Below are 132801 nucleotides of genomic sequence, written 5' to 3' on the forward strand. Positions count from 1 at the left end.
ACCCTGAAAATTCAGCTAAGTGACATTCACATTTCTGGCCCACAGAAACTGTGAAATAACACTACAATTTTAAGCCACTACAGTTTGGGGCGATTTGTTATACAGATTTAAATAACTAATACATCTCCCAATCGCAAATTTTCCCTCCCCAACACACATACACCCTTCTTCTCCTAATCTTGGCTTTTAGTAGATGACCTGGCCACCTATTTATAGAGACAATAGAGGTTTTCCACTAGATGGAAATTTTCTCAGCCTCTTGAAAGCAAATCTATACTCCTAAAAGCACCCAATCTATTAATTCTTTCAGTGCTAATAAAAGAGAGATCCTTCTTATCTAAGGCTGATATCCTCTCAACTTCATCTTCTCTAGTCTCTTCCTTTCTTGCAGAATTAGCCCCCTCTCCTTCTGTACTTTTATCTTCTTCCTCTTCTAGATCTTTCCCTATCAGCATTTAAGTCTCTCCTTTTTCAAAACACAAAACTAAAATTGGCTTGACCCATCACCCTCTACAGTTACTCCTTTCTCTCCTCCCTCATTTTTTAAAGGAGAGTTCTAGCATTGTCAACTCAATTTTCCTACTTACTTATTCCTTAACCTACTTGGATATAGACTCTTTCTCGTCACCCAGTAATGGGCCATTCCTAATCCTTATTTAGCTTGAGCACTTGGCAGCATTTGGTACTACTGATCATATCCTCTCTTTTGAAACGTTAACCTCCCTGATGTTACACTTCTCTGGTTTTCCTCCCTCCAGCTGCCATACTCTCCTTTCAGGTTCTTCCTTTCCTACTCAACCCATAAACAGTAATACTTCTCAGGGATAAAGTCTTACACCCTCTTCCATTCTGCTCCTATAGACGAAGAGTCCAAATTCAAATGCTTTTGGAAAAAGACAAGTAAAAAGGAATAATACGTGCTGGGTCTAAGCCATTAGAAAGTAGTGGGGGCTATGTTGAACTAGATAGTTTAAATCCCGTAGAAAGATTTTAGTCTCTGTCTGGTTTAATCCAATTGTTGTTTTACAGGAAAGTAGCCCTATATACTGGAATTTCTAAAATACCTATCTCTAGGTGCAGTTTCTTCATCTTAAAAATCACTCTGTGAATAGTAATGATGACAGTATTAAAACACTGCAAGTCCAGTTTAACCTATAAGCTGCTAGTCTATCATTCTTGCAGATTCTCCTAAAACAACCTCATCTATTTTCATGGTTTCAATATCCACTTTATGCTAAAATTTTCAAAATCTCTAAGGTTAGCTCTCTCCTCCAAGCTCTATCAGATCCATATATAAACTGCCTTGTTGACATCATCTCCATTTAATTTTTTAAAGTTATCTCTCCCCTTCCTCTTCTTTCCCCAGCCAGTTCCTCCAGTTGTACTCCCTATTTTGATAAATAGTACCAAAAATCTACCAGCTCAAATCAGAAATCTAGAAGTCACCTTTGACAGTTCTCACTTGACATAAACATAGCCAACGTATTTATTTAGTACCTATGACATGCTTTCCAGCCAATGTTGATTCTCTCTAGATTTCATCTAGTTTTCTAATCCCATTTGCCACCATGGTTTTATCTAGATTACTAATAGCCTCCCAACTGGTCTCTGCTTATATGTTGTCCCATTTAATCTATTCTCCATATTGGGGCTAGAATTCTCTCTTCAAAAAGTAAAATTTACCATGTCACTATCCTGCTCAACTTTCAAATCTACTATCTTTAACATTGTTTACAAGGCCCCTGTAGGTCTGTCCCAGTAACATTCAGTTCTCACTATGCTATAATCTTGGTGCCTTTGCATGTTATTTTCTTGGCTAAGAACAGTCAGACTTCATATTGCTCCTTATAGACCGCTAGTTTTCCTTGACCCAGATAATCTTGTTCTTCACATCTCATAACACTCAGCAGTCAGCACTCAGGCAATTAACTATTCAAAATGTCTATTTACTCCATCATACTAATATTGGGAAGGCAGAAAGCACATATGTCTTGTTACAGTAGCTAGCACAACGTTGGCTCTCAATAAATATGTTGAAATAATTATTACATTTACTCTTGCATACAGCTATTTAAATTCTTCCCTAATCCTAATCTTTCTTCTGGGAGATAAGAATAAGTAAGTCTTGACAAGAATAAATCTTGACTATTTCATCCTCAAAAAGCCATTTTTTTCAGAATGAATGAAGGAACGACCCAGTCACGTGAGGCTGATTATGGGTCACTGGCCTCTTAAAAAGGAGGAGTTGGGGAATGGAGAGCTCCAGTAACAGCATCACGTGTAAATAACCCGAGCAGATCCAGGTCCTGTGCCTAGCAAACACGTGCTGCCCGCCGAGCACGGAGAGGGCGGGCACCCGGGAGGAAGATCCCAGGCGGCCGGAACGTGCTCGCGCCCGTGGCCGCCGCAGCCCGCGCCGCGGCCGCCGGGGTCTCGGAGTGAGCGCACGTGCGCCAGCCGGCCAAGCGGAGGGAGCTCCCGGTCACTCGCGGGGAGATGGCGCGCGAGCTGGTGTTTAGGGATAGGAAAGAGTGTGGGGCGACTTACGCCCAGAGAGGGGACAGCAGAGAAGGAAAGCCTTCGGAGACCGAAAGGAGAGAGGGAGGATCGTGAGCTAGGTAAGGCGGCGGGACCTAGGCCTCGAGAGGAAGGGGGCGGGGCGGGGCGGGGCGGGGCTGGCGTGCGGGAGCAGAGTATAAAAGCGCACCGGGAACCGGTTACGAGTTTATTCTTAGGTCCGGTCGGAAGTGCTCACACCTGGAGTCTGGCGCAGGCGGGTGGTAGGTGGAGCCCCACCCACGACGAAGCCAGGCCTAAACCGGGCCGACCCCGCCGCAGCCGGACTTCCTCCTCCCTGCGCGAGCCGCGTCGCCCTCGCTAGCGCCAAATCCCTTAGATAAGCTCCGCCCCGCCACTAGAGAAGGGCAGGCGGGGGCGCGACGCACCCACTCCCTGGCCTGCGCTTAGTAGGCGTCCGCGTCAGTCGGAGCCTGACGCGTGACGCAGCACGTCGACGTAAGTGACGCGCAGGCCCAGGCCGCTCCTCCTTCCCTGAGTGAGTGCCGGTCCGGTCGGGGCGGGGGAGAAGAGGGAGGGCGGGGGAGGGAGAGGCGACCCGGGAGTCGTTGTGGGCCGCGGGCCGGACCGGGTCCCGGGGCGGCGGCAGCCAGGGCCGAGCCGAAGGGCTCGGTGGGCCGTTAGAGGGCCGCCGTGGCTGTCGGGTCTCCTCCCCTGCCGGACTTGCGCGCCCGGCGCCCGGAGCCTCCGGCGCTGTGCCCACCCGCTCCAGCTCGCGTCTCCCGACTCCAATTAGGTCAGGCTCGGAGTCCCGCGGCCGCGGCTCCGGCCCCCAACGCGCGGCGGCCGCCCGGCTCGCCTTTCTTTCTTCCTTCGCCTTCCTCTCCTCTTGTCTCACCTTCCCCCTTTCTTTTCACGTTGCTGGGGTTTTTTTTTTTTGGTTTTTTTTTTTTGTTGTTAATTTATGCTTTAGGGGTTTTGTTCCTTAGCCCGAGCTCATGGGTGTACATTATCATGCTCCTCTTTTGTAGAGCAACCCGACGGCCATGGAGGCCGAAGAGACGATGGAATGCCTTCAGGAGTTCCCTGAACATCATAAAATGATCCTGGACCGATTGAATGAACAGCGAGAGCAGGACCGGTTTACTGACATCACCCTAATTGTCGACGGTAGGTAGAGTGGTGGGCTGAGGAGCGAATTTGTGGCTTCAGTTCTTATCTCCCCTTCCCCCACTCGCCTTTTTTTACCCACCTTCTGTGGACTCCCTATCAAAAGTCTGCATAGGCTGTGCGCTGAGACCCGAGGACACTTAACCAGTGTCCGCTCACGTAGACCATGCTGCAGAAGGCTAGTCACGCTTTCAACAGAAGCATCACATTTTAACTTCTTGCAGCCTTTTGAAGTGTTCTCATTACACACGAGTGCAGGATGATGGCATGGGGATAGGGAGAATGTCTCTAAATGTTTGGCTAATAGCCTTCTGTTATAAGCTGCTTTGTGATGTCTCTCACTGGAGTCATTTGGGAATTGTTAATTCTTTATAGTTTCCCAAATGGTCTTGGAGGGAAAACGTGAGAGATTCCTTTGCAGCACTAGTACCCTCTTTGGTAAGCCCCCGAAATAAAATGGGGCCTTTACCAGTCTTAGGAGTTGTCATTACAATGGAGGCAAACCCAGCTTGGATAGCTTTTCTATGTAGTGAAAACAGACTTTTCAAGGCAAAAAATCCTTTATTCTAGGTCTGCTGTAGATTGAGGTTCCAAATATCAGGCATAGTAAATGTTTTCCATAGCGAACACATCCAGCTTGGTGATTATCCTGTTGCTTGTTCTTTTTTCAAATGATGTATAACCTTTTGGGTTGTGTTTATATTTAGCAGTTTCAACTGAATAGGATATGCCTTTGGCTTATGTGGTAGGAGGCTCCTTACCTCCTGAAAAGGTTGTTAAGATGGCCTTTAAAAAAACTGGCTTAATAAGGTTTTTGAGGCAAAGATCTGCTTTCGTGTCTAATTGAGATTAAAATTTGTCGAGATACCTGCCCAGAATATAGTTTTATAATTATATTAAAAATCTGTTTTACTTTAATTTTCTAATTTGTTTTATAGTTTTTTATTTGGTTTTGTGAATATGAATGACTTAATTTTCTTTTTTTATCTAGGACACCATTTTAAGGCCCACAAGGCTGTTTTGGCTGCTTGCAGCAAGTTCTTCTACAAATTCTTTCAGGAGTTTACTCAGGAACCTTTGGTGGAGATAGAAGGTAAATGCTTGTTTTAAATACAATATTTAGCAAATATTATAATTTGATGAAGTTTTGGACAGTTAACTTAGCAAGGTACCATGGGAAATAGGCATCAATGGTTCCTATTAGGTGACTGGATAAAGTGACACCTGAGAATTCTTAGTAAAGTTCTTGGTAAAATGATCTACCAGGAAAAACTCTTAGGTTAGATGGTAGTTGTTGGTCTCTTAAAGAGTCTTTTTCATTGCTAAAACCAGCAATCACTGTCTTTTGAAAATGTATATTAAAAGTGAATTTCCATCATATTTAGTGGGCTTATGTTTCAGACTGGTGGAGATGCTGCAGGCTTCTGTACTAGCAGAGGTGCAGATGACATGCACAGTGTGAAGTGGGCTGCCATAACATGAAAAAGGCTAGGAAGATGAACTGAAGTAGCATTCAGAAGTTCTAGAGGTTACAGAAGGTCTTAAAATAGGAAGTGATTTTTGTACTTGCTTGAATTTTGTAATAATAGCCCACCAAGTGCCAGGTATTGTTATGTAGTTTGCATTTTCTGAAGTTCACAGCTGTCCTTTGAAATAAGTGGTTTTATTTCCAATTTGCACATCAGGGAGCAGGCACCAAAAGGCACCTGCCTGAGGGTGGTCATCTAGCAAGGGATTCAGTTTGTGCTATTAATTCCCATGCCTTTGTTTTCTGCTACTACAGTACCTAACTCCTCCTCCCTCCCGGTCCAAAGCTACAGGAAATAAATCAGCTTGCCTACGTAAATATAGAACATTAGCTTCTTCATCAGGATTCTTGAGTTTTGGTTTTGTATCTCTTTCACTGTGTATATATTCTCTGTTATGAATGGGTTGCCTAGAAACATTATTCCCTTGGAGAAATTTGGGGCCCAGGGGAACAAAGAAAACGTAGAATTAATATCCTCTTATTTTGATCATTCCAGCTTATCTAGCATTCTGGCTGATACATCCATAAATAGATTATCTTTTGATTATCTGTGATGGACACAGCACAGGCATAATGGAAATCCTCAAAGCTTACCGAAGTGAGAATCCAGCAGCCTAGATGGTATTTGTTTCTATTACAAGGCAAAATTTCATCCATTTATTCACCTGAGGTACTGAGACCCCAGGCAGGTTACTTTACCTCAGCTGCATATTTGCCTCTTCATCTGAAAAGTGGGTCAGTAGGCTTGTACTAATGACTAATTGAAGTAATATATTCAGAGTGCTTGGCATAGTGTTCGGTGCATTGTCAAAACTTAGTACATTGGGACTACTTATCAAATCTAATACCTGTTATACTGTCCCAGACCCAGGAAATGAGGATTCGATGAATAAGACAGCCCTTAGAGAATCTGCAAACTTAATCATGGATAAGCAACTGGTAAAGGAGTGCAGAAAGTGTTGCAGAGACTTATTACAGAATGATTTCACTGAGGAGGGAGCATGAGTGGTTTAATCTGCTTTAGAGAGAGAGGAAAGATTTCAGAGGAGTTGACTTCTGAGCAGAATCCTAAAAAGTCAAAAAATAAGTCACTCAGTCTTGAATATGCATTGCTGGTGGAGCGAGGAGTACTGACCTACCTAGAGAAGTAGGGTCTTCTGAAGACGAATCACCTTGGGATTGCCTCTTACACTTCTGACCTGCTGTGTCCATTTATAGAACAGGACACACAAGCCTTCAGTATTTAAACTATAGAAAATAAGAAAGAAAAATGTAAAAGCATTCTTGTTCTTTTGGGTTTTTGCCAGATTCAAGTTTAAAGAATCAGTTTGGCTCAGTGTCTCTTAAGCCCTTAACTTTGGGATTGCTGTACTACCTGGCTAGGCCACCTAGCTGTAGAGAAAGCCCTGGGCATGTACTTGGAAAATCCGAGTTGTAGTCCCAGCTTTACTGTTTGTCAGTTGTGTAACATTGGATATTTTAGCTTCCTTTTTTTTTTGAATGTACAAAATATGTCAAGTAATTTTGGGTGCTGTTAAAATCCTCTATAATGCTTTTGTCATTTTGGTTTATTTTGTTTTAGTAGGCACTCAGCCTGGTTAAGTTCAGGCTGCCTTGTATGGATTGTGGATCCAATTCTAATTTAGTTTTCAGAACCTTTGTTGTGCTGTTCAGGTCCCAGGTGTGTGGATCTGGGTAGTAGTCCACACCACAGTGCAGTTCTCAAAGCCTTTGCTGTGCAGCCTCAGGTCAGTTGCACATGTGTGCAGCTCAGTGGTGAGCTCAAGACTGCATACACAGATATAAGGACCTTAATCCAGCTACCCCTCCTGATTTCCTCTGTACTTTAGCTCCCAGGAGCTCCCTTTCCTGGTCCTCTGTCTGGAAAATTGGGGGTTTAGCCTCCCTGTGATGTTGTACAATTCCGGCAGTGGGGTCCATTTCCTGGACAAAGTGGTGAGAGAAGAAAATGACAGGAATTCTCTCCATGTGCTTCAGATTATTGTCTCTTTCCTAGTTCTGTGCCAGAGAGAACTTTCTCTTAGAGTTTAGGCGCCTGCTTGGTGGCAGCCAGCCACAGATGTGCATGCAGCATCAGAACTGGGGCTTGTCTTGAGGCAGGGCTGAGAGAGAGGAATAAAAATTGGTTATTTTTTCCCACCTACACACATACTGTCCATCCCCTTTCCTGGTTCTAGAGCCAGAAAGAGTTTCTTTTGGAGCTTTTCTATTTGCACCTGCTGCCCAGTAACAGGAGTTGGGCTGTACTCAGCATGGGATATGTGGGAGAAAAAAAATGTAAAACCAGAAAACTTACTGCTGTTCTTTGTGTTCTGATTTCTCTCCCCAATCCTTTTGCTTCTAATTATTCTTCAGAGTCCTTGTATATTTTGCTTTATGTATTATGTCCAAGATATTTAGTTGGAATCAACGGATAAGTTAGGGTAGAGTATGCTTTCTCCATCCTAGCTAAAACTGGAACTCCTGTCTGTAGAATGGTGATGATTCTCATCCTTAGCTGCACATTAGAGACACCAGGGGAGCTTTTGCAAGTACCAATACCCAAGCCTTTTCTCCAGATCAATTAAATTAATCTTTGAGGGCTGAGATCTAAGCATCTGTATTTAACAGTTCTCTAGGTCCTTGTTATTTGAGGTGTGGTCTGAGGACCATGATGCCTTGGCATCACCTGGGAGCTTTTTAGAACTGTAGACTCTCAGACTCCATCCTAGACCTCTGAATCAGCACAAGATCCTCAGATGATTCCTGTGTACAGCAGAGTTAGAATAGCACTGCCCTAGGACAAGTCCAGCATGCAGCCAGTGTTGAGAACCATTGCCTTATAGGGGTTTGTAAAAGCAAATGACATGTATGTAAAGGAAATTTCAATTGTAATATGCTTTATGAGTATATACTGTCATTAGATGCAAGCTGAACCAGCTCTCTCCCTGTTTCCTAAGTTGCTGGTGAAGTAAGTTACCTTTGATAAGAATGACAAGTTAACCTTCGACTTAAGTGAAAATTGTTGTCCTCAAAGCCAATTGCATCCCAATTCAGCTTTGTGACTTGGACTCACGCCACATAAAATCTTAAACAGACATTTATGCCCTAGTTGAGAACACAAAAGCTTTCTCTTAACCCGAGCCTCCAATTTTCTAACTCCATTCTTTACTCCTGAAGCCACAGATCCATAAGCACCTAGTTTCTCTCAAATAGCAACTCTGCCATCGTGTCCAAAATTTTAGCCCCTAATATCAAAGACAAAACATCTAAGCACGTGTTCAGACATCTTATTTGAGTAGGAGTTTTCCACCAACTGAGGAATTCCCTAAGACTAGAGAAATTCCAGAATGGTGCTCCCCTTTGCCCCTTCCTAAGTGGAAAAATGACTCAGATTAAGGTGTTCATATTAACGTTTTGCTTAGATATTTGCGTGTAAAAAAATGTATTCTCCTACACACTTACATTATGAAAGGAGTAAGGGGTTGATGAGGAAATGGGCTGAAATTTGAAAGTTACCAGACTAGTCCTGATAGAGTATAAAATATTTTTGCAGCTGTACAGCATCGCCCAACCATTCACTTAGCTGGACGTGTTATCAGTTTGGTTCATGTTAGCTAATTGGGTCATTGGTTTATTCCTAGGACCAATGTTGGACTGGTCACATAAGAAGCACCTAGAGTGCTTACGAAAAACAATTCTCTATCCCAGTTTTGATTCTGGAGATCAGGGACCCCTGCTTAAGTCTACAGGTGATTCTGATTAACCAAGCTTTGGAACTAAGTCTGCAAATCCTTGGAGGCCAGATGCTTCTTGAGATTACAAATTTTTAGAATTTTCTAAGGTAGTGCAGTATGTGCATTACATGATATACCCGGTAGGGTCTGGAGCAATATCCTATAACCAAGTAGTAATCCAGCATCATAGCTTATTAACATTTATGCTAAGTGGGATAAAGACTATAAATAGCCTCATGTCAGTTTGGGAAAAAATGATGCAGTCAAATTTATAGGAAATTTTCTGGTTTTAAGAGATTTGGGGGACTTTGGAAATATGAATAAGAGATTGCAGTCCTGTAGTGAATGGGACCATGGATATTCAAACTCCCAAACAGGAATGTTTCCTGCCATCATCCTATTTAAAAATCTCCATGCCCAATTTCCTCATCTGTAAGATGGGGATTGTAATAGTACTTCATAGGGTTGTTATGAGGATTAAATGAGTTTAATACTTGTAAAGTGTTCAAAGTCGTGCCTGATACGTATAAATATATCAGGCATATATATGTGTTTGATTAAAAATGAAAATATTCTGCTTCAGGAAAAATTTGCACATTGTTTTTAGGAAAGATTTTTGTTGCACTTTTAAATGTTTGGTCAAAATTTCTTTTAAAGAAAAAAAGCAAAATCTAGTTGTCTGTCCTTCAGGCTACTCTCATATAATAAAATATAACATGGTCAAAAGACAACCAGGAGAAAAACGATTAGGGGACCCAAATAAAATTAGCTTTCAGTGAATCCAGTTATTTTTAGTTTGCTTATTTGGTATCATGTAACTTGGTCATATTATATTATACTTTATGGTGCTTCTTAACATTCTGATTGTATTCAGGCATTTTGAAGATGAGTCTTCTGAGGCTCAGAGGTCTGCGTTGGCCCCAGATCAGAGGTCATAGGGAGCCTGGACTAAAACTTGGAAGTTCTAACTTCCTGAATGATATCTTTGCTTTATATAAATGAGGGGTGGTGGATATTCCACCAATATTCTTACTGTTGTCCTCAAGGCCACCTTCAGGTGTATAAAGTTCATGGGAAAAACGTAAAAGTAATTTTGTATTTGTAGTTGTGTATATTGTGTGCAGTTTGGTCTTGGGCATTTCTTAGCATAAAACAATCTGCAAAAATTAGTTTTCTCTTTGTTCCTGACAGTAGCTTTTCATAGCCTTCCATTAGCAGACTGAAACAATATATAGCATTGAAAAGCATAAAGAAGTAGAGTATCGTTTTGGGCCAAAATTTAAACACAAAACTCATAAAGATTGGAATTGTGGAAGCTTAATTTTGAGAATGACTTTAGCCTTTATTCATTTATATGTACTTTGTGTGTTTGCATTTTGGGAAGCATCATGTTAGATAATGTGTGGTGAGTTTAGAGACAAAATCATTTCTCTCAAGTAGCTTATAGTCAAGAGATGTCTATGAATTTTAATTATTAGGCCACGTACAGAGTCCAGCCTGAGGGAAGTATTAAGGGTTTTACTAAAGATGTGGCATTGAAATTGGGCCTTTAAGGGTAGTAGGATTTGTCCAGAGATAAAGTGATGAAGCAGTCATGAAGGGAGGGTAAGTGTTAAGGCAAGGAACTTCTTAGAAAGTGAAGGGTTTGAGGAGCAGTATATAATGTGGGTTTGATATGGTTTAAGATTTGAAAGGGAAAATAGTGGTAAATAAAAAAAATAATGTGAAGGACGTTGAAATAAAGGCAGAGTGGTACTGACCTTTATTTGCTAAGCTGTAGAAAGCTGTTGGTGATTTTGGAACTGAGTTGACACAGAGCTCCCTGGCAAGAAACACAGCATGTCTGATGTAATAGTTAGCCCATTCATATATAAGTGAGAATTCTGCCAGGAAATTAACCTTCCAAAATAACAAATACTCATCAAGTACCAAACACTGGGCTTCTTTTTTAAATGATACAAGATCTGAATCACCATGAATGTATGCTAATGCACAACTTTTTTACAGGTGTTAGTAAGATGGCCTTTCGTCATTTGATTGAGTTCACATATACAGCAAAGTTAATGATACAAGGAGAAGAAGAAGCCAATGATGTATGGAAAGCAGCAGAGTTTCTACAAATGCTAGAAGCTATCAAAGCCCTTGAAGTCAGGTAATTATTTCTTTAATGAGCACAGATAGTTATTATATTTAGTCACATTCAGGGTCATGCTATAAAGAACTAACTTCCTTAGTGAGGCGCAGATGGTTATATTCAGTCATGTTCACCCTGTTAAGAATTTATCATGTGTGTCATGCCATAAAGAGCTTACGTTTTGCAATCAGGAGTATGTGTTTAAGAATTTATAAAGTTCTTCTGGATACTGATTGTTCTTTACCTCACACTTGATTTTTTGTAAAAACTGCTAATATTAACTGAAGTAGCATCTTTTGTGTCTAATAAAATAAGGAGGACTAGACATCTTTTAAGGAGTTCTCTGGGCCCCTGTAAACTGTCTTGTTGGACTCAAGCTAATTATTTGTACTAAGCCTTATTCTAAAAAGAGTTTGCCTTACATAGATTAACGTAGTACAGTTTTTTTTAAAAAGTGAGGAAATTGAAGATGTAATAAATAGGCTAGGTGGAGGTGATAATCAATGAAGTTAGAAATATGATAGTCAAAATGCATGCCATTTAAGTCTGTATACTTGCTAAATGAGCTAAATATAGCTCTGAGTTCTGAAGCACCTCTTTGCAAAGAAAAAGGAAAAAAACCCTTCAGTTACATTAGTTATGGTTATAATATGAGAACATACCAGTTTTGTAGGAGCTATGCTTGATATTAAAACAGTTTCTCATAGAAGTTACTAGGAAAACATTAAATGGTATAATGAGTAAAGACTTCAACATTTTACATAATGAATAGTGTCATTGAAACATAGTGACCAAGAACAAGAGCTCTGGGGTCGGGCTGCCTCTGTAGTATCCCAGCTCTGCCACTGTGTGGCCTCAATGCAATTACTCTGCCTCCTGTGAGCTGCTCAGTTTCCTTATCTGTCAAATGGAGATAATAATGGTACTGTCTACATAGGATTATTTGTGAAGTTTAAGTGAATTAATGCGTGTAAAGTGCTTAGCAAGGAATCTGGCCCACTGTACTCTAAATGTGAATTGCTGTTATTATCTCTTGGTTCTATTTCTTTATGAACTTCAATGTAGGTTGTTGACATAACACTGAAGTACAGTTTGGTAAAATCAGTTACACATAGGGCAGAGTGATTTAGTCCCACTCACTGGTGTGATTCAGTCAAAAGATACGTTCAGTTGTTTCTTAGTTATTCTTAAATTGTAATTATCCATAAATATTATTTCTCCTAATGAGCTTTTAATTAGTTTGATGACAGAATTCAAGATTAAACTTTTCTGACAAGAGCTTGGTGTGTATGTATTCTGCTGCCTAGTGCCTGACACATAGTAGGTATGCAATAAACATTTGTGAATAGATGGATGGTGTGTGCTGATTAAAACCAGGCCAGTGTCTGCAGAGAGAGCTAAGACACAGGTAGCAAAATAGAGGTGTATTGAGGATGTAAACCTGATTTAGGTCATACCTTCTCAAAATGGAGGTAGACTAGGGGAATATGTTTGGATGGGGCAGTATCAAATTTGTGGTTAAGTCTCAGATGAGAACCTTCTGAAAACGTTTTCTGTGTGGTCCCTTTGCTGCTCATGTTAGTAAGTAGTATCTCACTATGCAGAAAGTCATTGTCAGCAGAACAGTGGAACATACTCAACAACAGTGGTCCAGGTTAGATTTGGAAGACATTTAATTAAGTTCTTGTGTCTAGTCATTGGGAGATGATGGTAAGAACAACTAGGTACAGCTGTTTTCCCAGGCCTATTTAGAAGCTTTTAGAAGATTTATTGTAAGACTGGGATTCTTACAGTAATTACAACCATCAGTGCTTCTCAATATAAATATAGTAGCATGTTGAATTGTTTCATGAACCAAATAGGCATGCAGTATACTCTGAAGGATTCTTTAAAGACAGGAAGATAGCAGTATTACATATTGACTGTTTGTAATTGGCTGGGTATAATGTTACACAATTTAGGAATAAAAATTGCATGATGTAGTTGTGGTTAAATCAACTGGTGAAGGCAACTCTGTATTGAGAAGATTATTGTATAACTGCTTTGTAGATGCAGAAGGTAAATAAGGTGCTCTTCTCACATTTGCAGTATGCACATATTTTTGGAATACAGTGTAAAATTTTTGAATGACACTGGAAAAAATACTAGGACTTTATTTTGCTGGAATTGCATCATTGCTTATTTAAAACTGGATGAGAAAGTTCCTGTTATTTGTTAGGAAACAGCAGGTGCCTTATAGATTTTTCTTCCTCAGCCTATTAAGGTGTAGTTTACATACAATACATTTCACCCATTTTAATGTAGAGTTTGAATTTTGTTAATTGTACACGGTGGTGTAGCCACCACCACATTCAGGATATAGAAACATTTTGATCACCCTAACTTTTCTTACGACTGCAGTCAACCCTGATCCCCAGCCTCCACTGATCTGATTTTTATCACTGTGGGTTTTTGGGTTTTTTTAAGTATATAGTTGATTTACAATGTTGGGTTAGTTTCTGGTGTACAGCATAGTGATTCAGTTATACATATGTGTATATTATTATTTTTCATTATAGGTTATTACCTCATTGTGGTTTTGATCTTATTTAGAATGTCATATAAATGGATTCCTATAGTGTGTAGTCTTTCATATAAATGGATTCCTATAGTGTATAGTCTTTCAAGCTAGACTTTTTTCACTTAGCATTATGTTTTAGAGGTTTGCCCATGTTGTTGTGGGTTCCTTTTTATTGCTGAGTATTCCATTGATTGGCTATACCACCTGTTGATGGACATTTAGGTTGTTTCCAGTTTTTGCCTATTACAAATAAAGTGACTACGAATATTTGTGTACACGTCTTTGGACATATGCTTTCATTTCTCTCAGTAAATACCTAGAAGTGGAATAGTTGGGTCATATGGTAGATGTGTTTGTTTATTTATTTATTTATTTATTTAAGAAACTGCCAAGCTGTTTTCCAAAGTGTTGTACCATTTTACATTCCAATTTGAACTGTATGAGGGTGCCAGCTGCTCCACAGTCTTCCTGTATGATCAGACTTTTTTCATTTTAGCCAAGTTGGTAGGTATATGGTGGTTTTAGTTTGCATTTCCCTAATGGCTAGTGACTTTGAGCATTTTTTATGTGCCTCTTTTGCCATCTGTTTATCTTCTTTGGCAAGATGTCTGTTCAAATTTTTTGCCCATTTAAAAAATTGAGTTATTGTCAAAAACTGAAGGGTGTGAGGTTTTAATCTGTTTACCAGCTAATAAGTTGGCCTGCCACAGTGTTATGGGTGCTGGCAGCAGACATGAGAATTTTGAGTCTCTCACAGCATACAGAGCAGCATGAGCTTCCTGTTCGTGTCAGTTTTCTTGGGTCCCATTCCCCAGGAGTCATGAGGGATAATGCAGTGGCTTTGGTGTGTGTTGTGCTCACAATGGTTTACATCACAGTTGAGGACTTTGGGCTCTAGGAAACCCAAATCTTTTATGATGAGCTGTAAGCAAATCTACCCAGCCTTTGCCCCAGAGGGTCCCTTATCTTTATTACACTGGACAATAAACAGACTGGCCCTCCACTCTGGAGGAAGATAGGCTCTGTTTTCTAAGGCCATTTGCTATACAGACAGCTGTCTTTGAAAAGATAGTCCAAAACAAAAGACTTTCAGTGTGTTTGTTTATAAGACATGCAGAAACATGAGGGTCCCACGGAGAGGTGTTTCAACAGTGTGCTTATTTCTACACTGTTCCAGCTCCTGGTAAATTTTCCAATGAATACACTACTCCATGACCATTCCGATTAATATGCCAGTAGGGACTGGGACCTACTATTCAATTTTTCCCTGCGCGGGATTTAGTTAAGAAAACATCAGAATTCCAAGTAGCAGGATGTGGCCACCCTGCAGTACTCTTAACCATGCATCCATTCCCCTAAGGTCCTACACTCAACCAACTGAACAAATCCCAGAAAGCCAGAAGGCTTTCTCCTTTAGTTTCTGTATTGACTTTTCCACTTAGCTCTAAGGATTAATCTGAGTGTAGCCAGATGTTTAAGCAGTTGCACAGTCTCAGCATTGGTCAACAGGGAAGAAGTCTAGGGCAAGTCTAGCCTCCATAATTACCCTGGCCAGTGTTCTGAGGCTGACATGAATGTCTTCCAGATCCCAAGTGGTGTCATTGATCACATAGCTAGAGCCAGACACAAATTTGTACCACCTATTTATTTGGATGCCTCTCATGGTAGGGAAGACTGCTTGCTCATAGAACATGCATAAATAAATCAGTTATTCCTCCAGGAAGCTCCCCCAAATAACCAAGGGTAGTCTTATTTTGGAGAGATCTTCACAGTCATCTGAGAGCTAAACTGATCTACCAGTGGTGCTTCCTTAGATACTGGATGCTCTCTTCCCACCTCTAAGTTTCAAGGCATTGTATTTTTGGGAAGGAAGTTAAGACCTAGCTTCCATACAAGAATTATGGTCCCAGGGGGCACATAGGTGCTTTTTGAAGAAAGTGTTGTTTACAAGTTTTTGTGACCACAAAGTGGGATCTTCATCAGTCAGGGGCACAGATTGACATTGTCTCCAATGTGGCCTTCCTCTCCCAGCTCAGTTTGAATGAGTCTTTGTTTTTGGAGGGAATGTCTGAGAGCTGCTAGTTTTAAACTTGCAGCTTTTGGGGAAAGCTGCCTGAGAGCATTTTCCTACCTGAGGAAGGCTCTCGGAGTGGTTCTGAAGGACAAAGATTATTAATGTCCCTTTCTCCCCCTACACATCTCCTGCAGTCAAAGATGTTCTCTCTCTAGTGTCCAGGGTGGTGGTTCTCCCTCCACCTCCACAAAATCAGTATGTCCCGTTCTAGTAGCTATAACTTTACCTCTTTTCCAGCCATCTCCTCTTACCTAGACCTTTCATGTGGAATGGACAGAGATAAGGGCATTTATAAAACTTAAGAGACCCATTATATATTCCACTTTGGCCCACAAGGGCCAATCTAAGTGTACTTGGCAAGCAATGTATTCAACCAAGTGGTCATTATTCCTAGGATCTAAGTTGATGTCTGTTCAATAAGAGAATCCCAATGGCTAAACTAGAACTAAGTTTGAATCTGCTAGGCCTACTTTTGACAGGATATTAATTTGGAAGAGGTACCAGCCAGGCTGCTCCATGGTTGCCATTGGGGGAAAGAAAAAGATAGTGTCTGAGAATGGTCAGAGCAGAATACTAAATTTCCAGTTAGGTTTATATATAGGTCTTGATCGTTACCCAGGAGGCAGCCAAAGAGAGGTGATCCTTTTCTAGGGACAGCTGAGTTTGATGCCTTACTCAGATTTTTGGACAAGGAGGAAGCAAGGGAAGTAGAGTCAGAAGTCTTTTTGAGTTGATATTTTAGGAGGCTGTTACAGCACTCTACAATATCAGTATCTATGGACGGTAGGGAGCTTGAAAGTTCCAGCAATACCTTGACTAACAGCTAATTATTGAGTAGCTTTTAGTGCATCATTATCAGACTGCACGTGGTCCAGAGAGCTGAACATATGACACAGCTCAATCTCAAAAGCCACAGTAGTGTGGCCAGAACCAACTGATTAGACTGGAACAGCAACAGGTTAACCTGAAAAGGGGTCCTTAGTGGTGAGACATCAGTGATAGCCTTGAGACGGGGCCAAAGGTCTAGTGTAGTCTGTCTGCCCAGGAACAGTCGGAGACAATGCCCTCTATGATGTGACATGAGACACACAGGCCAACTTTTAGCAAGTATCACAAGTCTAGCATGCAATGGCAACTTCTCCATCAGAAATATAGGGTCCTTTACTTTCTGCTCAGTCTGTGAGAGTGAGTGTGTCACCATCTTCAGAATTTGTTGAATAGAGGTGGCAGTGATGGAAGTCTAGGCAGTGTCGGCTTGATACTCTTGATTCCAGTTGGTACCACTGGAGAACAAGCCATTACCATGAACATCTGAATCAGTGATCCAGATAGTTTAGTCAGCAGCTGCTATTTGTTTCCACAGTTGTGGCCCCAAAGATGGGTATCTTTAATCTGCCAAGATTTCCAAGTCTTCCAGAGAGCTAGGCCATGGCAATAGCCCAAGAATCAATAAAAATACAGAAAGGATCATTTTGGAGAATGTTGTCCAGATTGATGAAGACCGCCTTGAGTTCTGCACTCTGAGCCAGCGCAGCCATGTCCACTTCTGGGTTTGCAGAATTGGTGCCTAGGCTGAGCATCTGTAGCAGCCCAGTGAACACCTTCAGCTTAGCCAGACTGTCAGTGAACCAAAGACCCCGTTGATCTAATGGCATTCTTTGGGCAACAGAGTAGGGAAGCTACCACTTTTTCATGTAAAGCCAAGAGGCCAACTGCTCTCTTGAGTATAACTATTTCTGTTTGACAAATGAGACTTGTTGGGCACATCTTAACTTGCTGATCATGAAGTTTTAGTTAACACACTCCCAAATGGCAGAGAGCCTCAAAGCTTCCATGAATCTTATCTCAGTTTCAACAAGAGCCCATTAGCAAGCTAATCCTTTCTTGTCAAAGGGAGTGTACCTTGTAGCCATATCAAGTAGTTGGCAAGTCCAAAACCCAAGGAATACCTTTGGGTGGAGGCAGCTTCCCTTTGCCAGAAGCTCAAATCTGCAAAGGCATCAGTCTCAGAGACTTGTAGATGAAGGAGGTCACTAGGGTTTTGGTAGAGAATGTGCCACCAGTGCAACCTGCTGGTTGGAGCCCCACTTAAAAGATACTGTTTTGCAGATTAGCTGATCTAATAAACAAGTTAGTAGAAGTGAGGCACATACTGTCTCTGGTACCTAAATAGTCCAATGAGATGCTGGGTCTCATTTTTGATGGGAAGAGGGAGGAGGTGAAGAAACAGTAGTTTTTTTCTTTTACTGCTAGAGGGGATTGAACATTGTGAATCTGCATGTCTAGTCCTCAAAAACTTTACTTGGTGAGCAGACCTCTGAATTTTGTTGGGATTTATCAGCAACCCCTGCTGGTAGAGATGTCTTAATATTACATTCAGGGCCTTTGCAACTGAGACTTCTGGCTTGCCAGTCATAAGGATATCTTCAGTATAATGTGAATTTTAGATATAAAATAGAGACACTTGTGCTAAATCTTGACCCAGCTACTAGTGGCTAATAACAGGGAAGGTTGTTCTAGTAGCTCTTCTGTATGTGTGGTTCTTCCCAATCGGGATGATCCATCTCTGGTACTTATGGGATGGAGAGGTGTAAATGCACATACCGTATCAACTCCTGCTGTACATTCAGATGTCAAACAGCAGTATGTAGAATCAGCACCACCCACAGGGTCAGGACAGCCTCCCTTTCCTCCTGTGAACCTTGCTCAGACCCCATCAGTGGAATGCAAGTGCCTCTCTCCGTGGAACCAGGTGGGATTGTGAGTTGGACACCTGAATATAACAGAACTGTGAAAGTTTGAGTCCCTCGCATTCTTGAGTTTTCCTCAGCATACTTCAATGAGTATATGGTGTCTTCACTGTATACCCTGGGGAACAGGGAGACTTTGGCTTCACCCCTAATTATCTTACTCCAAGCAGATGAAGTCAAGTTTAGAGAGGAAGGGAAGCTAGAAGGGGAGGTGGTGTGGAGGAAGAAAGTGACTCTGCCAGTGAGCAAGTTACGTTTACTTTGTGTCAGGCAGCGCAGGAGCTGTATGTGGCTCAACTAAATAAACCTCTGATATTTTCAGCCCACCCAGAGCCTTCTGTCAGGCAGCAGGGTTATCATTGCTGACACCGTAAATGTCAGTTTTGGGGACCCTTTGATTCAACAGCCCCATTCACATTGCTTTCTAATTGGGGCCACGTGGTTTATGCCTTTTGGCTGACTCAGACTTGACTTCCACAGTGGTGGCTTTTTTTTTTTTTTTTAAAGAGTGTACCTTAATCCTGGACATTCGCTGCCCCATTGTCAAGATAACATCTATGCTTTTCCTGGTGCAACATAGAAGGCTTTCCAGCAGGTCTGACCACAAGAATTTATATTGCTTTGGATCCTTCTCTCATTCCTTAGTGACTCATCTTCATCTGCATTATAAACCCAGGAAGTTGGACAGGAAGACTCCTAGTAATGCCTCATCATAAGAATTTGTCTCAGAGAAATCTCTCCAAGAGCACCCAAAGCACCTTTATGGCAGCCAGGACCCACTGCAGAAAAACTCCGAAACCTTGGCAGTCATCTCCAAATGGATCTAAGGTGGACATGACAGACCACAGGAGGGGCCGAGCTCTGAGATGGCCCAAGCGTTGCCATTATTCCTTGCTCGACAAGCATTATGTTGCCCCTTCAATTCCCATGTGGACCAGCCAAAGTTCTAATGACTCAGCTGGTTTCTGCTAGTAGCAGTTGCGAGTTTCCCTCCTGTCACACTTGGTTTAGGTGCATTTGACAGTAACTTGTCTATAAAGCAGGTGGAACCTTCTGTCTCCACCTGTCAGACTGCTCTTGAATCTTCATCTTAGTTGTTAACAATGGGGCAGACTTCAGGCTGACCACCAGATGGCAAGGAAATCCTCCTCTTTCCCCCGCCTCTCCACCCCTGGACAGTTTGCAACAACTGAAACACCATTCCAGCAGCTGTCCTTAAACTTATTACCCAGTGCTCATCCTGCAACCTCATTAGTAAATGTTTTAGTTTCCTGGGGCTACCATAACAAAATACCACAAACTGAGTTTCTTAAAACAACAGAAATTTATTGTCTCACAGATCTGGAGGCTAGAAATCCTAAATTAAGGTGTTGGTAGGGCCATGTTCCCTCAAAATCCTCTACGGGAGGATCCTTCCTTGTCTCTTCCACTTCTAGAAGCCCCAGGTATCCTTAGCTTGTGGCATCATAACTCCAATCTCTTATACAGACATAGTTAGAGTAGGGCCCACTCTAATGGCCTCATCTTAACTTGATTATATCTGCAGACATTTCTAAATAATGTCATATTCATGGGGGTCAGGACTTCATATCTTTTGGGGACACACAGTTCAATTCATAACAATAGGCAATTAAATAGAGGACCATTTATTGCCTTACAATTTGGTAAACCTGTTTGCTGCCAGCTCCAATGGGCTTCTTCAAATTCCGTTTGCTTTGTGAGGTCTTACCCTTCCTGTTATAGAAAGCCTGTCTTTTTCAGCATCCTGTTCTTGGTGCCAAAATGTGGGGGGGGGTCTGAGATTCCACCCTACTTTGCAAGCCAGCAGATTATCCTACCACCGTTTCCTGGATGCTGATAGATGATACAGGGTTGGTAGGTCAGAAAGAAAGGACGTTATTACTCTCTGCACAGCAGACAGCATGAGTTTTCTTTGTGCTGCTTTCCCTTCCGCAGGTCCCACAGGCCCATGTGAATGTTGTGCATATGGTTGGTTTTCTTCACAGCTGAAGATCTCCAGCTTAGGAAGACGTCTTTTATAATGGGCTGCGAGCAAACCTGCCTTTCTATCACACAGGGGGACATTATTATATTGGACAATAAGAAGAGCTGTCTGTCCTCTTTGGAGGCAGCAACTCTGTCTTCCCAGGCTGTTGGCTTTTCTGCAGACATCCTTGGAAAGATAGTCCAGAACCAAAGCTTGTCAGTTCCCAAGATGTACAGAAACACAAGGAACTTGTGGAGAATTGTCTCCCAACAGGTGTTTTAAGAGATTGAGTTTAGTGAATTGTAAGAATTCTTTATGTATTCTCTATAGAAGACCTCTGGCAGATACATGTTTGCAAATATTTTCTCCTGATGTCTGGCTTGCCTTTCTGTTAACTGTGTATTTCAAAGGACAAAGTTTTTAATTTTGATGAAATCCATTTTATCAGTTTTTGTTACTAAAGTTTCTGCTTTCTATCTGCTATTTATACTTAAATAAATACTTGACTATAAATGTCTTTCAGTATTTAAACCTAGTCCAGTGTTACAAAGATTTTATCCTGTTTTCTTCTTACATTTTTAGTAGTTTTAGTTCTTACATTTAAGTGTGTGATCCATTTTTAATTTTTTTGTGTATGATATGAGGGTAAGGGTCAAGATTTATTTTTCCCATATGGATACTAGTTGTTCCAACACCACTGTTTCATCTTTTCTGCGTTAAATTACCTTGGAACCTTTTTTCAAAAGTCAGTTGACTATATAAGTGTGGATCAGTTTCTGGACTTTGTCTGTTCCATTAATCTCCATGTTTTATCCTTTCACTGTATCATATTGTCTTAATTTACTGTAGCCTTACAGTAAGTCTTGAAATTAGGTAGTATAAGTCTTCCAGTATTGTGTTCTGCATTTCTGTATAAATTTTATTATCAGCTTATCAAAATCTTCCAAAAAGATTTTGATAGATCTGACTGATTTTTTTTTTAACCCGTGCCTTGTGTATTTCAGGAACAAAGAAAACTCAGCTCCACTAGAGGAAAATACGACAGGAAAAAGTGAAGCAAAAAAAAGAAAAATTGCAGAAACTTCAAATGTTATCACTGAGTCATTGCCATCTGCAGAATCTGAACCCGTTGAAATTGAGGTGGAGATTGCCGAAGGCACAATCGAAGTGGAAGACGAAAGCATCGAAACATTAGAGGAAGTGGCTTCCACAAAGCAGTCCATCAAGTACATTCAGAGCACAGGTTCCTCTGATGATTCTGCTCTGGCACTGTTGGCAGATATTACCAGCAAGTACCGTCAAGGTGATAGAAAAGGGCAGATTAAAGAAGATGATGGCTGTGCATCTGACCCCACAAGCAAACAGGTAGAAGGTATTGAAATTGTGGAACTTCAGCTGTCACATGTGAAGGACTTGTTCCATTGTGAGAAATGTAACCGTTCATTTAAATTGTTTTACCATTTTAAGGAACACATGAAATCACACTCCACTGAGAGTTTCAAGTGTGAAATATGCAATAAAAGGTATCTTCGGGAAAGCGCATGGAAACAGCACCTCAGTTGTTACCACCTTGAAGAAGGTGGAGTCAGTAAGAAGCAAAGAACTGGGAAAAAAATTCACATATGTCAGTACTGTGAGAAACAGTTTGACCACTTTGGACATTTTAAAGAACATCTTCGAAAACATACAGGTAATTAGCAGATACTTTATGTTAAAAGTATGTTTTTTCCATATTCACTTGCAGCTGTGTCTAAATCCTTTTTTTTTCAGTAGTACCACAGAAATCATCCCTTGTGTTTTCTAACATGCAGGGCTGAGTATAGTGTTTTTAAAATATTCGTTTGTTGAAATATTGATGCTTTAAAGGAAAAAATCAGTATTTGAAAGTAATTGTCATTCTCATATCTTGTCAGTTTGTATATTTTTAAAAGAAATACATAAAACATAGTTTGATTATTTATTAGGAGCCATAAATTATGAAATTCTAATTAGAGTAAGACTTCACTGTTACTGCTTTTACTTTTCCTGTCTTATATTAACACATTACATAGATGAGCACATTTACAGACAATCCTGGACATGTTTATACCTTTGCATATATTTGGTCACCTGTTCTGACTCGGCAGATAGGTAAGGGCAGACATGTCAGGAAAGGTGAGCAGCCTAGGGGCTGAGAAGGGTAAGGTCTCTGTACTGTCCTCCTCCTAGGAGCCATCCCAGGCATGAGGCAGGTGTCTCAGGGAGTCCGCCTTAGAGCCTCTGGTCCTTACAGTTCTGCATCTATTCCCTTGCCTGTTTTTTGTTTTTTTTTTTTCCTTGTCAGATTCCCTGTCCTTGTTCCCATTCCCCAAGCTTTCTTTGCTAGGTCCTCTGTGCCAGACACTGGAGCTACTGCCACCAGTGACTTGAATCTTAGGGAGTCCCTAAACCCACTATAACAAAGATGTGGGAAGAGCAGTGTTAACAGAGACTTCTGGATGCTTGTTCCTAAGTTCTTAGTATGTTAGATAGTTAAGGCAGTTTAGACTATCAGTACAGTGAATACAATATAGATATCCCATACTGTTCAGAATCTTTCTCTTTGATGCTGGATTTTGGAGAACTTTGGATGAAATTTTTTCATAGATGCCTCACTGTCCAGAGTTGCTTGCTACACACTACTTGAAACTGAAGAATGATATTCAAATAGTGTGGTATCCCTTACTATTCAGACTCTTGGTATCAATACCCAGGAACTGGATAAATACGTGAATAGCAAGGGAATCTTGTAATTTACTTAAGGCTCAGTACATATTTAGAAGGCTTTAAGATACTAGTTTGAGTAACTAATAGGTGTTTATGGAATCTTTGGGGGAAATGCTTTCTGGTTTTCAAACATCATGTGTATAGACCTGTTGAATTTTGGCAGTTGCCTTAACTGTAGTTTTTGTCCTTAAAAAAAAAAATAATCATCTATATCAATGGTCTATTGATGAACTTTTTTGTGGTAACTGTTGTGATTAGTTTTGCAAAAGCATTGACATACCAGCAGAACATTGAATTAGCAAATAGATGTTACTTGGTAACTAGCAGACTTTGATGGGGGTTTCCAATACACCAGCAAATAATCACTTTTATTTATTTCCTAGAAATGTCAAAGTAGAAGCAATTGTCTTTTATCCAAAACATTACCTAGTGACTTGTTTGAAAATAGGACAACACAGATCCTTTTGGAAGTTTTAAAATATGCTTTCCAAGTCCTGCCCATTGTACACTGGATTGAACAGCCGAGTACAGAGTTAAAGGGCATTAAGTTCTGTGTCTTTCCTTTCAAAACGATGTGAGATAGCTTAAGAACTTAATTAAGTAGCTGTTAAAAGTTACAGAACTAGACATTCTCTGGAGGAACAATTTTGCATGTAAAGCAAACAGAACTTTTACTGTCTTTTTTAACTTCAATCAATTATTGTACTAGTAATTAATGACAAGATAGTTGTATATGTGATGACTTAGTAAATTTAAGAGAAGCATAAGTAAACAGTTGGAAATTGTATTTATGTTAATAAAGGATGGATCATTTTTTGCTTATAACAAACTAAGTGTAAAGATAAACAGTTCTGTTCCTATTTCCTACCTTCAGAATATACCTTATATACCCCCCCTTCAGTTTCATATTTTGCATTCTTTTATTAGTTTAGTGCTTTGGTTTCTTGTATGTTCTTAAAGTGTGCACTGTAATCTATAGCTTGATTTGCAAAATTTTGGCTGTTACTTGCCCTGAATTATTTTGTTTCCATTTGGAAATAGTAATGATAATGTCAATCTCCTAGGCCATGGAGATAATAAACTTTTAAGTCTCTGTGTTTAAGGAGCTCAAAGTTTAAATTGGGAGAGACAAGCAGGCACAATCACAGTGTGACAGGCTTAAGTGCCGATAGAGGTAAGGACAGAGTCTTAGGGAAACGCCTGCTTGTGCTGTTCATGATGGAAGAGACAAGGATGGCTTTCTAGAGGGTTTATCCTGTGATGGCCCTCAAAGGAAAAGGAATTAACCAGGAGATGAGCATTCTAAGCAAAAGAGATGACACGTACACAGACATAGAGGAGAGAGAAGTAACTCATTGGGAGCACTTGCTGGCGGGATTTTATTGCTGGAGGATTGGGTCCAAGTAGAGGAATGCCAGGAGATGCAGGTGAAGAGTTTGGAAGGGCTGACTGTGGCGTGTACTTAGGCATCATGGACCATCTACCAGTGGTTCAAGGATAAGAGAGAGAAAATGATAGAAGAGAAGGCTAAGATCAATTAGTTATTTTCGTAAGTCCTCTAAATTAATTTTTTTTTCCTTGAAAGACTCTGGATCACTTTAAAGAAATTTAAGCCCAAAAGATTTCTGATTACATTTATGTTTTAGAGAGATAACTGGCAGGATAGATTAGAGTCGGGTGAAACCTACTGAATCTAATTGGGAAGCTGTTGGAGTAATCTCAACAAGAATGAGGGGTTGAATAAAGGCAGTAATAGTGGAAAAGGATTGGAGATGTGAGTAACGTTAAGTGGGCAGAATCAACAGGATTTGGTGATTGGTGAGATACACTGGTAAAAGAGAAGGTGACTCGCAGCTTTCTGATTTAAGTGGTTTCACAATTGGAGGTTATTAATCTAGAAAGAAAAATATAAAAGGGTACAATTTGGGGGTGAGGGGAAGTCAGATGTATTGATGATATGCCTGTGGGACACACAGTATGAAAGGGAACCTAAAGGTGACGTATAACTACGTTTTCAAATAATTGTCCCTTACTTTCCCAGAGACCTAGTGTGGAATTATAGAAAAACTGTGGGTCTGGGAACCAGAATTAGCTTCAGGCTCCAGTTCTGACATTTGTCAGCATGGGAACTTGACTGGTCTCTCTGTCTTTGGGCCTCTTTCCTTGTCTCTGTAAATGAGGATGTTGACACCTTCTTTGGTGGGTTGTGACAAATAAGAGAAAATGGTAAAAGCACTTGGAAGACTGTACTTCCCACACATCTAAAATATAATTAATCTGTTGCTAGTCCTAGATTTTATTGGGCTTGTTAAACTAATTTTTTTTAAATAGCAAAAGCTCAAATGACATACAATGAAAAGTGAATCACTTTCCTACTTAAGTAGATCTCTCCAGAAGCAACTGCTGCGATCATTTTCTTAATTATCCCTCCAGGTATATTCTTTGGATTTTCAAGTAACTATAAACAGAGCTTTTGAAAAAAACAAACAAGAGCATGTAGTACAGGGTCACACCATTTAATTTATCTTGAACTCTTTTAGTATATGAAACATTCATGAGTCTACTTAATTTTTTTCCACTGTGGCTGCCATAATTTACTTAACCACTCCTGTTGATACACATTTAGGTTTTTTCTTAGTCTTTCGCTATTACATACTGTACTGCAAATAAACATACCTGGACATAATCTTTGTGTACATATTCAGGTTACTTAATTTTTAACAGCAGAATTGCCAAGTCAGAGAATGTGTGCATTTTAAATCTTGGCAGATATTATCAAATTGCCCTTTAAAGAGGCTATGCCAATTTTTATTTGTAGGTTTGATGTATAGTGAAAAATTATACACTACAAAGACAAAACTTAACCATTCTAGTTAGCAGTATCTCCCAACATTTGGGGAGTTGTCAAGGAGTTTTTATACCAACAGTAATTCTAGGTGATGAGGTCTTCCCTCTCAAATTAGATTTTTCATCTCGTGAAAATTATACAAAAAAATAAGCTATGGTTGTTTTATCAGGGAAAAAACAGCTCAGAGTTACTTGACTATGTTCCATGTAAGTTTGAGGGTCACATCTAGGACCTTATCATCACTGGGCCTCGACCTCTGAAATCTTAGACCTGTTCTCTGCAAGCATCATTCTGTCTCTTAAATTCTGTTACTGCATTTCTTACTCTGATTGTTGGACTCTACCTCATTTAGCCGCCTTGTCAGTTACCCTGGTCCTGACTTTACCTTATCTTGTCCTCATTGCACGTTACTTGAGTCACTTGTTCTTGAACGCCAGGTACATTCCCTTGGTTTTTGAACCCTCTTGCTCTAAAAAACCCTGCATCCTGGAATTATTAAGAGTCATTTATTTCTGCTCCCTGCTGAGCACTGCTGGAAAAAATTCTTTTGGGACTGTGTTAGGCCTTTTGGTCTTATTTATATCTTTCCTTTCCTAATTGACATTCTAGACCTTCAGTTTAGCACTCAAGACCCCTGCCCACACCCTGCCCTGGCAGATAATGTATCTGACTTCCTCCCCCACCTTAGCTATGGGGTAAACTTCCTTCTTTGTCATCTTTTATTGGAGGGAACGATATTTCCCTTTTCCTCAAGGCCAGTCCTGAGTCCCACACCTTGATGTCTCTTCCACGTGTTTCATCCATCATTCCTACTGCTCTGTCCTTCTCCATGGTTCCTTCTTCCTCAGCAGATACTTAAATAATGACTCGCTTCTTCTGGCTTAAAGAACCTCTTACTGGTCTGTCCCCCTCTTAGCCACTTCTCTTTACTTCCAAACTTTCTGGAAAGAATTTGTTTTCATTGATTTGCCTCCTACTCACTCTCCCTTGACCCATGGTAGTCTGGCTTCTGATTCCACCACACCGCTCACACTGTTCTTGCTGAAGTTACTACAATCCCCTGATTTTACCCTACCTGACATTTCTCTTCAGTCTGGCACTGTTTACTACCTCATTTCTCTGAAATTTCTTTAATTTTCTTCAGTGTTTTCTTCTGCTTCTGGCTGTTCTGTTTGTTTTCTTTGCTTGCCCCATCTACCTGCTGTTTTAATTGGATGTTTCACTGGATTATGTCCTTGATTTTGCTATCACATCACATACTGAGAGTTTCATCCACATCACAGGCTTCTGTTACCACCTAAAGTAGCTCCTTATCTATATATCCTCTATTTGGCTTCAGATTTGTCTGTGAAACGTTGACCAGAATTTTCCACTTTACTCTGAGTACCTCAGACTCACCAGACTCAAAACTGAGTGTATACTCTTCCCCAGCACTGCCCCCCATCCGACCTACTTGTGCTTCTCTATTCTGGTTGGTATTCTCAGCGATAGACCTGGGAGTCACTATCCTTACTCCTCACCCACAGTGCTGTCTTACCCTTCTGTGCCTCTGCCTGGTATGGAATGAACTTCCTTGTTCCTGCCCTCTCATTCCATTCCAGGCAGGATTAATCACTCTTCTCGGTGCTGCTGCAGTTGCACCTCCCATCGCCCCTTCTCTGTGACAGGCCTTCCTACAGTGCTGCGCTCGTGACCTCCTATTGCCCCTTCTCTGGGACAGGCCTTCTACAGTGCACTGCGCTCACGACCGCCCATCGCCCCTTCTCTGTGACAGCCTTCTACAGTGCACTGCGCTCACGACCGCCCATCGCCCCTTCTCTGTGACACCCTTCTATAGTGCACTGCGCTCACGACCACCCACCGCCCCTTCTCTGTGACAGCCTTCTACAGTGCACTGTGCTCACGACCGCCCATCGCCCCTTCTCTGTGACACCCTTCTACAGTGCGCTGCACTTGTGTATGTTCATGTATTTCACCTTCCTGAAATACCCTGGCCTGTGACACGAAGTTCTTAAAAACAAGGAGTTTCTTTTCACCACCTAGCATATGGTCTGGTACACAGTAAGTGCTCAAAAAATGCTTGTGGAATAGATAGTTATGCATTTCCCTGAAATGGAGATTGATCTTGATTTTTATCTCAGGGAAAATATACAGTTTCTTAAGAAATGCAAAAACATGGAACAGCACTCAGATCCAAATTTTATTTCTTCACCAGAGCACAGATGAAATTATAAGAATCATTAAAAGCTTACTATTTCCACCTGTAGAATAGTCTTTTGGATGTGGTAGAAACATCTAAGTTATAAATTCTGATTCTTCTCTCAGAAAAGGTGCTATTAGAATTAACCAAAAAGAAAAAAGTTTTTGCTTTTTGTTTTTCTTGTCAGCATAATTCTTTTCTGTTCTACTAGGTGAAAAACCTTTTGAATGTCCAAATTGTCATGAGCGATTTGCTAGAAATAGCACCCTCAAATGTCACCTAACTGCGTGCCAAACTGGAGTGGGGGCAAAAAAGGGAAGAAAGAAGCTTTATGAATGTCAGGTATGTGTGGGTGTTCTGTGTCCTTAGCAAAGGAGTCTGTGTTTGAGATCATTAGAAGTGAACAATAACAAGCCTAGAGCAAAGGCATAGAGCTGACAGTTTAGAAAGAAAAGAGAGTAAAGAACATCATTGTCTTGCTTTTATAAGGGGAATTAGAATATTTTTTTTATTTACCTAACCCTAGATGACACCAGTGTCAATAAAATTATGTCCTAAATAACAGGTGGTCTGAAACTCTGGTTATTCTTAACCATGGAGCAATCATTAGGAGTGGCAAATTCAGGAGTAGGGCCAGAAGGCAGAGCAGCTGTAATTGGCTCTTCCATGATTAGTGTGTATTTATCCCAAATGGTGAAATGGTTCTAAATGTTGATATTATGGAAGAAATAATAATGTTACTTAATATTCCTAGAATTTTTGACATTTAAACAGTGAAGGCAATACTAAAATATTTTCCCCAAAGAATTTGTTAGCTACATCAGCTAAAAGACCAAGTAAAAGGATTCTGAAATCCCTTAAATCAAACTTTATTGAAAATATCATATTCATAACATTTTCCAGAAAAATCAACTTTTTTCTTACACAGAATAAATGCACCCATATTTCCTTCAGTTTGAATATAATTTATTATTAACACCCAATGTTTGGTTATTTCAGGTCTGTAACAGTGTGTTTAACAGCTGGGACCAGTTCAAAGATCACTTGGTAATACACACTGGAGATAAACCCAACCATTGTACTTTATGTGACTTGTGGTTCATGCAAGGAAATGAATTAAGAAGGCATCTCAGTGATACGCACAATATTTCAGAGCGTCTAGTAACTGAAGAAGTTCTTTCAGTAGAAACACGTGTGCAAACAGAACCTGTGACATCAATGACTATTATAGAGCAAGTTGGAAAAGTGCATGTGTTACCACTGCTTCAGGTTCAGGTGGATTCAGCACAAGTGACTGTGGAACAGGTCCATCCAGATCTGCTCCAGGACAGCCAAGTACACGATTCACATATGAGTGAGCTTCCAGAGCAGGTCCAAGTCAGTTATCTGGAAGTGGGTCGAATTCAGACTGAAGAAGGTACTGAAGTTCATGTTGAGGAGCTGCATGTTGAACGGGTAAACCAGATGCCAATGGAAGTACAGACTGAGCTTCTAGAAGCAGACTTGGATCAAGTGACCCCTGACATCATGAGCCAGGAGGAGAGAGAACCTGCCCAAGCAGATGTTGCTGTGGCTGCCAGAGAAGATCACGAAGATGCGGAGGGGTTAGAGACCAAATCAGTGGATCCCCAAGCTGAAAAGGCAGGAAGTGAGAACAGAACACCTATGGCGGTTCTAGAATGAAATAACAAGTGAATATATTTTTAAATTTACGTGTTGGGTTTTTGAACTCATGGGCAGTGTGACTGTCCTTAAGCTAACAGACAAGTGGACCAAAGTTAAAACTTTCCTGTTGTGCTGAACTGTTTCTTTTGAAACAAACTGATTTCCCCCCACTTAATGCCACAGAGGAGGGATCTTTCCCATAAGTGAATGGGAAGCTTTGAGAAGTATATTTCTGGAGACTTAAATGGAGTCTATTCTTATTACATAGTTGGGTACGAAGGTATCTATTTTCATTGTGGTAAGGGTTCTCCCTTCTCTCTTTTCCAGGTCATGTCCTTCCTCGAGTTTTCTTTTTTTTTTTTTTTTTTTCCATATTGTAAAATCAAATGTAAAATCATTAGAATACAAGTTTATGTATTCTAATGCATGTTAGAAAATTTGAATATATAGGAAACACAGGCTGCATGAAGAAAAGTACATTGTTACTGTGCAGTTAAATTTTGGCTTCTGGCTTTCTTTAGTTTGAACAACATTCTTGTCTACCCTGATAGTTACAGATGTCATCTCTGCAACAGAAACAGAGTGGTTGTGGCAATGTCTAGAATGTTTTAAAAAAGAAAAAAAAGAAAAAAAACCACACCCATGTGCCTTTTCAAAACCGACTAAACTATAAAGCATCTCTGGTTCTTTCAAAGTTTGTGTTGCAAGGAGTGATGTAGGTGATGCTAACAGTACTTTATATTTTTGCTTAAAAATGACAACTACGAATTCTTCTTGAGTTAAGTTAGGTTGAGAAATTTCATTTAATGGCAGCTGAATTCAGGGCCATTTTCAATTGGGAAAATTCATTTATATCTGTGGTAAACTTTATTTTGATGAAAAGTTGCACTAGTATTTTACCACCAGATGAAAAAAAGGTAAGCATCATTTAAAAATTAATGTATTTAAAATAAAGTACAGAGAAAAACATGTATATAATATATCAGGCTTTGTTTTGAATGAATCTTTCCCCCAATCCTTAATGTAAAGATCTTGTGCTATAACTTTTAAAGCCATACAAATAAGAGTGCTAAACTGTGGACTTAAGTAGGTGTGTAAATATTTTTAATCAGTATTACTTGGAAAATAAACTATAACGACCACATAAAATAAACCAATATGCTATTTTCTTTACCTGTTAAATATTGGGAGATATTTACATTTTTAAAGTAAACTTTAAAATTATGTGTTCGTGACTCTTTTTTTTTTTAACTTACCTTTGGTTTGTGGTCAGAGATGCCGCCTTCTCATCTGTATTAACATGACTGATACGTGAATTGAGACATAAAATTTGAGAGATGAAGTTCTCAGTCCACATCTCCAATCCCCAGAAATCAGTTCAGAAGAAAGGAGGGAGCAAGAGGTTGTATTTGTAATCCTACATGGTGGGACACAACAGCAACAGTGGAACTGTAGTAGAGCCAATTTGTAAAATACTTTCCCCACTTATTAGTTAAATTTAAAAAATCAGTTCAACTTAATGCCTCTTGATAATACTGATGTTAAGGTGTATCCTATTTATAAAACACACTGAGGAGAATGGCTTCCCACGACTGGAGAAGTCATGGATTTAGAGCTAAATAAGAATTAGGAGGTTGTTTTTATTTCAAGGTCAAAAAAGTATATGAACGTTTCCAAGTCTGTTCTGTTTGGCAGTTGGGTACCCACTGCAAAGCATAAAAATAAATATATATATATATATATATAATTTCCCCCCACACCTTTGAAGTCAGAAAATATTGATTGATAGGATTATATTACATTGAATTTTCAGATTGCCTTAAGATATCCATGTTTTTGAGTTAGTTGCAGTTTAAAAAAAAAGTTTAAATTCCTGACATAGTGGTCTCAAGTATGTAAATTACTAGGTAGTATCTAGTGAATTTTGAGTGCTGAAAATAGCTCATGCTGTTCTTTCAGGCCAAGGTGTGAAACAAGGTTTATTTTTAAACATAATCTTTCAAAAGCTCTGACTACAAAGTAGAAACCAGGGACAAAGTCACGGCAAAGCATTGAAATTATCATTTGAGGTTTCAGATTTGGCAAGTCCTTTCAAGATAGGTGTGAGGGGCAGGTATATAGTTCATTTTTACTTTTCCCAAAGATAATAAAGGATGTGTCATTGTGCTCCAAATGCCAGTAAATCTGATTGCAGAGGAGGAAAGCTACCTACTGGTTTTACACCTTATGATGGCTAGCACTTTGAGTTCGTGAAGCATTTGACATAACAGCTCTTAAAAACCATGATGTATATTAAAGTGCTGAACTGGCTATTTTGTTCTTCCCACTTCTGGAGCTTTTAGCTCGGTCTACAGTATGACAGCTATACAGCAGTGCCAGACCTTGGTCATCACAGGAATTCCAAAGTGCACTGGACAGTGATGAGGGAGCCTCTTGTTTCTCTCCTACACCATGTTCCTACAGCAGTTCTTCACTTTTCCAGTACCAGCTAGGTGTCTTTCAATTCTGACAGTACCCAGAGTTAAGTGATAAGTACCACAAGATTGCCACTTCAGTCACCAGCTGCAAATTGGGAGGTTCCACCCCTCTCAGATTCAGTAATGCACTAGAATGACTCAGAACTCGGGAAAGCACCATACTTCTGAGTGTAGTTTTATTATAAAGGATAAACCAGGAACAGGCATAGGGAAGAAATGCACAGGACAAACTGGAGGGAGGGCCGGGCAGCACTTCCACATCCTGTCCTGGTGGTCTGCCCTCCCAGCACATGGAAATGTGTTTACCTGGAAGCTCCCTTAACCTTGTTTACTGAAGTTTCGTTATCTAAGTGCGATTAAGTCATTGGCCATTGATTATTGAACTCTCCATCCCCTTCCCTGGAGATCTTGGGATGGGGCTGATAGTTCTAGCCCTCTAATCCATGCACGTGATTTTTCTGATGACCAGAGCCTAGAGTAACCTCACTACATAAACTCAGGTCTGGGCTTGAGTTCCTAACAATAACAAAAGACAAAACTCAGGATTTTAGGAGCTCAGTGCCAGGAACCCGGGACAAAGAACAAATACATACTTTTTTTTTTGTTATACCACCCCTACCATCTAAGATTCAAAAGGGAACTAAACTGAACCCTAATGTCAGTATATTGAAAGCCTAGAAATCCTTTGAATATGTACAAAAATAAGAGTCTTACAGTCTTGCCATTTAAAAAGGTTGCTATCCTCATACACTACTGAAAGTGGGAATAATTTCATGGGAATGTAAGTGCTGCTGCTCCCACTACACGCAATTTGGAAGTAAGATTTCAAGATCTTACTTCAAGGGTCTTCTAATTATCCACTTTATACTTTGTATAAGCTAATACTATTGACTGAGGCTTAAATGTAGATAAAAGTCTCCACCAGAAAATCAAGTGGATTTTAAAGCACATCTTCAATAGGGGTTGATTGTTTTGAATAAATGATCAGTAAGCTGTTCACATGGAAACAGTTTTTAACTGCATGCAAAATTACACATAAATACCTGACCTTAAAAGTCAAGTCTGATTTTGTTGGAGAAAACATGATAGCTTTGAATTCATTGTGATAACACTGGTTTTTGTGTTAGTTAACATCAGGAGTAGAAACGTAGGCTGAATATTTTTCACATGTAACGTGCTGAGCTGTGTTATGGCTCTTGAGAATCTGTCATAACGAATTCAAATGAGAAGTAGCAGGAATTAAAACTATCGAACCCTTCCCACCAGTTAATGAGATCATTCTAGTTGGAAGCCTGCAAGTGGACTATCTATTCTAAATGTATTCTGAATTTATAGATCTTAAAACTACTCCACATTCTATAAACTACTTCATTAATCCTATTGAGATGGTATGTAGGAAGGCAGCATGTGAATTCATAAGTTTTTTCTCCTCAACTTCCCCACAACCTAATATGACACTGTAAATATGACACCTAATTATGCAATTAATGACCACCTTGATATTTGTACCAAAATATAGCCCTAGGAAAGAAAAATCTCACTGTAACATAACAGAATCATTTATGAATCAATTACTACTTCCCAAACACTTTACATTTAATCATCTCAATGACTTCATGAGGTAATTATTTTATTAGCTATCATTTTACTAACAGAGGAAAGAATGAGAAGGAGATGAGAAACAGCTGATAGAGAGTGGAGGCAATATTTGAAACCAGAGAGCTTGACTCCAAAGACTACACTCTTGATCTCTAAAATACAGTTACCTCCGTATGAGATCTCTGTGGCTGACAATATTGGATTGCACAGAGCATAGGCAAAACTCCCATTTTCCTTTGGGAATTTACATCAGCTCTTGATGGTGTTGGGGTGGAGGGAACTGGAGATCAGTAAAGATGACAAGATACATGAAGCAAATTTGGTATCTCCTTGCCATCACCTTGCCTTGAGATTGCCCCATCTAGGTAATGGTTCTCTAACTATAGCATACATTAACATCTTGTTAAAACACAGTGTTGGACCCCGCACCCAGAGTTGTTGATCAGTTGGTCTGGGTTAGGACCCAAGAATTTGCATTCCTAACAAGTTCCCAGGAATACACTGCTGGTCCTGGAACCACATGTGGAGAATGGCTAACATGGGGTACTTAAGGAAGCACAGATGACTATCCAGTGGCATGAACCTTTTTGAGAGTTTCTTCTTTTTTATAGTATAGTCAGGTTCTACTCGAAAAGTATTTGTTATATCTTATTTTTTTACCTATTGTTCATCTTTACTATCCATATAATGGACTGGACTAAGAAAGCAGTCTTGGGGTTTTTTAAATATCAGTCAAGAGCATTCTACTTATTCTCAGTAACTAATTGTTTGTATGATGTTTCTGAAATGAAAATGCCACAAAGGCATGAAATCTTAGAGAACAATAAGAAATTAAAAACAGAATAACTGACCACAAATACTTTTGCTTCTGCTGAGTAACTCAAACATACTTTTAGACATAAAATGATAGCTCATATCTTCTGAGGAGCAAATTTCAATGTATGAATTCACATAAGAGAAAAGCTGACCATTAATTGTGGTCTAGGGGCCTGGTAGACCTCTTGTCCTAGAGCAGTAACTGTGTCCTGTGAAATACAAGTTATCTATTAGACACAGCAATGAAATATTATAGAGCATATAATAAGGGTTCCAAGCCCCAATCTCGCTGAAATGGTGCTTTTAAAAACTAAAGACAAAAAAATCAAAGGTAACTGATTCTGACAACTTTTCATGAGATAATTTTGCTAAAGTATGAATGGGCCCAGAGCCTTCATCTGTTCATGGTCCAATTGTAAATAATACCCTAGTGCTGATTATAATACCACACTAATTGCTATTATGTAACATATTCAAGAAAAGCTTAGAGCTGCAGGAGAAATGGCAGTACCAGGGGCTCATGGAATGGGATGTAGACAGAGGACTTTAGAAGTGGTTTCTGATGCTGAGTTCTGAGTTTTCCTTTTCTATGACAGCCTAAAGCCTTCAGTAACCTAGTTCTCTAGGTTCTAGTATCAGCTTTGCCCTATAGGGCTGTATGGGGGCACCATGGGGGGGCCTGTGACAGGATATGTCAGGTTGGGAGTTTGAAGCTCTTGGTTTCTAGGCAGTTTGTTTATGAAATCCTGTCCTGTGTATTGTCATGTTGTAGGATTCAAGGAGTATTTTATATTTTTAAAATATGCAAAGATTTTATTCTATATGTTGTTGTTTTAAAGATAGACAGCATTTACTATTTTAAGATTACTTTAAAAAAAAATCCTCTTGTTTTTTGAGAAGGCCTCCCTTTAAAGACAAACTTCTCTCACAGAAAATCTTTTTCCTACACAAGTAGATGACCACTTTCATAAACCAAGGAAGCAATCATTCCAGGCTCTCCTGCCAATCTCAACAGTCAGTCTGTGGAGCTGTCCAAGGTTTATTTCTCTCCCTTCCTGTTCTGACCCTATTAATCATCATACAAACAGGCAGCAGAGGGTAGTAAGGAAGAGCACAGGACTCTGGAGTCAGACTGCCAGGTTTGAATCCCAGCACAGCACTGGACAGCTGTGTGACCTTGAGCAAGTCAAAGAACCTTTCTGGGTCTCAGTTTCCTAATCTGTCAAAACAGGGATGGTAATAAGACCACCTAACCTAAAAGGTTATTGTGAGGATTTAATCATATACTGTTTGTGAAAGTTTCTATAACAGTGTCTGGCAAGTAGCAAGAAAGGAATTTTCAGGTTCCCTAATTTCTACCATAAAAGGGTTCTAAACTTAGGTGTTTTTTTTTTCCTCAGCGCTTTCGCTTTTGTAAATGTTGGGCCTGACAATCATGAATCCAGGATTTGGCCAATACGAGGAGATGGGAAGAGTGCTCACTGAGCTGTGACTTAGGGCGCCTAGTTTTGGCTCTGCTACTAACCAGCTGTGTGACCCTTGTAAATTAACTGACTTCTCGGGCTTCAGTTTCTTTTTCTGTAAAATGAAAGACTCGAACTTTGATAAATCATCTCTATGCATTAGGATTCAGTGAAACGCATTCTGCGTTCTACACTCAATTCAGTGATTTGTCTTTCTTGTTTGTAAACTGGAAAAGTATTTGGCACCTACCACTAGCCGGAGAGTACCACATAGCTGGGGAGTACACAGGAAATTAGGGGTCCAACTGCCTAAGTGGCACCAAAGGAACCAGGCCTAATATATGCGAGGAATCTGGGCAGAGTGTGGCACTGGCACTTCTTTCTGCAGAACCGAAACCCTGCCAGACTCACCGAAGGAGCCGACACGGTGATTTGCTAGAAAACCCCGTTCTGATAGGAAGCTTACTGGGTCGCCATCTCCCTACAACACGGAAGGCTTTTTAATCTAGAGGCTGGAGCGGCTCATAACGAGGTGTGTTGATGGGAGCTGTGTCAACTCTCTTTTGGCTGTGTCGCCGCTTCCCATCCATGCTCTGGGGGCGGTCCTCTCTGCGGAAGGGCCAAACCCTCCTCCTCGAGTGTCTATGATGGGTGTCCCCGAGCCGCGTGCCCTTCTCCCTCCGCCCCTACCTCCTGGTTGCCATAGAAACCGGCCTACGAGGTCCAGGACAGTGTCCCAGTGCGCGACCGGCGGGTCTCCCTGTTCCCCCCACCCCCAGGCCAGCCCCCCGCTCCCGATTGGTCCTTCGGGAAACGCTGCGGGGCTCCTCAGTCTCCGCGGCGGAGGGGCTGGGGCAGCGCCGGCGGGCGGGGTTTGCCGCGGCCGCTGTTGGTCAGGTCGGCCGCCCCTGACAGCTCCGGGAGCCTCCAGCGCCGCCGCTGCGCCCAGACACCCACGCACCGCCCCCCACCGCGCCAACCACCCTGAGTGCCTGGCTTGGCGCCCTGCAGCCTAGCCCACGAGCGGGGCTCGCCACCAAGGTAAGCGAGGGCCGCGGGGCTCGAAGGCGGCACCCACACCCAACCTCCCCTTCCTGGATGCCGGGGAGGGGCGCCTCTCTTCCCCGCGACCCCGAGGGTAAAGGGAGAAACAGTTCCCGGCGGGGATGGGCGAACTGGGGTCAGGAGAAGGTTAGGCGCTCTTTGGGGGCGTCCCCTCCCGGGCCCATTGCCCGCGGGAGAAGAGGGCCGGTTCCTGGGTGCCGTGTGAGCCCTGGGGCGTGTGCGCCTGTGTCCCCGAGTCCCGGCTTGGTGCGGGCACCCGTGTCTGTGCGCGCGCCCACACGTGAGCGGGGAAACGCAGCCCCGCGCCTCTCCCCGCGCACACCAGCTGCGCGCCACCGCGAGCCCAGAGCTCAGAGTTTGTAACCAGGGCCGGGGATCTGCGTGACCCCAGATGGCCGTGGGCAGTGGAGGGAACTGACATTGACCCGCTGTGCAGAAGGGAATGAAATCCTCCACCACACTCCACACCACGACGCGCCTTAAAGAAAGAGGCTTCTTTTGCAAGACTGTGCAAGTAAGCAAGGACCTGTCTCCTCTTCCCAGAGGTCCTTCTGTAATATTAGGAGCTCGAGGACTGCGCGATACTGCCCGGAGAGTTTCGCAGCAGGGTCTTTAAAATGCCGTATCTGATCAGCTTTTGTGTGCCTGACAATATTTGAGCAGATGGAGAGGTCAAGGCAACAAATAAAGGCGCTCCTAGCCCTGATAAGGGCGGCGAAGGTTCAGCCATCTGCACATTTTTCCTTCCCTTTTCTCCCTCCCTCCTCTTCCGTCCCTCCCAGCCTTTCTCCCGACCCCTCTGCCCACCCCGTTCCCGGTTTTCGTCCTCCCGAGTTTATTAGACAAGAGGGCTCTCTGTTAGACCCACCCTCCCCACCCCATTCCTCGCCCCGTTTCAAACGGAGAGCGAAGGAACCACAATCTAAGCTCTCACCCGTGCAGCTCAGACAAGTTTGGAAATTAAACAACTCGCCTTTGCACTTGAGGCCGCGGGAATCCAAAAGGGAAACAAACAAAACCAGACCGAAAAATCGATTCCAAGTTAAGTCAAGATTGCAAAGGAAATCTAAAGCTAGTTGTTTGTTTATGGCAATATGGTGGTGCTGTTGTTTTTTAATGTTTGAAAAAAATGTATCACTCAAGCTTGCATCATCAGTATTCAATGTGATTCACAGAAGAGCTTCAAAAAGATGGTTTCTGTTAGTGTTGCAAAAGCACTTCTAATTTTGGTTGTCATGGTAACTGAAGAAGTCTCCCTGCACTGTGCCTGGCTGGAACCAGAAACTGTTCTTGAGGAGATCGCCCTAAGTCCCCTCCTGTTACCATGGTAATAATAACTGAGCTTATAAGATACTTGTTCTTTTCCTTAAAGCACTAAAAGCCCAAGACATATTTAATTTTACCTTTTCAGAGCTTGCCATTTGTGAAACAGATCATCCCTTTCAGACAACTAAGAGTAAACACTGCCCTCCAGCCAATCAGTCCTGCTGGCCCAGCTCTCTTCCCACAGCTCACTGCACTGAGGGAGAAGGCTGGAGGAGAGTTTGATGTTAAAGGAATCCTGGCCTAGGACCAGATCTCCCTCCCTATTTAGCATTAAGTTTGGAGTCCTAATTAGCTTTCTAATTAGGAGATGGGGGCATGTGGGTGGGAGGCCCAGAAAGAAGCTAATAGTGAAAAAGCTAAGTCCAGCTCTCCATAGACTGGTGGTGAGTGTGCTGTGAATTTGCCTAGTAAAGCCCTCATGGATTTATTTTTGGCTTGACCACTGTTAAGTGGTAAGCCTGAAAAAACCTTCAGCAAGGCTTCCTTCTGTGTTAGGAAAAATGTGGATTGATATTTAGTTTAAGGTGTGTGCTTTTTCTCTAGTAACTAAACTGCATTTAAAACAAAGGCAGTTCTGTGTGAAATCTAAATTTCCCAGTAGTGACTACAGGCAGGCTTTAGAGCCCTTTCTGCTCTTGGTTTAGCCTTAGATTTTTAGCTAAGGCTTAATTTGAGCGGAGCAATGGCCCCATTCAAATACTTTTAAAGGACCATACATGGTAAATACATATATTGATAGCATGTGATTGGAAAATTTGAAAGCTAGACTTGGAGTTTTAAAAGAAAAAGTATTTGTCTTAGTAGGCTCATGTTTTCAGCCAAATATCTAGTCCATTTTGAGAAACTTAAATATTAAAATAAATGTCAAATCCAACTGTATTCTTTGACTCTTATTACAGTATCTCTCTAGAGACTGAAGAGCCTTAATTCATTGGGCTGATTTTCTTCCAGTTGTTGAAAGGACAAATTGTTTACAAAATTAGTCTCATTCAATGATTGTCATTTCCTATGGTCGTTCTAGAAAAAGTTCTCTAGAATTAAAATGATCAATTTCAAAAAAAGGAAATATTCAAATTTCTTATGAAGACAATAGTCTACAATTTGAATTAAGCAGATCAAAGTTCTTAAATTACTTTCTCTCAAGAACTTAAAAGATAACTCAGTCATTATTATCCAGCATCCTGAGAAATTAACCAGTTTTATAGATGGGCAAATTGTGTTCAGAAGACTCAAAGTCATTTCAACCAACTTCTTGGAAAATTAAAATCACCTGGCATGTTTCTGAATGTGAGTTATCAGCCAGGACTCAGAGGATATCTAGGTGAGAATAGAGATAAGGTGGGATGGCAGGAAGAATTTAAGATTAAAAGAAAAGTTAAAGTGTAGGTAAAAAGGGTATTAAATGAGAAGAAAACTCACAGATTGAAGGAAAGAGAGTAAAAAGAAAAAACTGAGTGTAAAGAGAGTTGCACAGGAAACCTAAAACAAAACAAAAAAAAACCAATTTGGAGAACAGGAACCTAAAAAGAACTTTACTCTTCATCTTCCATGGAGAACTGAGAACCTGATGCTTTTCCAGAAAGCCCTGGGTATCCTATTTAGCCAAATCCTGCAATTTAGAGAATCTCTGGGAGGCCTGAGTGGTGGACCAAAAATCCACTGTGGCTCACTGCCTCCTCCCAGTGGTGTGGACGGAGGCATCCTTCCCACCTGCAAGTCTGCCAAACCAGCTGCTCGCTAGACTGCCTTCTTCCCAATCCCGAAGCCACCAAGAAAACTTTCTACATCTACATTTGTCGGGGTCATGTAGTTGGGATAATTTGTAGACATACTTGATTATGTAATTGCAATTTTTTACTTTAAATTGCAAGTTTTTACTTTAAAAAACTGCTTAAATTGGTATCAAAAATAATGCATTCATCTAATTTTATGAATTAGAGCATGTTAAGAGAGATTTTAACCAAACAACAGCCCCCTCCTTGGATGTAATCACTCTCTGCTCTTAGCTGTTTGTTCACATACCTCCCTATTTTCAAATCATTCGCTTATGTGGTTGGTCCTTGACTTACCAATTTTAGATAAAAATCTATGTCCTTTCTCTTATTGTAGGGAGAATATAGCTCTCTTACTCCACCCCTTCAACTTCCCCTTCCTCCATTTTTGCAGCGTAGTGGGTGGAAGAAAATCAGCCAGAGCTTCCTTGGCATAACCCTTTATTTGCAAATGCCCAGCCTGGGAAAGCTCCTAAGAACGTCTGGTTTGGGGAAGGTGGGCTAAATGTTTCCTAGGACTTCAGCCAGAGCATCCAAAGTTCAGCTAATTTCAGAAAGAGTTGGTCAAGAATAGCTCTTGGAAGAGGGAGGAATTGTTCTTCCAGATTAGTAGTCATTGAGTGAGTAATTTGGATTTTATACAGGAGGATGGGGAGAAGTAGTCGGGGCCAATGCTGGGATGGTGAGGAGGAAGTGTACCGTTACTTTTCCTTGTCACATACTGATTATTATTTATTTTATCAACTCAGGATTTTTAGCTTTGAATAATTTGGTTGTGCCCTTTGGAATTGTGCATGCTGCCAGACCATTTCCCTTCTTACTTTTTTTTAAAAAAAAAAAAAAACTCATCTCCATGCTCCTTTGTGTAGGACCATACCCTTAGCTTTACTATTAGTTTTGATACTCTTTGGGCATATGGTACATTTTGGTTTAAAATGTTCATTTAAGCACAAAGACAGCAAGTTTGCTGTAGACTGATTAGTGATAAGATGGCCAGGGCTAAAACGATGGTGCATCTGTCATGACCTTTCATGTCAACTGTTGGTAACTCTTAGTCATTTCTCCTGAATTCCTTTATTTTATTTATTTATTTTTCCTTATTAAATATATCTTTTTTTTTTTTTTTCAAATTTTGAGGTGGAAGGTAAATAGATTTATTTTTTGGTTTTTTTAGAGGAGGTACTAGGAATTGGACCCAAGACCTTGTGCATGCTAGGTATGTGCTCCAGCACTTGAGCTATATCCTCCCCCACTCCTGACTTCCATTTAAATCCGTCCTCTTTCACCCTATCTCTTCTCTCTCCTTGACTACCTTGTCTTACATTTTTTCTTTTCATTTCTTAATCCTTTTTTCTTTATCATAAAGAAATACTCTATTTCTTTACTATAAGACATATTATAAAGTGTGTATTCTATTGTTTTTAAAATTTTTTTAATTGAAGTATAGTCAGTTACAATGTGTCAGTTTCTGGTGTACAGCAAAATGTCCCAGTCACACATACACATATTCGTTTTCATATTCTTATAAAGTATGTATTCTAAAACAGTAAGTGTTCCAGAGGCAGTGAGAAGTAGTGGTTAAGTCTAATTCTGGAACCAGCTTGCTGGGCTTGAATCCTGGCTCTGCAATGCACCTACTGTGTGCCCTTGCTTGACCTCTTTGTACCTCAACTTTTGGGGGCCTATAATAATGGCACCTACCTTCTAGGATTGTTGTGAGAATTAAATGAGTCGATTCATGTAAAACTCTTAGAATTGTGCCTGGCACGTAGCAAATGTCCATGTGGCTAGTGTTATGCCAGAAGCACAGGCATAAATGTTAAAGTGGAAGAGATAATTATCTACAATTGTCTATAATCCCAGCTAGAGAGATGACCATGGTTAACATTTCAGAGAATTCAAAGCAAAAAAAAAAAAAAGGGAATAAAAAAGGAATATTGTACATCCAGTTTCATTGTTGCTTTTTCCATCTGTCTTTCTCTTTCGAGCTTTTCTGCATACCACTGATGGCTCAGTCTTCTTCTGTATGGTGTACTTATTTTCCGTATTGATCCTAGGACAGAGCCTTACAAATTAGGTTCTCCCTAAGTACTAACTGACTGGGAGGTCATTTCTTCCTTCTGGACCCTTTGGAACAGGTGTAAAGAGAGGTCCTAGCATGAATTTAAGAAGCCCCCGTTACAGTGAAGACAGGTCATATCTTTCTCTAGGCAATGAAAACCCTCTGGAGATGGCATCTGAAAAGTGTGGATTACAACAGAATGAGAGAACATGTGTATGAAAGATGGTGGAGGAGTCAGGGAGGGCTAGATGGGAACTAGAATGGAAGAAGTGGGACTCACTGGGACCATCAAGCCCGGAGGTGTGGGTCTCCCCACCTGCACAGCACAGGCCACGTGGAATGTGGATCTGATGTTTTGATCTTTCATTGGAGCTTCAGCAATTAGATGAGATTGGGAAGCCAGTGAAAAGGATTCTGTGTGCAGACACATCCTGAAAGCTGGGGCTGCTTTGATCTCTTGGGAGATCTGACCTGGTCTGGCCCTGTTCCCAATACATGACAGTCACCAGCCTCCTTCACTCACACAGGAAGTGTGTAGCTAGAAGCAGCCAACTTAGCAACATGTTCAGAGTTTTGGAATTAAGCCTTGAGCAGCCACAGTGAAGATTCATGCCTCTTGAGAACACTCTGTGTAACACTGAAACAAACTTGTATTAGTGTGTTTGTGTTCTGTCATGTTGCACGTACTAGAAAATTGCTATCTTCCCAGGAAGCAGAGAAGCTCTTTGGATGATTGTGGGCTGGGTAGTGGGCTTTGGATGGAGAGGTGAGAAGGTGATGTGGAAGGTGAAGGGGGATGCCTCTGTCTTGCCTAAACTCAGGCTTCCTTAAGAGAGAGTCACTCTTAAACACAGCACATCCATGTGAGAACCAGTCTGTGTGGTTTGGTGTCTACTGTCTGCCAAGAAAAGGTAAAAAGATTTACCAAAACAATAAAAGAAGTGATATGGTTAATATCTATAGAAAATAGGATGCAACATTTTTAAAGGTTAGGATACTACAGGGCTAAGTAACTGGATTCTTGGCTTAAATCTGTTTCTCTCATTGCTAGAATATTCAGTGAGAGTTGCAAATAAGTGACAAACCTTTTTGTTCAATGCTAGATTCTTTAGTGAAAGTTGCCCATCAAAACAGAGACTAAGATTCAAATACAGACTATTACTCCCATTCTTGGCTAACAAAATACACTCTGATCATATTTAATCACGAAGATTTTTTAAAAACATTTTTTGCTGGGCAGATAATTAGATTTTTTTTTTTTTAATGGAGGTACTGGAGATTGAACCCAGGACCTCACGTATGCAAAGCATGCACTCTACCACTGAGCTATTACCCTCTCCCTGTGAAGATTTTTTTTTAAAGCCTCTTAAACCTTTCTGAACTTCTAGTTTGGACAAATACCCCTTGGACATTATCGGCAGCACCAGTTCCTTGAGGAACTGGAACGGACGATGAGGTATAGATTTCCCCACCCTTTATACTGTCTCAAATTCAGTGGTACATTGAAGAAAAACCCACATTTCACCTTCTGTCTCCCTGACCTACATTTCCTTATCTTAGCACTTGCCTGATCACAGGGGCGGATTCTTTCAGGCATCATCTCCTTCAGGAAATTTTCCCTGAACACTGGTGATACTCCGCGGCTCTCTGGGTGCTCGCCTTTCCTGTGCTTGTGTCTAGCCTAGTGCTTTGCACGTTACATGTAAATGATCAGTTTAATGTATCCACCTTGCCCCGCTAGCTGATGACTTAGTTGTATCTGCATGGCTCTTGGGGAGCATCTTGTACCACTGGCATAAAGTAGGCAAGTGCTTAATTAAAAATAAAGTTTGCTGAGCTGGACATTTCGTCTTGTTACTGGCGAAGAATTCCACAGTGGAGTGGGAGACCAGCCACTTCATGCTGCTTAGGGTGGGAGTGAGAGCAAGGAAGTGGAGGAGAATGATCTCTCTCTCATCCTCGTCCTCTGCTGCCGCATCTGCTCAGTGGGGCTTGCCTGTGACACGCCAGCTCCTGCTCACAGGACCCGGGAAGCAGCAGCATCTGTCGTGTGTGAGGCTGCAGCACACACTCCGAGGTCAGAAGGGCCTGGACTGGAAATCAGACCCTGAGATTTATTGCCTGGGCAGCTTTGGACAAGTGACCAAGTCCTTTGGAAGTTTAGTTTCTTCATCTGAAAAATGAGGATAATTGCAGGCACAGGGCTGTTGTAATGATGGAAGTATGTACAGATGGTTCCCGACATGGTTTTTTGACTTTATGGTGGTGTGAAAGCGATATGTGTTCAGTAGAAACCCAACTTCCAGTTTAGAATTTGGCTTCTTCCATGGGCCAGCGATATGTGGGTCTATGCTCTGTGTGATGGTGGGCAGGGGCAGGGGTAGCAGCCACAGCCCCCGGTCAGCCCTGCAGTCATGAGGGTAAACAGCTGACACACTTCCAATCATGCTGTACCCATCCAGCCATCCTGTTCTTCACTTTCAGTACAGCCATCAATACATTACATAAGATGGTCAATACTTTATTATGAAATAGGCTTTGTGTTGGGTGAGTTTTGCCGACTGTAGGCTAATGTAAATGTTCTGAGCACATTTAAGGCAGGCTAGGCTAAGCTTTTAGCTATAAAAGTTTACTTTTCTTGCAGAAGCAGCAGTCTAGATAGGTGCATTTGTCAGTTCAGGCTGCCATAACGAAATACCATAGAGTGGGAAGCTTAAAGAGAAATCAATTTTCTCATAGTTCTGGAAACTGGATGTTGAGATCAGGGTGGCAGTATGGGCGGGCTCTGATGAGAGCGCTGTTCCTGGCTTATAGCCACCTTCTTGCTGTGTCTTCGTGAGGCCAGTGGGGAGGCGAGGAGAGTAAGGGGGGGCAGCGCTCTCTGACCTCTTCTTATTAGGACACTAATCCCAATATGAGGGCCCCACTCTTATGACTTCATCCAAACCTAATTACCTCCCAAAGGTTCTGTCTCCAAATGCCATCACATTGGGGCTGAGGTCTTCAACATATGAAGTGGGGGCAGGGAGGGGCTGGACACATTCACACAGAGCAATAGGCAATCGATAGCTTTGTTTTAGCTTCAGTTTATTCCTGCCTTTCTGCTGTGCCATCCTTCCTTTTGCTCTCATCTTTATCACTTCATGATCTTTAGGTGGCTACTACACCTCCAGACAAGGTCCACACAGGAAGAAAGGGAAAGGAGTTATACTAGTTGCAACTATCTCCTTTTATCAGGAAATACAAGGTGTCAGAAACCTCTCACTAGGTTCTCATTGGCCAGAACTGTGTCTCTGGACAGCCCTAGCTGTGCGAGAGAAAGAGAAATTGGGCTTTCCAGCCTCTATAGCAGAAGAAATCAAGGAAGGGAGAGTTAATAAAGATGTTGAGAGAGCCAGGCTACGATGTCTGCCACACTATCACTAATTGATAGGGTGACCATATGTCACAGTCCGTCAGGGAAAGCCTTGGTTTACACCTGTTGTCCCAGTGTGATTATTAATAGCACCCCCTTCTACTCTCAAAAGTGTCTAGGTTTGAATGACAAATTCTGTGTTTGCCCTACTTATTGAGCACCTGCTATTTATTGTAAGCTCTCATTAAATAGTAGCCCTTAATAAGGAAGATAAACCACAGCCATAAGACAAATAACAAGGCACGACTACATATAGTGGATGCTTCTGTGGTACAGACAGCCGACGTGCTGGGCTTACAGGAGAGAGAAATGAGTGTGAATTGACAAATGAGTGAGTTGGTTCTGATGGACGTGGTGTATAGGAGGGAGATGTAACACCAAGACACACAAAATAAATGGGTTGGGCATAGTTTAGAAGATGGAAAATTAGTTTGTGGGCCAGGGGCTTTTCTTTGAAAAGACTAACAACAGACAAGGTTTAATGCTGCCTCTGTTTGAGCGATGAGCATTTCCTATCATGGGCTGTAATGAATGCTAAACTATGATTTGGTAAAATGGTATTTTTGGCACAAAATAAAAAGCCATTTATATTTATTAAGTCAAATATACTTTTTTTGCCATTACAGAACTTACAGAAATTTCATGTATGAGGAGAAAAAAGATTTTTTTCTAAATTATTCTCTTGTGGAGCATGTAGTAGGGTATGACCTTGAGTTGTCTAATGAAGTCCTCTCTGATCAAGAGAAAATATTTTCATCTTCTGAATTTTCTTTTGAGTAGATCTCAAATGAAAATAGGTAGTTAGCTGTTTACTTTTTTCCCCTTAGCTTGGTTTTTAAGTTCCCAAATTTTGTTTTAGATATTCATTCCTTCTGTCAGGCTGGCTGGTGGACTGACAGTGGAAGGAGACAAATTAAAGAAATTTGGTTCTAGTCTTGTCCCTGCCACTAACTAGAGAGTCTCTCTGGATCTGTTTCTCAGATGCAAAATGAGAGATTCAGTAATCCTGTGAGCACCTTCACTTTGTGCTCCTGGAAGTCTGTATGTGTGCTCGGGGTATTGAGGGGACCCCTGAAACAGCCATTCTGCTTGCAGCCTCAGGGATGTGTGAAGAATGTCACAGAGGAAAGCTGAGAGACCACCAGGTGCCTGAATGTCCAGCCGGGCCACTTGCCACTTGTCCTGGGGGAGCGGGAAGGCATTTCCTGAATAGCGTGGAAGAGCAATGTGAGGAAGGATGCGCCAGGTGTGTTGGAAGAAAGACCGACAAGGAAGGAAAGGGTTTGTTTTATTCCAAGTTCTGAGCTATTTCACAGTGTTCCAGGAACTGAAGACTTATCTGGTCCAACAAGCAGAGTGACAGCGAGGCTCCCCGCACCTGTTGCGGGTTGGCATCCTGAAATGTTCTGACGGCACTTCATGGGTCTAATCATTCTGACACAGTCTGTGGCCGCTGGTTCTTCAGCTCCCTCCCTCCTACTCCCATTTTCACTATGACCTCCTTTCTAAAGGACATCCCTGTGTTTTGCAGCCTTATTTCCCTGTCACTTTTATTTTTGAAATAAAAGATTTTGAATCTAGGTCATTTGCATGTTCAATCATCCCAATTAGTTTTTTTTTAAGATTTTCCCTTGGCAAATAAAGTGATCAAATAGCCGAATATAAAGTATTCCAATGTCATACTGTCCGAGGAGTAACCACACCATCGATTTTGATATCTAAGTTGCTTATTGAAATGGTGATGCTGGACTGATGTCTTCAAGGTACCGAGGGCTCCTGTCCCTGACCTATTCCAGGCTCCCATCCCTGATCACCCTTAATGTGGTTTGGAATTCTTTTGGAATTTTTCTTCCCTCTAAGTCCTCATCTATACCTTCTCTTCTAACTTATCTTCCCTTTTCCTAAAAACTTATTTATTTTTAGGAGATCTTCCTCAGGTAAGATTTTTGTTTCTTCAACTTTTCACTTGTCGGAAGATGGAATCATTTGCTGAGCACTTACTGGTTTAGCTAACTGATAAAAATCTTGAAAAAGATTCCTCGCAGTTTCTTGCCCAGGACAATGCATTGCCTTTTTGGAAAGTTGCTTAACATTCTGTGCTTCTGTCTGTTCTCAATGACACATATGTAACAGTTCTGCTCATGCCTCTTTCAGAAGGTTTGAAGATGTTTGCAGTCCTGAAATTTGGAGATGAGAGCAGCTAGTCTACAGCATAAAATTGAAACAAGTCTGTTTACTTGTTATGTATTGTGAAATACAAGACAAAATATACCATTTGAAGTATATTCATACACAGAAACAAAAAATAACTGAGATTTTGATTAAAATTCACTGTTTATAGATTCATTTGGGGGAGAGTTTACATCTTTACAATATTGAGTATTCCCTTATTAAACATGGAATGCTTCTTCCCACTCATTAGATTTTCTTTTATTTTCTCCAGTAAGCTTTCATAATTTTCATAATTTATGTCTCTCTCCTTTGTTAGATTTATTCTCAGGTATCTCATGAATTTTATTGCTACTCATATGAATGTAATATATTTTATTATTCTAATATTTCCTTGTTATTACCAGATTATTATTGGTGAATACAAATATTACTGATTTTTCACTAATCTTTTCTCCAGCAACACCCTTTAAACTACTTATTAATTTTCATAGTTTATGAATAGACTCTGGAGGATTTTCCATGTTTAAACTCTTTGCAAATAACAGTTTTGTTTCTTTTCAGTATTTAGTTCTTGTCTTCTTTCATTGACTAGAGGCTCCAATAAATATTGAACAGAAACAGTGGTAGGTGGCCCTTGTCTTCTTCCTGACTTTGTGGAGGATGCTTCCAGTATTTCATCATTTAAAAAGATGTTTGCTATAGGATTTTGGTTGATAGCCTTAACTTGGCTGAGCAAGTTCCCCTCGATACTCAGTTTGCTAATATTTTTGTTAATAATGAGTATACAGTTTTATTGGGTGCTTTTTCTGCACCTGCTGAGATGTTCTTTTAATTTTCTCCTTTAAATGATTCATATGTTAAATTTACACATCCTTTATTGTTAATCTGGGCTTACATTCTTGGGAAAAATTTTACTTGGTCATACTTTTATAAATATACAGCCAAATTTGATTTAGTCTTATTTTATTTTACATTTTTGGTATCTGTGTTAGGGAGTGAAATTGGTTTATAATTTCACCTTTCTGAATAGTCTGCTAAATTTTCAACAGGTGTTCTAGTCCATGATGGCTTGAGTTGTGATTCTAGCTCACAGTATAGCTTGTTTCTTCTCTGGGGTGTACATATACAGCAAGTATTGCTATGTATTCTTATTTACCTATAACTTCTATTGAGGCATCTGGACTCATTTAGGAATAATCATCATCATGAACTATTTTGGACTTTCTCTATATAGGTTATTATCCTATAGCATAGGGTTGTCCAGAGTTCCATCAAGTCAGTTCTGATCCTTGCAATGCGAAAGACAAGTCCATTACATAGCTGGCAATAACGGGTAGTCTGTGTATTTACTACCACTGATATTCATCAGGCCTAATGGTTTATTCAAAAACAAAGCATTTTATACTACTCAGCTATAAAAAAGGATGAAATAATGCCATTTGCAGCAACATGGATGGACCTAGAGATTATCATACCAAGTGAAGTAAGCCAAACAGAGAAAGACAAATATCATATATCACTTAAATGTAGAATCTTAAAAAAAATGAAAGAAATGAACTTATCTACAAAACAGAAATAGCCTCACAGACATAGAAAACAAACTATGGTTACCAACGGGGAAAGGAGGAGGGGATAAATACGGAGTTTGGGATTAGCAGATACTAACTACTACATATCAAATAGATAAACAACAAGGTCCTACTGTATAGCACACGGAACTACATTTAATAGTTTGTAATAACCTATAATGGAAAAGAATCTGAAAAAGAACATATATATGTAAGGCTGAATCACTATGCTGTGCACCAAAAACTAACACAACATTGTAAATCAACTATACTTCAACTTTAAAAAAAAAGAATGGAAACACAACAAAGCACTTGAAAGAATCTTCCTTTCTGACCCTCCTGCCTGCCCCTGCAGCTGTCACTGACTCATGCCATGCCCAAGCTTGGGCTTCATGGTGGGGTCTTTCCTTTGAGCACTGTGTCCCACTGTAGTGTACCCCAAATGGGGGCAGCCAGTGGAATCAGGAGGACCTGGATCACATGCTGGCCCTGCCACTCACCTGCTCTTTGAGTCTGAACAAATTCCTCAACCTCTCTAAACTCTAGTTATTTCATCAGTGCAATGGGAATTTTAATATCTGTCTTACAGGGTTTGTCACAATGACTGATCAATAATATAGGAAGCAGTGTATAGTAAATACTCAATAAAAGTAGCTTTTAGTATACCTTCCCTGCCATCCTGAGTAAAAGGCTAGTAAGACTATGCTAACACCAACTAAAAGTATGGCCGCTTCCAAATGTCCTTCAAAAGGTGCTATTAGTTTGTGGTTTATAGGTTTATATTACATCACCTTGCATATGTTTTGTCTTAATTCTTTTCTTTTTAACAAATATTTATTTGGCACCTACCCTATCCTAGGACTAGATGCTGGGGAATATTGAGAATATGAGATAATTAAGCAGCAGAAGTCAGTCCAGAAAGGCCAAACATAAGTAGAATATGAGCTGACAGGATATCAGATATGAGATATCAATACAAGATATGAATATCAAGATAAAATATGAGAATATCAAGAAGTGAGTTTAGTGGGAGCAATGAGGGTAGAGAAACAAACTCTTCCTGGTCTAACACCGAGAAGGTGAGGGTTCAGTAGGATCTTGAAGACAAGGAGCAAGCGTGTTCCATCAGGGCAAGCTGGGTACATCCAGCCACCGGGGCACGAAAGGATAGTTTATGCCAGGGAAGGTAAAACTTGAGGAGTAAATTGCATAATTTATTCAGATCTCAGAATTTCCTTCAGGGCTGGATATTTCGCTGTGAGTCTTTGAGCTTGGGGAAAGGGACGAGGGATGCCTTGGAATCCTAGGCAAACACTGACCCTCTAGTGTCCTGGTGTTGGGATTTGATTCACTGCTAATTAGTGTTGGTTTTGGCTCCCCTGGGGAAGTGTAAACACAAAGAAGGCAAGGAGTAGGGAGAAGGGCAGAGGCAAGTGCATGGGTGTGGATATTTGCAGAACTGTTCTGGGGGAACTGAGGAGTGCAGAGAAGGTCTTGAAAATAGAGCAGGGATTATTTCTCATGCTTTAAAATATAGCAAAGTCTGCTGGAGGCTACCAACCTGTCACGCCCTTAAAATAAAAACAGAGGGAAAAGGAGCCTTCTTTACTTTTACTGTGATCATCTTAACCTCTGTCGCTTTCCAAAGGGAAGCCATAATCAGGCTGTTTTTATTGTCTGTGGGCTGGAGCAAATGCTGGTCTGTAAACATTTGGTGCTTCCAACTCAAATAGCCTTCTTAGGAATGTCTTCCCACATCTGAGGTGTGTTCACTGAGAGCCTCGGAATGCTGTACAAAAGCAGCGGGGCATCGCATCAAACCCACAAGTTTTCAGAAATTTTCCAGCCAGAGGTGCTCGGGTTAGGGCGCACTTGTAACAAACCTGCCCTTGTTTTGGGAGACAGCACTTGAAAGAGTTTGGGGGTTTTGTTTTGTGGGGTTTTTTTTAGATTTTTGTCTTTTCTTCTTCTTTATAGAAGAGTTGTTTATAATGGATTTTTTTTCAACCATAAAAGGATGTTTATGAGAGAAATATCTATTTCTGTATCTTCTGGGATCCACACTACCTTTTAAAATATCTATGATTCAGGTCAATTCAGCCAGCATTTATGGACTTCTCCTGGGTACTGGGTGCCCTGAATCCTGAAATTAATAAGATTGAGGACCTGCCCCATAGAAACCCACGTTCCAGGAGGGAGGACAAATATGTACCCAAGTAACTCAAACACCAGACGGGATATGGAGATGTTGGAAAATATTGAAGTTCATGGGGAAACCCCAGAGGGGGAGCTAAATTCTGCTTGGAGTATCAGAAGAGAAGGGAAGGAAAGAAAAGAGTCTAAATTCGAATACATAGAGTTTCAAGCATTAGGTGATTGAAATGAGAAAAGGAATGGAATTGATCTTTTGTAAAACAAGACTTTAAAATAACTTTTGTGCTTACCAACAAAATCTGTCGATTCAGTTATGCATTAGTCTACTCTATAAACATGCACTGAGTACCATGATGTGCCAGGCACTATGTAGCGATAGCGGCGAATAGAACATCCTTCCCTCCTCAGTTCCCTCGTTGTCGAAACAGGTGGACAGAGGTGTGCACACAAACAGTGACACCACAGAGAGACAAATATACACCGAGGGATGCACAACATACTCTGAGAGCATCATGGATGTAGGGAAGTCATGGAAGACTTCACAGGGAAATAGAGTTTTGGAGGTATGATGGAGATCGGGTTGTGAGAACAGTCCATGTAGAGAGGGTGTGTTGGGTACAAAGGCAGAGGAGCATGAAGGAGTCTGGAACGTTGATGGGACCTCAGGTGTCTTCCTGTGTCTCAATTACAGGATCATAGGGGAGGAAAAGTTTGGCTGGGTCTGAAAATTAAACTGACAGAGATTAACAGGAGAAAAGCATACATATTTCTTGAATATACATTTTATGTGACATGGGAGCCTTCATAAGGAAATGAAGACCCAAAGAAACAGTTAGACCTGAGTATTTTATGCTGGGTTTGATGAAGAGTGGACAGTCATGGAGGAAAACGATGGGTTAAGGAGTACGAGTTAAGTTAGTGTAGTCAACTGGGGGAAGCTTAGCACAGCCTCTTGTTTGGAGTCTTCTCCACGCCCCTGTGCCTTCAGAGATAAGGCTATTCCTTTCCTCCAGGTGTCCGGAGAGTGCCTCTCACCTGAGGGTTGTATAACGTGTTTTAGGGAAGAAGGGAAAGGGCGTAAGGAAGTCAAAGTGACCTTCCTGCTTAAAATATTCAATGTCCTATGGTGCCATATTTTGGGGTAGCATATCCTGAACCCCATCAGGGTATATGGAGCGGGGCAAATGGGAGGGAGCAGGGGAGATGAGAAATGAGGCTAGAAATAAAATCAAGAGCCAGATCTTGAAGAGCTTTCTATACCATGCAGTGGAGATTGAATCTTATCTGATAGTCATTTTAATGAAGGAATTTAAGTGGGAAGGTGATGTGTACATTTTAGAAAGATCCTGCAGGTGCTTTCCTGGAGAATAAAATTAAAGTGTGCAAGACAGGAAACAGGAAAGCCTGTTAGAAAGCTGTCTCAGCCAACTAGGTACAGGGTGGGGTTAAGACCTTTAAAGGCCATCCGCCTGCCTCATCGTCTCCCACACGCAATTTGAAATGTAAGCAAAGATAGCCATAAAATAAGTATAATAAAACCCAAGGTTGTGATTTTTCTTATGATGATTTTTTAAATGTACCGAAAAAATTCTACCAAATATCAAAATATTTCAAGAGTTTTATTGCCTCCTCTCTTTGGTGCCCCGGTCTGCTGGTGCACTAAAGCATGTGCATCTCTGCGTTTTGTGGGATCCAGCCCTGCCCAGCAGAGGCTGGGGGCAGGATGATGGGTAAAAGGATTGGGGTGGTTGGAAGTGGGAGGATCCACAGGACTGGGTGAGGGGACGAGAGAACCAGGGACCGGTGCCGAAATTTCTGAGCCGGCTGGCAGGGGAGCCGTTGTGCGCCGCCTCTGCTTCTCTCACACCTCATCCCTGACTGTTGGTAGAGGCCCCTCCCAGGCAGGCACACCTCCAGCCTCTGTTCCCCCTGCACAGTCCCTCCATCGTTGGCACTTAGGCCAGGCTCCAGCATGTATTTTACAGTGTCCTTGTCTGAGGGCCCCAAAGAAATCCCTCACAGACTTTAAACTCCTCAGGACCAGATTCAGCATCTGGCATAACCATCATTTCAGCACCGCTCTGTCATGAGGCTCCTGACACACCTTGGCTCAGATAGGAGGGCTCAGCAGGGGCCCCCATTCCTTTCTCATCCCCCCTCCTTGTTAGTGGCTCCTTCGTGCAAAGGCAGCCTGGTCCCCTTACTCCTTCTGGGACTGTGGCTCAGTGACCAAAGGAGAAGATGCAGCTCGAGGGAGACACACAAGGTCATGCGACGACTTAACCCACTGACAGCCCCAGATCTGTCTGGGAACAAGGCCCCAGGCAGCAGCTAAATATAGCTCTGGGATTGTTCCTGAATATTCTGAAATACCAAGAACTCAGGTGGGAAGAGAATTTCCCCCATGATCCTGGGCCTAGTGTTCATTACACTGTTTTCCTTGGGATTCCCAAAGCCCTAACTTCAAGAGGAGCAAACAAAAACGAAGTTAGAGTGCACACCAGAGAATATTCTCAACTAGAGCTTTAGAGCCCTCTGCGTGTTCCTCCAGGCCTGTGTCGGGTCCAGGCGCTGTGGTGTCATGTTCTGCTTTTCATCACTGACACTGGAGCATCCACTTCTGCCTGGGGGTTATTCTGTAGTCAGTCGGAAACTGTGTCACCATGTCAATCACTTGCTAGATTTTCATTTCTTTCTAAGTCATCCTACTTCTGAACTCAAAACCTTGGAAAAGCCCAGCCTCGGTGTGCTGGACTAGACCATGCCAGGTGGGCTGGCCACTATTTGTACCAGGGATGAGTCACTTTTATATACACAGTCATCACAGACAGGCCACAGTCCCCAGAAATCGGTAGAGATAAATGCATATTTTCGGTTCTTAAGCAAAGAAAATCTCCATTGTAATGATAAAGAGTCAAAATAACATCAACAAAAATACACACAGAAGTATACAGGGTAAAATGTGAAGGAGCTTCTTGAATTCTCCACATCCACCCAATTTCATTTCCGTCCTCCCTGTCAACACAGTTGGGTTCCTGAGTCTCTAGTTCTCCTGCACTTTGCAGGTGTCTTTCCTTATATATGCATAGATCACCACTAAAATGAAAAGTGACTATTATCATGAAGCTCTCAGAAATGTGCCCATTTCATGGACCCCATGGCTGTTCCGCTACCCACCCCTTAGCTTTACAGTGATAAATAATTCACAAAATTCAAACTAAAGTAGAACAGGGCGGGGAGGAGGGGGAGTGTGGGCTGAGCATCACAGCAGGAAGCTTCCTGATGCACAGTTCCGCATCTTTCCGTGTTCCGTCTGTGATCCCTTTGCTGTGTTATACATTTAAATAATACCTGGTCTCCAGAGCTCACGGTCTGCTCGGGGGCTGCCCCAGGAGATGGGAGAGCCTCATTATCTACTTTCACTCGCCTCCTTGGGGAAATTTTTTCAGCCAGAAATACCGGGTCAATTAGCAGGCACCACGGAACAGTGTGTAATTCTCAGAACTGGCTCCGAAAGCCTCCCGGCTCCCTGGTGGGCCCCACTTAAACTGCCTCGCCAACACTGTGTAATCACTTCTTCTTCGATCAGCTCCAAATCGGATCCGCTCCAGGGAAGAAAACGTCTCTAATTACATTTTGCCTTTCTCTTCCTCAGCCACGAAGGTCCTCTGTGCAGACGCCTGTGCCCAGCAGTTCTTGGAGCAGCAAAGACATCTGGACACACGGGAGGGCCTCCCCCTCCTCTCCTCTTTAGAGAGCGGTGAATTTTGCTTTTCCGAGCCAGGTAGGCCTGCGTGATCTTTGACTTCGTGACTCACGGTCTTTACTGGATTGGTACGATCATTTACTATGTTACTCCCTTCGCACGGAAGGCCAGTTTGGTTTTAATGTATTTTCTCTTCATGTAAAATCCAGAATGACTGCTTGTACTTATGTGATTTATGAAATTCCTGCCTCCCTAGACGATTTTCTGTCTCTCATCAGGACGAATATTTATTTGACTCGAAAGAGCAACTTAATCTTTGATCCTGCTACACCTGTAGGTATAAACCTACAGAGAAACGTAAATACCCTTGGTCACCATTTTATTTTCTGGGAGCATTTAACAATGTGGGGATGCTGTATCTTATATGGACTAAACTGCTCTTTACTGAAGACTTTAGAAATGATATTCTGTGAGGTGAGTTGAGGGAATGGCCTTTCCAGAAACTGGGCAGAGAGTCTGTCCCTGGGTTTGCTCCCAGCTGGTCTGAGGCCAGCCTCCTGTGTATTGCGAATCGCTGTTTGTGACAACAGAAGAAGGAAAAGCGGCAGCAGCCAAGACGTCAGATGTTGCGGCCACAGAGGTAAAGGGGCTAAATGTGAATGACGTCCTGAGATCAGTGCATTTAATACCGTTCAGTAGTGCAATAAGGAAAGGTGTCAGAGATTGAATGGAAAGATAAGGAAATGTTCACTTAATGAAGGCTTTTTGGAGGAGATGAGTTGAAGACAAGTGTTTTGGGACCTGCGGACAAGTCACATAACTTCTCTGAGCCCTTGTCTCCTAAGCCCTAAAGTGAAGAGGTGGGAGGGGGGAGCACTGAGGCGGCTAACATTTCTAACATTCCACAGCCCCATAATTCTTTGTTCTGGCCATTTTGGACGGTTTGGGCAAAGAACAGCAGGCAAGATCTAAATAAAAGCCTGAAAGGAGAGAGAGCTGTTAAGAATGTGAGCTGGAATGGAAGATGTGGGCAGGGATGTGAGTGGCAGAACGGGAACATGAATGATCTGGAATCAGAAGGTTATATTTAATCCCCAAATACAGTCAAGGTAGTAGGGGAAAGATTTGAAAGCAGCTGGCTGGGTAGTTTGCATTAAGTGAATATCTTCTAGTGTAACATTTAATTTCCTTTAATTATTTTAAATGTATTCCAACAGCTTTATTGAGCTGTAATTCAAATACCATACAATTCACTCATTTAAAGTATACAGTTCAATGGCTTTTAGTATATTCAGAGCTGTACGCGTTTACATCACCACAATCAACTTTAGAATACTTTCATTAACCTAAAAAGAAACATTGCTCTGCTTAGCCAACATTCCCAACTGCTCTCCACAAGCCCTAGCCAATCACTGATCTACTTTCTGCATCTACAGATTTGCCTATTTCATGTAAATGGAATCATACGCTATCTGGTCCTTTGTGACTGTCTTTCACCTAGCAAAATGTTTTCAAGGTTTGCCCATGTTGTAGCATACATCAGTACTTCATTTCTTTTTATTGATGAATGATATTTCATTTTATATATATCCCACATTTTATTTATCCATTCATCAGCAGATGGCTATTTGGGTTTCTACTTTTTAGCTGTTATGAATAATGTTGCTATGAACATTCATATATAGGTTTTTTTGTGGACGTTTTCATTTCTCTAAGGTTTATACCTAGGAGTGGAATTGCCAGGTTATGTGATAACTATATTCAATGGTTTTTAAAACTAAGAGATTGTTTTTCAAGGTGCTGCACCATTTCACATTCCCACCAGCAGTGTATGAAGTTTCCAGTTCCTCCACATCCTTTCTAACACTGGTTATTGAAGTGGTATCTCACTGTGGTTTTGCGTTTCCTGATGGCTCATGATGTTGAGCATCTTTTTTTTATGTGCTTGCTGACCATCTGTATACCTTCTTTGGAGAAATGTCTATTCAGATCCTTTGCCCACTTTTAATTGGGATAGTTATCTTTTTATCATGGAGTTATTTTTTTTATAGATTCTAGCTACAAATCCCTTATCAGATACATGATTTACAAAAAGTTTTTTCCTATTTGGTAGATTGTCTTTTCACTCTCTTGGTGTCCTTTGAATCATAAAAGTTTCTAACTGGTGATATCCAGTCTATCTCTTTTTCCCTTTATGTGTACTTTTGGTGTCACATCTAAGAAATCATTGCCTAACCCACTGTTGTAAAGATTCATGCCTATGTTTTCTTCTAAGAGCTTTATAGTTTTAGCTCTTGTATTTGGATCTTTGATGCATTTTGAGTTAACTTTTGTTTGTGAGGTAGGGGGTCTAACTTCATTCTTCTGCATGTAAATAGCCTTTTAATTATTTTTTTAACTATACACTTCTACTTATTTTCTGAGTGGTTGCTCTAGGGCTTTGAATACACATTTTAATTTCTAAGAACTTAGTTTAAATTTATACTATCTTAATTCCAGTGAGATTGAGAAACTTTTCTCCTTTAGCAATCTCCCTCCTCCCCTTTGTTGTTCTATTATTGTTATAAGTATTATATCTATATGTTAAAAATAAAACACCATACTGATCTAATTATTAATTTATATAGTTTAATGTCTTTTAAAGAAGCCTAGAGAAGAAAGGATGGCAAGTGTAGATAGACTTGGGGGTTATAATAAGCCCCTTGAAGGGGAGGGGTATAGCTCAGTGGTAGAGTGCATGTTTAGCATGCACAATTCAATCCTCAGTCCCTCCATTAAAAAGTAAACAAATAAACCTAATTAACTCCCTCCTAAAAAATAAAATGAAAATATAATAAGCCCCTTAAGTGCAGAAATGCTCTCTTTGTTCATCATCATACCCTCTGCATCTAGAATGGTGTTTGTCACATAGCAGATGCTCACTTAACATATAAATGAATGAGCAATAATCCCCATACAGATAATAAATGAACTCCCTGAAGGAGAGATTCTCAATAAGATGTAGAGATGGATAATGAAGATATTAAGAGAATAAGGTTACGTGAGTTGTGGTGATATTCGGGGAGAGGTAATAATCATGGTGAAAAGTAAGAAGAGATTGTCTTTCTCATTTGGTGTCATATGTATCTTCAGGCCTAGCATGGAGCTGGCGTACAGCAGATGCTCAATAAACGTTGAATGAGTCCTATGGCTGGTGCAGATCTTGGAGAATGATGTTTTAGTCTTAGAAGTCCCTGTGTTCCCCAAATGGATATAGTCCCTGCCTTTCCTCAGTGCCTGTGGCTCTAAACTGGTGCTTCTTCTGGGGTTCTCACCTTATGTCCCCCATCCCTACTGGACTGTCTGCTCCCTTTGTGTGACCTAAGCAGGATGGTCCAACTTCTCCAGGATGAGAAGTACAAGCCTGTTAATTAGGACTAAGTAGAGGAAAGACAAGATAAATTGATCATTAACCAAGCTGGTAGGGTGGAGGGTGTGCAGTGAGAAGAGGAAGAAGAAACCATTGATGATAGACAGAGGCAACTGATACAAAACCTGTGATCTTCTACGTTTACTTACTCATTCATTCACCCCCAACATTTGTTGAAGGCTTGCTTTGTACTGGGCTAGAGATGCACAGAACAAAGTGTTCAGCTTTCCTTGTGCCAAATAGTAAATCCTAGACATAAAAAATTACTTTATTGTTATAAAAACATTCTGGAAATAGCTATATAGCCCTCCCAACTATAAACTATTGCTCACCATCTGCCTCTACAAGAATGAAGTCACTTCACTAACCTCTGTAGTCACCAACTTCAACACACCCTGAAAGGAGTTCAGGGCAGAGATCAGGAATGAGGCACACAGTGTTCTGGGAAAAACCAGAACAGGCCTTCAGATAGTTACATATTTTCAGGAGAAAATTTTATGATTTCTTGCTTCTCATCATATCTAGAAAAGCATCTAAAATCATTAACAGAGACATCTGCTCCTTATGACTAGCAGCAACCCTCTGCCAAAATGTGTGCTAGATTGCACGTACCCCCTTTGCTAAAATCACATATGTACTGACCTCCCCTCCTTACCTCTTCAGAGCAGTTCCTCAGAGCTAGCTGAGAGGCTGTCTCCTGGGCTGTAGTCCTCATTTTGACTCAAATAAAACTTAACTCACAACTGTCATGTTGTGCATTTTATTTTCGGTCCACAGCCCACTGTAGTGGTTAAGATGCCTGAGACGGAAGCCTCCCTACCTGGGCTTGAATCCCAGCTGGGTGGAGTTGCCTGACCTCCCTGTGCTGACTAAAGCTTCCTTTTCTGTACCTACCTCCCAGAATTCAGGAGCCATCTATGTATATATGTATTTTTATTGTATAGACTGAGCTGTTAAGAAGCAACAACTCTCTTCTTAAGTATGTTTCATTTTGTTACGCAATTACGGTGGCCAAAAGCTGTTTTTTACCTTCAAAAAACCAGCTCTGCTCTAGAGGTTACCAGAACAGAGAAGAGCCCCCTGGCTGGATAATTCAGAACACAGGAAAGCAGATGCTTTTCTTTCAAATTAGGTTGATAGGAAAGAATTCCAGCCTGAGCTTTCAAAGCTGTGGCAGATCAATGGGCTCAGGGATCAAAGGCACCAAAGGTGATGTTTCTCATGTCAATGGATGAGCCATTCCCAACAAGAATTAATGACTGTTCCCAGTTGGTTTTATCATGTAAAAGGGCAGCATCATGAAAGATTCCTTTTTTAAGGCTCAAAAACAAAAAATCTTTAGATGAGAAAGATATAATAGAAAGGTTGGATGTTTATTTCCACCGCTGCATGCTAAGCACTGCCCACCTCTTCCCTACTCCCCACCAGAGTGTTCCATAACCCACTTGCACTGCTTGGACCTCTGAAGTACAATCACTTGTACAATTAAGATTTGTCTAACTGTAGAAGAGCAGGAGGGTCCCTTCCCGTCAGTTTTCTCAGTTGGAACATAGAACGTACTTCGAACATTGAACATTGGTACCTGATGGTCTTACCTCAGCAGCAGATCGCCTATTTTAAGTCAAGCACAGTGAGTGTCTAGGACATTGAATCCTCAATAAACTCATCATGTGGAGAGGGAGTTGATGGCACATAGTAAGTGTTTAATAAATGTTAAATGAATGATGGTGGTGATGGTGAGCTGAAGATAAAAATTTATCATACATAGGAGTCGTGTCTAGATTTTTCACCCTGAATGATCCCAGACAAGTCATTTAACCAGATCATTCCATGCCTCAGTTTCCCTCTCTTTAAAAGAGAGTGCTAATGAGAATATAATTGGTAGTTTTAGGAGTAAAATAGAACTATGTTAATTCAAAAGAATTACACTGAAGACTCTTACTGCTTAAGTCACCTGGTTATAGCAAGGAGCAGGGAAACAAACAGCTGCTCAACACAGGCATACACTGGTCATCAGGAAAGTGAATACACACTCTTATTTGGCCTGAGGTGCCTTCCACAGCGTGATGCTAACAGGTAAAACAAATAACCCGATGGATATGCAGCTACACCATTACTTACTCTATCTGAAGTAAGAGGAAGAAATAACACATTTAAGTAAAATGACCACATTATATATTATTCAAACAATGACACTTTTGAGAATAAAACAGTAGCTAATATTGGTCACATTGGGAAGTACTTGGACAGTCTTCAGCAAACCAGAATGTATAGTCAGCTTGGGTCTATGGCATGCCCAGAAGCAGCGTCAAATATGCAGGGTTAATTTTACCCTTTTTTAACCTAAGTAAAAATGTTCCCTTCCTGAACCCATCCTTTGTGATAAAGCTCCTCCCAACTCCTCCTAAGATCTAGGCAGACCACTTGCAGCTTCACTGTCAATGCTGGTTGCCGCACCTTCATTTCTCACTGGAAAGTCATTAGCATCACTAAGGCAACTCAGGATGAGGCACACGCCTTCCAGCACCATTTGGTGAGATTCCACCTGTGTGTTTCTTAGTTATTTGTGTGAGTGTTCTACCATTACTCACACCTTATTTTACCTCATTTTCTACCAGTTCTGGTGACCTGTACACATTCTCCTGACTTTACTGAACTCAAGTTTGTATGCATGATGCACCGTGAGGCCAAACAATACCCAAATACTGGAGTTAGGCGCAGAGAAAGGTTTGTTGCTGCCTAAGCAAGGAGAACAAGCGGCTTATGCTGAGCCCCCACCCCAACCCCACCCCTGATCCCGAACTCCCTGAGGGGTTTCAGCTGAGCATTTCGAAAGGCCAGCTGAGGGAGGGGCAGCCCAGGGTATGTGATCAGCTGTGCACAATTCTTTGGTTGATGGTGATCAATCCTTAGGTGCCAGAAGGTCTGGGGGCTAGGAGCCCATCAAGTAGTTAATTTCTTCCATTTGGTGGTGGTTTTTAGCATCTGAAACACTCAGGAAATATGAGATACTAACTATAATCTGGGTACTTTAGAGAGGAGCTATAGCAGAGGATATGGGGGCGGGGGAGGTCTGTCTAGGGAAGCCGCCCATAGGATCCCGCTCAGTTACAATTCCCCCCTTTTCTTTGACACTTCTCAGTCGTTGAGGAGAGCAGGTGTTGGATAAGAAGGGGAATGATGTTTGCATAGAGAGGTTACCCATAAACTCAGCAGAGGAACTCGGTTTCAATCTCCAGTCCTCTTTCATCCTTCTCCAATCTTTCAGGCAATGGGGTGACAACTGCTCTGGCTACTTCCTGATGAAAAGGGGTGTAGTCCTACCTCAATTTGGGGAATGGACACCAAGTTGGAAATATTCCCAAGTTCCAAGTTCTGGATCTGAGTCTTGTATGATTAAGAGTTCATTCTCTGAGGAATTCAGGAGACTAAGCCTGAAAACCAATCTGGAGTTGGTACTTTGGGGGGAACTTGTAGACACATAGCCAGTTGTCTCCTTTGATCTGAGTAGGTTTTAACTTTTGATGTGGTATTAACATATATATGATAAGAGCTATTGGCCACTAGGCATCTCCTTTTTTCTGCTAACATCTGATTTAAAGCAATTTTAGTGTCTAAAAATTTAAGTTACAAGAGGAGACCCTGAGGTCATAAGATTGCAGCTGCCATCTGCCAGCAGACACTGCTTTGAGAATGGCTGATGGCATCCTGAGTGTGACACAGCTCAGAAAATTCAAGTTTGACAATACAGGAACATGTCTGAAATCATGTCCACAATGGCTACCTAGTTTTACCTTGGATTTCTGAATCACAGCTACTCCATTTTGACTTTCAAATGCATTCCTCTCCTCCAGGCCAAAGCAGATGTACAGTGCATGTCCAAAAGGCCATAAAACAGGCCACTTGGTCAGTAAAGTTTAAGTCAAACCACGCATAGGCCAGAATGACTTCTGCATACCTCAATACGTGTAGATGTTTCCATTATTTCCCTTTTTGATTACAAATCTTTCAATAGAAACATTAATGAGCAAAATATCTGTCCCTCAATGCTGGAGTGGTAGCTCCTGCCCCAGGTTTAGTGCCTTGCTGCTAGGCCCCATTTTATTTGCCTAGTTATCCACACTGGGGGAGAACTAATCAGATACTGTGAACAGGCTCAGAGGTATGTTAATGGAGAAACACTTTATAGACCATACATTTTATCGCCTATACCCAGTTGTTACACAAGCATTGTATGTGTGCTTTTAGCAATAGACTTAAGGCAAGCATTGTTATACATTGTAAGTAGTTAGATTCTATCAACTCTGTTAGAGAATTCTCTTTCTATTCTAAACATAAGGGCAATATTGATAGGGAGACAAGCATTTGGTAACCAATTTAATTAAAAAATGTAGATCAAAAGCCAGCAATATCTCAGACAAAACCCAAAAACTACAACCACATTCATTAGCTCACCCAACCCTATGCAGCCAATCCCCCTTGTGAACAGTTCCGTGAAATCAGTCTCAACTAGACCTCTTAAATATCTTACCCAGCTCAGCAGTATGATCTAAAAGAAACCTGCACCTGTCAGAAGGTCTCCTTTACAAATCCTCTCGAAGATGAGGCAGTCCTGCAAAGCATCAGCTTAACTGTCTATAACTGACAAAAGACCCCAAAGGGCAAGACAAAAGATCCAATCACAATGTCCTTGACAAAGCAGCTTAGTCAAGTTGCTGTGACATACAACATTCTAAGAAAACAACCAGAATTATGACTGATAGCATTATGCCAGGACACACCCAAATTTCAGAAACTCTATATAATTTCTAGAACGGCTATGTTAATAACATTTATCCATACCATATAATCTGAGGAGGCTTATCATTCATTTGACAATGCTTCCCATGTAATTTAACATACCAGCCAAACCTAGTTAGTTTAACATTTTCTATGAGATGCCTTAGGGGCCCTCTGAAGCATCTGAAAGTTAGTTGAAGTCCAAAGAACTTGAATTAGAATTTGATAGAAATTTTGTTAAAAATATCAAAGAGTTTTCATACAATCTGTTATCAGAAGCATTCTAAGTAAACTTGTTCTCTAAACAGAGAAAATCCAATTCTAGTCCTGAAAAAGCCTACCTTTAATAACAAAATCCATTCAGCCAATTAAGTTCAATCTAATCTCAGTCCAACCATACCCAGAACTCCTTTTTGAAAGTCTCCCTTTCTGCAAACTTTGCACAACTTCTTGTATCCATAATTAGTTTGCCTCTTGTTTTTCCACAATCAAGAAAAAACAAGCTCTAGAACCAAATCTTTTTTTTTAACAAAATGTGATTCCATTCCTCATTTATTTTAAGGCGTTGAACTTTATTTTTTGGTATCTGCAAATTCCGAACTCACAATTTATCCCTCCACCCCCCTTAACCCATTTCTCATTTTTTCTAACTCAAAACATATATCCTACTTCCCTACTGTTTACTGAAATATTTCCTTTATTATTTTAATAATTTTAATTAACATTTTAAAATTAGAACCCTCACCTCTTAAAAATCTTAATTTCCAGTGACTTTCGGTATCTTATTTTGTTTGGGAATGACCTAACTATTCAATAAACTTCCATCATTTATCTTAATTTAGCACAACTCTAAAATTTCAAGTTACCAAATATCTGAAGAGCTCATTTTCAAGTAGACATTCCTAAAACAATTGTTTCTAAAGCATTCACCCAAAAGCTCTTATCTCACTTGCATTTACTTCACCTGTAAGAATTTCATCATACCAAGTTAAGTCTTTTTCTTTCCGCTGACAAACTCTGCAACATGCATGAACTTAGTGACCTTCAGTAAACCTAGGTACAGTGAAAGACATGTCTGTATTGATTATACCAACAAGCTTAAGCTAGTTTTATATCGGATATCAATTCAATATTGACTATTTCCCAGATCACACAAAGCTGAAATTTATTCTGTCTAGCTTCTTTTATACTTAGAAGTATTTAATTTGTAAGAACCTTCTTTTAAGTCAATTAAATAGAGCTCATTTACAAGTTAATTTTTGATGTAAAAGCAGACAGAACCAGAGATCTCAGTTTTTCCACTTGAGTTTTAAGAAAATCTTTTTTTTTTTTTCCTTAAGAGCCCAGGCACATCTCAAAGGCACAGGAAGAGAAATGCATATCCCTCCTCTTAACTGCTTTTTATCAACCTCAACCGTCTTATCTATTTTCAGGGATTTTTTTTCAATTCCCAAATATCCACTAGACAATTTTATATATATATATATTCACATTCATGTGCCTTACTTTCAGCAAAACCAGGAAGAGAGAACAGGATTTGGACTCATGTACCAAGATACACACACACACACACCCCCCAAGATAAAAGCCAAACTGCAAAAAAAAAAACCATTTGATATAATAGGAGAGCCATTAGTGGCCATTGTTCAAATCTCAGGGAGTGCTGAGCCCACACAGTGTTACAATTTAAAAAAATCTTTTTCTTTCATTTATGGAAGCATAGCTGAAGATCTCCCAGTTTTGCAGAATATACCCTATGGGGGACTATAAGATGGAACAGAACTCTGATCATCTGTACTTAATTATTCACAGCCAATGTTATCAAATATCAAGCAAACAATTCAAAATAGTCTCTCATGATCACAGTTCCCTAGCCCCAGAGAGACATTCCCAACCAATGCCCCGTCAGTCCGAAAGGGGAGAACCCCAGGCATGTCCCATCAGAGATGAAGGTGAATGAAAGACCCAGGCTAGAAGGGGAAAATTTCCACCAACACAATAGGGAGGGACATTCTGGTGTTGTCACACACAAGCCCCGTTACTCACCAAAGACATTTCAACTGGCCTGTGCAAGTACTGATACACACACACACAAACATGGTCCCCCACACAAAAGATCAGATCAGCCTGAAATATAGCCCCGAAATTCCACCTTCACTCCCAGAGACTTCCAGAGTGGTCTAGCTCCTGAAGGAGAACCAGACCCAGAGTGTCTCACTGCCCAGAAAGGAATGAGCCCAGATAGAGTGGAGAGAATTCCCAGCCTGAACAAGCTGGAGCCACTCACCCTTAGGCGACACAATGTGCAGCCCCGTACAGTTCTCGGCTGCAAACAGCCTCGTGCCCTGGGGGGCCAGCAGCTGTCAGGGAGAGCCCCTCCCAGTTCCCCGGAGTGAAGTGAGCTCTGGCAGCTGCCTGAGACCCAGAGAGGGGGCTGCCATGGGCACAGACTTCTAGGCAGGCTTCACTAAAATTGTTATCAAATGCAAGTCCGTGTGCTTGATGCACAGTGGGGCCAGACAATACCAAAACATCGGAGTTTGGAACAGAGAAAGGTTTACTGCAGGGCTGAGCAAGGAAAATGAGTGGCTCTGCCCAAAAAAGCCCCAAACTCTCTGAAGGGTTTTAGCTGAGCATTTTGAAAGGCCAGCTGAGGGAGGGGCGGCCCAGGGTATGTGATCAGCTGTGCACAATTCTCTGATTGGTTGATTTCTGATTGGTGATCAATCCTTAGGTGCCAGAAGGTCTGGGGGTTACGTGCTCACGATCATCAAGTAGTTAATTCCTTCCATTTGGTGGTGGTTTTCAGCATCTGAAACACTCAGGAAATATGCGTGAGATACTATTATCCAGGTACTTCAGAGAGGAGCTACAGCGGAGGAGATGAGAGAGAGGTCTGGGGAAGCCCCCCGTAGTCCTGCTCAGCTACACCTTTCCTTCCTCCAACACAACAGATTTCCCCTCTTAAATAGCACTGCCCGCTCAACAGTCAGAGGGTACTGACATCTCAGCTGGCTGCACCCGTTAGAATAGCTGTGTGTTTTGGTGGAAAAGAGCCAGGTTTTTTATACCTTTGCTCAACAAATATTTAATTAAGCACTTATTGTGTCTGAGATAACTGTTTAGAGTTCTGGATATATAGTCTAGTCTGTGATTTGTCTGTTGGTTTTCTTAATGTTATCTTTAGATACCGAGAAATTTTAAATTCTGATGAAGCTGAACTTAGCATTTTTTTTTTCCCTATCATGGTTTGTACTTTCTGTATCCAACCCAAAAAACTTGCCCTACTTCAGGGTCCTGGAGATATTCTCCTGTGTATACTTCTAGAAACTTCATGGTACTAAGGTTTTATGTTTAAGTCAATGACCCATCTCAGATTAATTTTTGTGTATAGTGTGAAATAAAGGTCAAGATTCAACTTTTATTTACACAGACACTCCGTAGATCCAGCATCATTTGTTAAAAAAGACTTCCCTTTCCCCACTGAATTGGCTTGGTGCCTTGGTGGAAAATCAGTTGACTCTATATGTAGATCAATTCCTGGACTTCTTATTTTGATCTATTGGTCTAACCTTACACACTGTCTCAATTACTGTAGCTCTTAAGAATATAGTGTGAGTCAAATATGATCACTACACTTAGGGAGCTTACAATCTGATGAGAGGGAAGTCATAATTGTACAAAGAGGTGGAGACTATCACAGTGCTAGCCACAAACGCAGAAAGTACAAAAGAGAACTTCACCTGGATTAGGTGGTTGGGTGCAGAAGCTGCCTGAGGGAGGTAACACCTAACATGATCCTTAAGGGATCAGTAGGATTTTGCGGAAGGGAGGACCAGGCATGGTGCCCTCAAGAGTAGTTTGGCTGGAGAGGACTGAGTGAGGTGGAGATTGGAGGAGACGACATCAAAGATGAAGGAGACCACATCGGACAGGACTTGAAGTCCATTTTAAGGGTCTTGGATTTTACTCTGAGTGAGAAGGGAAGCCATTGAAAGGGTTTTCAGTAGAGAAGTGACATGATCTGAGATCTTTTAGAAGGATCTTCTAGATGCTCTGTTTGAAACAGACAAATGTTGGTTTGGGGCTGGTGGAGGCCAGGTAAGACAGAAGCTCTGAGACCAGCTAGAGGAACTATAACTAGAATATAATCAAAACCCAATGGTGGCTTGGACTCAGTGGTAGTAATGGGATGATTGTGGTTTGGGCAATAATGGGATAAAGTGACCATGTTCTAGATATATTTTGGAAGTAGAGGCAATAAGACTTGCTGACAGACTGAACATGAGATATAAGATAAAAAGAGGAGTCAAGGGTTTCGGCTTCAGCTGGGAGGGTGTGTTGCCAGCTACAACTATGTGAGAGGAGAAAGTCTGGAGAAGAAAACCAGTAGCTTGGTCTTCCTACTTTAGTGTAAATATGAGCGATTATGACCCAAAGTACAAGTAATTTCCCCCATAGAGAAGCTAGGTGGTAACAAGAGTAAAGATAAAGATAAAGTCGTCATGCAAGCCGTCGAGCCCAGTGTGAGCAGCACTGTCCCAGGTGGTGGGGGATGTGTCAGAATGGACGCGGGCCTGGCCATCAGGGAGAGCTGTGAGGAGGCCTGATTCTCACAAAACAAAATGGAAGAAATATGACGTCAAGGACCAGATGCTGGGATACCCATTTCAAGCGGCATAGGATAGTTCCACTGTGGTCAGGAGTAGTCAAAGAAGGAAATGGGAGAGGAGCCATCTTCACAGGCTGGGGAAAACTTAGGAAAAGGGGCAAAATTGTGGGAATAAGCAGGAGCCACTTAGGACACAGATATTCCAAGCCTGGCTGGAAGAGTTGTCAGAAGGACTAGAAAACTTGGTTCCTAGCACATAGTAGACACTTGATAAAGGACAGCTGATAGGGGTTGTAATATTGGGGACGTGGATAAGGATAAAACTATGTGTCTGACTCTCTAGAGTCCAGCCCCACCCCTATGTCAACACCTTTGCCCTGTTTCCTTTCCTGGGCTAACTTCTAATACTTCTATTTGAAGACCTTCAAATCTGGCCTTCTAAATTGTTTGTGAAGGGGAAAAGGAATTGGACTATCATATTTCAGCACATCCATGCAGGTCTGTGGGTTTTCACTCTGCTCATTCCTGTGAATACTATAGTGGTCCAGAAGGGGGCAATGTGACACTTGGACTTCAGGAAGGTTTTATTTTATTTTTTCACATATGTTTTGGATTTCATCCTCTATTATTAAAACCCAAAGCTCAGGTCAGGGCTGGAATGATCCATAGATGTCATGGGGTCCAAGACTCCCACTTGCCAATTCTGTCCCACCCACCCTCCTATCCCCACCCCCCAGTTGTCATGCACTAATTCAAAATATATTCTTCCAGACCTTTTTATATGAATATACAAATGTACTTGTGTGTGTGGTCTGTCCCAGCACCTAATACTGACTCCAGAATTTCTATCCAGCTGGGTCTTGGGATAGTAATATGACTGGAAAAGGTGTGAGCCTCTGTGTTTACATGGCCCTTTACATTCAAGAAAATATGACTAATCCATATCAAAGTATGGGTGAATCTGATGGAGAATTGGGTGATGGGAGAACTAAAGCCTACACAAGCCGCCTCTTGGTTCAGTCCCTGAAAGCAACATATATTGAATCATTTCTCTTATGCCAGTAGTTTGAAATGCCATCTCTATTACATGTTATGTTTCCATATCTCTGAAGATGTTTAAAAATTCTCTATTCTGCTCGTTCAAATCACTGTCGCACCCTGACACTTGTTCACTTTTTATATTTAGTAACATCTCTCTTGTCCCCTGACACTACCACCTCTCACTTACTTCCACTGAGGTTTCAAATCCACTTGAATTTTTAACGATGGTGAAAGTAAGAGCTTTTGTTCTGTGTCCGCCTCCATGACCGTAGCCCTCCAGCCTCCTGCCATGGATGACTTTCTTGAGTTCTGCTCAAGTAGAAAGGACATCTTTTCTGACATCCCTTCAGGCCATCACTCAAGCACTTTTCCTATTTCTTAGTGAACACACTACATTAGAGTTGAGGAAAGTTATAAGGCAGCAAAAGAGCAGTTTCTGCTTTGACTTGCAAACATTCTTAATCCTCTAAAAATAAACCATGAGCTGCAAATAGGCATGAGTGTTCCTTCTCAAATAAGTTACTTCTGAGGAGATGAAGGATAAGTTTTGTTTTTCTGCTCAGGGCCACCTGCTTGTGATTCAATCCATGATTTCATTCTGTATCTTAGTGCCATTCCTTATTGTTTGGAGGCAGGCATGTTCCCTCAGAGAAGCTGGGAAGAGTTGTGTTTTGGAAATGAATTATAACTGAAATTCAGATCTTTATGGGGCCTGAGTTTCTGCCATGTCTCTACTGGAACATGATCTCATTCTCTTCCTCATGTGTTTGAAATTCCTGGTTTCACATGTTGTAAGGTTAACTTAAAGTCTCCATCTCTTGGAGCTAATAGTCAAGATATCAAGGGCAACTTTCTTAATTTCAGTCAGCCTAGGTTTTGTTTTTCATTTTAATCTGTAAAAAGGAAATGACAGTCCCTTTCCTCGTAGGATTGGGACTCATTCATCCATTCACCAGACATTATTGCTTGTTGTAAAATACTTAGCATTTTTAAATTACAAATACTACATTTTTTAATCTAGTAAATTTTAACGGTTTTTTTAAATTGCATTATAGAAAAATTTAATACAGATAAAAAAAATGTCACAAAGAACGTTATAAACCTCCATGTGCTCATCATTCAACTTCAAAAATGATCAGTTCATGGGCCAATCTTGTTTCACTTAAATTCCAATCATTTTCTCCACTTCTCATTATTTTGAAACAAATTCCAGACATGTTGTTCTATCTAACAATCATTTTTAAAGATTAATGTTTGTCCTATTTAAAACTTAATTAAACCTTTTTAAGAATTTTAAGCTGCCTTTATAATTTAATTTATTTCATTTCCTTTTTAAAGTACTTTATTTGATTAACAAAAAACTTCCAAAATACTAATTCTTTTTAAAATAATTCTTACAAATATAATGATAAGCAAATGAACAGGGTAAACCTTAAGTTCTCTTAAATATGTTCCAGTGCTGTTTACAAACAATAAAATTTCAATTTAAAACCATCAGTCTAAATCAATTATTCAATTCTTCATTTTAAATTAGAATTACATAACTATTTTGTTACTTTATTATGCCAGATTTTCTTCACATTACAAGAATATAAAACACAAGTTTCGTACAGATGCATGAAAACAAATTAACACTTTGGGATTTGAGTCTCAAACATTTCTGTTTTTACTGCTAATCTTCCCGAGGTTAAAAGATACTCAATCACTAAAACTGTGTCATCCTAGACTTCACAGAGGTGGGTGATTCCACTCGTTTGGCTGCATTTGTGGGTTAACTCAACTGATCTGTTTTCTGTTTCATTCTACACTGAATTGTTATCGTAATCTTTCCCTTGGGATGCAAATTTTTACAGATATTTGACAGTTAACTGAGTATTTTATAGCTTTGTCTAACTCAGAAGTCAGAGTTTTAAGAAAATCCCAATGAGAGAAAGGTATTCTGTAGGAATGAATTAGATGGTCAAATAAACTTAGAGAATATTGAATTAAACAAACAAACAAACAAAAACCAGATTTGAATTGTTTGTGTGTGTTTTAAATACCACAAGATCATAAGGTAGTAATGAAAATATCTAAGAAGGGTGTAATATGCACAATTCCCAGGTGTATTTGACAGTGAATTTATGAACTGCCCTCTCCTTTTTTTTTTTTTCCTGATGATGTTCCAAAAAACTTAGAGAAGAATCTGCAAATTAGCAACCTGATGGCCAAATCTGGCCTGATAGTTCAGTTTCACTTGGCCACACTGTGTTTTTAAAATATTTAATTTTAAAATATTTAAAAATTGAGAGGGTTGACCAAACATTCATTGACTTCCAGTTGCTTTTAAAGAATTAAAAGCTTTGGCCAAAGTACTCCTGCATTCCTCCATGGCTGTCCTGGCTGACGCTGAGCCTGGGTTGCCTCCTCATGCTGGGTGTGGGGGCTGCACTCAGCCCCCACTGAACACCTGCCCGGCCCTCCTGGGCATTTGAGTCCGTGACTTTCACAGTCAAGAGGACCTCAAGCATAGTAGAGTTCAGCGTGGGAAGACCTGATGTAAGCCCGGCAGCCTGGGTGGACTGGCCATGGATGGTGAATGCAGGTGGAATGGGGGAGCCCTGGGCCTAGTGGCTGGGAAAGTACCATGCGATCAAGCCGGGCGAGAGGGAGTGTCAAGGAGCCACACTGCTGTTCAGCGCAAGGGCGGAACCAGTTCACATAAATTTTCCATTTGCTTCAAAATTTCCCAATTGCCACCACTCCCCACTCCCCTCCCATGGGGATCTTGTGTATTGAGGAATAAAGAGCTAAGGCCAAAAACTAATAAGGTGCAAATAATTTTTAAGTGTTGAAAATAGATTTTCAAATGAAGCCTGTTTGCTAATGATTTCCTCTGAGGGTGCACCACGTCTAAGATGGATTACATGGGCTTTGGCTGTGCTTGCATCGTGTTGCCACACATAGAGAAAACCCAGCTATTTTTCTAAGCAAACCAGCCGCTCATCTTGCCAGCTGAGAAAGAGGTTGTCTAAGAGCCTTGCCCAGAAGTTTGGTAACTTAAACTCAGACAAAGAGAACAAAGACGAAATGGTTTTCTTTGGTATTATTTTCACAGTGGGTTGCAAGTCAAGAAAATAAATTACCAAGTAGGCTCTGTTTCCTTTAATCTTATTTAATGCATTGCTATGCAGCCACAGTAAGCTAATAATTAAGGACCATTCCGCCTCCTCTAGAGGTTTTGATCTACAGTGATGCAACTATTTTTGGCTGGTTGGGTTTCTAAGCTCTCTTTAATGTCCATAAAAATCGGTCAAAATCAAAAGGGCAGAGAGTAAAACAATAAACCATGCTTGTGTCTAAGAAAAGGGAGGATATCACCTGCAATTAGGTATGTCATAACTTCCGTTATAGGCTTATTTTCAACATGGTATAGCTTGATTTTTTAGGACACTACTGGAAAGCAGTCAAAATATAAACTATTTATAGCAATCCCACAACCTGTAATCAGGACTTCTGTTTCCAGACATCTAAGACAATTTGTCTTTAGGGGAAAAAAATCCTGCAAAATAAAAATGAGTATTCACAGTCAAACAGGATTTATCTTTCCAGTTGGATTTTTTTCTTCTACTTTTTTAAATTCTATTGGAATGTATGAGAATCGGCGTTTTTTCTCATTTATTACTAATCTTGAAACTTCTGAGATTTGTTGGCAATTCAAGTACAATAGAAGCTGTATGTCTTACTTTATTGGGAGCACAATAGTGTGATTCTGGGAATTCTAGTAATTAGATGTTGGACTCTCTGAACTGAATATCCGCTTTTCTTGTCTCTTTTTCTCTGTTGCTCAACTCTTCTTGATTTTTTTCCTTTACAACTCTTTAATTGAATTCCTTAATTTCAGTTTCTAGGAGAGCTCTTTCTTATTCTCTGAGGGGTTTTGTTTTGTTTCATTTTGTTTTTAACATTGTGTTTTAGTTTTCTGGATAAAATATTTTAGCTTTTGTCTTCTGCTTCCTGCATTGCTCTCTGTTGCCCTCAAGTTCCTTTCTGTCATTACTGTTTTGATTGGGTATGGTTTCGTTCCTTCATTTTGGAGCCTTTCTTCAGGTGTCTGATGCTTCTTGACTGGACGTTCATTCTAAGCAGAAGTTATTAAAATCTGACTGGAGCTCCTTGTCTGCAAGTGAAACCAGCCCCTGGAGGACTGCATGGTAGGTGGTCAGGAGGCTTTGTATTGGAGAACCTCCAAATATTGGTTTCAGGAGGTTTTTTTCTCTTTAACCAAAAGAGGAATCCCCTGCCTGGAAGACCATACACTTGTTTCCCTTGATTCTGGAAACTCAAAGTGCAGAGGTGCAGGAAGAAGGGAATGTGAGGGATCCCACAGCCCAGAGTCTGAGCTAGTGGACTGTCCTGTGCCCTGTGCTCCTGAGCTGGGCTGGGCGTGAGCAGAGAGAGTAACCACCTGGCTTTGAGGGGGGAAGGGGCTGGGGCTCCCACTGCCCACATTCAAACAATCCCCATGTTTTTGGTCTGCTTCAATTCTCCAAATTTTGAGGTAGTGAGTCTCTTAGAGTTTGAAGTCTTTTGAGTGTTCAGAAAGGTGCATCTCACTGGCGTGTCTTTATGTGGAAATTTAGGTTGCAGTTTTCTTCGCCGTCTCTGCTGAATTATTCAGTTTGCTCTCCATCTCCCCAAAATGTATTGACATCTTGCATCTGCTGCTATTTCCTCCCTTCGGGTTTATGCCTTCATTCCCTCCTAATTCCTACTGTGGGGTTTTAGAAGGAAGTAAAGTTCAATGAAAGCATAACATTCTGTATTTAACTAGAAGTCCCTAATTATCTTTTGATTTTTTTGAAAGCAATCTACTAGTATTAGAGAATTGTAATTTCCCTGTATAACCAAAAGTAAAACTAACTTCTTGTATGCCAATTGTAAAAGATGGCAACACATTACGTGTCTTAAATTTTCTTTTTTAAAGGTAAATACATGCATATGGGGAAAAAATGTAAATCATATAAAAGAGTAAATAGTGAAAAGTACACACCTTTCTCTTATTCCATTTCCCAGTCCAACAATTCCCCTCCCCAGGTGCAGTAACTATTTTCTCAGATATACCTTCTTCTCTCTTATATTTCTGATGTCACGTTATGTGTACTCTTCTGACCTCTTAACAGTATATCTTGGATATTATAACTCATTCTTCTTCACAAGTACATAATAATCCATTATATATGTATATGTATGTATTGTCATTTATTTAACTGTTCCCTCCTAATGGGCATTTAAACAGTGTCTGGTTTTTTCTACAAAACAATGCAGCAGTGACTATCCATCTTTATATTAGAACTATGTATACCTTTGAGAATGTGTGTATAGGATAAATTTTAGAAGTGAAATAGCTGAGGCAAACGATACGTCTGTACATTTGTACTTTAATAGCTATGGCCAAATTGACTTGCAAATAGTTGTTCCAATTTATTTCCTCAGTAACAATAAATCAAAGTTACTGTTTCCTAACTAGTGCATTATCAAGTTTTTGTATTGTCTAACTTTAATTTGTAAAAAATCTAATTTCATTGTAATTTTTGTGTGTGTTTCTTTGGTTGTGAGATTGAGCATCTCTTCATATGGTATAAAACCATTGCATTTTCTGTGAAACGTCTGCTCGTGTTCTTTATCATTTCTTTTGGGATATGGGTATTTTTCTTATTAATGTGTGAAAATTCCTTCTTTATTTAGAAAATTAGCTCTTTGTCTCTCACATGTGTTGGAAAGTTTTCTCTGCCAGTTTATCATTTACTTTGTTTTATTTGTTTCTGATGCTTTTTTGGCAAACTGAAATTTATAATTTTACGTTGTCAGATTTAATGTTTTATTTTATGGCCTTCTCTGAGATCATTAAAAAATTTCTGATCTTTTTCTACTATTTTATGGTTTTATTTATTTTACATTTACTTAGGTCAAATCATCTATTTGGAATTTATTTTGCGTGTGAGTGAGATACAGGTTCAATTTTTTTTTTTTTTTTTTTTTTTACCAATTGTCTTGCTAGCTCTCCCAGCAAGTTGCAATTCACTCTCAATACAAACCCACAGCACCATTTGCAAAACTGTAAAAACTCTATTATCTGATCTACGCAGAAGATTAAACCATTTCTCTAGCCATTAAGTCAAGACAGATGGTTCAAGGCCACTGTGTAGGAAATTTAATTTGTATGTGTAGGGTATATAATCCAAAATAGAGCCTGACCACCCTTGGCAATTGTGTCTGATCCCTGTCTCTGGGTCGAATTTCTCTGTCCTTTATCCTTCGTCCAGCAGAAGTAGGAACAGAGCAGGGCAACAGCCTCCTCTTTCCTGTCCTGATTTCTCTTTTTTCAGCAACCCCATGCTTAACCACAGTAACAATATAAGCAATCCTGTACCTAGCTGTATTACTGTGATGTCATCAATTCCCACTTCCAAGGCAGTCTCTCATGCTTTCACTCAGGTTTTCAGTTCAGAATGCTCAAGTCCAAAAATCAAGTTTCACACACATTTAACAAACACTTTTTTTAAGTAGGATGTCATGCTCTGTGCTGAGGGAGAGAGGAAGGGAAAGAACATACAGATGAATGGAACCCAGTTCCCACCTTCACGGAAAGGAGACATTTTGGAAATTGTACCAAGTGTGGTAGGACTCCAGAGAGGAAGGGCAGACATCTTACTGGAGGCTGCAGGAAAGAAAGTCATGCAGATATTCTAGCTGGGCAGTATTTCTTATCACTGAGGATGCCATAGACTTTTGCCCTCCAGTAACATTATCCTGTTTCTGAACCTTCAAAATGAGCTGCTGGGCCCGGAGGCTGACACCTGATCAGAAATACCTAGCACGTAACCTAGGAGAAAACTTAGCTTGTGTCATAGAATGACACAAAGGAAGAGTGGGAGCAACGTGTGCAGCATCAGAGAACTTACTGTGTAAAGGAAATATAACACACTGTTATTTGAACCAGTGCAAGAACTTTTGAAAACTGATATTAATAGGAAGTCTGCATCATCGTTACTGTTGTCTCATTATTTTAAAAGTCTGGCTTTAAATCAAGCCAAGGCAACATGCATATTTTCCTAAACATCAAGAAAGAGAAAAATTGTTTTGCTAGAAACGGAAATAGAAAAATTATTTTGCTAGAAATATTTACAGGCTGTGAGGGCTTTCCTGAAATGTAGACCGAGGCATGTGTGTGCATATTTTCTTCTTACTAAATCATACGTATTCAAGTATTTCCTACTGAGATGAGTCATAACTGAAATTTATAGAGTGCTTTTTTTTAAATGTCTGATCATATTTATTTGTTACACTTAGCTAGCTGCTTGTTTCTAGTATTATAGAATCCTTTTAGATTGATGCTTACAAAGCGGCTTCGCATTCTTTATAAATCCCATACAGTACATTAGCAGGGGGTAATACGTTTTCTTATTCTCTGTTCTTAGGATGAATCAGCACCCACCAAATTTTTGAGACAGCTCACGGCTTAGAGGAAGGCTCATCTAAATAAAGGCCGGCTAACGTGGCATTGCAGGGATTTAATCCGTCTCTGGCTGCCCGTGTGACCAGAAGGCTGATTTGCAAGTTTCTTCTTTCCTGGGGTCCAGATTATCAGGTCTCCGGGGCTCTGCGACTTGACAGCAAGAGAGGTGCAAAATGAATCTGGTCAGAGATAAGCGCCCCCAGCAGGGACCTGGGGGCCTCCACGGGGCTTTTACATACCAAGGCGGAAGATTCTCTGGCCATCAAAGGAAATAGCAAACTGGAGCCTTTGTCCTGGGACGCAGCCTACCTACCACAGAGCATCAGCACTGCTGGCCAGAAAGTTCATGGAGCCTGATCAGGGAAGCGGCTATGGTACCTGGATGTGTGCCTGATTGTACAGTCAGAGCTGGGAGGTTCAACTTGAAAGGAGGTATGAAATGTCTCGAGGGAGGCAGGCCGCTTTGGGCTCGGCTGGGTAGGCTGTGCTGGCATTTGCCTCTGCCCTCCCCTGATTGAAGCCCAGAAAGAGCTTTGCTCATCCAAGAGTCTTTGCCTGGCTCTCAAAGACGCAGGGCTGTGGCAGCCCTTAGTCCCCATCTCCCACCGACCTGGCCGCTTCCGCGCCTCCCCAGCCTGCCCTAGTCGTGCCTCTTTGCTGAGATGGAGACGTGAGCCTGCGGTGGACGATGACTGCCGTGTATGTGAATGGAGGCGGCCTGGTGAACCCCCACTATGCCAGGTGGGACCGGCGGGAGAGCGTGGAGAGTGGCTGTCAGACGGAGTGCAACCTGGAGGACGAGGAGGGACAGCTGCGCCGGCTGACGCCCTTCGAGAAGCTGACGCAGGACATGTCCCAGGACGAGAAGGTGGTGAGGGAGATCACTTTGGGGAAACGGATCGGCTTCTACCGCATCCGAGGGGAAATTGGAAGTGGGAACTTTTCCCAAGTCAAGCTCGGGATTCACTCCCTGACCAAAGGTAGGATCTGACCTCCAAGGAGGATGCGCGTGGTATCAGGACCTCGGTCAGGGGCGGGTTCGGAGTCCAGGGCCAAGGAAGCAAGTGAGGCGACATCACGGAGCCCCTGCTAAGTGCCAGCCCTGAGCCAGACACCGCTCACTGTTATCTCAGTTCATTTTCACAGTGATGGTGTGAGCTCAGTATTTTTATTTTCACTTGATAGATAAGGAAACTAAGATCTAAAGAAGTTAAATGTGGCTTTAGCAGTTTAATCTTAGATAATTTTGACTCCAAAAACTCTCCCCATGTGCCATGCTGATGAATGCACTCAAACACTGAGGGCAGTCTGTCCTCTCCAATTACACCCTGGAGTAGAGTGGAGTATGGCTTGGTTCCAAGGCCACTCACAGTCCAAGTCCTTATTTATAACTTCTGTTTGTGTTTGTGTGTCAATACCAGTGGCACAGGGGACCTGCCGGATCACCTCCATCAGTGGATGGCGGGGTCTAGCCTCTCTTCCTTACCTGAGGCCACTGCTTCTCTTCCGTTCGGGAAAAGGGACTTGAACTCAGGACCGTCCCTGCTTCAGTCTGCTCTATACTAGTTCTCATTGCTGACTGGCTGCTTGCTTTCTACCAGAGACCCACTCTTGCTTGGCTTCTGGTCACTCTGGATCCTAGACCAGCAATGCCCACTGCTCTGGCCTCAGAGGGTTGCTGTGCAGAGAACCCAGTAGGCTTTTGCTGACCCAGCCCATGTGAGCACTTCTCCAAGTTCCCTCTAAATTAGCTAAGCAGGGAGATTATCATGAGGGCGTTACAAGCCGGAAAAAGAGCACTTGCAACTTGGTATAATCCACTGACTCTTTAAAGCCCAGGGGCCCTACCCTCTCCCTGAGAGTCCCCTACAGACAGTTTCTCTCCTTGGAGCCAGACTGCCACTGGGTCTGCAAGGCTGCTCTTTCTTACATTAGAGTTTTGTTTTCTTTTCTTCTCCAATCCCAACCCCATGCCCCTCTCCTCCCTGTTTTTGGCCCCTATAGAGAAAGTACCACACCCCCTACCACCACCACCACCACCACCACCACCACCACACACACACACACACACACACACACACACGCACGCAAGTCACTGGTGCTCCCCAGTCCCCTTCTCTCTGGCTCTGGGCCTGAGTGTCTGGATTCATGTCTTCACATCTCGGCTACTCACCTTACCTACTGGGTAAATTACAGCACTGCGGTGAGCCTCAGATTCCCCACTGACAGAATGCAGCCAGTGACAGTGATTACTTTACTCATAAAAGCAGATCTAGTGCTGGAATTCAAATCTAATGGGGACAGACCTTTTCAATGGTCTAGAGCAGGCGTGAAAAAGATAAAATGCATAGGGAGACGAGGGGCCAGAAGTGGAGCCAGACCACTTGACCAGGAAGGGCAGAGAAGTTGGATAAAGGCCAACCAGGAGAGGAATCAGAAAGGAGAGAGTGTCCAATGTGGCAGAGAGGGCATGGGGGCAAAAGTGTGAGCTAAGGCTGCTGGACGTGACCACCTTGGAACTACTTCCTGAGTGTGGGTTCAGATGTTAGATTCCCGGGGAGAGGAAGCAGGTGGGACAGTGGGAAGAACATGGGCTTCAGAATCAGACAAATCTGTTTCAAATTTTCCTTCAGTCACTTACCAGGCATCTGGTTTCATGCACGTTACTTAGCCTTTTTGGTCCTCGGTTGCCACAGCTGTAAAATAGAGATAATGATTCTTAGGATTGTTGGGAAAATTAGGAATAACTTATACGAAGTGCATGGCACATGGTAGCCTCTCAATAAATGGCAGCTATCATTGCACAAGTCTTTTTTTTATTTAAACTTATTTCAGGAGGAAATTTGATATTATTAAAAAGTAGTGATAACTATGAATAGAAGGTAGTGGTAAAAATAAATACAATGCAAACAAATTTTAAAGTTTTATTTGTTTTTCCAGCTTTATTGAGAAATAATTGACGTATAATACTGTGTAAGTTTAAGGAGTACAATGCCAGAATTTTGTATTTGTGTAAGTTGCAAAATGATTATCACAATAAGGTTCTTTAATGCATTCGTCACCTCACATAGTTCCAGTGTGGTGAGAACTTTAAAAATTTATTCCCTTAGCAACTTCCACAAAATTTTAAAGGAAACTTACCAAGTGACTGAAAGTAACTCAAAACATGCCAACAACCCATCTGAAAGTTTCTCTTTACCTTACTTAGGAGAGTCAAGGGAGAACTGAGTTGGGAATAACATTTCGATGCTGTGATTCAGTGCTATTTAAGACTGCTTCCTGGCACTAAAGTCACCGAGGGCCCCATGAATGTTCAAGGCTCCACTCTGGGAAACTCTGACCTCATCTAACCCCTTGCATTTTACAAATGGGGAGAATGGGGGCCCAGAAGTGGCTGTTCCACTCCCGGTCACAGCAGACACAGCATTGGAACTCTGCTTCCTTTTCGCTGCACAAAGCTACCTTGGGATAGTGGTGCAGCTTGGAGGGGGCAGTTCTTCCACACTATGTCTCGGCCCAGCCGGCCAAACGGGTACCGCTGCCTCCTCCAGCACCAGACCCCCGCCAGACCCCAGCCTACTCTCCAGCCGATCTTCTCCTTTGTGGCAGTCCTGCCAAGGAGTGATCGTGTCCTCCACTGTCTGCAGCAGGGCCCAGGAAACGAAACGATCAGCGAGCAGCAGAGTGTATCACCAAGACTCAGAAGCAGCACGGCCTCCTTTCGCAGCCTGCTTTCTGCCTGCCTTCCCTGTTCAGACAGTGTCTAAGGGACAGCTGCACCTCGTCTTTAAGTGGCAGAAGGGAGTGCAATATTGTGGAGAGACATGGTCTTTGGAGTCAGCCAGACCTGGGTGGAATGCCAATTCTTTTTTTTTTTTTTCTCTAGCTATGTAACCCCTGAACAAGTTATTTTACCATTCTGTACCTCAATTCCCTGAGGTCTAACTGAAGAATATATCAGCCTCATAGGATTGCTAGGAGGAGCAAATTTTTAAAAAATATTACATATTGAATATTTACCACATGCTTAGAGCACATAGTAAGTATTTATTAACTGCTGTTATTAGTCTGCTTTCCAAAAAAGCTAGGTCCTTTAGGCCTGTGTGAGTCACACATCATTTGTATCACGGAACAGAAGCCTGCTCAGCCTAGCTCACACTGAAAGGGGTGAGTCGCGTGCAGGGGATTCTGTGGCCCCGCAGCAGGGAGGCAGAGCCAGGTTTCGAGATATCCTTCTCTCCATCTCCCTTTCCTCCAGGGCCGCATGGTTTCTCATTTCTATTCCCTTGATGAAAGTGTCCCACGTCCGTACTTCTTTCTACAGAGTGGCTTTCTCTGCCTGATTATCCAAAGGCACGTGGCCAAGAATGGCTGTTGTCAGTCCCATATCGACATAATCACTCAGCTTTATCACTCATCTCCATCCCACTAGTTTCATTCAATTTCAGCTCAGATTTTAAAGAGAGAAGATAAGTGCTCACTGGCCAGCCGGCCATGGGCCACCCCTGTGTCAAGTCCGCTGCAGGCTTTGGGGCCACATGGCCCACCGCATCTCAGCAGAGCCCCGAGGGGCACAGAGGCATCTCTGAGAAGGGAGAGTAGAGGCACAGTGAACTGATGGATGTATCACCACAGGGAAAACTGCCAGCAAAGCAGAGGAAGTGCCACGAACCCGCAGCAAGAGGGTGTCTAATCCTGTGGACAGGCTGTGATGGGAGGGGGACAGAAGAGGGATGACAGCAACTGGTATTTGCCTAGTGACTTTCTTCTTTTTTTTTTTTTTAACACCTTTGTTGTGGTATGATTCCTGTACAGTGAACTACAGATATTTCAGATGTACAATTTGATGAATTTTGATAGATGTATACCCCATGAAACCACCACCACAATCATAGCTAACATTTCCACCACTACCCAAAAGGTGCAAATTTCAAACTCCTGATCTAGCCCTTCCCACCCCTTTACCCCTTGGTAACCATAAGTTTGTTCTCTACGTAGTGACTTTCTTCTTGAATGCCAAAGCCTCTTGCCTGTTAAATTACAGAGTTAACTTCATCCTAGTCCCTTGAGTTTCAGAGAATGTGGCGTGTCCCTGCTGTGTGGATGGGAGCCTCGGTGGCCTCACTGCCATGCTCCCCTCACTCCTCACCCACCACCGAGTAGCCCTATTGTCAAAGGTACAGTGTCACCCCCCGGTTATGGGATGGTATGGGTGCAAAAGAGGGGAGGGTGAAAGGCCAAAAGCACAGACGGAGGGAAAATCAGTTCAACAAGCAGATTTAAACAAGCCAGAAAACATAAGGGCAGGACATTGAGCCCATCTGACTGATGCAACAGGACAGTGAATCCCGAACTTCACCTCCTGACTGGCAGACGCGTCCCGTGGTGGCCTTGTCCGGGTGCTGTGCTCATCTCTCTTCTGGGTTCTACCCTGCAGGGAGCCTGGGATGAAAGGAACTGAGAACTGTGAAAGAGGGGAGACCCAGATGTGTGTTGATGTGAAGATGAAAGAAGAGAAGGCAGTTCAGGACCCAGGAGGCAGGATCTCCGGGACGATGACAGAGTGGAGACAGAAAAACTGTAACTTGTGAAAAGAGACAGGACGTCAGGCTACTTGGAGCTGACTGGGATGGAAAGCAAGAGGGCCTTTCCTTTAAAATCTTCACCTCTGTAATGGAAGGAGATTTATCAGGGAGAGGTTTAGCCTTGCTGAGAATGTCAAATTGCCCTGTCCCGAGGCCAGGCCAAGTCAGATGACGAAGTCTGGTTAGAGATTCGTATAAATGTGGTTCCCATACAAAGCCAACTGGCCCAGAATTTTCATCATGTTTTCCAGGAAATATGGACCGTCTGGATAAGATAATGGAGGCGATTCCCAGGAAAGCGGAGGGTTTCCGTGCCAGAGGCAGCTCCCAGGACGGTATTTTAAAAAAAGGCACCAGCTGCTCTGGGCCTGTGGAGAGGAGCCTCAGTAGCTCCTGCTGGCCGGAGTTTATTTTTATAGCTAACAGCTCAGACTCCCTTGAGCCTTGCAAGCTGATAGAGCAGGCTGAAGCCATCATGAGTCCCCTCTTAGGCTGATTAGAAATTCCTCAAAGGAGGTGAACCACTCAGCTTCTGAATATTTTATGTCCCATCTGTTGTCACAGACAAAAGTAAAAGAGGCCACGGGTGCCTGTCCCTCTCTGTTGCTGCCCTTCCTGACCCCTTCTTCCCCGGTCTTCTTCTCTGTTACTCTAGTCTCCTGTTTCTAGAACCCTTTCTTCTTCTCTGTCATTTATTTATTCATTAGTTCATTCATACCTCTTTTTAAAAAATACAATTAACTCTCCTGTGCCCATAGTTTGTTCTGGGCCTTAACAAAGACGAATAAGATGCAGTTCTTGTCTGATAGGAACTCACAGAGGCAATGGAGACAGACGGTTGACGACTGATCTGACGCAGAGGGAGCCACAGAGGGGGTGCTCGACTGTGCCTGAGAGCAGGAAAGGGTCAGTTGATCGGGAAAGGCTTGTGCTAGGTCTTGAGGTTGGTGGGGAAATTCTACAGGACACAGGGGAAGTGCGCTCCAGGCCAAAAGAGAGGATGCAAAGTGAATGGAGATATGAGCCAGGGTGCAGAGTACTTGGGGATTTTAAAGTGATTCCATGAAGCTGGGGCAGGGGATGCACCTAGAGGGTCGTGGGAGATTCGGTGGGTGATGAAGGCAGCAACTAGACTGTGGAGAATCTTCCTGCACATTTGGATTTTGTCACTTAGGTATCAGGAGCCATTGAGGAGCTTTAAGCAAGCAATTAATAAGAGTGATTCATTATTCATTATTTCAGTGAGGGGGTGTCAGAATAAAATAGTAGTCTCATGATCCAGATGAATGACAATGTCCGTCTCAACTAAGGAAGTGACAGTGAGGATGGAGAGAAGCAGACACATTTGAAAAACATTTTAGAATATTGGAAACCCTGCGGTCAATTGCGTGGGGAAGAGCAGAGGGGACAGGGAGAGAAGCATGAAAGATGACTCTTAGGTTTCCGGCTCTAATGACTTAGTAGTGAGTAGTAAATGGGGGAGTAGAAATGGAGTTGAGAGTACGGATTTGGAAGCACAGACTTGGAGGTACATGGAGGTCATGGAGGACAGGAGCCCAATGACCACATCGGGGCCCAGGAGAAAGTACACATGAGAAATAGAGATTTGGGGCTTAACAAATCCAGGGTCGAGTGAAAGTCTTATGTGTCCTGGTTACAGACTCCTTCGTGTCAGGCACTATCGTATTGATCCTTAGAGCTGTCTGACACATTATAAATAATAAACAGTCAATGAGTGCTTGGTGAATTAAGTTAGTCTCATAGCTTCCCCGTGAAAATCCAGGGGTAGCGGGGAAGGGGGAAGGGAGGGGCAAGGTAGGGCAGTGCTCTCTGGCAGGCTCTTTATGCTTTAGTCTCCTAGAAGGACAGGGTTGGGGGACAAACACAGGCTGTAGTAAAGCTCAGTCAAGAAGGCTCGCTGGTTTTTAAGAAGTGATTCCTCCTCTTGAGTCCATTCATTAAAACAGCACTTTAAAATTACGTTTTCTTGCTTTAAAAATGGCTAGTTAGTGGCTTTGGTGAATTCATCCTAAAAATAAGCCCACTATTATTGTGACAAAAATTGTTCCTTATTTATAAGGCAAAGGACTGAAAATAATTTATATGATCCAACGGTATAGGAATGCTCAAGTGCATTAAAGCGTACACACTGAATGGACATTACACAGCCATTAAAAAAATCACGATTATCAAGAGTCTGTGGTAACACGGAGGAGGCACGGGACACGACAGTAAAGGAAAAAGCAAGGTGCAACACTGAGTTACACTGTGATGGTGATACTTATCCTGGCTCTTGTGGGCATTAGATGAGATCATTCATTCAGCAAATATTTGTTGAGCATCTAGCCTGTAACAGGCACTGCTCTAGGGACAGGAGATGCAGCAGTGAACAGAATAGACAACTGTCTCTGTCCCAGGGAGCTTATAATCCAGTGGGGAGAAGGCAAAAGTCAGTCAAATCAATCAGTATGTTATGTAGTGATAAGTGACCAGAAGGAAGATAGAGCAGGAGGGAGGACAGGGAGCACTTGGGGCTGCAGTTTTCGATAAGTTGGCCAGGGACAGCCTCCCTGAGGAGATGACTTTTGAACTCAGGGAAATAAGGATGCTGGCCACGGAGGTCCTTGGGGCAAAGTGGTCAGGCAGAGGGGACAGCCAGCAGAAGAGAGCCAAGGTGGGAGTGTGCCTGTGATACTCCTGAGAAAACCAAGGTGGGTGACGGCAGAGGGTAGCAGGAACCAGATCATGTAGGGGTGATATGCAACATGGGATAGCAAGGACCTCGGTTTGGCTTTGAGGGAAACCGGAGCCCTCTGGGGCAGTGGAGAAGTGACACGACCTGGCTTACGCTTAATAGGATCACCCTGGCTGCTCTGTTGAAAAAGAGCGTGAGGGTCACAGGCAGAAAAGGAGAGATCAGTTAGGAGCCTATTGGAATAATCCAGGCAAGAAAGACTGGTGGCTTGGACCAGGAAGGGAGCAGTGAAATGCCGAGAAGTAGCTGGATTCTGGCTATATTTAGAAGTAGAGACAACAGGTTTGCTGACAGATTGAAAGGGAAGCAGAGAGTCAATTACTCAAGGTTTTTGTTCTGAACAACAGCAAGAATAGAGTTTCCATTTACTGAAGCTGGGAAAAGATGGTAGGAGAGGCGGGTTCGGGGTTGGGGAGCTGAGGAGCTCAGTACTGAATATATTATGTGGGACATGCCTGTTACACATACATAGCAGGTGCTGTTGGTGCCTCGCCCACATCTCCATGGGTCTTACCATTTCAGGGCATGCAGGCTGGACCTTCAAATGCTAGGGTCTCCATCTCTTTGCCTCTGGGCTTTCTCTAGCTGCTGGAGCTGCTCTTCTGCATGCATGGGAGACCAGAAACACAGGGGAGTTAACGTCCTCCGGGAGCAGCCAACAACCACTTATTGGCAGCAGTTGATGTACGAATACCCGAGCTCTCTCACTCTTCTCATGATAAAACTCAGGCATGATAACTTGCAGCAGGATTATTAGAGGATGGAGGGAACAAAAAGTGCCCATGAAACTGAGAAGTTATCTTGAGACTGAAAAATGAGGCAGGCAGCTCCATATAATCAAGGGGTCAGTTTATTATAGGGTAACTTACTCACAGCGTGCCATCGGTGGACAGCAATCCAGAAACATTCGCAGCTGCACTCCGCACTGCTGATGGGCTATTGGGACAATTTTGTAGTTAACCTAGGGTATGGATGGGGGTACGTGCTTGGAAATCAGACGGGCATCCCTAAGTCAAGATGATTGAATGGGTAACTAGTCTCGTGGGCTCCAGGAATATGTCAGTGAAGGTCTTCATCATTGTTTGGGGGCTAACAGAGCATAGGGGCCACCTGGACCTAACGATCATTAGACAATATCTATTGACTACAAAGGCCTTGATGATGAAGAAGTGATTTGCCGCACAGCACAGTCCTGGGTAGGGTCACTGGAAGGGCAGGAAGAACTGTATGGGCCCAAGATGGTGTCAGTTATGCAAACAGTGATACAAGGATTAACTGATAACTTGCTTAGGGACTCATCCTTAATTGGCTGCCTTTCCTTTCCTCTCTCACTTCCTCATTCTTCTACCACTGTTTCCTGCGGTCACCTCTCATCAGCTACTTGAACTTGAATCCTTGCTTCATGATATACTTTTGTCAGAACCCAAACTGAGACAACCAAGTGGAGAGGTCTTGTAGGCAGGTGTATTTATGCTTCTGGAATCACCAAGGAAGTGACTGTAGAGATGTCCAAGGACTAAGCCTTCGGGAATCCTACGTTTAGAGGCTGGGAGGAGGAAAAGGACATAGCAAAGGAGCTTTAGAAGAAGTGGCAAGAGGTAGGAGGAAAACCAGGGGCTAGAAACCAAGTTGTCCTAGAAACCAAGTGTTGTCCTAGAAACCAAGTGGCAAAGGTGTTTCAAGGAGGGAGGATGAAGCCTGAAAACAGACCGTGGGTTTTAGCAACTCGGAGGTCATTGGTGACCCTGAAAAGAGCATTCTCCGTAGCCTTATTGCTCAGGTTCAGGTCGTGACAAGGGGAGAACTGGAGACCAAGACGTAGAACCAACTCTTTAAAGGCGTTTTCTTATGAAGAGAGTGAAAAGAGGTCTGATGCTGGAGGGAGAAGTGGAGTTAAGAAAGGTTCTTTTGTGATTTTTTCACAAACTCTTTTTTGTATGTTTAACATACATAAATACAAAAAAGAAGCGTGAAAATCACTTTAGTGTGCAGCTAAATGAATTTTCCAAACCAAAAGACTGTGCAACCACCACCAAGGTCAAGAAGGAGAACATTTCCAGGACTTCAGAGCAGGCCTCCTCCTGCTCCCCACTTCCGTTCACTTCATCCTCAGGTGCAACCACTGTCCTGACTTCAAACATCACACCAGTTGCTTTTGCCTGTTTTAAGCTTAATATAAATGGAATCATACAGTATGTATTCTTTTGTCTTATTTCATTTGCTGAATATTAAATTTGTGAAAACCATCCGTGTTACTTATGTAGTTTAGATGCTTGATTCTCATTGCTATTTAGCAGTCCATTGTATGGATATTTATCCATTCTACTGTTGATGAATATGAGGACAGTTTCCAGTTCAGGGCTCTTGTGAACAATGTTACTCTGAACATTATAGGACAAGTCTTTTGGCAACATGTATGCATTTTTGTTGGGAAAAAAAAAATGCTTTTAAGATGGGTACATAGCACGAATATATGCTGATGTAGAGGTCTTAGCTAGGCCTTAGATACGAACAGGGACCATTTATCCAGAGGAACAGGAAGAAAGACAGAGTTGATGGACACAGATTCAGGTGGGTTGGAAGACGTGGTAGAAAAAAAGAACTTGAGGAAATTCTCTTCTATCACGTTCTTTACTCAATAAGATAAAGATCAAAGTCATCAAAGTTATGAGCAAGGAGAGAAAGTATTAAGAGATTTGATGAGAGATAAGAAATAAAAGAGTCATCTAATAGTGTAGGAGCGCTATTGAACTAGGGAAATTCAGTGTGTCTGCCAGGAGCGCTGAAGCCCCACCTGAAATCAGAGATCATGAATTCAAAGTGAGACAAGCCGTCACAGCCGCTGCACAGGTGCAGGCAGAAAGTAGGTGGGAAGCTGGATTTACCCAGGGTGTGGTTTCGCTGAGTAAATGAAAGGAGAGACAGCAGGGCTGTTGAGGGTATATACAGAGCCATGCTGACAATGATAAAGTGAATGCCACCATCCTCCCAGTTACTCAGCCCAGAAACCCGGACCTCTTCATCAATCCTAATCCTTGGTTGAACATCAAGTCCTATTGTTCCCTCCTAAATATCTTGCCCTTGCCTCTTGGGATTAAGCTGCTGTCACTTGTCTCCCTTATCCATGTTCATCTCATTTTCTGTACTACAGCCAGAAGTGACCTTTTAGAAAGTGCAAGCCCGATCGTGTAGCTAGCTCTCTGAAACCTTCCATCAGTTTCTTATTGCTCTTAATCTGAGGTGCAAAGAGTGCCTCACAGACCTTGGCCCTGGCTGACTCTCTAGCCTCATCTTGACTTATATTTTCCTTCATTCGCCGTGTGTCAGCTCCACTCTCTTCTTTCAGTTCCTCAAGGCAGCAATTGCCAAAGTAGGGTACACTCACCCCAAGGGGTGCAAAAGTGGGGATGCCCACTGGGGTGAGAGAAGAAAATACTAGAACTTCTGTTTTATATTTATTTGTAAGTATATATTTTTAATTTCCATGATTATATATATTTAAAGTGTATATATTAGTGCATGCATATAATTTACATTTACAGCAGTGCTCAAAAATGTTTTATTAGTAAAGGAAGCCAATCAAAAAAGTGTCTAGAGCATTATCCTACCTTGGGAGGGTCTTTCCTGCCTTAAGATCTTCTCTGCACCACATCCGTGCTATTAGAACCTCTCCTTATCACATCTTCCCTGCTTTCCTCTAGTTAACACCTTGACTCCAGGGAAAGTGAAAAATCCGCCCTGAACCCCAGACTCAGGGCACATCCCTTGTTTTATGCTCCACTGCATCCACACTCTTACCTTCCAAGCCTGCGTGCGCGATACCTTCCATCTGCTTCCCCAGATGCATTCCCCGCCCCCCCTTTGTCTGCACTCTGTCCCAGACTACATCATCTTAGTCCTCTGGGTTCCAGTTGCCTTTGGCCTATAAGCAGCCCTTGCAGGGGATCAAAGGAAGGAGAGGGAGGGACTGAGATCCGTTCTCCTAGCCAGACTGTGAGATTGACTCAGGTCAGCTGTACATCGAGAAGGATGGTCTCAGCTCCTTTCAAGGTAGTTTTCTCTACACAACACTATCTATGTTTTAATATCCACTTTGTCCCTTTGATCCTAAAGACAGATTTTGCTTGGTCCACTCCAGGTTTGAAAATTTGAATTGGTTGCTGACACTTGATGATTAGAATGTTTACAGTAAAATTCAGATGTCTGGCTTCTCTCGGAAAAAAATCAGATTTGACCACACTGAGTCTACATTCCAAACAGTCACAATTGCCTGGAGTTAAGTAGCAGCTTCCCCCCTCTGCGCTGGGGCACGTACTCCCCAGGACTCCCCACAGTCCCCACTACTCCCTATTGCCTTACAATAAGCTCGCCACCTTATTTCCACTCTCGCCCCTAGAGACTAGAGTTTACAAGACCTGATTTAAGGAATGTGTTGCCCTAGGCAGGACCTGTGTCAGTCTTTTCACCAGATTTGGAGAGAGGGGAGGTTTACCTCTCCAGTTTCTCCTCTGTCTCCCCTCTGCCACTACTGAGAGAGTCCTCTCTGTGATCAAGAAACCACCTCCCTGTTCTCAGGCTTCCTCTGCTTCTATCCATGCCCACATGGCAGCCGGGGTACCCATTCCAAAAAGGAAATCAGATTATGACGTTCTTCCTTCAAACCTTGTCATGTCTTCCCATGGCCCTAAAAAAAAGGGCATCTTTTTTTAAAAACTGGAGTATAATTAACTTTCTGCCTTGTGTTAGTTTCAAGTATACAACATAGTGATTCAATACTTTTGTATATTACAAAATGATCATCAATATAAATCATCTGTCACCATACAAAGTTACTTCAATATTACTGACTATATTCCCTAAGCTAGACATCACATCCCCATGACTTATTTTGTAACTGGAGGTTTGTACCTCTTAACCTCCATCACCTATTTCTTTATCCTCTCGTCCCCAAGGCTGCATTTCTCAAGGCTACCTGGATTATCTGATGCCTACCTGCTGCTCGAGGCTGGTTTAGAACCCCCTCTCCCCAAGCCACCGCACATTCTGTGTCCAGCATAGTGGGCTCCTCTCAGTTCCTCAAACACAAATGTGACCTCGGGCTCAGACCTGATATACGTCCCACTCCCACGGCCAAGTGTTGGGACCTCTTCCTCACCTGGTCACAGTGCAAGTGTCCTTTCTCGGGGAGGGGGGTCTCTGTTCTCCTATCTGTGCCCCTTCCTAACATGTGCTACACCTGTAATAAGGGCTTTTTTTCAAAGTCTTTCTCTCTCACTGGCTCTAAGAACAGTGTCTGTCCTTTTCACCACCTGGTGCATAGCAGGTGCTCCCTGAACATTTGTTGAACGAGTGGAATTAGAGACCTAGTTCTTCATGGAACAGCAGTTTCTACCACTCAGTGACAATTCGGAATACCAGGGCTTTTTAAATGTTTTATACGATTATACTTTATGTTATGAGGCGTGACTATAATGTGATTTAACACAAAGTGGAGAAAACAGGTTGGGACTAGAGTGACGCCATCCAGGCATCTAGGGTGCAGAACTTTTGTTTGTCTGTGTTCTGAGGGGTGCAGAATTTAAGGAAGTCCTCCCTCTCACCACTCCTCTCCTGCCTCACTCTCTGATCCCAGCCCTAGGAGGGCAGCCTTTTCTAAAGAACCACTTGAATAGAAAATAGAAACCATCTAAAACTAGGACTGAGCTTGAAGGAGGTTTGTGGCAGCAGCCTGAGCCACGTGGGACCTGGATTCTTGGGTGCTGACAGTGTGGGGAGCAGTGCGTGCAGCGGCCGCAGTGGGGAGGGGCGGCAGGGAGGGACCTGCACCCCAACAGACATCGGGAGGAGGGTGGCCTCTTCTGCAGGCAAGCTGCCAGACTGAAGGATGGAATTCATTATTCTACTCCTTAAAATAGCAGCTCGCCTAACAGGCCACCCAAAACCAGAGTTTCTGTTTCAAGTAAACAGCTAAAAGGGCATCATAATCCTAAAGACTCAACAGTAGAAAAGACTTGACCAGGGAGAAAGAAAGCCCCGGGGGACTGGTGGTGGCAGTTCACCCCTGAGACGACTGCCTGCCAAAGTCACAGGAGCCCTGATGGTTCTGTTGGGTATTGCTCGCCTCCTCCTTCTCCAGCATTGCCTCCCCCAGAGCAAGCGTGGCCACATCAGGCACCAGCGAACCCTGCCTCTTTCCCTTCCAGAAGCTTTAAGGGACCTACTTTAATAAATCAATAGTACTCTTTTTTAAACTAGCAGCTTCCATTTTCATGCCCGTAACCACTGTGCCAAAGTTCTTCTAAACAGTTGTTTTGCAAGTAGGTCAAACAGGTGCTCTGCCATCCTATTCTTCCCGTTTACTTGCCTGGGAAATTCTTTCTTATCTAATAGAAAGGCTGGTCCCCTTTGAACCAAAAAATGAATGATGTTTTTACTCTGCAGTAGGGATTCATTCATTTTCAAGTATTAACCACTTTTACTACACAATTAATCTATGTTAACTGTACAATTAATTGTAGGGAAATTAGAAAACACAGATGAGTCAAAAAAATTAAAGGAAAGCCATCATGATCCCTCTACTAATAAAATAACTATTCTAAACATTTCGTGCCAGATTCTTTTTTCTATGCAAATGCATCTTTGTGTTTTTCCTCACTTGTTCTATATTGAGCATCTTTCCGTATCAGTAAATAAAGATCAACATCATTATTTTTGTCACTGCATGGTGTAGCATTATACTGATGGATGAACCACACACCGTCTCTTTTGCTGGATGCTTAAGCTGTTCTCAGTATCACAGAAGTCTTCTTACACAAGCAATCTTGTGCATGCGTCAGGTTATTTCTTTAAGAGGAATTGCCAAAAGTGAAAAGGTCAAAGCGTGTGACCATTTTTAAGGCTCTCAATACATAATATCATACTATAGTCCAGAACCATTGTGCCAATTAGTTCTTCCACCAGCAGCACACTGAGCACTGATGCTTCCAGTCCTGACACATTGTGTGCCAGGCACCCACAAAGTCAAAATCAGATCAAACATAGCCCATGCAGGGAAGGGGGTAGGAGGAAGAGACAGGTGAGGAGTCAATATTTATAAATTAATGTGCTGAGATTACAGTACAGAGAATACACAGAAACTGGATGTCATCATCTTCCTGGGACAAGTGTCATAGAAGGCTTCCTCTAAGGGGTCTATTGTGAGGCTGGCCTTGAAGGATCAACTTTTCAGTGAACAGCAAAATGTTCTGTAGTGTTTGAACTGAAGGGGCGGTGGGGACCATGGACAAGAGTGACGGACAATGAGACTGAAGAGGTGGCTTGGGTCTCATCAAGAGGGACTCTGTTGGCTAAGGTGCTTTAACTTCATCCAGAAAACTGGATAAAGCTCACCAAACTGAAACCTCTTTGGGAGGCAGAAGTTGGCATTAAAACCTGTACACAGTAGAGTTACACCAATCCAAGGGACCAGCACTGATGTTGAACTCAAAACTGCTGTCGGTTATCACTGCTGATGAGCTCTCTGAGCTGGAAACAGTCATTTCACCTCTGTGTCTAGTAAAATAAAGGGGCCAATCTAGGTCCCTTCCAGTTCTAAATATTTATGAACTCAGGCACATCCTTTGCCTTTTTTTTTTTTTTTTTCCAGAAAAGGTGGCCATTAAGATCCTGGACAAGACCAAGTTAGACCAGAAAACCCAAAGGCTGCTATCACGCGAAATCTCCAGCATGGAAAAATTGCACCATCCCAACATCATCCGCCTTTATGAAGTCGTGGAGACCCTCTCCAAGCTCCACCTGGTGATGGAGTATGCAGGGGGTGGGGAGCTCTTTGGGAAAATCAGCACGGAAGGGAAGTTCTCAGAATCAGAAAGCAAGCTCATCTTCTCCCAGATTGTGTCTGCTGTGAAGCACATGGTGAGCAGGGGCGAGGAGCGAGTCTTGCTTCTGTTCTTACCCACAACGGGAGTGTGGGGCTTCAGTTTACCAACATCTAAGCATCCCAGAGGGCGCTAGTCCTACAAGGGCAGACAGCAGTTCCTTCTGTGAGAGTCAGAGGTCTGGCTGGGATCAAGCTCCTTGCCTCTGAAGCAACACCCAGAAGCTCCAGTTACCCAGCAGCCTCCTGGCTTCTGCAGAAGTTGGCAATAGTCACTCTGAGCAGCGGGGTGACCATCCGCCACTCCCTGGCCACACCCATTTCTCCAACCCCACCTTCCACTTTTTTTTTTTTAAAAAAGACACATTTATTCATGATCAGACTATTACATTTAGCAATCAACAGCATGGGTGCAAAAAAAAAATCTACATTAAAACCCTTGGTTGGAATGCTTTACACAGAACAGAAACTAAAATAACCCGTTATACAATTAGTCACAAATACAGTCCTCAAGTTTTTTTTTTGCCCATACACGTGAGTATTGTGCTTGGCTGAGTTCACAAATCTGTTGTAACCTATAGCTTCCCTGACACTTCTCTGCCTCTCCTCTCCTGCTAAGCTTTGTTCCCTGGCAGTAATTAAAACCTTCTGCCACTGACAGAGCTACTGCTGCTGCTGGAACCGCCATAGCCAGCTTGATTTCGTGGTTTGGCAAAGTACTGGCCACCACCACCATAGGGGCAAGAACTTCTGCCTCCAAAGTTTCCTCCTTTCATGGGTCCAAAATTTGAAGATTGATTGTTGTAATTGCCAAAATCACTGTAGCTTCCACCACCTCCAGAATTGCTTCCATCATTACCAAATCCATTGTAGCCATCCCCACGGCCACCATATCCACCACCACCACTACTGCCCTCAAAACCACCTTGACCACTCGGAGAATTGACTTCTCACTGCTCCTTGGCCTTGTCTTCGTGACTCTGTGTCTAGGATGCCCTCTCCCCTCTTACTACATCTCACATTCCAAATCCTATCCACACTTGGTGACCAGCTCAGCTCTGTCTTTCTCTGTGGAACTTCCTTCAGTCTCCTGTCAGCTCATGCTAATCTTTCACACCTTCAGTGAACCCCTCTGGCTCTTGCTGCCTCTGTGCTCAGTACATTAACACTCAATTGTGTCATTCTACTTTAATTCTCTGATTATTTCTTTAGATGAATCTGGACTCCTTAAGCACACTCCCCAGTTCTTCCAAGAACTGGTTCTTCTGTGCCCTCTCTATTGTTGGCCATATTGCTGGGCACATAGGAATCTGACTGGCAGACCTGACTTCCACTTCGACTACTCCGTTAGTGCAAAAGTTTTGGCCACCCTCTTTACCCAGATCTCAGTCCAGCTGGCAGGAAGAGACACTGTCTGGGGTCTGTATTAGCTGAGAGGCTGCTTCTAGTTTGCTCCTCTGCCTGGATGTTGTGAGACAAGAACCAGGATCAGTGCCCTCCTGGCCAAATAATTGGCAGGTTACTAGTGACCTGAGGGCCCAAGATAGCAGCTGGGAGGGAGGGGGGCAGGAGAAGAAGTGAGCAAGGAAGGAGAGCCTGAGTGCGATGGTGGCGGGTGTTTCAGACCTGTGGTCCCACCAGTCGTTATTTGAGTGGCCCTGCGCTGGGGTGAACTTTCCCTAGCCAGGGACTAGCCAGATCCGTACGAGGCAATAGAGCACATGGGCAGAGTCTTCCTCATTCTACTTGGAAAAGAGACCTGGAGGGAGAGCAGAAGAGGATCCAGCAGTAGATGGTACAGACTGAGGCTCTACACCCTGACCTTTCTCCCAGTTCTCTGGTCTCCAGAAAGAGGCAGGGTGAATGGTAGACATAGATTTTATCCAGATTTTATCAAGTATGTTTGCTACACACTGGGACCATGCTGAACTCTGCAGATACAACATCACATACTGTTCTCACCGCAGCCTCACAAGGTGGTTTATCAGTGTTCCATTTTATAAAGAAGGAGAGAAACTCGCATACACAGCTGGTATGGTTTAACCTAGAGTTAACCAAGATGTCAGGCTCCAAAGCCTGAATTCTTGCCCCAGGAGGTCCATCAGGAAAAGGAACATTAAGTCATTTCTTAAGAACCCTTGGCATTGAACTGGTTGAGGGTCTTCAAGATTGTCTGGATCCAGAATGCAAGGGTGGGGAAACTTGCAAAATACAGCGCCCTCCCTTCTACTGAATAATGTGAAGATAAAGGAGCCCACCCAAAGTAGCATGGGTGGAGAGTTGGGGGAGGGGTCCACAACTTTTGGGGGCTGGCCCTAGTCAAGAAATCCCTCAGCCAGGAAAACCTATATATGTTCTCAAAAATGGAGGATTACTGTTTTGTTGTGTCACATATCTGGGTCTTATTTCTGGCACTAACTCCTGAGTCCACACATATGGGACAGGCTCCAACCCTCACCCCACAGAATAGAAGCTTTGGTCTGTTTGGAGGGTATGGGTGTTACATTTGGCTAAAGCTTAGGACAGGGCAGCAGTGGAGGTTTGAGGTTTGCCATGACTTAAGTTCATCTCCACAGAATATCTGTTGTTATGCCATTGTCACCTCATTGTTTCAGAACAACTGATGTGTTTTTAATGTTGATATTTTACTTTGAAAATGACTTTTCCCCCATGTCTTCTTCCACAGCATGAAAACCAAATTATTCACAGAGATCTGAAAGCAGAAAATGTGTTCTATACCAATAATACCTGTGTGAAGGTGGGCGATTTTGGATTCAGCACAGTAAGTAAAAAAGGTGAAATGCTGAACACTTTTTGTGGGTCTCCTCCCTACGCTGCGCCCGAACTTTTTCGAGACGAGCACTACGTCGGCGTTTATGTGGATATCTGGGCCTTGGGGGTGCTTTTGTACTTCATGGTGACGGGCACCATGCCATTTCGGGCGGAGACCGTGGCCAAACTGAAGAAGAGCATCCTGGAGGGCGCGTACAGCGTGCCTGCGCACGTGTCGGAGCCCTGCCTCCGCCTCATCCGGGGCGTCCTGCAGCCGGTCCCCGCCGACCGGTACGGGATCGACTCCATCATGAACAACGAATGGATGCAAGGGGTGCCGTACCCCACCCCTTTGGAACCTTTCCAGCTGGATCCCAAACACTTGTCGGAAACCAGCACCCTCAAAGAAGAGGAAAACGAGGTCAAAAGCACTTTAGAACATTTGGGCATTACGGAAGAGCATATTCGAAATAACCAAGGGCGAGATGCCCGAAGCTCCATCACAGGCGTCTATCGAATCGTTTTGCATAGAGTCCAGAAGAAAAAGGCCTTGGAAAGTGTCCCAGTCATGATACTACCAGACCCTAAAGACAGAGACCTAAAGAAAGGGTCCCGTGTCTACAGAGGCATAAGACACACATCTAAATTTTGTTCAATTTTATAAATTGCATCAGACTGCTGGTAATTAACCAAGATCATTGTTGCTGCTTTTAAATTTTTTCACTGACTACTTAAGTGAAGACATTTTTGTAATTTTTAAATAAATTTAAATTTAAGATATGCATTTTCCCCCACACAAAAAATGTCTATTAGCTCAGATTCTGGCTTGATTGGCAATCTTGTCTTGTTCTCAAACTAGTATTCATTCATTTGATTGAGAAATATTTATTCAGTGCCTACTGTGTGCCAGAAGACACTGTTTAAGCTGCTACCAAAAAAAAAAAAAAAAAAGATAGGTCAGGTCCTTCCTTTCGTGTAGGATATTCTAGCACTAAACAAAAACACTAACAAAAAAAATTTTTTGAGTATCAGTGATAGATGCTATGCAGATAATTTAAATACAGTGATCTGATATCAGAGACTTGCTACTTTGCACTAGATCTTAGGCCAGTGTGAGTAGATGACAATCTGAGATCTGAGTGAGAAGCAGGAGTGACTCTTGAAAAGCCAGCCAAGAGTATTCTAAGCAGCAAGTGGCTTTAGATTGGGTTCCTCCCCAACAGAGCCTAAGACAAAGGCAGCAGGTAAAGCAGTTTATTTGGGAAGTGACCCCAGAGAGCAAGGGGGAGGAGCAGGGGACAGAAACAGGGAGAGCCCTGGGGTGGGAAGTAAGAGGTACATACCGTTGGGTCTGGGACAAGATGCGGTTCAAGGAGGACCTGCATGAAACTTCCAAACTTGCACGGAGATGGTCGCTGCATCGGTGGCTGGAGGAAGAAGTGTGGCTGAGAGGATGTGAGGCAGTGCACAGCCGCTGTCTGACACAGCCCAGTCCTGCTCTCCTCAGAGCCTTCCTCTGTTAAATCCAATCCACTGCAGTCAGTCTCTTTCAAGGCGTGAGGACTGGGAGGACTTAATGCAGTAAGATTAGCAGAACAAGGCACAGTGGTGGTTCTCCAGTTCCAGGGCATCAGAATTACCCGGGGGTCATGTTAAACTAGACCGTGAGTCCCCAACCCCAGAGTTTTTGAGTCAGTGCCTCTGAGGTGGAGCCCAAGCATTTGCATCTCTAATAGGTTCCCAGGTGGTGGTGATGCTGCTAAACAAGGGACCATGCTTTGAAAACCACTGAGCTACAGTCATTACTGCAACTGGTCCCGAGGCTATAATTGACTCCTACCTCCTTCCTCCATCACCCTCACCTTTGGCCAGAGTTTCAGCTGGTCTAGATTGGGTGCTATGACCCAGACCTTTCTCACCAAAGGATCTGAACCTTTAGGTGCCTTGCTCTGTTGGGCCATGGTTGCTGCAATTGCCTCTTCACTATTATTATAAGGCCCCAAAGTAACACTTGGGTTCCACACACACACACACTCCTCTTTAGCTCCTTATGAAAATCAGGGTCAGGAGTTCCCACCACTATAAGAGCTCCTTTCTTTGCCTGCTTGTCAACTGGCATGGGCATCCCAAAGTGACCATGTGACAGTCCTACATTCCAATTCACTGGACCCCTGTGGAGTCCCCTGGTGAAAGCATTCCCCTTCTCCCAGGAACCAAAACCTTTCATCGAGCCAAGCCTAGGTTGTAGGAAAGAGAAGTACAAATTCTTCAAGTGGGTCACTGATTGTGATGGTGAGAAAAGTCAGCCCTACTTTTACCCATTGGTTCCCAGCCCTACGTATTTAACAGCAAGGGACACATTGTGAAATCACGGGTACCGAACCTTGGAGGCTAGCGCCCCAGCCCTGCAGGGCACTGTCACAGAGCCGGTGCCTTTGCTGAGCTACTCCATTGTTTGACTTACGCTGGCTGCTTCTGGTTTTGAGGTATACAGTAAGAGTAGATCCCACGGTCACGTGCAGAAAGCATGGCCTCACTCCAGAACCCTACAGGGCTGTGCTGTAACCTCTGGGTGCCAGAGACTTCACACAGTATTCCTAAGTGTCACGTATATAAGTCAGAGTAGCAATACTGTTGGCACTGAAGCCTGAAACTGATGTAGATCTTTTTTTTCTGTGTCATCCACTTGAAATCAGCAGCCTGATAAATAGGTTAGAGGAATATGCCAAGGACAATATATATTCTCCCAAAGCCCAGAGAGGCCTACTAAACCCTGTGCCTCTATCTCAGTGCTAAGGGGTACAAGGTGCAACAAACTGTCCTTTACTGTAGAAGGAATATGTAGGCGTGCCCCAGGTCATTGGCTCTAAAGACTTCATCTATGTGGCCATGCCCCTGATTCTCCATGGATTTTATCAGCCACACTCTGGCACATGTAAGTTGTGGTAGGACATCTGGAGTACTTGCCACTTTCTGATGCCAAATCCACCTGGCATGCTGTCACAGTGTGGTAGATCAGCATAATGTTCTGCAGAATAGCAAAATGATGAAGGTCCTTTTAGACTATCTTGTGACCTAGAGCAGATTTAACATTGCCTAGGGGCAATAGAGTAAATGAGAATCTCTGTCCATCCCAGAAAAAAACATGAACTGCTTTTACTCCTCCATGCTGATGACAAATGAGAAGAATGCATTTTCCAAAACAATAGCTGCGTATCAATGCCAGAGTCTTTGAGTAAAGATACCACATCCAGCATGGTGGCTACAACTGAGATCAGCAGCAGTCCACCATCCTCCTCCATTAGCCATCTGCTCTTTTGAGAAGTCTGATGGATAAGTTAAATGAGGTTATGATGGAGCCCATTACCTTTGTGTCCTCTAAAATCTCTAACGGTGCCCCTGATGGCTGCATTTCCTCCTGTGATTGCTCATGATGTACTAACATGGCTGATGAGAGGGTAGTTTCAAAGGTTTCCATGTGGCTCCTCCTCCCGTAATGGCTCTTACACCACATATCAAGGATCTAAATGTATTTATTCCAAAGATGTACTTGGAGACCAGAGAAAGGATCCCAGGATGAAACCCCTATTGTGAGATAGACTTTGGCCAGAACTCCGTCCATCACCTGACTTCCATAGGCCCCCATCTCCCCTCCCTACACATAGGGCCGCAATGGTACTTAAGGTTCCCAGGTGTCCTTTTCAGCTTACACTTTTTAATCCAACAGCCCTTAAACATTCTGGGTGTATGCATATCATATATACTTGTGGCAACAAGGCCTTTCGTCAAGAGGTCCTGGCCTCCCCCCTTCACTATGCACTGAATCTGTAAATTAACTCAGGCCTGGAGCCATAATTTCCTCATTGTGACAGGCTACACCAGCTTTCTGCTCATCAGCTTGCTTCTTTTCTTTCTTTTTGGTTATACCAGTGAAATAACTCTCTAGCAAACTGTCACTCAGAACTTTGTGATCTGTTAGCCATTGTCACAAAGCCCTGAAGATCAAGGCACCCTGATGCCCAGTCCCGCCTTACTGTCCATTATATTCTATCCACCTTGCCTCTGACAAGTAATAATACATGGCCCCTGCCATTCTGGAATCCCATTATCCCCACTGATAACAGCATGGCCAGTTCCATGACAGTGTCTCCTGCTGTCAACCCCTGCTTGCAATGGGCAGCCATCACTGGGCTTGTCTCTATGCTGGCGCCCCAGCCCCAGCACCATCTTTATTGCCTTAGTGAAGGCAGTGGCCTCCTGGGAACTTGGGTGGTTCTTCAGGCTCACATAATGAATCCGTTCTAACACTCACACCTCCTGGAACTTTCTGACCCTTTCCTTAATCCTGCGGCACAGCAGTTCCACCATCTCCACCTTGTCTGTATGCCATACTCATGCCCAGGCCTCAGTAGCCATCCCAGCAGTAATATTAGGACCCACTTCAGTGTCCCTCACTCCGGGTCATGGGTGAATTCTCCTGTGATAATAAACCGTTATCCTGCCTCATATTCTTTCCTCAACCTCCATCCCTGGCTCAACACCCTCAAGATCCCCCCACACACACTTTTCCCCTGGTTCCCAACAGTAGCAGAGTAGCTAGGTTCTGCCATTCCTTCAGTGTCTAAGTATTTCCTCCTGACAGAGGTTGTGTTTCTCCGCTCAGGTGGTGTTGAGACACGGCCAGTTCTTGGTTTGGAGAATTGTAAGATCTTGAGGTCAAACATCATCCTCAGGCATCCACCTCATCAGAGGCCTGGCTGGACAGGCCCTTTGAGAAAGGAAGTACCAGCTGCCCCTGCCAGCCCCACATTAGGGGAAGCCTGGTGTTCACTGTTCGCAGGCTTGTCCACCCTGTTCAGGCTGCAGTGTCCCACTCTGGCTATCGGGGCCTTGACTTTGATAAAGGAAAATTGTCAAGACTGAGTATCTTATCTGCTTTGCAGCTCAGCCAACCTTACAAATAGATCCTGCGTCTGTTTTAGGTAGTTTCCTCTCTGCTGCAGGAGAGAAGGTTCTCCTTAGCTTGCCTCAAAGGCCCGCGAGCTTTGGGTGTGCCTAGAGCTGATAGTTGACTGACTTAAACCTGTCATTTTTTCCCCCAGGCTGCCAAAGCAGTCAATAAAAGCTAGCTAAACCCAGAGCCTTTTTCATTGCCCCCCACACCATTCAGGTCACTGCATGATCCAATATCTCATCTTCCATCTGTGCTTGTAGATGACTTGACAGTCTTGGTGGTAACTGTGCTGCTCCTGCAGGCCAGTGGGGTCAACATCCTGCTTACCAACAGCCCATTAGTGTTCTGTTGATATCCTAACAAACTACCACAAATGTAGTGGCTTAAAACAACATACATTTATTATCTGACAGTTCAGTGAGATAGAAGTCCATCATGGATTTCTTCGGGCTAAAATCACGGTGGCCATCAGGGCTGGGCTCTTTTCTGGAGACTCTAGGGGAGAACCCATTTTCTCATTTTTTCCTGCTTCTAGAGGTGGCCCACATTGGCTCGTGGTCCCCCTTCCCCATCTTCAAAGTCAGCAACATTCTACCTCTTTGATCATCTTTCTATAGTCACATATCCCTTTGTCCACAGTCCAGCAAGGTTCTCTGCTTTTAAGGACCCCTGTGATAGTTTGGGCCTATCCAGGCAACCTAGGATAATCTCCCCATCTCAAGGTCCTCAACCTTAATCACATTTGCTTTTGCCGTGTCAGGTAACAAATTCACAGATCCCAGAGGTGGAGATCTTTGGTGGGCGAGGGGACCATTCTGTCTACTACAAACAGCAACAGGGTTTTTGTCATGACTGGTCAGGAAACCAGCTCCAACCTCCTACCCTGAAGGTCTGCTTTATAGGGCTATTCTAGGTACCAATTGTATTAGCCTGCATTCTCCAAAAGAACAGAGCATGAAACAAAAGCTTGCAAGTCATTTATGTGGTTAATGATCCCATGATGCAGAAGTGAAATATAAAAGAGGCAAGCCAATATAAGGATGTACTGCCAAACGGGCCAGAGGCAACTGGTAGTTGATGCTGCAGGATCTTCTGAGGCAACTTCTGGAGTACTTCTCAGAAGTGTCTGCCCGGGGGAGGGAAAGGAGGAAGCATTTATCTACCAGCAAGTAAGGAAGGGTCCATTCTTGGTTAAGGGTGGCCTCGTGGGAACTTAACTTCTCTGCACTCCTGGGCTATGCAATTTCGAGTACCAGATGACTCCTGTGGGAATCCTGCATCACGGTGAGAAGAAAGCGAGGCGAAGGTAGCAGGAATCCAGAGGGAGGTGCCATCAGTCTCTGAGATCCTGGTCAAAGACTGTATGCAGTTGCCACTACTGTGGCTAGAGAATAAGGCAGGCAGAGGACTGATGTGGGGCCCAAGGTTTCTGATGCATAGATCAGATCAAAGGCTCTAAGGCTGCAATAAACTTGGCACGTTAGAGGAACAAAGATAGGGTGGATGAAAACATAGTAAGCCTTTGTGGGTGTAGTGCTGAGCTCAAGCAGGCAAAGTTAGATCTCACAGCACTTTGCAAGCCAGTAAGGAATTTGATACATATGGTGAGAATTGCTTACTACTGAGTAAGGTAGTCCAGATAGCCTTCAGGGAGGAAGCAAATCTTGAGCTGAGACCCCAAAGATCAACAAGATTTTGCTAAGATGGGTTGGTGGTGCTAGTTTAATAGCATATAAAAAGACCTGGAGGCAAAGGGAAGCTTTTGCAAAATTAGTTCAAAACCCTTTTATTATTTTTACTATAGATACCTGCACATTGTTAAAATAAGCCAAAAGTAAAAGATGAATTCCTTGTTTTTTACTTCTAAACATTTAAAATGAAAATGCATTTATTATTATAAGCCTGAGCCCTGATGATACATAAACTTCCTGAGGATTGGTATTCATAATCTTTAGCACCACAGTACTGCCTTTGTAATAATTTGAGGGAAAAAAGTCACAGGTCAATTATTTCCTTCCACCATCAATTAGGACAAAAATTGGAAACTATGATTTAATTAAGAGCAGCTGCTAGAAATTTAAGTGTTTACCTTTATGTCAAGATTACATAGCTCTAAATTGTTTGAAGATCTTGTTATATTCCTTGCTCTCCCAACTTCCACTTCATAGTGTTTCAGAACAACTCAAACAGCAGATAAGAGATGAAGTGTTTTTAACTAAATCACAGGAGGGTCAAAAGTAGCTGTTTGCAACTGTTTGATTTCTGCCCAGTGTTAATCTTATATATTCATGACTGTTCATAAAATAAACAAAACCCAGAAGGTGGAGGAAAAAAAAGTGCACAAATTCCAAAAAGGAGAAGGGGAGGGATAGAATTGTTAAAGCCGTATTAATTAGGATCCTAGAATTAAATTGCAGAATTTGGATCTAGAATTCCTAGAATTGCAGAATTAGAGCACATTGGCCTCATCTTCTAAGTGACCCAGAGAAATAGGAGACTGGCCCAGAAAAGAAATTATTACTCAGTATTGAATCTAGACATGACATCATGATAAAATAGCTGATCAGTACCAGAAAATCTGGTTTAATTCCTAATTCATACAATCCTAAGAGCTGATAGGGACTGAGATTATCTAGTCCAATATTACTACCAATGCAAAAATTCTCTCTGTAAAACCTCTGGGAGCACCAGTGCCCTGTGACCCTTAGGCTGGAGGCGCAAGATGATTTAGGCAGTTCTATATTGGCTATAAAACTTGCTTTTAATGTTTAATTGCCAACTCTTTATCTTAGGTTGCTTTTAGGAAAACACAGCAACTCTCTTCACAAATATTTATGGCAAAATTTATACATGCTTACCACTCAACTTGTGAATTAATTTCTATGTTTGAAGTATAAGAATAAATTATCCATATAAATTCCTTCATACTAGACAAATAGCTCCTTCACGGCAAGACCATATCTTGTAAATCTTTATTTCTGACTTAGGCAGAGTACCTTGTTCACATCAGGTTTTCGAATTTCTGTTGAATGATGAATGAATGAGTTAGTGAATTAATGAACCGGAATGAAATGAATGCCTATATTTTAAAATACACTATTAGCTGATTCCTTGCTTAAACTATTAAATCAGGAGGGAAAAAGAATACTCAAATATCTGAAATATTTCTCTAAAACTTTATTCAAAGTTATTCACCTCACTGTTAATAAGGTGTATGGTTAATGCTCTGTGCCAGTATTACTAGGTCTGCCCATTGCCGGCAATGGACTGTGAGAAAACCCATTTCCTGACACCCAAAAGTTAAATTACTCTCTTCAAAACATACCAAACTCCCAATACTTGCAAAAGTATTACATGCACCATTTTCCCATCAATCTTTAAATCTGAGCTTACATTATTAATCTACATCAGTAGATGTTAAAATGAAGTCATTTTAACAAATTATGACTGTACAAAACACCACCAGTTAATATTAGACAAAGATTATTTTACAAACACTACATTACAGATTACCTCGCAATCTGAAACATTTCATTTCATATTTGTGGAAGTTTATTTTAGATAACTGAAACTTCACAGAATTTAACAGCAAATAAAGTTTAAAAAAATTTAATTCTGTACATTAGTTCCAACTATCTCTATTTTACAATCTATAAGGCTCATGTCATAGATCAGCACCAGAAAGATCTACAAAACTGTCTAATCAATCATCTTATTCATCCCATGTGATAGTTTTTGTTGGTTTTTCTAAGATGAAAGTCTAAGAAAATGCTTTATGAATCCTACCTCCAGACCTTGAAGCGGAATACTTTTTGGCTGGTCATACTACGTAAAAACTTGGGTTGTACCTTTTAATCTTCATTGAACAGATACAAAAACAAAAAAAGAAAAGAATACTTACAACATGAATTTAGCTTGTCAGTCTTTAAGCTGAATTTATAATACTTAGGCATCAGAAATAACCTAATAATGCCCTGCCCCTATCCTTCCTTTTGTTTAAAATTTTTAAAAGGCAGCCAGAAAAATGTTTTGTTTATGCTTCAAAAGGTGCAAAGAAGGACTGCAACAACAAACTTCCTCATATACAGCTCCAATAACATCTCAATGTTATTCAGCAAAATACACCTTGAAATGAGTCAGGAGCAGACCTAGAGCTACATCCACAGTTCCCAAAGGTACCGTGTTTTCTGTAACAGACATCTGCTCAATGCTAGCATCTCTCTGTTCTCAGAAGTCACTACTGGCCTGGATTAAAAGCAACAGTTTCCAGAACCAGTGTTACCGTCCCCAACTGTTCTCTCTCTTCAGAATTTATAAATTTTAGAAAAAGAGTATGTTTGTCTTGCCATTTTCAAACAGAGTTCGTGCATATCACATTAAGACCATATTCCCTAAACTAGAAACTTTTTTCAAAAACCATAGGAACTTTCAGTAATCTTGTTTGTTCAAAGTATAAAATTCTTACATGTTAAAAAAAAATTAAAATTAGAGACAAGTACTTCTGCTTTTTTTTGCCAGAAGCACACGATTCATCACACCACATTTAAAAATTAAGCTTCATGCATACAAATGGCCAGAGAGGTATGAAGTTTTACAGAGCCCTTAACATCATTCGTGTACATTAAGCGCTGGCTAGACCACAATAGGAAGCGTGTTATTAGCAAATTGAGCAAAGAGACTTTCCCGAGAACACGATAGTTTTCCAGGCTCCATGTCAGTCACATAAAAATTTAAGCAACATGTAATCCTCTAAAATTGTCCCCAGACATCCCATCCTGCAACTGTTCCCATAGATCCCCCAACCCAGCCCCACGCTGACGTCTTCCACCTCATGGGAGTATCTCAGTGCTCCCCGTTACTGATGACAGCTGCTTCTGGTTCTGCTGCTGTTGCAGGGAGTCTTGGCACTTTCTTAGCAGGACTTGGAATATGCTAAAATCGAAAGAAAAAAGTCGTTGCCTCTTATGGATCTTTCAGGAAGAGTCATGGTGCTAATTCAAGTTCTAATAGAAAAACTGAGAGAGGACAACTTTGGAGAGGTTTATGCTAAATATACATTCTGTATAACCTTTCATGGAGGGAACTATGTATCAATTCTTTACCTTATGCTGAGCTTATATATTATTATCCCTGTAGCAAGAGAGCGCAAGGCCACAGAGACCCACCATACACAGTACTTCTTATGTCTTGCATTTGCAACTCAAACACTTATGGCTTAACTTGTTACCCCAAGAAGCAGGACTATTCAGTTAGCAAGTTTGTGATCAGTAGATAAGATAAATAACTTTAAGGTTTTTAAGTTCTCAGTTTGAAGCCTGGCTTAAGCCATCAAGAATCCTGATCAAGTCATTTAACTTCTTTGAGCCTCATCTCTAAAATGGGCAAAGTATCACTTACCTCAGGGTAGTTTTGATAAGGATTAAGTTAGAAAAGGTAAAAAGTGGCCGGCACGTAATAGAATTTGTATCATAGCTATTAGTGCTCCTTCCTGACAACCTGGAGACAGGTTAGACAACGAATGCCCTGAGAGAAGAGATGTGAGGGGCTTAATGAGCCGCTGCCTCTACTTCATCTCTCACCAAGACACATACCACAAGTGAGCCTTCTCTCCAGATCCATTTTCCTTTAAATTCTAGTATTATTAATAAAACCTAATATTTACGGTGCACTTTAAAAATCCTAATTTAAATGCAAGCCACTTTATATAATTGGAAAATGGCACAGCTGCAATCTCATCTCAGAGTCCCGGCTCTGAATTACTCTGCTTTACTGACATTCCTTTAAGATGCTGAATCTCAGTTAGGTCCCCAAAGCCCTGGGATCTGGGGATGGAAATTCCCTACCCTGTCAATGCCCAAGACCAAACACAATGAGCTGTATCTACCTCAGCTGCTGTGCTTGAATGCACGAGTCCTACCCCTTCATCCAAAGTGTCATCATTCAGAGAGGGGCGCCGAGCGTAAGTCCTTCTGTGCTTTTCATCCACTCGAACTAGGTACCACGTTCCTTCAAAGAGCGAATCAACTGAACTCTGGGGAATATAGTTGCCTAAAGAAAAGGCAGAGAATATGAAAAATTAGTCATGACATACAACTCATCTGGTAATAAAACTAAAGAAGTTGCATATTCCCTACAATTTGCACCAACATCAGGTATGTACTGAATAGATATCTGGACATCCTTATCTTATATGTAACATGTTTAATATTATTATAGCCCTTCAACAGGCTTTTGGGTGTATATTAACAATTTAATCTTTTTACCCAAGTGATGAGTGTCTTCTCTGAGCTTCATGTTTTCAGCAAAGACATCTGGTGCCACACAAGTTCTTGAGTCAAGCCTTGATTTGAGATCACATAAACTTGCTATTATTTTATCAAGAGCAGACCCTAAAATAGTAAATAATTCCAACATTAAAAGACTAAAAATAGCATGCCTCAAAGCCTAAACAAAACATTGCCAAATGGAAAAACAACTTCATTCCTTTTAGAACTACTGGCTATTGTTTTAGTTAAAAGATAAGATGTTATTTATTTGGCACAGCTTCCTATGACCTCTGATTGTACGTCTGTTCAGTATCAGCCAGTAGACAAGTTAGGAAGTAGCTGGGATTTGAAACTATAAATAACATAATAGTTTTAGAGTAATGTCAAGTCTTCCACCAGTTTTTCTCCATATTGCTTCTTCCTGCTCAGGGAAGGCACCAGATTGTCCTTAAGTACAGCCAAGACCATACCCTATAAACATTAGGTAACTTAGTAAACAACCAAACCAACAAGAAATGACTTGGTATTATTCACTCAGGATCAGACTCGGTCATCAGTGCGAAGTCTCAAAAGCTGCCTGCGTTAAACTGATTTGCTTCCTTTCCCTACCTACATTCCCTGGCTACACATGCTTAAAAAATGAGATAAATGATAAAATAAAATTACTTGCCAAAGACGGTAAAGTCAAGCACTATGCCATAAAAAAAAATTAAGCTGATTATGTATTTTTTCTGACTTGGAAGGAGGGAAACAAGACATTCTGACTGAGACATAATCCTGCCCTTTATCCAGTTAAGGCAGATTTTTAAAGAGTACATTGAAAGAAGCATGAAGATTAAAATGTTGTAATGAACTACAGGACAGATTCAAGTGCTCACTTGAGAAGCCTGCTCAGTCAACCTTACCACAGTAAGTTATCAAGACACTGTTACTGAAAGACTCAGCATTTACCTGGCGTGGCATCTTGTGTAACTTTGAGGGAGTACAGGGTGGCAGCCAAACCAGAGCCATAAGAGAACACGCCAATCCTCTTTCCCGCCAGCTGCTGAGGTGAGTACCTGTGCAGGAGGAGAAAAAGCTATTAAAAAGTTCAACTGATCCTTCTACAATGGGTGGAAAACCATCAGTTGGAATAAAATTCATCTCAAGCCCAGGGATCTAACCTATAGCTTGACTATTACAGTAAGCAGACTGAAAACAAGAGTTCTCATCTCTCTGGGAATGATGGGTGTATGAAAGTTTTGCCATAAAATAAGGTAGTTTGTCAACTGGGGATTTACGGTTCAACTGTAGGTCAAGAATAGTAAGACCATGAGAACAGCAGCCAGGAAAGCTAGTATAAAATTAAATACTCTGGAATAACTGTAGCCTCACCCCGTATGTTCTTCAAGTCAACAGACAATAGGCTAGAGAACCTGGAAATAAAATATCATTCTGCAGCCTGCCACCAACATGCCCAACACCAGATCTGGTCTTTGAAATCTACATCTCCAAACAAGGGGAGTAAGCCGCTGAAATTTATACTCACTGTGCAAGAATAGAAGCAAGGGAACCATATACTGAAGATGTATACATATTTCCATTTTGATTTGACACAAGCAAAGATGCCTTTGTTTTCTGATTAAAGAGTTCTGAACTAGCCTTCATAAATGCCTTTTCCACATCTCTATCAAAGTAGGTATCTTCTAATTTAACATCCCTGAAAGATTTAGAAAAAAGACAATCTTACAGTGCTCAAAGGCTACATTTTTATTCTTTACTTAGTGGACCTAACTAATATTCTAACCATAAATGTATATAATTTGTTTTCCCATTTATTAAAAGCCAAGTAGCAGTTAATTGCTAGGAAAGACGTAACAGTTGTACACATATGATCTTTTTTCCTGAAAGTTTTTTATAATCAAGTTAAGACAAGTCAATTCTAATAGGCTAATTATCCACTAAAGATCTGTCATCATCAAACACTATACTACTATTTCAAGTCCACAATAATGTCTATTTAGTTAGAAAAATCATGATATTACAGGAGCCAAGTCTTAAAAAGTTGAACAGAATTTTATCAGATAGAGAAGGGACACAGGAAAGAAGAAACAATGACTTTAACAGGCACAGCATGCTAAGGAGCCCTAAAAGTGGGGAAAGTATGGAAGGAGTATAAATGTAGGCTTCAGCAGTGGCTGAATGCAGGGTTGACACGGGCACGGGGCTCGGGAGAGGCTGAGGAAAGAGCTAAGAGGCTGTCGTATAAATAGAGGCACTGTGGGGCTGCAGTATCCTGGTGACAAAGGGAATGGATCTAAAAGGAGGGAATCAGAAAATCTGGGTAGAAATGACTAAAGAATCATGTAGGTAAGCTACCACTTTCTGGGACTCACTGATGAGATAAATAGGTTAGACAAGATGCTTACTTTTGACTCTAAAATTTTCACGTCTGTACAAACAGTGGTCTAACATATAAAAAACACTCTCACAAAGAAGGAAAAAAAAATCTTAACTCCTCTTACCCAAAGGCTTCTAGGCCACTATAGATACTATTTTTATCTCTGTTCTGGTCATTAAGGAAGTCATTCAGCAACATCCGTGCTAGAGATTTCTGAACCAGTTTACAATAGGGTGAGTGGAAGATCATGAAACCAAAGTCATTCAAGGTGAAATCTTTATCATTTCCCTCTGAAAGAGAAACCCAAATAAATTATGAAATTCATTTAAGCCACTAACTTATAAAGTTTGATTTTAGAACAGGACTAGGATGCTTTAGTATCTTTAAGCAGCAACAAAAAATACTCTGTATAATGAAGTATTTCTATGGTTTAAAATGCTTATCAAAAAGACATCCAGAGATAGAACCCATTAATGGGTTGTGTAATCAGTTTAGTGGGTCAGGGCAAGTACATATTTTTAAATGAAACAGTAGAGTAGAAAACAGCAAACTGCATAACCCGCAACATGGGCAGGTAATTTCAGGACCCTTCTGTTTCAGTTTAACTGCACATAAAATGTAAAGTGCACTTCTTACTGTGCATCCCGATAAAAAGACAGAAAATTACTGTACTGTTTTAAACAGTACATTTTAAATGTACTGTACTAAACAGTACATTTTACATACTGCAAGAATGCTTCTTATCCAGAGCCATTATGTTTCCTAACATGTGTTATTGAATAACCCTCTCTTAAAACCTCTATAAAGCAAAGTTGGATGATGGAAAAAGCATACTTTATACGATACTGTGTGTTTTAATAGCATTAATTCAAATACTGTCCTTTTTAGTATCTCGAAAACATTCTCAGAGTTAAACATGGAGATTGATGATGACACTAAAAAAGCAAGTATGAATTGACAGGTCTGATGCAAACAGACCATGAGGGGAGGGGGATCACTTCAGTAATTTACTCTCTGGATCACAGCTATAAATTAAAACCTTGTGAAAATACTTCTCTCAGAATAGGAACAAAATTCAAGTTATTTTCTTTTTGCCTACTTTTAATTTTCTCACTAGGGGTAATTCAACCTAAGTATTTCTACAGAAATATACCTCATTTCCAAAGCTTACCTGTTCTCCTAAATAACACAGTCCCAGAAACTATGGGAAAACTGCTGTTTGGTGGGTGAGGAAGAAATGGTTAAAGGACACTAATGAGGGATGCCCACAAAGCAGTTTCTCACTAGAGACACTCAGTTACACTGCCCTCAACAGATACCAAAACCAAGGAAAGGAGATAAAACCTACCTTTCTGCCACCGGGCATGGATCTTCTTGCGGTAGACAGAATAGCAGCGGTCTAATGCACTGAGGTAACACTGTATGGAGAGTTTTCCATCTACTATAGGATATTCAGACAGCATATCAGGCTTGTAAAAGTCATAGGCATGTTGCATATGTGTTCCACGAAGTCCTATTAGAACAAAAAAGGAAGATGTCCATGTATTTCTGCTTCTCGATTTACATTAATAAGCATATTGCATTATCTGGGAACTTTGCTTAAATCTAGTCAACCCACTACTTGCAGAATAGAAATCACAAGGTGAAACCAATATGTAATGGAAACCTAACAGTAGCCACGGACAGACCTAAGACTCCTTTGATAGACAACATCTCATGCAAGTTTCACACACCTAACTGGGAGATCACAATTGCTCTACTGAACAGGAAAAAATAAATCACTGTACAACCAAGGGCAAGTTACTTCTTCCAGTTATTACCTAAACCCTACTTCAACCCATTTTACTCCCCTGTGAAATGGGGGTGACATCACTTACCTTGTACAACTGCTATGAAGCCGAAATACAAGAACAAACGTAACGCACTTAGCAGGCAGTGCCTGCGTTTAATGAACACTGACCGAGAACTAGTTTCTATTTTTATTTTCAAATTTCTCAGCATATCGTGCAATTAAAAAAAAATACTTCCTCAAACACTCACCTCGTTCAAAAATTAAAGGAGCATTTGGCCCAATTAGCATAGCAACAGCTCCAACTCCACCCGTAGGTCTAGCATTTCCTGTGGCATATACAGCAATATCCCCTGCAACTACCAGGGCATACCGTCCTGAAAAATATTTTTTTGTTAGTATACAAGAAGGTGAGCAACGCTTTAAATATCATACATATAAACTGAATCTGTTATATTTTCCCAGAATATCCTTTCCCTATCTTTGGTAAAGAAAAAAATACTCTGACTGAATTTTGATAATTTTGTCCTACATGATAAAGACAACCAGTTCATAATTCAGATAAACTGAAAGTCACAGCTATCTTTCTGAACATATTCAAACAAGCATAACTGGTAAGTCTGCATATGGCATTAATTAAAAGGTCATTTGGGCCTAATTCATCTGCAAGAAGAGTTTCTTTGGAATAACGTGTAACATACCATCCCAAGAGCTGGACTCGATCCAGTTGACAGCATTGAAGACAGCAGCTGTGCCTCCATAGCACGCATTAGTCGTGTCTATCCCTTCTATGTCTGTATTCCCAGACTCCTCAAAGAGCTGCATCAGATTAGTCTTCACTGACTTTGATTTGTCGATGATCGTCTCTGTTCCAACTTCTAGCCGCCCAATGCAATCATAAGAAAGGCTATTTCTCTCCATAAGATTCTGAACCACAGTCATGCAAAGAGAGTTGATATCTTCTCTATCCGTGCAGAAGCCCATCTTGGCCTGGCCCAAGCCAATAGTATACTTTCCAGCATCTACACCATCGTATTTTTCCAACTCTGCTTGATCAACATATTGAGAAGGAAAATAGATCTCAAGGGCAACAATTCCCACATCTTTTGGCCAGCAGGCTTCTGCATTCAAAGGAAGTGACCCAGGCATGATGAAAGAACTTTAGAAAGAAAAACAGGAAAAAAACATTGTTTTAGGTTATAGGTTACAGATTGTCAAGTTCAAACTTGAAAAATCATCATTGAGAGTTCAATTATCACCTGAAATATTAGTTTAATTTCTAAGTTTAGCGTATTTTACTTAGGGCAGTCAATTTTAATATGTGGAAGTAGCAATTATAGTATGAATGGACTACTATTATTTAAAATTATCTTTTAGAAAGGCTTGAACTTCATTCAAAACCAGTTATCTTTAGACTTAAAATATGATTATTAGAGGTAAAGAAAACTCAGTTAAGGTTCTTATATGTTGTAAAGAACTATAAGATAAAATACAATGACAATATAGTAATATGGCCCACAAATCAAAATTCAAGTACTTGAGCTATTCCTGGATGCTCAAAAAGTTTAAATAAGTCATTCATTCACCACAAGTATATTGACTATGCACAGCTACTGACTTTATGGGACTCTAAGACTGTTAGCTCAAACAATATTGCATTCTTCATTGATCTAACAATCCCAGTAAGTAGGAAAACCATACTACAGGAGTCTATCAAGCCAATCTATACAAGACTCCTGCTATTATAATCCTACCCTTCCAAAGAACCCCCAACCCAGAACCCAAATGATTAAAATTTTAAGAAAAGACAACAAATTCCCAGACCCGCCTTGGGTCAAATACCAATATTCTATACTTTCTATAGCTATTGTATAGGTGATAAATGATTATAAAGCCACAAGGTATCATCACTTAGCTCCTAAATCTGAGCTGATTTGAAAACAGGTAAGCCACATACTATTTGTGTGGCATCTTAGATAACACCTCTTAAAACCACCTATTCCTTTTTTTTTAATTGAGTTATAGTCAGTTTACAATGTTGTGTCAATTTCCAGTGTAGAGCACAATTTTTCAGTCATACATGAATATACATATATTCATTTTCACATTCTTTTTCACCGTGAGCTACCACAAGATCTTGTATATATTTCCCTGTGCTATACAGTATAAACTTGTTTATCTATTCTATATATACCTGTCAGTATCTACCAATTTCATATTCCCAGTCTGTCCCTTCCCACCCCCATCCCCCCAGCAACCACAAGTTTGTATTCTATGTCTATGAGTCTGTTTCTGTTTAATATTTAAGTTCATTTGACGTCTTTTTTTTTAAGATTCCACATATGAGTAAAGCACTAAAAAAGGTGGACTGTTGCCAACATTAAATTTTCCGTAGTGTCTAGATTCATTTACCAACAGTAAAAAATATGTGCTAGCCACTCATGCTAGCCACTCAGGACTGTTGCTATGTGTCTTTGGGCAAGTCAAATAACCTATCAGAGCCTTTTGAGGTTGTATTAATCAGAAAAAAACTACTCTAGATATTTCTAAAAGAGGAGAATTTAACACAGGGAAGTGGTTATAAACTTGTCGGCCAGGCTAGAGGAGCACAAAGGCGTAAAGTGGTTACTCAGACGCCATGGGCTCACACTCTCAACTGAGGCCGTTGGAGCCCCCAGTACCAGCACCTCCACTGCTGAGCCAGAGCCCCTCGCTCCCACTGCTGCTGCCACTGACGAAAGGCAAACCCTGTATTACGTTGTTTGTCCTCTGCCCCTCTGCAGAATCTGGTGTAGTATTAGGTATAATGAAATTACAGATGATTGCCATAGTGAGTTGTTAATTATTGGTATCTTAAGAAAAATATCTAAGGCAGAGAAGCTGTCCTTAAATCATGAAATCTCCCCTTAGCCTATAGGTCATCAAGATATGAGTATATTAAAACCTGAAAAATAAGCGCCTAGAAATAATCACAAAATCTGCATTAAAGGTCTTAAAGGATACCAGTTGAATCTTCCTTCTACATACAACATTCTTACTCATTTCTTTCATTTATCCAAACAATGACAACATGTTACATGCCAAACATTTGGGATAAGTTTAATAGGAGATAATCCTTGCCCTTTCAAATATTCCCTGTCCTGTGGGATGGTAAGCTACAAACACATAATAATAAAAGTGAGACAACAGAGACAGTCATGCTCTGTTATGGAGAACCACCTAACCCAGACAGGGGAAGGAGCGGGAAGAAAGGCTTCTTGGTTACTGATGCCTGACCTGCATCTTAGGAAGAGTAGGAGAAATCAGTAAAGCTCTGCAGAAGCAGATGGTGGTAGAAGATTTCATAGGACAGACAGCACAAACAAAGGTACACCACAAGGAACTGTGAAAAGTTATACTAATTTGCTGAAGTGAAATGTGGGCCCAGTGAGTAGATCAGGTAAGCAGTAAGTCAGGAGAACTAGCTAAGGGTCGGGTCACAAAGGTTCTAATATGCTGATGCTAGCTTTAACTTCATCATGAAAACAGTAAGAAGCCACCAGAGTTTTAAACAATAACATGGTCATATTAGTGTTCAGATCAGTGTTTTTCCAACTCTGGAATCAATTTAATGGGTGGCAAACAATATCTTTTAAAAATGAAATAAAAGAAAATACCAGATTGCATGGCACATGGTAAATACAAGAATTTTTTCATGAAAATTTTGTTTCAATTATTCACAAATGTCCTGGGTCGCAATATAAAGTGGATTCCTCTTTTTTTTAAATATATATATATATTTTGGTGGGAGTAGTTAATTAGGGTTATTTATTTACTTATTTATTTTTAGAGGAGGTACCAGGGATTGAACCTAGGACCTTGTGCATGCTAAGCATGCACTCTACTAGTTGAGCCATACCCTCCCCCATAAAGTGAATTTCTTACTGAGGGTTACAGTCAGAAAAGGGTGAGAGTCATCATTTTATACAGTCACTGGTGCTGTGTAGAGAATGGATCTGAGTTAGGAAGCTGATACAGAAGTCCAATGAGACACAGGTCATAAACTAGAGCAATTACTACATGAAGAGTAAAGAAACAGCTTCAAAAACATATGGAAGCAGAAAATTGGCAGAAATTGTGATGGTAGGAATAAAATGAAGCGTTTCGGATGACTCCCAGATTTCTAGCCTCCACTGTGTTATTACTCAACAGAATCACTGTCAGATACACTAAGTGAATAGAGAAGCACTTCTGTACTTTGTTCTCTTTCCCCTCTTCCATGCAAACCCATCAACTTTATGATAATCTAAACTTTGCTTCACTGAAGTTGAAATGAAGACATAAAGGGACTGTTGCTAGGCAGCTTCTAAGTATATAGAAAAATTAAATGAAGTCCTCTCCACAGTCCACAGAAAAGAACTCTACAACTGGTGTTAAAAACAAAAACCAGTCCCTATGCTTGTAAGAACCCTCCCATAGACGGCCTTTAAGTCACCAAAGCAGAGACAGTAGGATTAACCAACTCCCAGCCATTCCCACAAGGTTACCCTTTATATTCTTTCCAAATCTTCAAATTGCTCTAAACATGTCGAGGACACTAATTTTCCCTGCCTGGTCCAACAGCTTGCTATGCTGTTGGAAATAAAATGGACAAATACATATCTTCTGAAGGTAGAAATCCAGTTTATGAAAAGCCATGAAGCAAGGCTTTAATTCCAGAATTAATCCATATTTAGCAGAATCTAACTAGCTCTGACCAGTTCTTATTATATTATACTCACTAAATAAGGTATAATTCTGTTGTTTTAAGACTCTTGGAGAGAAAATGGGGGGGGGGGGGGACGTAGCTAAACTAAAATAACCCACCCCTATCAAGTTGAAAGTGAATCATGATTCTGATCTTGGTGTGGAAAAAAATTTTACATTGTCGAACTGTGTCAATACTGCTCATTCCCTGAGGGGTTTTGACAGACAAGGTATTTTCATTGCATTCTTGATAAAACATCATCTAATTTGACATATTCACCTTTTAGTTGAAATTGAGGGAGAGTGAGAAAAGAAGGAAGACAGGAAAATTAATACAGAGAAGTAATTGCCTCCATAGTATTTCAAACAACAGAAAGTTTGATATAGTTTGAGATCTACAATATTTATTTTTAACTGTCCTATTAAGTGTGTGCTCTTACGTTGTCCTCTCAAATGCTCTCTGAAGCAAGCCAGATATAAATTAGAAAAAGAAAAAAAAAGGCAAGCTAAAGATCTGAAATGTTCACATTATAGTATTATATTCCAGTTAATTCACTATTCTAAATTAGATCACAAAAAAATTTCTAAAAATACAGTTTTAAAGTCTGACAGTTTAGAAAATTACCTGTGTATATTTTTAATCTTTTGCTGATAAAAAGATTCTTCATGATTTTTCAGAACACTGTATTGACAACTTAAAAAACAATCTGAGCAGGATACTGGGAATTCTGTATTTACAATAAAAAGACGTAAATTTTCTTTTTAAATTTCATTTTTACAATGGAGAAGAAAGGTACACTTTTACCACAGAACTCTGAACCTTCGAAAGCTATCTTTCAACAAGTACCAACAGAAGACTCATGTCTGTTCTCCTAAAGTGAAAGCTCACCCCCTCTGGTGGACAAAAGGAGCGCCAGGTCCTATTTCCAGAGTCGGCAAAGCAAGATAATATGGAAGCCTACACACTACTTGGTGCATGGTAGAAGCTAAATGTTGAATCAATGAAATCTTACTATTCTTCTAATCTAAAATCAGTAACAACCACAGGAAATCATAAAATTGAAGCATAAAAAAGCAGAATCGTAAGAGGAGCTCCATGGTAATAGGAGAAAGGAACAGCAACCAAATTATTGGTTCAAAACCATTTGTAACCACTGTCCAATCTTACACAATTATAAACATTAATCCATAGCCCAGATAGATATCTTTTGAAGCTATAATTCAAAAAGCACCATTGGCACATAAGCTTATCTGTTATTGTTTCCTATTAAGCAGTTTATACGGTTACATTTTATTATCTAAATTTTTTCTTTTATGAGCAAACACTAATTGTTAATATTAGTTTCCAGATTTTAAACATTAGTCTAATAAACACAAAATTAGTCTCCTGAAGCATTATGGCAGTAACTAATATTTAAAGATAAGATATAATCCTATAATGGGTTTTAAGAATGTGTGGCGCACACAAATGGCTATTTGCCCTAGGATAAAAATTAAATTTCCCATCCACTGGAAAGGAACGCTTTCTTTTAGCAGCATGACAGGATGCCATACCTGTGAGAGGGATAAAGAGCTGCAGTCTCCAGGTCTGTCACTCTGTTTCCTCCTTCAGGCACTAGGAATTTCAAATAAGAACCTCTTTTAAAGTCATAAACCACCAAATTCAAATAATGACTCCAATTCAAATGAGCTAAAGTAAACACTTCCTTGTCCAATTACATTATGTAGAACAAAATTTGGCTTTGCTTAGAAAAAATGGTATTTGAAGCTTATAAAACTTTTCCCCCTTTATTTCATTAAGCTCTTACAGTGGTAGGTTCAGTCCTGGTAATGAACTGACATAAGTAGTTCCTATCACTGATGTAGGTTTTAAACCAGGTATGATACTGGAAGAGTGGTAGTATTCCACCCCCCACTAAATCTGGGTTTTCAAGAACTGGAGGAAAGGAATATAAATAAGTTGTACTGGGCTAACAAAATTTCTGGAGTTAAGAGACTTACACATTCAAGAGCTTGCTCTGCACTTAGGAGCTGGTGGCTTTAACAACAATTTGTGCCTCTTTGAGCTTCAATTTCTTCATCTGTAAAATGGAGCTAATACCTGCCCTCCTGGCTCATTGTGAAGGACAGTTAAGGAGATAAAATATGTGAATAATGCTTTGTGATATAAAGCACCAATACAGACTGTTATTCTAGCTCTTAAGTGTTTTTCAAGGAAAATATGTTATCTTTCTCACAAGACCCGATTATCTTCATTTTTTAATTTTATGCTCCTCGTTTGCAACGTGGTCACTTTCACCTGCCCCAATCTCTTAGAAAGTGATTTTCCCCATAGTGCTTGTATAAAAAGGTAAATATTTGATATCAAGGCCAAGCAGCATTAAGCTTTATCATCATTTAAATTATGTAGTAAACAATATGGGAAGATGACTTTGGAGCATTTTCCTCAGCCCATCTGTTTTGAAGGGTTGTTACTTGAGACAATAGTTCCTGTTCAACAAACACAATTACCTTTGCTCTCTAATAGGTGGCAAATATAGCATCTGCCCTTGCCTGATTAACTGGAGACTTTTCTCAGATGCTGTTTAGCAAAGCTTTACATCTTTTATACGCTTAGATCATTTAAGAGTTTATAGACTTAGTTCCTTTTACTTCGTAAGTTTACTCTCCCGACCTCCATAAATTGATCCTGAGTTTTGTGGGGAAAGATAAGACTCTTATATTCCAAAAACCCTCTTTGATTACAGGATGATATATACATTTTGAGAAAATAACCATTTAATTTTTGTTCTTTATTGCCTTAAATTATGTTTTCTGTAATCTGCAAATTAAGCATGTCATGGGGACCAAATCTCACTAGCAGGGGAGAAACCTAATTCCCTCTTCTCGTAAATGTTGAGACTATCTAAATAACTTAGTAATATTTCTTCTTGAAACCATGTGTGGATATGCATTTGACACTACTTCATCCAGGAAATGTCTCCTGAACTGTCAATATTCCCTCTTTCAATTTTGATTATTTAAACTGGGGAGGGGAAAAGGCATGGGGAGAGCGGGAGGGAGAGAGGGATTGGCGGGGAGGGAGAAAGAGAGTGGGAACAAAAGAAAGCAAAGAAAGACATGAATTAAAAGGAAGATTCAGAGGACTGCCATGCTACTTAAACTCTCAGGAGAAAGAGAGGCCTGGAGTCCAGGAAAGGAAACGGAGACAATAAACGCTGCTGTGGGGAAGAGTCATTCAGAAAGGGATTAGGCTTTCCATTCTCTGCAGTTGCAAGGAGGGTTCTCTATGCTGACTACAACAGCACGGCCAAAGTCACAAGCAGGTCGTCAGCTTTTTCTAAAGCAGGTCTTTTCAGCGCAAGTGATGGAGGGAAGAAGCGTGGGTCAGGAAGCAGCTAATGGACCGCGAGAGGCTGGGCAGGTTACCAGGAAGCGTGTTTGGAGATCCTGAGCTGAAATATAGGCATCTGGAGTTTGGCAAAACTGAAGAATGAGACTACCTAGGGCCAACCAACTTGCTCCAGGGGGCTATTCAGTGATCTAACTCCTCCTCCTGGCTCCCTTGTTCACCCAGTATACATTCTGGTACAGGGTAAAAGAGCAGCTACCTGCCAAGAAAGCAAGGAATCCTGTTTGACTGAAAATGAGCTGGCAACCTTTTCTGTTAGGAGCGAGTAAGCAAAACTACCACACCTGTACAACTCCGGTCTAGTTCCCTGAGTAAAAAACATGGACATCTCTACCTCCCCCCAGAGTTACTGGCCTGCTTATGAGAAATTCTGCTCGTATTTCAAGGTCCTCTTCTCAACTACCTCTTCCAGGAAGGCTTCCTAGAGTTTTCTAATCAGGGCCCTGCACTCCTACAGCACATGTCATGCACACCAACACCAAAGTCTCATATTCTACTCACAATGGAAAACTAGTTATGGGCAGTCTTCTTAATCATACTGGATTCCTAGACTCCTGTTGGGAGAAGGGCAGTATTTTGATTCTTTTGAAGACCTTGGAGTAAAGGGCACACATTTGCCATTTTCTAAGGTGCTGAATTTGCAATTGTAATAATTAGAGGACAAATCTTTTAGCTTCAAGGACTCATAACAGCTCTCATTAGTAAATTCTTTTTGCTATCACTTTCAAGATGAGCTGTACCACCAAATAGTGTCCAGAAGTTGAAAAAAAATTGACTTTCTACTGCTGCTGTTCAAAGCAAATGGTAGGTTTGCACTGTTCCCTGAAAACATAAGGAATTCAAGAGGAATCAGAAGAGAACACTTGTCAGTCTTACAATCATTTCCGCATGCACACATCCCTAACCACACACCCTGCAGATCAAGACTGGGAGCTTTGAAAGATTAGCTTTTCTTCTACTGGTCTTACTACCCTGTTAACAGACAGAAAGTGAGCATCACCACAAGCCAAACATTAGGATGAATAGATTATTAAGAATTGAGTCCTACCACCCCACCATTAGATTGGGTAACATGTTTTTAATCTATACCACCTTTTTGAGAAACAAAAACATCACACCCTTCCATGATATTTGGTTTTTTAATAATCCAACATAAAATTATAGGACTCTAAATTCCTTTCCAAATGAAACTAAATAGAGATTCTGATACACAATCCATCAAGCTCCTCTATCCACAGTCCCAGTGTATCTCCCCACATTCAGTTCCACTGGATTACTATTTTAAATAATGTTGCAGTACCTAGGAAACACACAGTATATCAATATCAGGGTCTTGTATTTTCTGGCAGAAAAGCTGCCTAAAATCTCAAAACCAATCCCACAGTTAAGAGAAACAAGGTGTAAAAGCCCCTGGAGGAATATTTAAAAAAAAAAAACCCAAAACAAAATCAGAAACAGGGCCCATAATTAGCCTAACGGATGACATGGGCTTCTATGGCCCCAAACATAATATCCACTTAACTCTCCCCATTGCAGACACCTTCTGGGGTTACTGACTAAACTAGAACTGATTAAAGGGCAAATTTACACACTTAGAAAAGAGAGACCTACAAAGGTTAGACCCACAGAACAGACAATCTTTATATTCTCCCATAAGTTACGCTATCCCTGCCTTCCTTATCCACACAACAACTGAAATTTTAAAACTAAAGAACACAAACTGCTTAGATGTCTCAAGCTGCAAAGAACCTTGTGGCACAGATACACGTTAAGGACTTTCGATTTGCCTTCTAACAGAATCTGTGCAATAGAAGTCCAAACTCCACCTCTGAAGGAAACATCCGTTAACTATAGGAACACTTCCATTTGTCCTAATTTTGTCATTTATCTTGCCATTGTTTTTCATGATTCATCCCTGAAACAGAGTAAATGTTAACGTAGCAGCAGCCAGAAAACATCATCCTACTGCAGCAGGTTGGCAAGAGCATCAGCAGGTGGGAAGAGCTGCAGCAAAGGTGTGCAAAGAAGCCTGTGATGCACTAAACCAAGGCCACGGGGCAAGCATGACAAACAGGGACTGCCTCATATTACCTGTTGTCCAAATCTCTCCTCCAGGGAGAGTCAGAATAATCCTTTCTCTACCACTGGTCAAGGCAGGACACACACTTTTCAAAGACTCCATATACTTAGCTTTGAAATGTCCTTGGCTTAACCCAAAACCTATTGTGTGTGAAGACTCTCTGAGTGCCTGCCCATTACATCATCGTATCAAGTCAGCCTAGTCCTGAAGCTGTTAGCAGGACAGACGGGTATTATTTCAGAACACCGTTTTTTGTTCTTCGTTTGTTTTTTAACGAGCATTAAAAATATGGAGGCGGACAGGTGGGAGGCAAGAACCTGTGATATTTGAAGCAAGCACAGATCCAAGCAGTCAAGAGCCCAACTACTCAACCAGGATAAATCAGAGCTGTTAATACTGCTAATACTTTCGCACCTGGGCTGGGGAGGAAGAGTAATGCTGCCCACCTCCCTTCCTACCAGCAACTCTATGTGTGGCAGGAGGACACACCCCCTTGCCAACCTACTAACCTCCATCCAAGTGTGATCTCCATTCTTCATCGTCCACCCTCACGCCAAGGCTCCGGGAACGTCCTGGCAGCCCAGCTCCTTTCTCGTCCCCTTCATGTGCCCCCTGCCTCCATCCTCTCAAGGTGGTCACAGCCACTCCCCTGGCACCTCCAGCTCCTGCTGACTATGTCATCAGAACCCCAGCCCTCAAAGCCCTCTTGCCTTCTCCCGTCTGCGACTTGCCTGCCCACACCAGTGGCCCTGGCCCCGCCTCAGACCCGCGGCAGTCGTCCTCAGGTCCTGGCAGGGGAGGCCCCGCACGGCAACAGCTCACGGCGCCCCATCCTCCCGGGCCAGGTCCACGCCTCAGCCCTGACCCGGACGGAGCCAGTGCTCCTTCGGGCCTAGTCAAGGACACCGGCTCCGCCCGGCCCTCACCCGGCCCGCGGGGCCTCAGCAGCCCAGTTCTCCTCCTCCATGCGGGACACTTACCCAAATATGACCGGGCGGTGGCCGCTGAATGGGAACGACCAACGAAGGAGCAGTACGCGGTGCCTCCCCTCAGCCACCAGCTTTATAGCCGCTGACCCACCCGACACCGGCACGGCCGGGAGCCGGTGGGAGGCGGGACAGTGGCTTCAGCAGCCAATCGCGGCCGGCAGAGTAGCCCGTTAGTGCCCGCCCCCAGTCCAACTTCCACCAATCCGAGAGAAACTAGAGGCGGGCACTCGCTGGAGTTTTCCCTCGTGGCTGGAAGGGCGGGAGGAGGGGCGGGGACAAAATCGGAGGGCCGAGGTAGTGGGGTGAGAGAGTGACGTGCGGTGGCCCGAGAGCCGGCCTACCAATGACACAGCGGCAAGAGACGGCGAGAGCGAACGGGAGCGGAGTGAGAGGTTCTCCGGCCAATCGGAGCCCAGCGAGGGGGGATGCGAGCCAATGAGGCCTCCGCGTCCCACCACTGGGGAGAGATGGTCAAGTGTGGGAGGCAAATTGGTCCCCGCTGGAGAGTCCGTCAGGTTGCCGAGCAACCAGAGCTAGGATTCACCTGTAAGATTTATGAAATACTTGATTTAAATTCAATCTTAACGTTTTCTAGTTTCTCAGAGCAGCCAGTGCGCGTGCATTACAAGTTGGAGCAGAATATGTCACCAAGAATTTGTAAATTTGTAAATATTCTAAATACCAGATTTGCAAATACTGAGTACTGTCACCTCTATACAAAACTACTTTGACTTTTTAAGAGATTATTATTGGGACAATTCTTACTAACTAAATCTAAAGCATGATGGTTTGGCGTTAGACACCAGTGAGGAGGGTAAGGGGTCTTGCCTAAGCAGGAAGTTGGTCCAGATTCTAGGATTTTTGTCAGCACATACACTTTGAGGGAAGGGGCTCCATCTAGCCCATTCCCCAGTGTATCTTCTGAGCTTGATGTGTGTCGCTGCCAAATAAAAGGCTGTTGAAAGAAGAAAGGCGCCCGTAATTCTCAGTATAGCAAGTCCACAGGATAAGCACTGCCTGGTTCCCCCAGAAAATAGAGAAGAGCAATTCAAGCTCGAGGAAATCACTCACACACTTAAGGCCTAAAATTAGACTCTGCCTCATCTCCTCTGATAGGGAAATTGTAGAATTTAGCTTTGGAGAGGGACCATGAGATGCTGAGCATTGTTTGTAACTCTTCCCAGCTCAGTTTCATTATGACCCGGGAATGCTGTTGATAAGGGCTGGTTGATGATTCTGTGCATCACACAACTAAGGTTGTGTGAAATTTATTATCCACCACAGATACTAACCTTGTAAGAGACATTCTCAGCAGGAAAGTGGCAAAATATACTGGCAATGGAATCACTGTGAAGTGGTGGCGTAAGTTACTTGGGGGAGAGGACCACTCAGTAATAGTTATCATTCCACAACATTGCTCATGACATTCATTCTGTTCCAGAATCAATGTCATTTATACCTTCATAAACTAGGTGATAAAGAGAAAGAGAGAGACACACTTGATTGTGATCAACTGTAATTTTCTGGGAGCGGGGTGGGTAAACATTCTTGGCATATTAGAATGCATTGAAAGGCAGTAAGGACAAACATGAGAAAGAAGGTACAGCTTTGTCCTTGGAAAGGGATAGCAATAGTTCCAACTCCAGGGGTTCACAACAGGAAATGACTAGCCAGATAGCACTGAGGATGATCATCTTGCACAACAGGAAATTTCCACAAGGCACAGACTGTCTTTTTGACCAAATTAATCTCCAATTAAGCAAAGAGAGCATTGTTATTGATTATTGGGAAGTCAAGCAACTGACAACTAAATGGGTTAGTAATTGAATATAGAACATCCCAACTGAATTTTAAAAAACAAACCTCTGAGATTCTGTGAAATGTAATGGTTGGATTATCCCAGGCTACACAAATATTAGCTATAGTCCATGCAATCAAGGACAAAGTATACATATATTTATTTTGGAAAGGACTGAAAGTTGTTTTTTGGTTTTTTTTTTTTCTGAGCTGCAATTTGATACAAGCATGTCATACTTGAATGTGCATTTTTAAACCATGTTAATATATATGTTTTATTATATTGTTTCTAAATTTAATGCCAAGTAGTTATTAGTAAAGCACCATAGATGCTATACATCAAAGGGAAAGTATAATTTATTATTCTACCCTACTTTGAAAGGAACAGACTTTCTTAAGCATCAGGAAGATGTAATGATAACATTTAGTATTATAAATTCATTCATTGAATGAGCATTTACTTCCTACTCTGTGACAGGGATTGTGTTAGGCCTAGGCTGTCCTAGTTACACAGGGCTCTTGAACACTTGATGGGCTAGTCCAAAGTAAGCTGCTCTGTAAGTGTCAAATACACATCAAATTTTAAAGACTTAGTAGAAAAAAAAGGAAACAGCTCCTTAATGATTTTTATATTGATTACATGTTGTAACAATAATATTTTGGTTATACTGAGTTAAACAAAATACATTATTAAAGTTAACTTCACTTGTTTCTTTTTGGTTTTTAGTGTGGCTGCTAGAAAATGTAAAACTACATGTGCAGCTCCCACTTGGGACTCCCAGTTGAGTTAAAAAGCAGGAAGACACAATTGAAAGACAGACTCTGTCCTTAAAGTCTAAAGAGTGGAGGAGAGAAAAATAAATATAGCAAAGGCTGGGTTTCCAGCCTCTATCTCACTAGCTAAATAAAGTAGGAGAGGGTGGGGTAGGAGAAAGCTTTAAATTTGTCAGTTAAAGGTATCTCTATCTCTTTGGGTTTAAACAGCTTTATTTTGCCTAGTCCATTAGTTTAAAGTGTAGTTCCCTATCAGGGCTATTTCTCCCAAAGCCCTTTTACTTGGCAAGATGGCAACCGGCAGAGCTTACTGGGTTATTGTTATATCAGAGTAAGGGACTCAGCCCTAGCTGTGGGTTCTTGTACTGACCTCCCTTTGCTGACCAGGACTCGGCCTTGGCTGTCTCTGGTGCTGCAGAAGCCTGAAGCGCACCATATCTTTCGTCTGATGCCCTACAGTAGTCTGCCGTTAGCAGGCCAGTATCAGGCTCACTAAGGCTCGCTCAGCCCCTTTTGCAGCAAAAGCCCTCAACACTGCTGGCTAGAATTTCAGCTGTCTTCTTTCCTGTAATCCTTCTACACAACCAGAAAGCTGAGGGAGGCTCAGGGCCCAGTCCCCACCTGACTGCAGATTGAAATGGGTATGACTCTACTGATAGACTCCAAAGCAGGCCTGTGGTTCCCAGAGAGAGAGTCTCATCTCTCCAGGACCACCTCCCATAGAGTTCTTAATGAGAACCTGATGGAAAGTCCTATTGATTTAGCACTCTCACTCCAACAGTCCAGAATTGTTTCCAGCCCTACTCCCCTCTAGGGTTTTATCTTGCCCTGTCTCTTTCCCCTCTCACCACTGAAGGGGTTAACTACCATGGGAGGATCATAAAAGGCATTTTTAAAATAGCATAATTAACAAAGTATGTGCTACACAAAGAATGCCTAAATGACAATGGACGTTCAAAGGAGTGTCTAGTCCATTGAGGTGGTTAAGGCAGGCTTTCCGGGGCAGGGGATAGTCATTATTTATCACATTCAGAAGTCCTTACTGAGCACTGCTGTGTGCCAGGCACTGTTCTAAGCTCACTCTTCTAGGCTCAGGGGGTTCTGTATGGTAAACGAGACAGACACAATTTCTGATCCAGTCAAGCTTAGTGGGGGAAGACTAAACATTACATGAGAAAAATAATAAGTTGAAGTAGTGATAATACTATGGAGAAAATAATGCAAAGTGATGAGACAGACAATGACTGTGGGATGGGTAAGTACATGGGGTGGTTGGGAAAGATCTCTCTGAAATAATGGCACTTGAAGGATGAGAAGAGGCCAGCCTATGAAGCTCCGAAGACAGAGTGAGGCAAGGGGAAGGCCCAGCGGGGGCAAGGGCCTGCCTGTTTGAACAGGAAACAAAGGCGCATGTGTCTGAGCTGAGTTATCTGGGTTGTGGACCAGAGGGCAGGAAGAACAGGAGGGGGAGGGGGAGTCATTTCAGGGAAAATGTTCCATCAACTTATATGGGACCTGCAACTTTAATCAAGAATGATAGAGTAAGTTGAAATTGTGGTAAGTAACAATGAAATCTCCTTTGTGCTGGGTTTTTCAGGTAAGGGGAGTGTTAATGAACAGGGTGCAAAATTTTCTCTGCACCATTGCAAGGAAAAAGTGAGTTTAATGGAATGTCCTTCCCACTCTGTGATCCTGAGAGCAATCTACTGCCCACTTGTCAACATCTGTAATGAGAGTTTACTGAGCATCTGTTGTTTTCAGAAATTCTAGTAAGTATTTTATACACATTATCCCTGCAGTCACCTCCACTAGATAAGCCCTGATTTACAAATTTGGAAACTGAGGCACTCTGAGGTTAGTTAACTTTTTCCAAGTTAATTACAGAGTAGGAAAGCTGGGATTCAAATCCAGATCTTCTGATGTCAAAACCCTTATTTCTTCCATTATTTTATACACAAAAACACAATTGTGCTCAAAGGTTGGGTGGACTGGGATAGGGTGGTAGATGTCAAATAAGAAAAGGTAGATAACCTCTCCCTCCGAGGCCAGCACTTGTTACCTGTGGGGAGTCTTACCATGGAACAGGTTTGGTGCTTGGCTCAGGGGCCCAGCAGACTTCTCATCTCGTAGAACAAGTCCCCCTCTGAGAGGAGCACTACATTAACCAAGTCTGTGATGCATAAAATCAGAAAGCCAGCTTCCTATTTACAGTACAAAGAGACCACAACCCTCAAAGTCTACATGACTCACCCTCGAGGTTAGCTACACAGGAAGTAAATCATCCTCAGAACATTGATTGGTAAATATGAAATTGGGAAGAAGTTTAGAAAGACAGTTCTTTAAGCAGGGAAGGGTATAGCTCAGTGGTATAGTGCATGCCTAGCATGCACAAGGTCCTGGGTTCAATTCCCAGTATCTCCATTAAAGGATAAATAAATTTAAAAACCTAATTACCTCCCCCCACCAAAAAAAAAGGACAGCTCTTTCATACTATTGGGCTAAGACAACATAACACCATTTCTCAATAGAATGGCCTTCACAATAGGAGTGGAGCTATGCCAAGGCCATAAAGCTATCGATGGCCTTCACCCAGACCCCTTTAAGACTGGCTTTGTTAATAAGACTAGAATACTTGAAGTCCATTCCTAAGCTCTCTTCCTTTGTGGACTGTCCTTAAATGAACAGTTTGCATTTTTTATGAGTCCGTGGCTTAGCGTCTCCACTTTTGGTGGTTAATTCTCTAAACAAGTCAATACAATCAATCAGGTTAAAGTCTAGCCTTAACTACTTGAGTGGCATTGGGTTTCTCTAAAGTAACTTTTTCTGTCTCTGCTCCAGTATGTGTCAACTTTTTAAAGCTTATTCCTCAGCAGATGATCTTGTTTCTGCGGCCTTAGGGATCACCTCATGGTCAGCTCCACCTGCTGAGAGCACGTGCTGCCCTCACTCTCTCACACAGCAGCGTGTGAAGGGGATGTATTAAGACAGCATCCAGCCCACAAACAGCCTGAATTATGCAATGTGATTACAAGTGAGTCGCCCTAGATTTGGAGCACACAGGCAAGCATGAACACAGAGGCCCAAAGATGAGATACAAGATATAAGGGACTAAATACCTTACACTCTGAAAAAAGCAATGCTGGGGTTGGGTGTATTCCTCAAAAGGGCTTTTGAATTGGTGAAAGAAAAAAATCTTTCTAAAATCAGTCGCCACCTGCTCCACTTTCACAACCTAAAAAGTGGGATGGTGAGGGTAGGAGAGAAGTCAAAGGTCATCAGCTCTGGGAGGAGTGCAGTGTTTTGTGGGGAGGGCAATTTCTTCCTGCCCTGTGGAGGGAGGAAGGGAGGGTAGTTCTTCCTCTAGTCCCCCCTGGGTTAAATCCAGGTTTGGGGTTGTTGACAAGAAGGGGAGACTGACATTTCTCTCCCCTTCTGGCTGATGGCTCATCTGCAGGGCCTACAGGCCTATCCCGCAGCTGCCTTAGGAGCACCGTGGGCGCAGGGAGAATTCTTGGAAGAGCTTTACATACATCCCCCAGGGAAGGGGAGGGACACAGATAAACATACAGGTTAGTGCCTGCTTTTGATCTATAGATTTTTTAAAGAAAATGTGTGGCAATGGTCACACAGGGAAGGTAAGAGTAGACTGTAGTCCATTCTTCCAGTGCCTGGGAAGAAGATGGGGGAATACTCCCCTCCCAGGACACCTCCACACGAAGAGAGTATGAAAGAGAAGCTCAGCAGTTCCCATGGTGCCGCGTAAAGGCGCACACAGCATAGGGGAACAGAGCCCTGTGGCTGCTGCACTTAGACACTGCTGTGGTTTTGCTCCACCATCCCCATGACTTTGTTTAGAGAAAGAGCTTTTCTCTTTGGGTTTATTTCCTCACATCACAAGATGGCTGCAACAGGTCTAAACATCATCCCCTCAATATCCAAAGGCTGGACGGGGAGAAAAATGCATCTTTCTTAAGTCCCTTTGGAAGAGTAAAGACAACTTTTCCAAAAGCCCTCCATGGAATTCCTCTCCTAGCTTATTGGGCAGACTTGCACCACAGGCCCATTCCAAAATCAATCATTATGGGGGAATACAATTGTCATAATCAGTGTCAGCCTTCCCTAAAAAAAATTTTGGATTCTGTCTGTAAGGAGGATGGAGCAAAGGGCTGAAGGATAGGCAGGAATGGTGAAGCCATGTGGAGGAGTCCCCAGCTGCGAGCTCTTCCATTTGAGCCACCCACTTCCTCTGTGTGGGTGTGGGTGTGGGTGCCTAGGGGCTGCATGGAGGGCCAGTGACCACAGGACTCTGCAAGCCAGGCTTGGAGTTTTATGACAGTACATTCCTTTTAAACCCTAATTGATTGTTGGTTGGTTTAATCTGGAGATGCCCCTTGCTGGTATATTAGTCACTGTTCTGGTTGCAAAGAACAGAAACCAACACAAACTAGCCTAATCAATTGGTCCACATAATGAAAAATCCAGGAGGTTGGTTTTGTTTCAAGGATAATTGGGTCTGTGAAATAAAATTCATATTTTATGGCAAGACAAGATTTAAACATAAAAAATTATTCTCTGCCCTTGAAGCTCTCTCCCCACACTGTGTACTGTGTATCTGCATCATGCATCCACCAAACCTCGCCCATCGGCAGCAATACTGCTCAACCATAAGGAGCAACATTCTCCCAGCACCAACAAGGCAACTCCTTAAAATAGAACATTCCTCCTTGAGCTTGTAAGAGGTCACATGACCACCAGGATGACGCTTAGATCTGGGTTATGTAAACTGTCAATAATACATTTGATGTACAACCCTCTGTCTCAAAAAAACTTATAAAACTGGCAGAGCAGTTCTCAGCTTTCTGAGATACTCTTCCCAGGTTATAATCCTCAAATCTGGCTCAAATAAAATTTTCCATTTCTTTCTTAGATTGGCTGATTAATTTTTGTCAACAGATCCAAGAAGTCAGTTGATGTCTTTTACTATAATTGTCGTCTCCATCTTTCAGGAATGATTCCTTGGTGTTGGCCTTTTTTGGAAAGTCTCCTTCCTTGTTCATGATTCACATCCTACAGGATTAGCAGCTGAAAACAAGACAGGCAAGATACTTGTTTCCATGGAGCTTACTTTCTAGGAGAGTGGTCTAAGGAAAGCACACTCCTGTGTGTCTCCTTCTCTCTCAGCCCTCTTCTACAACACTGCTTCAGCTCAGACACCAGACCTGGGTTTTCCACACATCAAGCAATTTTTCAACATCAGCTGGGTGTCCTACAATTTAACTCAATTCTAACACTATCAACCCACGGTTTAGGGCCCAGTGCCCACCCCAACACACTCCAGACACCAATCACAAGTCTAGATTGTTACTTGTCCTTCTGACCTACCAGCTATAAATTGAAAATTCTCATACCCTCCTCCTCGGGTTCATTCGCTAGAGTAGCTCACAGAACTCAGGAGAGCAGCTTAGAACAAAGGATAGTAAAAGATAAGTACCAAGAGACAGATGAAGAGATACATAGCAGGAGGTCCGGAGAGATCCCAGATAAAGGAGCACCCGTCTCCATGGAGTTTGGAGTGTACTGTTCTCCCAGCATGTGGGTTTGTTCTTGTTCATTAATCCAGAAGCCCTTCAAACCTTATCCTTTGGGGGTTTTGTGGAGGCTTCATTTTTTTTTTAGGCATGGTTAGTTGAACCGTTGGCTGTTAGTAATTGAACTCAATCTCCAGCACTCTCCCCTCCCCTGGGGGTGGGTACTGAGAGTTCCAACCTTCTAATCACCTGGTTGGTTCCCTTGGCAACCAGCCCTTAGCCTTAGTGTGGTTTAAAAATCACCTCATTAACATAAATTCAGTTGTAGTTGAAAGAGGTTTGTTATTGAGTAGCAAGATACCTCTATCACTCTTATCACTTAGGAAATTCAAGGCTTTTAGGAACTCTGTGCCAGAAATAGGATGAAGACCAAAAATATATTTCTAATTATAAATCACAATATCAACTAAGGAGGAGCCAGAGAACTATATGTAAGTAAATATATAAATAAATCCATAAGTAAGTGGAAATGTTTCCAGATCAAATATCATTAAGAAAATAAGCCAAGCTAATAGAATAGAATGTGATTGGCTGGGAGGAGGATGGTGATACATGAGACGGTTGGGAAAAAATATCTCTTATGACAGTTCAGCCAAAAAATCAATGATGAGTGGGAACAGCCTTGAGTGTTGCAAGAACAGCAAGTACAAAGGTTCTGAGACAGAAGTAAACTCCCCCTGCTTGAAGAATGAATGAAAGGCAAGTCTGACTGAGCTGAGTTTTAAAGGACTAATAGGAGTTAGCCAGAGTTGGAGATGGAACCATAACTTTAACCGAAAGAGGAACTTATCTTAAAAGCAACAATGGACCGTGAAAATAGGAGGAAATACGGAAGTTCTGGTCGGTAGCATAGGCATCTTCCCATGGGCTGGGTTTTTCCTCTCTTCAGTAAAAGGAGTGAGTTCAGTGGTGTACCTTCCCTCACTGTGATTCGACGAGTAATCTGCTTGCTAATCACTTGGAAACATTTTAATACTAGCTACCGTTTATTGAAAGTCTACTATTTTCTAGGCATTGTAATGGGCAGTTTAGGTACATTATCCTATCCACTAACCTGGAAGTAGATATTATTCCCAATTTACAAGTGACAAATTGAGTTGCAGAGTTTAATTTGTCCACAGTAAATGGCAAGGTTGGGATTCAAATCCAGGTCTTCTTGTGCCAAAACTCATGCTCTTTCCACTAGTTTATGCACCTCCCCCGCCCCTCAGAAACAGAGTTGTGTCCAAGGACAGAGCAAGGGGGTAGACACTGGAAAGAGAAACGGTGGGTAGCGTCCCCAGAGAAGCCACACAGGCCAGTTCTCATTTCTTTCAGGAACTGAACATGCTGAAGGATTTAGCATTTGGCCATGGGCTCAGAAGCGAGCTTCTAGTAAGAGGCTCAGAGGTAAACTATCAACCAAATTTACGGTGTGTATTATAATCAGAATCAAGTTTCAAACGTGGTTGCCTAGAAAACAAAGACAAATAAAATAACTAATTAAGAATATGAAATATCAATTTACAAACATATCTTTAAAACAATTTTTTTTGAAGACATCATTGATGCACGCAGGTGTGTCCCGTCCAGGATAGATGTGATTCCTTTCTGTGGGAAAAGTGCATGGAGCTCTAACTCTCATGGCTTCCAACCTAGCAAATGAAATGTTACTTTGCAAAAGTTGTTTTAAAATACTAACTGTCTATGTTCCCTCATAACCTTACTCTCAAAATGAGAGTCCCAAATTGCAGCAAATGTTAGGATAAAGAATAATTGAGGAGCAATGTGCCCAGAACAGTTATTAACATTATTACCAAAGCTGAATAGTTAAGAAAAAGACAGGAAGGGGAAAAAAATGAAAGTTTGGTTGCCATTTTTGAATATTGGCTTGAGGCTCCATTTCTGAACTGAGAAAAGGACATTAAATAGCTGTATATGGAGTATTTCCAATTTAAAAAGTAGTAAGAACATATGATATAATATATACAAGAACTTTAATATTTCTGGGTTTGGGTATTTTCTTACTGCATTCTCCTAGTGGGAATGAAGATAAACGTTTATTGCCCTATTAAGTTTTTATCTTGCAGACTTGAATTCTTTAAAAGTTGCACTTTCTGTTTCATCTCTCTGGTGATAATACAGGTACTGTAGAATACAAAAAGTTCTGGATTTAATGTTGCGGGGGAAGGTTAGCTCCATGGTAGAGTGTGTGCTTAGCAAGCACAAGG

General features: G+C 41.8%; 3 protein-coding genes across 12 annotated transcripts; 2 read left to right on the forward strand and 1 right to left on the reverse strand.

Moving 5' to 3' along the window:
* The first annotated feature begins 2265 nt into the window (after nt 1-2265).
* ZNF131 (zinc finger protein 131) lies at nt 2266-31068 on the forward strand. 7 transcript variants are annotated; one of them, XM_032471645.1, is made up of 8 exons: nt 2268-2618; nt 3549-3687; nt 4679-4780; nt 10960-11104; nt 21462-21822; nt 21925-22147; nt 28462-28592; nt 29250-31064. In XM_032471645.1, exons 2-8 carry the CDS (start codon nt 3564-3566, stop codon nt 29931-29933), a joined length of 1770 nt encoding a protein of 589 aa, XP_032327536.1. In that variant the 5' UTR covers nt 2268-2618; nt 3549-3563; the 3' UTR covers nt 29934-31064. The 7 variants fall into 7 exon arrangements, with proteins under 7 accessions (XP_032327522.1, XP_032327536.1, XP_032327534.1 ...); XM_032471646.1 differs by lacking the exon at nt 2268-2618 and adding an exon at nt 3084-3313 and having other exon boundaries at nt 29250-31068; XM_032471631.1 differs by having other exon boundaries at nt 2266-2618; nt 21462-22147.
* Nucleotides 31069-37003: 5935 nt separating this feature from the next.
* NIM1K (NIM1 serine/threonine protein kinase) lies at nt 37004-96617 on the forward strand. The gene is made up of 5 exons (XM_032471649.1): nt 37004-37311; nt 55460-55588; nt 76812-77829; nt 92835-93103; nt 95752-96617. Exons 3-5 carry the CDS (start codon nt 77538-77540, stop codon nt 96499-96501), a joined length of 1311 nt encoding a protein of 436 aa, XP_032327540.1. The 5' UTR covers nt 37004-37311; nt 55460-55588; nt 76812-77537; the 3' UTR covers nt 96502-96617.
* Nucleotides 96618-103948: 7331 nt separating this feature from the next.
* Nucleotides 103949-122634, reverse strand: HMGCS1 (3-hydroxy-3-methylglutaryl-CoA synthase 1). 4 transcript variants are annotated; one of them, XM_006191920.3, is made up of 11 exons: nt 122424-122634; nt 117506-117566; nt 111928-112385; nt 111478-111603; nt 110786-110950; nt 109562-109727; nt 108586-108756; nt 108009-108115; nt 107055-107180; nt 106676-106839; nt 103949-105723 (listed from the first exon to the last, which is right to left on the reverse strand). In XM_006191920.3, exons 3-11 carry the CDS (start codon nt 112373-112375, stop codon nt 105634-105636), a joined length of 1563 nt encoding a protein of 520 aa, XP_006191982.1. In that variant the 5' UTR covers nt 112376-112385; nt 117506-117566; nt 122424-122634; the 3' UTR covers nt 103949-105633. The 4 variants fall into 4 exon arrangements, with proteins under 4 accessions (XP_006191982.1, XP_014420849.1, XP_014420847.1 ...); XM_014565363.2 differs by lacking the exon at nt 122424-122634 and adding an exon at nt 121953-122064; XM_014565361.2 differs by lacking the exon at nt 122424-122634 and adding an exon at nt 117953-117971.
* Between the last annotated feature and the right edge of the window lie 10167 nt (nt 122635-132801).

The sequence above is a fragment of the Camelus ferus genome, chromosome 3 (assembly GCF_009834535.1).
Source record: "Camelus ferus isolate YT-003-E chromosome 3, BCGSAC_Cfer_1.0, whole genome shotgun sequence".
Lineage (NCBI taxonomy): Eukaryota > Metazoa > Chordata > Mammalia > Artiodactyla > Camelidae > Camelus > Camelus ferus.

What these genes read in the sequence shown, in the direction of transcription:
- ZNF131 (XM_032471631.1), top strand. Translation starts at nt 3,564, where the DNA reads ATGGAGGCCGAAGAGACGATGGAATGCCTTCAGGAGTTCCCTGAACAT. An exon ending in CATCACCCTAATTGTCGACG is followed by an intron (nt 3,688 to 4,678) that starts GTAGGTAGAGTG and finishes TTTTTTATCTAG; the next exon opens with GACACCATTTTAAGGCCCAC. An exon ending in ATCAAAGCCCTTGAAGTCAG is followed by an intron (nt 11,105 to 21,461) that starts GTAATTATTTCT and finishes TGTGTATTTCAG; the next exon opens with GAACAAAGAAAACTCAGCTC.
- NIM1K (XM_032471649.1), top strand. Translation starts at nt 77,538, where the DNA reads ATGACTGCCGTGTATGTGAATGGAGGCGGCCTGGTGAACCCCCACTAT. An exon ending in GATTCACTCCCTGACCAAAG is followed by an intron (nt 77,830 to 92,834) that starts GTAGGATCTGAC and finishes TTTTTTTTCCAG; the next exon opens with AAAAGGTGGCCATTAAGATC. An exon ending in TGTCTGCTGTGAAGCACATG is followed by an intron (nt 93,104 to 95,751) that starts GTGAGCAGGGGC and finishes CTTCTTCCACAG; the next exon opens with CATGAAAACCAAATTATTCA.
- HMGCS1 (XM_014565361.2), bottom strand. An exon ending in AGTGGCCTAGAAGCCTTTGG is followed by an intron (nt 108,757 to 109,561) that starts GTAAGAGGAGTT and finishes TAAATCTTTCAG; the next exon opens with GGATGTTAAATTAGAAGATA. An exon ending in TACACAAGATGCCACGCCAG is followed by an intron (nt 107,181 to 108,008) that starts GTAAATGCTGAG and finishes TTACTATTTTAG; the next exon opens with GGTCTGCTCTTGATAAAATA.